Consider the following 121,077-nt stretch of genomic DNA (forward strand, 5'->3'; position numbering starts at 1 on the left):
AGATGGATAGCTATGAGAAAGAAAAGAAAATATGACATCATTAGAATTACAGGTAAGACAAGGGGAAACCCAAAGTACAGACAAGAACACAGAGAAATTTTAAGAGAGTACAGATGTCATGACATTTATTAAAAGGCATGCTACAACACTATACTTGTTAGGAAAAGAGATTAGAGATATCAAGTAATAGCAAATGTACAAACTGAACGAAAATGGAATATACTGTAGTGTACAGAAGCTTGAATTAACCATGCACTACACACTTAGAAAATATGTTTTTAATATTTTATCTTCTCTTTGCATTTATAACATAATTCACTTCAACAAATCACAGAATCCTTTTCTTCCAATGACACAAACTGTGTTACAAATGAAAGCTGGTACTGCTGCTTATCAAAATATACAAGACAATTGATGTTTTATATAAAACCACTTTATATGTTACTTGTTCCCAAAAACCGTTGTTTTTTTTTATCATTTTCTTTTTTGGCCTGGTTTAAAAAAACGTTGTTACAAATATTTACAGCATTTTCTTCTGTTAGGTGAACACTTTTATAAACTGAAAAAAGGGAATTTTATGAACAGACCACGTAAAACACGAGACAATGTCAGAGGCGCCTGGCTGTGCTATTTTTTTTCTTAAATACAGTACTGAAAATGCCCATCAAACCTTTGTCATCCTAATCCATTCTGTTCATATTAAACTCCCACTCTCTTAAAGTAGTCTATTCACCAATAGAAAATACAAAGGAAAGGCCGCTTTGCATTGGATCTTCTTTCAGAAAGGAGCTTGGGAAAAAATGCTTAACAGAAAGGAGTTAAAACCAGAACAGTCAGTCTTTGGTCAGAGCAATGAGGTGACACTTTGATGCAAAACTTTGCTTAGTCTGCAATCTTTATAATTAGTACGTTTTGGATATGGGATGAATTATTTAAAGATCTGGGTAACAATGGAAGGGGGGAAAAAAGGCCGGAGCATGATTTTTTAAAATGACATCAAAAATAGCTATTTAAATATTTATTATTACAACTACTACATAGAATCAAGAACTAAAAATAACATAACAACAACAAAAATCTGTTTACAGTGCTGATTCAAGCTGGCCATAAGCAGCTTTCAATCATGACTATTATCACCAAGGTCACTGGACCAGATAAATATCCCTGTTCTCTGGAACATATGCCTCAGGTTACAGAAACTAAGATGACTACCACGAAGATTAGAGCAGCTCTGTTCTTGGATCTGCACAATGCAATAAAATGAGTATTATGTGATAAAGGCAAAAAGTGCAACCGAGACCTCACTTTACAGTTACAGGTGTTTGCTTGAATGGATGGTTTGTGGGATAACATTCTTTTAAAACTATACAGTATGTATTTCCTGAAAACCAGAATACTGATACTACCTTAGTCTCAAATAGGAAGAAAAGATCAATTAAGACTACTGAAGAAGGCACATAAACTTTGGTCCTGTTTTGTTTTTCTCCCTCTATAAAACCCCCCAAATTAATATTTCAGTAATTTTTTATTTTTTAAACCATTCGCAACTAGCTGTTAAAATTTGCTCTGAAAAAAGACTGCAAAGAGTCTTGTAGATAACAACACAGCTCTTAAAAGACAGCTGAGTTATGTTTCTTTAAAGGAAAAGTTTTGTGCAATCTAAATTGTATATCTTCCAGCACAATAGTAGAATATTTTAAGTCTGGCAGTTTTATTCTTGTCAACAACAGATCAAGACAAAGGAAAGGCTAAGAAATATGCTGTTGTGCAGTCATGCTGTCTTTTGGTTTTAAAAATAGCAGTACACACTAAATTTTCTAAGAGATAGGCTGCTAGTTTGGCAAACAGGGTTTTTAAATGACTCATTGGGGGGAACACCTACTTTTGAGCTTGTCATATTTTGTCTAAAAATATTTAGTGGAACAGAAGAGGAATTACATGATAACATACTCCATGTATAAACTTTGCTGTCTAATGACATGGGAGCTTTCAAAAGTTTATACAAAACTGAACAGAAACACTCATGAGAGTTACTTTTAATCAACTGAGGCAGAACCTATGATCACCATCCTAGGTGGAGTCAAAAAAAGGCATTCCTTCCATGTGGAACTAGACAGGCAGAAATTCTATCTCTAAAAACAGGGAGCTCTGCGACTTTCAACAACAAAATCAAAAACATAACTATAAATAACGTCACAATATTTAGTCAGCGAAGAATTTATGGCATTCTGGAGGAGCTACTGGGTAATTCTGGTACTCTCCAGTAAGTTATCACATTATTAAGGTTATTTTTCTGATTGTAACTCACACACAACACAATTTACAGTTCTGCAAGTTATTTAAATCTCAGAAGTAAAACTTTTTGGCATAAATTGCTACTGTTAAACGTGTACTGCTATTTTTTAAAGTCCTGAATATATATATTTTGTGTCAAAGTTAGACACCTCCATTAATGATAATACTCCTTAAAGTAAATAAACTTAAAAATAGGATACTATGACAGCTCAAACAGCAAAAATAAACATTGCTTAGATGATATTAACTAAATGCATGTCAAACCAAAAATTACAAAGATCTAGCTTTTCCACTACCCTGGTATTTTTTACAGAAACTACATCAACACAAATACTGTGGACCTCTATAATTCAGAGAGCAAAGAGCCCGACATGAACAACATCCACGTGCTACAGTGAACTTTAGACATAAACTGATGGTTTCCAAACACTAATTCAAACAAAATCTCACTTTTCCGAATCTTAATTTCATTTTTGTCAATAAATTAAAATGTATGTCATGTGCATATGTATGTACAATATTAGAAGGGTGTATGTATGTATATACACTTACCTATACACACATACACGCAAATCCCTGAAAAGGATTCAAATGTTCTCTCTCAAATATAAAGGCCATTCCCTACTTCAAAATTACATTCAACACCACTACGATATCCCTTCTGCTACACTTTTGCTACATTTACACTAATTGTTATGAGAACCACAAATTAAAACTACACAGTAATTCCTAACCGCCCCCCCCACCCAAAAAAAGAGTGACACAACCCAATTTAACACACCAATGAAAATTATAATAGTGTCTGCATGGAAGGTAAAACTAAAGCAAATTTTGGGAGATTTCTTAAATTGTTTTTTCCCCCTTCCCTCTTACGCAGTGTTTTGGTAAAAATAAATTTCAGAAGTGAAAAAATACAAACTAGATCAATGATTATACCTATCAGCCAATCGAAAACCAAGCCATTTGAAAGGTCTCAATTGAGTGTCCTCCTTCGTATTCTATCAAATAACTGTTGCTCAGCGTTGAGTGAATTCTGCTTTTAACAGCCTAAAAGGTCTTTTGCAGTCTCCAATATTTTGTAAAATTTCTTTTGTAAAAATCTTCCTGTGTTCAAATTAATGGCTGGACTAGAGCAAAGAGACTGAGATATTCTTTTAAAACGTGAGATGAGCCACTCTGAGAATCTGAAAAGTGTAAAAAGGGTGGACAAAAATGACCCTTTAACAAATTCTGCTTTAAAAAAATATGATCAAGCACTGAAGGGATAATTAACAAAAGCAAAGTAGCTAATTAAAAAGAAGTAACTTTACATTATACAATCACTGAGGCAATATTAAAATGTACTCTTACATTCAACCAAAAAGAAAGAGGGACAGAGTATGAGAAAGAACACCCCCCTTCTCATCCTCTGTATATGTGGGCACTTGGTAATGAAGTTACATTAACAAAGAAAAGCAAGTTCTTGAGTATGTGACAAAAAACAAGTAATCCTGAGACAAATTCTAAAGGGTGATAAAGATCAGACAACATCCAGAAACCAGGAGTGCATTTTATAGCCCCAAATTGATATGCTATTAACCGGCTAGTGGTCAAAATGTGAAGAGGCCCACAGGTGTGCACTGAGCTATTCCCCAAACCATTTCCCCTTCCCCACCCCTCTCTACACCACAGCACCAAAAATTTGAATAGAAACTATTACTTATTGAAAACCACTTAAAATTGCAATGAAAAAAAACCTTTAAAATCCTTACCAAAAAAGGGAAAGAAAAAACAAACGCTCACCAAGCCCACAATACAGCTTTCAAGATACTTAGATAAAACTCTAACCTATTATATCATAAGCACATAATAAGGCACATAATAAGAAATTAAGTAAATACACAGTAATTCTGAATAAGTATTAGAGATTATAGTGGTACAAAAAACCCTTGAGATTAATTTTTTTCTAAAAGAAGACCTTACCAAAAATAACTTTTAAAAAATCTGTCAAACCATATGATAGACCTGAATATTTTCCTTAAGACTGTAAACTTTTTTCTGAAAACAATTATAAAAAAGTAGTTTATAAGTAGGATTATTTTTCTTTTTAAATTTTCCAAGATCACATTATATTATCAGACAAGTGTCACTTTGAAATTTAAAACATGATTTTTCCTAATAAAATTATTACTTATTCGGACATCTTAATAGATCCTGGTTGGATTCCATTTAATTTCCCTGGAGACAGTTGAGACACTTCATCCTCTAAATAGTCTTAAAAAGTCAAAGATATGCAAAGGAGTGTCTTATGGTGGAAAAAAAAATGGAAAGAAAACATGCAAGTTCATAAATTTGCTCCAAATACAACCCAATTTGTTCATGTTCAGTAAGTAACAATATATGCCAAATAACCAATGTAACTTAAAAGCGAATATAATTTCCTACAGGAGTCAAACTTCTGAATCATAAAGTTAAAAACTTGGTTGTAAGTAACTTCAATTACATATGTCAAGTAATTTTTGTTTAAAATTTCAAAGTACAAAGGAGTTTAGAAATGTTGTATAAGGCTGAACTGGACTCAAACTAAAAGAAAGTCTGTCCTCTTTAAATTTAGTTTAATATAGGGAATCAAAACTATCGAAAAAAATTTTTTCCTGTTTTTTTTTTTTTTTTTCTTTCTGAAGATTATTTTCATTTTAGCAACTATGGTACAAAGGAAAAACATGCCTTTGATGACATACTGGCAGGGGGGAAAAATGGAAAAAGAGAACGTCTCATGATTTTTTGAATATACTTGAATATCAAATCCAAAAAGTTATTTTTGTGAAAGAGGCAGAATTGGTCTTGAGCTGCTTCAGTCTATGTCTGAAGGTTTTACTGAAATTATGGTCCAGTCTTAGGAGAAAAATTCAAAGAAAGTCAGATTGTAGATTTTGAGAAGGAAACTCTGAGGTGGTGATTTTCTCCAAGGTCATGGTTATGAAGCTCAATGAGGGCTTGGATTGCTTCTTCCACAGATCCCAACTGAATGAGTGCCATTTTGCGATCTTTCCTGAAAATGGTAGAAGAAATATAAAAAGTACATAGAATTAATTTTGCCTACAAATCTCTTCTCCAACCCTAGAAGACTTCATTAAACATTCATCATATTAAATAATGTTAACGAATTTCTTAAAAGTGTGTACTTACTGAAAGAATTTAAAAGCCTTCACTGAACATCCAGCTTCTGTAAAAAGGTTCTTCAGGTCGTCTACTGTAACAGAGGGGCTGTAAAAAATATTGTAGAGTTTAGCACTTTGAAAGCTACTTCCCTAGCTCTGACATATCTTCCATAATCCAGCAGTTGCCACTACTAGTCTGGTAGATTTTCAGTATATCACTAGGCCAATACATCTTCGATTACTTTCAGGGTAATTATGAACATGAGTATGTGGGAACCAGGTTCTAAGATGGCCCCAACAACACTTGCCTCCTACTATTCACACCCTTGGGTAATCCCCTCCCCTACTGAAGAAGGATGCCCTCTGTAGCCCTCGGGGTATCACAGAAATGACACACATGACTTCTGAGGCTGAAAGTCACAGCGATTTCCACCTTGCCCTCTCTTCAATCATTAGCTTTAGAAGAAAAGAGCTGCATTGCACAAGCAGTCAAGCAACAATAGGGAGAAGTCCTTGTGGACCTGAGGGACTGAAGCCTATCAACAGTCAGACATATGGGTGAGTCACTTTGGAAGTGGATTCCCTAGCGCCCAGTTAAGTCTTCAGATGCAACCTTATGAGAAACTCAGCCAAAACCAAGCTAAGCCACTTCTGGATTCCTGACCCAAAGGAACAGTAAGAGCTAATGAATATTTACTCTTGTGTTAAGCTGTTAAGCTTTGGGGTGATGTATGACACAGCAGTAGATAACTAACGCAGGGGTCCATCACATGGGAGTCAACTGACCAATGCTGTTTAATGGCTAAAGAGCTTCAGTTTGAGATGATGACAAGGATCATCTTGTCATCACTTGTGTCAAGGCGGGATATAAGTGAGGGCTGCACAATATGAATGTACTTAACTTGAATGTACACTGAAACTCACTCTCAAAAATAGCTCAAATGGTAAAATTCAGGTTGTGCATTTTACCATAATTTTAAGAAGATGACTATTAATGGAAGTTAAATGAGGTAACACAGGTAAAACACCAGCACAGTGCCAAGAACTTGGCAGATGGTGGAAAAGAATATTAACGTCCTTCCCCTCTTCTACCTACAGGTTCAATGGGGGCTACAACTTGAGACCAGCTCCTGGATCAATGTATTTGAGAAGGAGTATTTAAATACGCTGCCTCTCTCCCTGACGCAATGGTGATGAGGTACTAAATTTCTAGATGCACGAAACCTGGACTTTTTTCTTGAGTGACTCCTCCAGTTGCTGGGCTGGCAATGAAGTTTGAGCCACTGTCTAGTTCAGATTCAATGTTTCTCCATGCAGTCTAGCCAGAGACTAGCTAGGAGTATGGACCTTGGACACTATTTTGAATAATTATTTTCTACTCCTATTCAACTCCCGTTGTTATTCTCAAAAATGTCCCAAAACTGTACCCTTCTACATGCCTTCAGTCTTCAACTTTTCACACACATACGCGCACACAACTATACTCCAGGGCTTTTACTCCTTCCTTTCCAAAGCTTCATGTGTTAAATTAAGTCACACGAAACTGCCCTTTTTTTAAAAAAAATTTTTTTGGCCATCCTGTAGCACACGGAGTTCCTGGGCCAGGGATCAGATCCGAGCCATAGTTTCAACCTATGATGCAGCTATGGCACTACAGGATCCTTTAACCCACTATGCCAGGCCGGGGATCGAACCTGCATCTGATCTGGTGCTTCAGAGATGCCGCTGATCCCACTGCACCACAGCGGGAACTCCAAAATTCCCATTTTTGTAGGTCAAGGACTTCAAGAATTAAAACAGGAGTTACCAGGTACTTTTCTACAAAGGGCCATTCTGTACACTTCTTAGGCTTTAACGGCAAAGCTTTGATGGCTTTGATGGCTATGTAGTAACTACTGAGCTTTGTTGTTAGGATTCAAAAGCAATCATAGATAATTACATAAATAAATGAATGTGACTGTGTTCCATGAAACCTTATTATAGAAGGTGAAATTTTATTTTTATTTTTTTTATTTTTTTGGTCTTTTTGCCACTTCTTGGGCCGCTCCCACGGCATATGAAGGTTCCCAGGCTAGGGGTCGAATCGGAGCTGTAGCCACCGGCCTACACCACAGCCACAGCAACGCGGGATCCGAGCCACGTCTGCAACCTACACCACAGATCACGGCAATGCCGGAACCATAACCCACTGAGCAAGGGCAGGGACCGAACCTGCAACCTCATAGTTCCTAGTTGGATTCATTAACCACTGCGCCACGACGGGAACTCCTGAAATTTTAATTTTATAAAGTTTTCTCAGATCACTTTTTTTTTTTTTTGCTTTTTCCCCTAACGATTTAAAAATCAATCTTAGCTCACAGGTCATACAAAAACAGATAGATTTGGGAGTTCCTCTGTGGCTCAGTGGGTTATAGACCTGGAAGTGTCAATGCTGTGGCACAGGTTCAATTCCTGGCCTGGGAACTTCCACATGCTGTGGGTACCACCAAAAAGAAAAAAACCAAAACAATCTTACCTCCCCTGAAAAAAAATATAGATTTGGCTCATGGGCTGTAGTCTGCCTATCTCTAAGTTAGATGATGACTAAAGAATAAGTCCGCTACAACAATGGTTAATACAGAGTGGTCACAAGAGAATAATTTTATATATTAAATGACTTTGCAGCTTATAGGTAAAAATAGAGAATTCAGTTTTACCAAATTCTTAGATATGTAAATTATCTGACCTTGCTATGTTGGTTACTGAAGAGTTTTTACTTTTATGAAGGAATGAACAAGTATGTACCAACGGAATATTCTGCATAAATGTATTTTGGCCTTTTTACAACTGAAAGGTAACTAATTGCTAATTCTCTGGAAAGAAAAATGAAAAACATTGCTATCTCTCACTTTTAGAGTATATGGTTAGAGAGATGGCATTCTTTTTTTTTTTTTTTTGGTCTTTTTGCCTTTTCTAGGGCCGCTTCCCGCAGCATATGGAGGTTCCCAGGCTAGGGGTTCAATTGGAGCTGTAGCCACTGGCCTGCACCGCAGCCACAGCAACGCAGGATCCAAGCCGAGTCTGTGATCTATACCACAGCTCATGGCAATGCCAGATCCTTAACCCACTGAGCAAGGCCAGGGATCGAACCTGCAACCTCATCGTTCCTAGTCGGATTCGTTAGCCACTGAGCCACGACAGGAACTCCTAGAGATAGCATTCTTATGATAGCAAATAAATTATCGTACAAGAAATTAGTGAATAGGACAACTGCTACATTAGAATAATTTCAGGTTTTTACCTCCTCAAACCATATTCTATAGACTATTAATATCTAAATAAATAGTAACTAATTAGATACATACGGGATGTTGGAAAGATGCAGAGTGGCTGATGGTGGAAAAATATTCTGGAAGTTTTTAGATCCAGGCTTTTTAAAGCGATGCAAAGGACTATTGCTAAAATCCTTAGTCAGACCTTGGTCTTCCTGTCCTTCTCGAGGAAGCTGAACTGCTTGATGTTTGGACAGTGTAGCACGAAGCACTTTCCCATAAAGTCTTTGACCACTTAGATGGTTCATTGCTGGTGCACAGGAAGAAAATAAGGAAAGTTTGGGTTAAATTAAGATAGAGTCTCTATAAAATTGTCTATCATAAATTCTTTTTATTTAGTCATTTAAACTTACATTGTCAGCTTGAGGGTCTAAATGGTTTTAAATAAGAAAAACTCTTACATATGGAAACATATTAAATGACTTTGTTTTACTATAATGAAGGAAAAGCAAAACCACAAAAAATAACTATTTTCCTAGCAGAGGGCTAGAAGTTCCAGAATGTCTGGAACATAACAAATCCTCAGGAAATGGTTGTTAAATAAATTAGTTGAATCTCAAGCAAATAATTTCATCTGAGTAGTTAATATTTCAATAGCTACTATAATAATAGCTGTGAGATGGTGGAATGACACCTTCACGCACCACCATTATAAAGCTGCCCAAACTTTTTTTTTTCCTAGGGCCACACCTGTGGCATATGGAGGTTCCCAGGCTATGGGTCGAATTGGAGCTGCAGCTGCTGGCCTACACCACAGCTAATGGTAACGCCAGATCCTTAACCCACTGAGAAACCCACATTCTCATGGATATTAGTTAGGTTCATTACCGCTGAGCCACAACAGGAACTCCGAGCTGCCCAAACTTTTAAGCTACGCAACAGTTCTAAAAAACTTAGTTTGAAAGGAAAACAAATAAAGAAGCAAAAAACAAATAAAATGAAAGAAAACAAGTCATGTTTATTAGTTTAAAGCTAATGGAAAAACCCTAGAGTCAAAGCTCTAAACATTGGCAATATATTCAAATAGATAAATGAACTTCAAAGACTAATGAATAGTTTTTAATCTTAAAACAGAAGCATACCCAAATAATGCAGACATGAACAAAGGAGCTACTCTTCTTACTAGCTATAAGTCTGTTTATTTTATAGGAAAATTCACATACAAAAGGGACAGGTTTTCTTTATTATTATTATTAATCATTAGTACCTAGCTGAGCTTGATTTGCATCTGCCATCTGAACCAATGCATTCTCTTTCTTATTAAACATTATCTTCACTCGATGTACATCACCATATACTCCTAATTAAAAAGAGAAAACAAAATAGTGTTTAAAGCTGATTGTGTAGTGTTCAATTAATTTTACCACTATAGTTAAAGAAAGCTTCTTTCCTCATACTGTACACTTTCCCTAGGCAGTTTCATACATATGCTCCCAAATATGCATCTCTATTTCCAGATTTATTAATCTGGTACGTCTTTTCATCTGGATGTCCCACAAACACTTCAAATTTAATGTGGCCCAAACTGATTCACCGTCCCGTTCCTGTCTCACTAACCCTGTGGATAAACGGTACCATCATGCACGAATTTGCTCACCGGGCTTCCTTCACTTCCATGTTCCAAAAGTTCTGTCTCCCACTGCTGGTGTCTGTGAAAGGGCATTCACCCTCCCTTTCTGCCTGGCTAAGGCATCCTCATTTTTCACCAGTCAGCTTAACCACTATTTCTAACGGTACATCATCTTTCATTCCCTCAGCTGGGTTATATCTCCCAGTTATATGTTCCCATTACAATCTCTATTTACCTTTTAATAAACCTTTGTTGTAACTCTAATCACTACGTCTTCCTTGCTTTTCTATCCTCAGTGTCAAACAAACATACTAGTGAGCACACAGCAATAATAAATATTACTGAAGGATGTAATGAGCTCAGTTCATATCACGGATAATATTAAAAAAGCAAAAAATATATATATATATATAAAAAATACTTACCAAATAGGATAAAAAGTCCATGTGGTGTGACAAGCTGTTTGAAAAGGATAATACAAAACATAAATGTCTAACTTAAGTAAAAATTTTAAATACGTTTACTTGTAAACACAACAGCTGACTTTAATGTGTTTAAAGCACTGATTTTATAGGCTTCTGTATATACTTGTGATAAAATTTAAATTCTTAAAATAGACTTTAACATTTTCATTTGAATTCAACTCCAGATCAGAAGCTATAATACCTTCTCCTGTAAGACTTTTTACAAATAACAGTCTCCACTCACATCAGGATTAAGATTGGTGACGAGCAGAACTGAGTTTCCTGGTATCCCACCAGTCCCAGGCATGGCCATCCTTCCAGTGACAGCAGAGGAGGTGATTGCGAGAGGACCAAGAGCTCCAGGACCCAGTCCAGCTGGGACTGACAGACCTTTCCAAAACATCAAAAGCATTTCATATTTGAGTTACCTGGAAAATTATAACACCTGACACAACTCAAGTAAATAAATGAAGGCAAAAGCAAAAATATACAAGAAAATGTGTCAAAGCTTCCATAAGGAGAGCAAATGTCAGCTTTCTGCCTCCACAGTCTGTATGGAAGTAGAGTGCCTTATTCTTTGACGTTATCATACATGGTGCTCTATTATTTATACTGCACTTTACAGAGCAACTAAATTCACTGGTCTTAAAAGCTATCAGGCTTTCAAAAGGTCTATAACTACCAGTACTCCTGCAGCTTCTTGAAATAGATATGATCCAGCGCATTTCTGTAAAGTAGATGTAATTTTCATATTGGCTTTCATCATAAAGTCAAATACATACATATATATTTTAAAAAGTACTTCAGCAGAAGTCACAAATATGCACGCTAGGTAGTAATGCATGTTCTAAAGATGGACTGTGGTAATGGCTCCACGACTCTGTAAATTACTAAAAATCACTGAGCTGTATACCGAAAACCAGTGAACTGGATACATGCAGAATGTGTGACATTCTGTATGGGGAAAACTATTTTGTAACTTTGTAAAGTGCCCTAAAAAACATTATTACTATCAACAACAGATTTACAGAATTCAATATTCTTTTGTAGCAAAAATTTTCTGAGCTCTCTCTACCCCTAGATATTGCAAAACTACTGAGAGGTCTACAAAACTGGAATATTGACACTATATACTATACCCCAAACAGTACACTCCCTCAAAGGTCCCACTATTTGTGTTTTCAGCTTCTTGCTGAATTTTAAAATTGTGCAGATCACCTTGTCAGGCTGGATGCTTTTCCATGAAATCTATACTCAATAGTCCTTCATATGACCTCTTCCTATGCTCCTCCAATCCAACCCTGCAAATTCTGAATAACTTTTTTAAGTCTATTGGTTATCGCTAATAGTACACCTTAGCTACACTGCAGATGATATACACTGTGCTTATCCCTCACTAGACCTGCAAAGTCTTATCAACTCAGGAGCCCTATTTACACATTCTTTTTCTCTTTCTAAACATCTACTACTACGGTGTTTTATACATAGAGCATGTTGAAAAGAAATATCTAAAATGAGGGAAACAATATATTACTACCTCCAATGTGCATCAAACTTTTGGGAACTTCAAATACATAAAAACAATGTATGACACTTTCATTTCAATGAGACAGGTAGAATTATTCCCTTAATTAAACATGTTATCTTAAAAAACACCCAAAACCTAAAACTTAAATAAACCTCAACCTTTTTAATCACTCTCTCTTTTTTAGCTAATGTCATCCTCTCCACTGAAGAGAGCAGTTAAAATTTTCAGAATTAGCAAGGCAGAATATAGAATATTGCCAGAGAACAGCTACATTGTAATTTAAAATACAGTTATATGCATAAATCAGCTGGAAGCTGTAAATGTTATATGCAGACTAGGCTTAACACTACACCGCTCTTCTCATTACCAACCTCAAGTGTTTCCATTAAACACTAAAGACAAAACCATAAAGTATTTTTTTCCTTCTCCTTAAATTATGATCAAATTTTGTGTACTACTTTGTTTACTCTTTTGCTATTTTGAAAAGGGTCAGAGAGTCATTATCAAAGTATCTTCCAACTACTATCCCTTAATTACTTCCATTAGCTAAAGAAAAAAAATACACACATACACATATCTATACATATTCCCTGAAATAAAAAAGCATGTATACCCATTACAGTAGTCTTCTGAACTCATTAATGAAAAAAAGGACTTACAAATAAGGTTAATAGTAAATGCTTATCAATTCAAATGTTTTCTGACTGCACAGTATGTACTGGATGCCATCAAAGGCATTAAGGACACAAAGATGAACAAGACAGAAGTCTGTTTAATATGTAACTGATAAACTCATTAGCAAGCAGCTCATATATTTTACATAACCAAAAAGGCAAGTCTAAGGTTATTTAATGTAGTTAATCTATAGCTATCTGTGCCAGTGGCAAGTATAAATGATGCAGAACATACAACAGAATTTTGGGGTTGAGAATGGAACCAGAGAATTATTTATAACCACAAGGAAGCTGTGCTTCATACTTCGTACAGGAGCCACTTCCAAGATTGATACACACAGTGCTTTTATTGTAAATCCTTTAAATATAGTAATATTTTTCATCTTCATAAGTTCCTAGAAAATACAGGCCACAATTAAAAAATCATTTCAAATTCAACTTTAAAAGAGTTAGTCACCTGTAGCTTGAGGAAATCCAATGGCTGGGGCAAATCCAGCAGCCCCTGCATATGGAGAGGAAATTATACCTGGTGCACCTGATAGAGAAAAGAAGTTAAAATAAATATGCTAACTTCTATAAATATGGTTATCAGGAGTTCCCGTCGTGGCTCAGTGGTTAATGAATCCGACTAGGAACCATGAGGTTGCAGGTTCGATCTCTGGCCTTGCTCAGTGGGTTAAGGATCCAGCGTTGCCCTGAGCTGTGGTGTAGGTTGCAGACGCAGCTCAGATCCTGCATTGCTGTGGCTCTGGTGTAGGCCGGTGGCTACGGCTCCGATTCGACCCCTAGCCTGGGAACCTCCATATGCCGTGAGGGAGCGGCCCTAGAAAAGGCAAAAAGACAAAAAAAAAAATTAAATATGGTTATCAAAGCAACATAAAATGGCTCTATGAGGGTATATTATTGATAAAGAGATTCTGTTACAGAATAAAGATTTGTTCAACCAGTGATCCTTAATGTGTAAGGGCCTCTTCCACTTCCAGAGGCTAACCCCTTTCAACTGGGTTCAAGGTTCAAGGGTACCGCAAAAATATTATCTAATTTTGAGTTATTAGTTTGCTATGTTGTTTTAGTTTATTTAGTTTTGTTATTTTGGTTGATATTCGTGTCCTTTTTTAGAGCACTGTTCTATATAAATATCAAATAATATTAAATTGTCAAATACTTATTAAACTGTACTGTGCCTGTGGGGCACTGTGCTGCTAAGAAGAAATATGAGATAAATATCCTTGCCTTTGAGAGGCTTTACAAACTAAAAGTATGAACTATAGGAGGTACACATGCTGAGGATCTGGTGGTTTAAGTACAAACATACTGCAAGTATTCTAAGACAAAGAGATCGCAAAGGATCACTGTGATTGTTTGGCAGTTTCTCAGGAGGTAAAATGTGAGCTAGACAGAAGTAATCAAAAAGCACAGTGCTTAGTGTGCACCAAATGCTAAACAAAGGCTGGTATTCCCTCTCCTTTCAGAAGCATGACTGTGCACCATCAACAAAAAGAGGAAAGAGGAGTTAGTTCCAATGGAGGAGTTGATACTAGTAGGAAAACAATTTGGTTTTGGACATGGTGAGGTTGAGGAGACAGAAAAACATTCAGATGGAAATGCCTACAAGTGGAAATGAGGGGGCAAACTCAGAATTTCTAACTATTGCAAGACACAGACTTGTAAATCATCTATATATAAACAAATGTGAATGCCATATAAATGAGAGCGCCACCAAAAAGGGCACAAGGCAAGAAATGAAGAAAGCTATAACTAGAAGCTGGGGGTATTAGTACACTTATGTGAGAGGAAGCAAGAGGAATATTCTAAGAAAAAGAGAAAAGTAGAACAGCCTTAAAAATAGAAGAGGAAGGAAAAGAGGGAGGAAGGGAGGGAGGAAAGAAGACAATTGTGAATTATAGTCCCTCAGGATCTAGAGACACAGAGTTTAAGAGGAGAGGGGACTCAATGGAAGTCAAAGAGAGTGAAAGACGTGCAAGGTAAAGAACAGTTTTAGAGCAACGGCGAGACGCTAGACTGTAAGAGTCAAAGGGAGTTTGGGTTTTTTTAAATGATAGGGTGATGGGCATATTTTTAGGAAGACTAATGTAAGCTATATTTTCCAGAGGAGTTAGAAGAGTTTTATTCTCTTCACTGAGGAGGATTATTTAGCAAAATCTGTTAAATACGAACTGCGATTTACTAAAATAATTAAAGAAAATACAGTCATTAAAAGACTTCGGGGACAGAACTAGCAGAGAGAACTGACAATAAATGAAGACACAAAAAATGAGAATAATTGACAGAGTGATGAAATAGAAGAGAAGCAGGTATTTACTGAGAGGACACAAGGAGCCAAGCATTCTTCTAGTGTTGAGGAAGCACCAAATAAAGCAGACAAAAAGTCTCTCCCCTTGCTAAACTTACATTCAAGTGGGCTCAACATCACAGGGAAAAATGATTCACTTTCACAACAGAAATAGCTATATTTAAGGCATAAAGGAAGACTTCTCAAAAAGGCTTCAATATGGATATGAGTTAAGGTGAAAATTTACACTAGAAAGTTAAACATACGAGATATGGTAGACTGCATTATGGTTTTCACTTGACTCTTAGAAGCGTTGGTAGCATAGTGGTGAGCATAGCTGCCTTCCACATGGCTCTTCCACACAACTCCAGCCAGTCATGGGACTTGCAGTACCTCCCGCAGGAGAAGCACACATTTCTATGCAACACTCACTCTCGATCATGTGAAAGGAACACACGGGCAGGTATAACATACACTGCTTCTATTAAGAGGCATTAGGGGTTTATACTAGTTCTATTTTTCACTCTCGCCACAAGAATGCCATGTCTCAAATGTAGTGCCACCTTCAGTCTGGAGCCTCAATCAAAAAGACACATGGGAGTTCCTGTCGTGGTGCAGTGATTAACAAATCCGACTAGGAACCATGAGGTTGCGGGTTCGGTCCCTGCCCTTGCTCAGTGGGTTAACGATCCGGCGTTGCCGTGAGCTGTGGTGTAGGTTGCAGACGCGGCTCGGATCCCGCGTTGCTGTGGCTCTGGCATAGGCCGGTGGCTACAGCTCTGATTCGACCCCTAGCCTGGGAACCTCCATATGCCGCGGGAGCGGCCCAAGAAATAGCAACAACAACAACAACAACAACAAGACAAAAAAAAAAAAAAAGACACATGAAGGGAGGCTGCAGAAGCGGACTCACAGCTGTCTAAGTGTCACTCATGTGAGAGAAGTAAATGTTAATTAAAGCCACTGATACCTGTGGGCAGGTCAAGAGGGGTACTTTTTAAACACAACAAAGAGACTAATATACATGGCTCTGGGGGTGGTGTGAGGCACAAGACTTGCAATAGGTTTTAGAGAAATGAGGAAATTTTTTGAGGTAACGCTCATTAACCACTAAATAGCAATAAATGAAATAATTGAGAAACAATTGCCAAGGCGGCCGAATGTTAAATAACTGTTTCCATGTAAAATATGATTAACAAGAACATTTGTTAATATGTGACAAAGGAATCATTTGTGAAGTTTCCATAAATCTATACTCCTTGAATAAGCAAAAATAAAAACAGTCTAGCAAAGTAATCTGTTAGACACTGAGTTAGTATCTTTATGAAAAGATTACACAAACTTTTAAGAAAAATGTTTTAAGATTTGAATGAATAAGAATATGTATTTTACATCTGAAAAATGTACCATCACAACAGCAATACGGCAATACAAATTAATTGATAACATCTTAACATTTAAGTTTACAACTGTTAGTTATAATAGCAAAACCCTAAAGAAACAAGCTTAATGTCTAAATTGGAGAATGATTCAATAAATTACAAATCACTAGACAAAAATACAGAGCCATTTAAAATATTACAAAAAGTATGCACTATGAAAAAAAAAGCACAATTCTGTTTTTTTTAAAAATGTGGGTACAGTAGCAGAGTAAATAATGTAGACCAACCTGACTGCAAATATGACCAATGAAAGAATAAAAAGATCTTAAAAAAAAAAACGAACAGCTAACAAGATGGTTGGGAATAAACAAGCCAAAAATCTAACCTTGTGAAATAGCTTGGTTTTTACCAGTCTCATAGGTAATACACAAGATGAAAATCCCAAGGTGAACCCAAGGAAAGGAAGTCAACATAGCATTAATCTACAAGTGTAAGCCCATCCCATTTACCTATTCCTCCCATCCTAAGAAGACTGCAAAGCAAGCTGCCTTCCTGCCTTCCAAAGGGATAAAAAAGTTCCTGAAAAGTTCTAACCATAAGCAAGCTCTCACGAAAATTTGCAGCCTAAATTCACAGTTCCTAGAAGTTCAAAGGAAAACTAATAAAATCATGGATTTGGATTGAAATGGTTCCAAACACAGATCCTTTAATGTTGCAGACAAGCAAATTTTTTCTGGGGAACATACCACCTTGATACTAAGCCTCAAAGAACTCTCACAATTAACTCCCCAAGTAAAATGGATAACTCAAAAAGAAAAAAAAGAGGAATTCCCATTGTGGCTCAGTGGTAAGGAACCTGGCCAGTATTCATGAAGACGTAGGTTCAATCCCTGGCCTTACTCAGTGGATTAAGGATCAGGCAATGCAGTGAGCTATGGTGTAGGCTGGGAAATTCAAGCTGCAGCTGTGATTCTATTCCTAGCCTGGGAACTTCCATATGTCTTTTTAGGTGTGGTCCTAAAAAGCAAAAAAAAAAAAAAAAAAAAAAAGAAGAAAAAGAAAAAAGAAGAAAAATAACTAGGAGTTCCCTTGTGGTGCAGCATGTGAGGGATTCAATGCTATTAGTAGTCTGGGTCGCTGCTGCAGTGTGGCTTCGACCTCTGGCCTGGCAGGCATGGTCAGAAAAAAAAAGAAATATCTAATTGCAGGGGGGGAAAAAAAACTGCAAAGATTTTAGACAATGGAATTATCAGATGAAGATTTTAAATAGTACGTTTATGTTTGAAGAAATAAAGCCATGCTGAAAAATATTTTGAAGGCAGATACTTAAAATAAAAGAACCAAATAAAAATTTCTAGAAATAAAAAGCACAGTAACTGAAATCTAAAACTATCAGACAAGTTTAACAACAGATTAGTCAAAGGTGAAGAGACTATTAGTGAAATGAAATACCCTAAGGAATTATTCAGGATGCACTCAGAGAGATAAAGAAATAGAAAGTATGAAAGAAAGTTTGAGATATTCAGAAAGAATTAAGAGAATATAACGGGCCTAATCAAAATTACTGAAAGTAAAAAGAAAAAAGGAGAGGCGCTCCCATTGCGGCTTGGCAGGTTAAGGACCCGATGTCGTCTCTGTGAGGATTAGGGTTTGGATCCCTAATCCTCACAGATTAAGGTTAAGGATCCAGTGGGTTAAGGATCCAGAATTGCAGTAAACTGCTGCACAGGTTGTAGATGTGGCTCGAATCTGGTGTTGCTGTGGCTGTGGCATGGGCAGACAGTTGTAGCTCGGATATGAACAGAAAAAAAAAAAGCATGAAGGAGAAATATATAAAAGAATCATATCTAGAAAGACAACAATCCACCAAATCAAGAAGCTTTCTGAGCTCCAATTAGAAAAAATAAACCCTTAAACAGACATATCATACTGAAGCTAGACATCAAAGACGAAAAAAAAAAAAATCTAAAGAATAGAGAAAAAGAGCAGTAGATAGGCTGACAGCTGACTTTCTAAGAGCAACAATGAAAAACCAGACTATAGTGGAATGATTTAATATACCGAAAGAAAAATACTGGTCACCTAGATCTCTATACTAAGTAAAAATATCTTTTAAAATTGATAAAAAAAAACACATTTCTGGGCAAATGAAAACTTCAAATACGTTACCATGGACCTCCCTAAGTGAATACTAAAGGATGACCTTCAGGCAGAAGGTAAGCAATCCCAGATGGCATATCTAAGTTGCAAGAAGGAATGAAAAGCCTAAAGAGTTATATATGGTTTAATATAAATGAATATTGATAATATAAAATAATACAAATTGAAAGGCTAAAATCTAAAAAATTTTGAACATAATAATATCTTGGAGTCAGGAGGATATAAGAAAAGGTAAAAGGAGTTAAGGCGCCTTAAAGTTCTTATATTATGTAAGAAAAGGATACAGGTATCAATTACCTCTAGATTTTGGTAAAACATCTATGAAAGTTAAAGACCCTAGATGATAATACAAAACAGTGTTAAACTTCAAAAGCAGTAGTGGGAAAAACAATAATAATTAAAGATCAATTCAACAAGTATTTTCTGAGTACCTATTTTTTTGTGTCAGGCATAAACATCAGCAAACTAAATAGAGAAGAAAAAACCTACCCTGGTGAAGCTTAACTAGTGGTGAAAAATGGAATTAAACAATAAACACAGTAAATAAGTTAAATGAACAGGTAATAAGGTGAAAAACAGTATTAAAAAACAGATGAGGAAGAATCAGGGATACTGAGGCAAGGCTGGTCAGGGTAGGTCAAAGAAGGCAGCATGAGCAATATATGAGAGTATCTGGGAGAAAAGCATTCCTGGAAGAGGGAATAACCAGTAGAAACATATCTAACATGTTTTAGAGGGATGTGAGACTGGAGGGCAGAAGGAGCAACAGGATAGCATCAAAGGAGATATGTCAGAAAAGCCAAATTGGAATGGATAGTATAGGGTTTGTAATCCAGTGCAAGGATATGGGCATTTACTCTGAAAGAAATGGGAACCTCTTGAGGATTGTCAGTATTAGACTAAATGGTATGACTTACTTCTCTTTCCTATTTTAGGTACAATAAACCATACAAATGTAAAAGGTAACCACTGATCTCCTTTCTGTCACTAAAGATTCATTTTCATTTTATAGAATTATATATAAACAGAATCATACAAAACAGGTATTCTTTCTTAATCTGATTTCTTTCATTCATAATAATCTTTGTCTGGCTTCTTTCTTTCTTTTGGCCACCCAATGACATGTGGAATACTCAGGCCAGGGATCAGATCTGAACCGCAGTTGCAACCTACCCTGCACGCGCACACACACACACACACACACACACACACACACACACACACAGTTAGGGTTAGAGTTATTTATGAAGTACAGGTGTCAGAGTTAGGGTTACTTACATGTATTTACATGTACGGGTATCCTAGTCATGTCCATTTAAAGTTTCTGGAAGCAATGACACCCTATTAGGAATGAGGACAGATAATGCCTTGATACTGATTTCCAAGTACTTTTTCCCACTAAAAGGAACCAGGACTCATTGGAGAAATAGCTGACTGCAGTGCTAAGGCAGGGAAGCTAAAGAAGATCTGAAATACCTTCTGCCAGAAAGTAAGGAAGTGCTCAAACAATAATGACATGTCAAAAGGTCATAGAAGCTGGTGTGAAAGGGCTCCCACTAGCCACTGGGACAGTTTGAACACAAAATGAAAAATGACGGTATGAAATTATTACCCATAGAATAAGAATCTATGAGTCCACATTAACATGAAAAATAAAAAGAGGAGCTCATGCCATTGCTCAGTGGAAACGAATCTGACTAGCACTCACGAGGACACAGATTTGATCCCTGGCCTTGCTCAGTGGGTTAAGGATCTGGTGTTGCTGTGAGCTGTGGTGTAAGCTGCAGATGCGGCTTGGATCTAGTGTTGCTGTGGCTGTGGTGGAGGCCAGCAGCTACAGCTCCAATTCAACTCTCAGCCTGGGAACCTCCATATACCTTGGGTGTGGCCTTAAAAGGACAAAAAAAGAAAAAGAAAAAGAAAAAGAAAAAGAACGAGCAGTAAATAAGCCACAGAGGTAATGTACAGTATAATGAACACAGACAATTTTATACTAAAACACTAAAATTGTGTAATGTGGTATCACTACATCGGCAATCATATTACAACATAAAAACACATCGAAGTAGCACATTATAAACCTTAAATTAATACAAATTTAAGTACCAAAAATGAGTGAATGGAGTGTTGGTAAGAGAAAAGCCCTTTATGATAAAATCCCATCTGAGAACTTAGAGGGAATGATGGAATTAGCAAATCACTACTAGGCAAGGACCATCACAATAAATAATTCAAGTAATGGATGTTAAAAATAAAGGGTGGGAGTTCCCGTCGTGGCGCAGTGGTTAACGAATCCGACTAGGAACCATGAGGTTGCGGGTTTGGTCCCTGGCCTTGCTCAGTGGGTTGACGATTCGGCGTTGCCGTGAGCTGTGGTGTAGGTTGCAGACGCGGCTCGGATCCCGCGTTGCTGTGGCTCTGGCGTAGGTCGGTGGCTACAGCTCCGATTCGACCCCTAGCCTGGGAACCTCCATATGCCGCGGGAGCAGCCCAAGAAATAGCTAAAAAGACAAAAAATAAAATAAAATAAAATAAAATAAAGGGTGAAGTCATAGGAAGCAGGTTATACACAGCCTTAACATAGCTCCCTACAAATTAACTAAGAAGAGAAAAACAGTAACTTTACAGGGAAACCACCAGGAATAGGCTATACTGGCATCATGTATCTCCTGATGTAATGAACTGAGAAAGACACAACATTATTTTAGCCAAAAAACCAGACACTCATATTGAAAGACTTTCTACTAAATATCTAACCCTGAACTCTTCAGAAATTTAAATGTCATAAAAGACAAAGAATGAGGAAATGTTGCAAATTAAACTCCAAGGAAACATGACAAATAATTAGCCTGTTACTGGTTTGGAACCCTATCAGAAAAAATTTTTCTTATAAAGAACATTATTTTCACAACTGGCAGCCAAAAAAGAAAAAGCAAAAAAAAAGGGACTGTCCTTGTTCTTTGAAAATATACAATGAGTATTTAGAAGGGGCACATGCTTGTAACTTATTCTCCGATGACTCAGGAGAAAAAACCACACACACATATATATGTATATAAACAGAGAGATGATAAAGTAAATGCAGCATGATATTAGTAACTTGGAATTTGAAGGATATGAGGGAATTCTTTAAACTATTCTTGCAACTTAAAGTATTTAAAGTATTTATAAATTTTAGAATATGAGTATATATCTTTATAATGTCAAAGTAACAAAGGATTTCTTAAACATACTACAAAAAAATTTAAAAGAAATGGCAAATAAATTTGCTTATACAAAAACACCAAGGAAGTACCCATTGTGGCGCAGAGGAAATGAATCCAACTGGTGTCCCTGAGGATGCAGGTTCAATCCCTGGCCTTGCTCAGTGGGTCGGGAATCCAGCGCTGCCCTGAGCTGTGATGAAGATCACAGATGTGGCTCAGATCCCGCTGTAGCTCCGATTAGACCCTTAGCCTGGGAACTTCCATGTGCTGCCCAGTGCAACCCTAAAAAGCAAAACAAACAACCATGAAGAGAATGAACCAATAAGCCAAAACGGAGAGAAGCTATTTGCAAAACATATAACCAACAAAGGACCAGCATATAAAGAATTCCTACAAACAAACAAGAAAAGATAAAGGAAATACAAAAATGGGCAAAAGAATTAACAGAAAATTTATAAAGGAGAATGGCCAATAAACAAAAATAAAAAAATAAACTTCACTGGTAATTAGGACAATTTCATAGCAGCAGGGTTCATAATAGCCTCAAACCAAAATAATGCAAATGTCTATCAACAGTAGAAGAGATAGGAAAACTGTGATATATTGACACAATGGGAGTCTATACACTGGACACTCTTGAGGGTGATTAAACAACACACATATATGTGAACATGGATGAATCACGAAAGGAAACAAACATCATGATTCCATTTACATTAAGTTCTAAACATAGGAGAAAAAATTTTAAATTAGCACTTAGGGCTGCATAGTGAATAGTGAGGGAATAAAAAAAAACAAACTATAGGGACAAAGCAGAGAAGCAAAAATTTGAGACTACGGCTATCTTGGAGCAGGCAGTAAATGAGGGGCACAAAGAAAGCCTCTTCAGTATGTGTAAATATTTTATTTCTTAACCTGGGTGGTAATTACACAAGTATTTAAAACTATATTCAGGAGTTCCTGTTGTGGCTCAGTGGTAACAAACCCAACTAGTATCCATGAGTATGCAGGTTTGATCCCTGGTTTCACTCATGGGGTTAAGGATCCGGCATTGCCATCAGCTGTGGTGTAGGTCACAGATGTGGCTCGGATCCCATGTTGCTGTGGCTGTGGTAGCTCCGTTTTGACCCCTAGCCTGGGAACTTCCATACGCTGCACCTGCAGCTGTAAAAAGACAAAATAAAATAAAACTATATTCACATGTTTTACAAACTTCTCTACAGGTATATCTCTAAGACCAGAGACAGAATGCTCACAACTTAACCCCAGGAACCTTAAGGGATAATAATCTTTAAAGGGTATCAGCCAGTGAGGTAAGGAAAAAAGTCAGGAAAGTGTGGTATTTCAGAAGCCAAGAGAGAAAAAGGAAGAGTGAACTGTGTAAAATATTTGTCAGAGGCAGAGTAAATTTTCACACAACACATAAAAAAGTATTGTTCTGTTTGGTGAATAACTTATGTTAAAATGTAGATGCTACTTTATAATGACTAAGGGTTTGTTAATACAATAAAAAGGATGGTAATATTCTGATATTTTATTAGAAACCAAAATTCTCAATTGCATTTTTAAAATGTCCTCCTCCCACAATGCAGAATATTAATACACCACAGTATATATTCAATTATTGGAGTAAGTGCAGTTCTTCATGTGATAGCCAAGTGTTGGCAGACTTGAATGACAGCCTCAACTTCTATCATTTGCTGTTAAAATTTTAATTACAAAGACTTTTGGCTCTGCCAAACTGTATATATGAATAGGGGCTCCTAACAAATACAGTCCTCCCTCAGTATCCATGAGGGATTAGTTCCAGGACATTCTCCAGCTCCCCACCCTGTAGACACCAAAATCCAAGGATGCTTAAGTCCCTTACATAAAAGGATATAGTATTTGCATAATATCTCACCACTCCCTCCTATATACTTTAAATCATCTCTAGACTGCTCATAATACCTAATAAGCATATTAATGCTATATAAATAGCTAGAAGTACAACGTAATGCTATGTAAATAAATAGTTGCTAGTGCAAGGCAAATTCAAGTTTGGCTTTTAGGAACTTTCCGGGACTTTTTTCCCCAAGTTGTTTTTTTGTTTTTGTTTTTTGGGTTTTTTTTGGTCTTTTAGGGCCGCACACTTGGCATCTGGGGGTTCCCAGGCTAGGGGTCCATTTGGAACTGTCACCGAGGGCCTACACCACAGCCACAGCAACACAGGATCTGAGCTGCATCTGCGACTTACACCACAGCTCACAGCCACACCAGATCCTTAACCCACTGAGTGAGGCCAGGAGTCAAACCCACATCCTCATGGATGCTAGTCGGGTTTGTTAACTGCTGAGCCACGACGGGAACTCTTTTCCCAAGTATTTTTGGTTAATTTGTAGATGCCAAACCTGTAGATATGGAGGGCAAAGTGTATGAAACACACAAATTCAGTCAGACCATACAGAAACTTCAACAATTTAGCAACATGAATTGAACAACTCACTTGGCCTTTTTAGTTATAAATAACACAAAGTTTTAAAGTTACAAACTATTATCTAGAAAAATCTGGATAACCATGTGCCTGAGGATTCTTTTTTTCTCACCTATAAAATGAAGACAGACTAAATATCACTTAGGTCTCAGTATTTTATGATGTCATTTGGCAAGGAAAAATCAATCACAAAGGGTAATAAAATATAATACTTTATCTAAATAATAAAACTTATTAACCTAATGATATATCCAACTAGGCCATCCACTACTTTTCCCTTTACATAAAGGTTTATTTTAAAAGTGTAAATTACTGAGAACTAATTTTAAATAAAAGAAGGAAGCTCTTCCAAGTGGTATTTGCCTAAGAAGCACAGAAGACTGTATTTTCGTTGGTGTAAAAATGCAACTTCACATAAACTTAAGGTAAAGATGAAAATTTTGATGTTTAAAAACCAAAAACAAGGAGTTCCCATTGTGGCTCAGTGGGTTAAGAACCTGACTAGTATCCATAAGATATGGATTCGATCCCTGGCCTCACCTAGTGGGTTAAGGATCCCGTGTTGCCGAAAGCTGTGGTATAGGTCATAGGTGCAGTTCAGATCTGGTGTTGCTGTGGCTGTGGCTACAGTTCCTATTTGATCCCTATCCTGGGAACTTCACCATATGCCACAGATGCATCCCTAAAATGGAAAAACAACAACAACAAACCAAAACCAAACCAAAAATATCCTCTTCTTTGAATAAAGGAAGAATAGGTCATTGTTTTAAAATATCACTATTTAAAAAGGGAAAGATATTTCTCTCAAGAGCACTTATGTCAATATTCTGTTGACTATAAATCAATTTATTTGAGTCAGTGTTAATATATAAGACTATTAACTTGAAGCAAATGATTGTATGATCTATAAAGAACGAGTACTATCAACATTAGAAAATAAATTCAATTTTAGATACCCACTTGTTTTTGCCAAATAACAGAACTACTACTACTAAGATTTAATTAATGGACACATTTTGTTCCATGATTTTCACTTCCCTTTAGAAATTCTGAGAATATCCAAGAAGCAACAAGATGACATACATGGATTAATAAATGAAACTTTTAACTTCAGAAAACTTGCTCTGTGACCCAAAATGGAACTACTCACCAAAAGCAGCAGCCATAGGGGGTTCAAGGGATGGCTGGCCATCACCAGTAGGAAGGTCTAAGCGAGTGAAGTCTCTGCTTTTGTCATTATTATATTTCACATTAAGGCTGGTGAGCTTGGAGAAGTCAATACGCAGAGTACAGCATGCATTATAGATATTCTGGCCATCCAGAGCCTAAAGCATGTAAGAAAGGGACTGATGTTTTGCAAGAAGACAACAACAATGATAAATCAAGTAGCTTCTACTTTGACAAAGAGTGGCAATCAGGAGTAAAGCAGAAAGGACTAAAGTAAAAGCCAAAGACCTGTGTTTACTTCTGTGTTGCTCTGTCACTAACTGTGTGAGCCCCAGAGAGAAAATGCAAGCCTCTATTTCTTAGGGTTTTTTTTTCATCTGCAAAGTAAGGATAATAATCCCTATATTGTCTATAGTAAGGTCAAATGAAAGAGGAAAAATGTACAAGCTTGAAAAACTATTACACGTTATTGTATATTATACTAGTTATGATTATTTGGTCCACAACAAATGTTTAGAGATATTTATTTATTTACTTGGCTGCACTGGCAGCATGCAGAGGTTCCCGGGCCAGGGATGGAGCCTGCGCCACAGCAGCAACCTGAACCACTGCAGTGACGCCACCAGATCCTTAACCTACTGAGCCACATGGGAACTCCCAGTTTAAAGATATTTAAATTTTACATTTCATCTTAATTATTTTAGGGTAATCGATATAGGTTAAGATGAAATAAAGCCTTTGTTAATGGTACTTGTCAGAACCATAATATGTGAAATATTATCTACCACTTTTTTTTCTTGTAAATCTATTTTCCTTGAATAATAAACTTGGGGAAAATCTTGAGTCAGATAATACAAGACCAAAGACTGGCAATTCCTCCCTTCACAATAATAAAGGTTTACCAAAGGGATATTTATAGCCACTTATGGCCTCACAAATACTCACATTTGTAAAAACAGATACCAGAAACCAAAACATAAAAAGAAAAAAACTACAAATATACAAAAAATCCTGACTTCCAATACTTATAGAAATGAGTATGTCATCAAAAAGGTACAAAATAATATATGCAGGCAGAGGGTACAGTAAATATAAAGGTTATTCCTAATCAAGAGCCAGACACTATGTGGCACACAAAAGTAGTATAAACCTTAGCTCTTACCTTTGGAAAAAATTAGAAAAAATTCAGATACTGATACAAGATAGAGTTATGTATAGATCTCAATAGGAGATGGGTCAAACATAACCAAACCAAATGTCAAGTGTTTTATATCTTGTCAAAAGTCAAGTACTCATGTACTAAAAAGAAGACAATACAAGTTGAAAGGAGCGTGTTTCCTGAGATTTAATGTCTTCACCACTGTAGAGCTCAATGATATTCAACAGTGACTATGGCTGCAAAAATAGTGAAATCAATCAATCTCTGGCTCATTTAATAGAGGTAAATGAAGGCACTAGGGCAAAGATAATTCTACTTTATTAGTCCGATTAAATCAGGAGTACTGTGCTCAACTCTAGAATTTAAATACAACAAATGGTAATGAGTCCCAGAAATCTGAGAAATGGTGATTTGAAACCATTTCATATGAAGAGAGAAGTAATTTCAGACTATAAAAAGAACATATGGAACAGTATATTTAAAAACGATAAATTTTATATTATGCATATTTTATTTCAATGAAACACATGGTAAACTAGAGCAAAAGGGAAGACATGATTGGCTTTCTTCAGTATCACTGAAGTGACTGATTAACAATTGAAAAATGACAAGATCCTACTGTACAGCATAGGGAACTATATCCAATCTCTTGGGATAAAGCATAATGGAAAAGAGTATTTAAAAAAGAATGCATATATGTATACAACTGAGTCACTCTGCTGTACAGAAGAAATTAGCACAACTCTGTAAATCAACTATACTTTAAAAAATAATTGAAAAATGAAAAAAGGATCATAATTACCATTTTGGCATAATGTGCATTCAATGGGTCAGCATACTGAAGCAAGGCTTGAAACTGATTATTCTTTGTAAAGGTGATAATCTTTAAGACTGTGCCAAATTTAGAAAATATCTGGAAAAAAATGCACATTAGGTTATATTTAAGGGAAAAATTTGGCTAACATATCTTCATAAATACAACTTGATTCATGAATCCTCCCACTTTTTTTTTTTTTTTTTGGCCGTACCTGTGGCACAAGGGTTCGAACCCGAGCTGCACACAGCAGGTCTTTAAACCCACTGCACCAGACTGGAGGTCAAACCCTTATCTCCACAGAGACAACCTGGATCCTTAACCCACTGTGCTACAGTAGGAACTCCATGAATCTCATTTTTTTTTTCCTTTGTCTTTTTAGGGCTGCACCTGTGGCATATGGAGGTTCCCAGGCTAGGGGTCGAATCAGAGCTGTAGCTGCCAGCCTATGCCACAGCCACAGCAATGTGGGATCCGAGCCATGTCTGCAACCTACACCACAGCTCACAGCATTGCCAGATCCTTAATCCACTGAGCAAGGACAGGGATCGAACCTGCATCCTCATGGATGCTAGTCATATTCATTTCCACTGAACCAGGACAGGATGTCCTGAGTCTCATTTTTAAGTGAAAATAATTTCCTCTATTAAAACTACTGGCACCAAAATTACTTATATCAAGACTAAGATGTTCATATTTCAACACCCATGCTTGGCTTAAAACAGTGCCTGACACACAATAGGCACTAAATATTTAATCTATTTTATAGCATGTCACAAATGGCACAGTACTAAAGCAGGAGGTCACAGCAGGAATTAATTAATGCTATGAGATAATGGTGTTACAAAGCATATAAATGGAAGTGGAAGAGTCATACAGATCAACTGTTTCACCCTGAGAATCAGCATCTACTTCTTGAAATTTTTATAGAGAGGAACAACTACAAAATATTCAACAAAATGTTCAGTGCTCTATTAATTCATCAAATACTCAGAGAGTACCATCTAAGCTCTGGGAAGTCAGCCGTGAACAAGAAGAAACAAGGGTCTCAATACTGGCTCATCGGTTTTAACAACAGTACTGTACTGATGCAAGATTGTTAATAGTAGGAGAAATTGTGTATGTCTGTAGGGGTAAAGGGGGTATATATTTTATATATTCTGCTCAAGTGTTTTGTGAACTAAAACTGCTCTAAAGAATTAGAGCAGGAGAAGGAACAAGTGCAATAAGTAGGAAACAGTTACCAACTTGGTAGATATTAAAAGTCCAACTACATAAAAAAATCACTTAAAATGTGAATATTCTAAATATGCTAATTAAAATATACACTTGTCTGCGTGGGTTTTTTAAAAAGCACACATAATCCCCAACTTTAGGTTATTCATGAGAAACCCACTTTATTTTTATTTTTTAATTTTTTTGTCTTTTTAAGGCCACATCTATGGCACATAGAGGGTCCCAGGCTAGGGGTAAAATCGGAGCTACAGCTCCTGGCCTACACCACAGGAATAGCAACGCAGAATTGGAGCCATGTCTGCAACCTACACCACAGCTCACAGCAATGCTGGATTCTTAGCCCACTGCTCGAGGCCAGGGATCAAACCTGCATCCTCATGGATGCTAGGCAGATTCATTTCCACTGAGCCATGACGGGAACTTCCGAGAAACCCACTTTAAGTATAAAGGCTCAAGCTAAAAGAAGAGAAAGATACATCAAACTAAAACTAATTTTTCAGAAAAGCTGACATAGCTATATTAAGTTTAGCTATATTAAGTTTGACTTCTGAAGAAAAATATCAGGGATAAAGAAGGATGCTATAGAATAATAATAATGGGGGTCATTTATCCAACAAGACATATAACAATCCTTAATATGAATGTGCTTAATAAAAGAAAATCGAAATACTGAAGAAGAAAAAGCTGAAAGAACTACAAAAACGCCATTGTAATTGGAGACTTTAATACCCCTTTATCACTGACAGATCCAAAAGTCAGAAAATCAGTTAAGGATACAGTTGAAGTGAATAGCATCATCAAGCAACTGGATCTAATTGACATTTATAGAACAGTACATCCAATAATAGCAGAGTACATATTCTTAATTTTGTATGAAACACTGATCAAGATAGACACATTCTGAGCCATATAACACACTGCAACAAATTTAAAATAAAAATCAGGAGTTCCCGTCGTGGTGCAGTGGTTAACGAATCCGACTAGGAACCATGAGGTTGAGGGTTCGGTCCCTGCCCTTGCTCAGTGGGTTAACGATCTGGCGTTGCCGTGAGCTGTGGTGTAGGTTGCAGACGCGGCTCGGATCCTGCGTTGCTGTGGCTCTGGCGTAGGCCGGTGGCTATAGCTCCGATTGGACCCCTAGCCTGGGAACCTCCATATGCCGAGGGAGCGGCCCAAGAAATAGCGAAAAAAGACCAAAAAAAAAAATCATACAATGTATATTCTCAAACAGTTGTAGAGTCAAAATAGAAATCAGTAACAGATAAATACCTGGAAAATCCTAAAACAAAACAAAACAAAACAAAAAACCCAAGAGTCTCTGCCCTTATGAGGAAAGACAGATGATAAACAAATTAGCAAATAAAAAGTGTTCTGTTTTAAAAACAAAAGGGAAAGAGAGGAGCAGGAACTGGAATGCAAATTGGGAAGGTGCTCAAAGCAGGCCTCTCTGAAGAGTGCTGGGAGAAGAGTAAACAGACTGGGGAGGTTTCCTGACAGGCACCTGAGTACCAGTGCTCTTACAATACTTGTTTTACTTCCCCACACAAGGGGTCATGGCCATTTTGCTTTCCTCTGATGTCCTATTTAATTTTTTTTAGGGCCGCACCCAGAGTACACAGAGATTACCAGACTGGGGGTCTGCAGCTGCTGGCCTACGTCACAGTCACAACTATGCCAGATCCTAGTGGTGTCTGTGCGACCTACACCACAGTTCGTGCCAAAGCCAGATCCTTAACCCACTGAGCGAAACCAGGGATCGAACTCGCAACCTCATGGTTCCTTGTCAGATTTGTTTCTGCTGTGCCACAATGGGACCTTGCAGTTTTTTTGGGGGTGTGTGTTGGGGGGGAATATTCTTTCACAGCTAATTAGCTTAAAACCAAACACTTCCATGAGGGATAAGACGATCAACAAGATTTGTGAAACCAATTCGTCTCAGAAGGGCTCTGAAGGTTCTTTACTGAAATTTTAAAACAATTCTAATGCAGTTAACTTCATTATGGTCATATTTCAGGGTTTAGAACTTTGAGACCTTAACCCCTCACATAACTGTGTTTTGAAAAATACTAAGAAATTTTTTGTTTCGTTCTTTTAATGAAAAATTTGGTTTTGTAACTGCTATTTCCTCAGTACGCCCTCATGTCCTAGATAATATTCTTAAAGTTTATAAAAGAATATCAAATTTACTTTCTTCTCAGTTGTCAAATATGGATTTTATGTTGTATCTTTCTTTAAGATATAGATGAAAGCATTCTTAGGAAAAGATCTTATATTCTTAACTTCCATCCATAGTGATACTGTGATGTTGTATGCATGCGTACACACACACACACCTGTATAAGTGCATCAACTGAGTGTTTTTCTTTCACCTGATAAAGGAGTAGTAATCAATTTTTAAAATATACATACATAAAAGAGGATACAATAACTGCCTAGCCTCCCTCCTTCGTATTACCCTTGTTCTTAAGTACAAGTTAGATTATATATTTACCTGCTTAAAATTCCTCCCTATCTCCCCATTATTTATAGGGTAAACTCCAAGCTCTTTGGCATAAACCAATAAAATCCAAGCTTTTAACATGCATCTCAGCGCTCCCAAGACGCCACTGATCCCAATGCTCCACAGCACAAACTCCTCTGGACACTTTGTATATTACACTGTTTATAACAATATGGAGTTGCCCACAGCAGTTCTCCAGATATACCATGTGGTTTGAGACTGCCATGCCTATACGTAGCTTTTGTCTTTTCCTACAACCTAGGAAATTTTCATTTACTTTTTTTCAAAACTCAGCACAGGGAGCAATGCCACCAAAAAATTCTTAGCCTCACACCAATCTCTACTTAACTCTCCTTTCCAAATATGAATATCCCCTCCTTGGCCTCATACAAATTTTTATTTTGCTGTTTTACTAATACTGTACTATACATTTGCTTATATACCTGTCTTCTTTAATTAGACTGAAAGCTCCTTAAAGGAGCTTAATCATTTCTCTTTGAGTATAATTCCTGGCATGTAAGAGGCACAGAGTAAATGCTTATCATTAATCGATAAAAAATTATACTCTGAAACCTGATTTAAGAATTAAGGCAATGTGCAATTTTTTAAAATGAAAAACATCCTTGATGTAAAATTATCTCGTTAACGAAATAATAAGAACATAAAATTTGCTCCAAAATTTGAGATTTTATGCTGCATTATGCTATAGAACCTAGTTAATTTCCAACTTTGATTTTGTTAATGTTCTGATTCTTTTCTTTCATTAAACTTGAACAATCTGAAGCATATCCTCACTGACAGATGTGTTTGCCTGTGTGACTTTCATCTGAGTATGATGAGAAAATACACATTTATTCAATTGGGTAACCAGGGATAGCTCTCTAGGATAGCTCTCTAGAGCCCCCTGGGCTGTATTTACTGAGAGTAGCTAGCTACAAAAATCAACCTGATTTTTTTTCTTTTTCTTTAGGGCCGCTCCCACAGCACAGGGAAGTTCCCAGGCTAGGGGTCCAAACAGAGCTGCAGCTGCCGACCTACACCACAAGCCCAGAAACACTGGATCAGAGACGCGTCTGCGACCTACACCACAGCACACACCAATGCCAGATCTTTAACCCACTGAGTGAGGCCAGGGTTTGAACCCACGTTCTCATGAATAATAGTCGGTTTCATTAACTGTTGAGCCATGACGGGAACTCCAACCTGATACTTCTGAATAAAGTAAGTGAGCACCAACCAACATCAGGGAATTCAGGAAAGACTGAAATGTGTTTTTTTTTTTTTTTTTAACAATTTTTTTATAATTATCAAGCTACTAATTTTTAAACAGATTTGGTATCAAAAGACTAATGTTTGGGAAGTTTGATATATATTTTTTTATTGATTATAAGGTCTTTGACTACTTACCTAACATATTTACTTTACTGACATAAATAAATACACAGATTCAATTCCTGACATCTCCTGTACATTTTAATCTTTTCAGACTTTAAAGATGCTGGTAAAGATTTTTAAATGCTGGTAAAAAATTTATTTTTTGCTTTTTTTAGGGCCACACCTGTGGCATACGGAGGTTCCCAGGCTAGAGGTTGAATAAGAGCTACAGCTGCCGGCCACAGCCACAACCACAGCAACACAGGATCCGAGCTGAGTCTGCAACCTACACCACAGCTCACGGCAATGCCGGATCCTTAACCAACTGAGAGAGGCCAGAGATCGAACCCGCAACCTCATGGTTCTTAGTCCGATTTGTTAACCACTGTGCCACGACGGGAACTCCCCAAATGCGGGTAAAATTATCTTCAGGGTGATATTTATAAAGGTAGAACTTGCCAGAAACTGAAAATGTTCACTAGTATTCACCTATAAAAGGCACATTTACATCAGAACTTTTTAAAACAGCAAGCACATTGGCCACAGTTTGTTTACAATAGTTTCTGTAGCTTCCAAAACACTTAAGACTTAAGAACTAGAATTTTACATTATTTAATATCACAATAATTGGTTTTTGCATTTTTCAATTCAAAAAGATAAGTCCTCCATCCTAAAGAGATTTGTCTATTGGATATTGATAAAATAACCCCATATAAGAGTTCCTGGTGTGGCTCAGCAGAAACAAATCCGACTAGGATCTATGAGGTTGCAGGTTCGATCCCCGCCCTCACTCAGCGGGTTAAGGATCTGGTGTTGCTGTGAGCTGTGGTGTAGGTTGCAGACGCGGCTCGGATCTGGCATTGCTGTGCCTCTGGCGTAGGCCGGCAGCAACAGCTCCAATTAGACCTCTAGCCTGGGAACTTCCATATTCCACGGGTGTGGCCATAAAAAGACAAAAGACAAAAAATAATAATAATAATAACCTCATACATAACAGTACTTGGAAGTAATGAATTCCATAAAAATACTGTTTTGACCTACTCCTTCAGTGCACAAGGAAATTTTCTAGAATGCAAAGTTGAGTTTGCACAATCGATCAGTTGATGAATGCCTTCTTTAACTACGAATACTAAGTGACACTAATATAACAGCCTTAATTATCACCCCTATGTTGATGATTAGCAATTCTCCAGCCCTGAATTCTCATGCCCAATCCATACTTATTTCCCACCTGTCCCTTCAACATCTCCCACCTGAATGCCTAACAGGTATCTCAAATTTAACACATCCAAAACATACTCTTGATTCCTGTCCTTCCTCCCACCTGGCCCAAACCTTTTTTTCCCCCTCAGTCCTTACTACCTTAGTTTAAGATAGATCTATTTTACCAGACTCATTTCCACAACCTGGAAGGCATTCTTGATTACTGTCTTTCTTCCATAACCCACATCTATTCAATCTATCAGCAAACCATTCCAAATACATCCATAATCACCACTTCAGTGCCCATGTCCCCACCTGGACCGCCACCACCATCTCTCATCTCTCATCTGGACTATGATAAGAGCCTCCCCTTATGCTTACAGTTTATTCTTAACATAGCAACAAGAGTGATTCTGTTGAAACAAATCCATCATCTCACTTCTCTACTCAAAATCCTCCATGGCTTCCCATTTTACTCGGTATAAAGATTACAAAGGCTTTGCATCATCTAGCTCTTAACCCCTTCTCTGAACCTATCATTTATGACTTTTCCTGTTTTTTACATTCCAATGACATAAGTCTTTTTTCTGATATTTGAACTCATTAATAAACACCATTCCACTTTAGGGACTTTGCACTTGCTATTCTTTCTGATTAGATCATTAGTCTATCACATATACACGTAACTGAAATCCTCACATCCTTCAAACCTCTGCTCAGGTATCATCAAACTGTTAACACCTTCCTTAACTTACCTCATCTGAAACAACACCATTCCTATCTCAATCACTCTTAATCCCCTTACCATGGGCTAAAGGGAAAATCACTAGCTTCTGCAGGTGTTAGACAGTAGTTTAGCTAATGTTAACTCTTCAACAAAATAGATAAAATTATTTGCTAATTAATTATAACATGCGCAACCAACTCTACACTTCCATGCATTTCCCAATCACAATATTTATCACATTTTATGCTATTCCTTATGAAATTATATCTTATCTACAAGACCACAGGAGCAAGGATCAGTTTCTCACAATGCAATTTACCTGCATCTGATAAATACAGCTAACATTTCTTGAACACTTATTATGTAACAAGCACAGTTCCAAGTGCTTTCAATGCATAAACTCATGGAATCCTTACCATGAAGGTATAAAAAAGATACTATCTTCATGTCTATTATACAAGAAAAAGATATAGAGGGAGTAAATTACTTGCCCAAGATTACAGAGGTAGTAGTAAGCAGTACGGTCAGGATTCAAACCAGCTGCAGATCCTCTATTCTTAATCAGTATGTTATACTACACTTTAGCTGGCTAATGAGAGAGAGTGCCGGGGGAGAGGGCTTACTTATATAATTAGAGAAAGACTTTGAGGAGATGATTTGAGCTGAAAACAGAATGATGTAGATTCAACTAAGTGACTATCTCAGCAAAGAATGTTTCCGGCCTGGAGTTCCGGTCATGGCTCAGTGGTTAACAAATCCGACCAGGAACCATGAGGATGCGGGTTCAATCCCTGGCCTTGCTCAGTGGGTGAAGGATCCAGTGTTGCTGTGAGCTGTGGTGTAGGTTGCAGACGCAGTTCGGATCCCGTGTTGCTGTGGCTGTGCCTGGGAACCTCCATATGCCAAGGGAGCAGCATATGGAGGTAAAAAGACCAAAAAAAAAAAAAAAAAAAAGAATGTTTCAGGCCTAAGAACTACAAGACAGAAAAGGACTAAGACAGAAATAAGCTGGGAGTAAGGGGAGAGGGTCTAAGGGCCAGAAAAGCCAGGGTACTAAATGAGTCAAAGAGTTAGGAAGTCAGGTTAAAGAGATGGGGAGAGGACTGCATATGGGGGCCTTATGGGCCTTGGTAAGGAAGTTGGTTTTTTTCCAACAGCTGTGCGAAGGATGATTCAAGGGTTAAAGGGAAAGCTATAACTAAAGGGCTGAGAGTCCTACCCCAATAAGTTATTATCGAAGACTCTCAGAATTACTTCCCTTCACCTAAAGAACAAGTGATCTTTTGAGAGAGAAACAAGGTTTGTTACTGGTCTCAGGGAAATGATAAATAGAATGACAAGACTGGACCACATAACGCTGACTAAGCTCACTGTTGATGGCAGAGTTGAGCCACGAGTTTAAGAACATCTTTTGTAAAGCAGTAGCTACAGTGCTACAATAGTAAACAAACATTCCTGATGGATCACAGAAGTGTTCAATGCCACTTTGTAGGATAAGCAGAAGAAAAGAAAATCCACCAGAACAACGAAGCCAATCACTTAAGTAACGGCTGAACCTTTTCAGGGAACAACAGCAGCTATAACTACCACTGCTAAAGCCCTCGAAAGAACATGCTTCACAAATGCACACTGGAACCCAGGAAACTCATAGGGAACACAGCAGGCATAATAAATGGTGTATTTTGATACTCACATTCATGGCACATAAATCATATTAAGAAATATAATGGGGAGTTCCCGTCGTGGTGCAGTGGTTAACGAATCCGACTAGGAACCATGAGGTTGCGGGTTCGGTCCCTGCCCTTGCTCAGTGGGTTAACGATCCGGCGTTGCCGTGAGCTGTGGTGTAGGTTGCAGACACGGCTTGGATCCCGCGTTGCTGTGGCTCTGGCGTAGGTCGGTGGCTACAGCTCCGATTCAACCCCTAGCCTGGGAACCTCCATATGCCGCAGGATCAGCCCAAGAAATAGCAACAACAACAACAACAACAACAAAGACAAAAGACAAAAGACAAAAGAAAAAAAAAAGAAATATAATGGAGCTCTATCACCAATTGGTACAATGACTGGGGGAAAGTACTAACTTCTAAGGTCCCCAGTCCCCATATTTGGAAAATGAAAATAGGACAGGATGCATTTCAATTCTTAAATACAGGAGTTCCTGTCGTGGCGCAGTGGTTAATGAATCTGACTAGGAACCATGAGGTTGCGGGTTCAATCCCTGCCCTTGCTCAGTGGGTTAAGGATCCGGCGTTGCCATGAGCTGTGGTGTAGGTCGTAGACGCGGCTCGGATCCCTCGTGGCTGTGGCTGTGGCGTAGGCCGGTGGCTACAGCTCCGATTGGACCCCTAGCCTGGGAACCTCCATATGCCGTGAGAGCAACTCAAGAAAATGGCAAAAAGACAATAAATAAATAAATAAATTCTTAAATACATGTAAGTGCACACACATACACCCCTGTGACTCTTCATTTAGTAGTACAAATCCAGAGGTTTGGAAAACAGTTAAATGATTCTAGATTGGCCTGATATCTTGCTGTTTAATATATACTGACATACGAAGATGAAAATAGGCATATAACATGTTTTAGTGTTTTAATAATTTTAATACAAAGGTTGTCAAGCATAATGAAATGGAATACTGGAGTTCACATTAGGAGGCTCAGTTCCAACTCTTCGATTGCTCTTTACAATATTCAACTCATCAATTATCTGAGCCTCAGTTTTATACACTACAAAATCATGTAACTAGGTGACTGATCTTCTAGCTCTTAAATTATCTTCATAGTATATGCCTCTTATCAAGACAGTTTAGACATAGTAATGGGTATGAAAGCTACGTTGAGGAAGTTCCCATGCGGTGCAGTGGGTTACGGATCCAGTGTTGCAGCAGCTGTGATGTAGGTTGCAACTGCAGTGCAAGTTTGAACTCTGGCCAGGTAACTTCCATATGCCTCAGATACAGACCACCCCAACCCCCACCCCAAAATACCAAAATAGTAAACATCAGTCACTATGTAACATGATACTTCCATATCATGTATGCAGAGTTACTCCTTTCAAAGTTTTTAAAACAAAAATACTCAAATGTAAGGAAAAGTCAATAGAAATAAATTAGTTTTCTATATTGGTGTTACTTTCTCAAGAGTAACTACTACCAGTGCTTTTTATAGGAGTCTGTGCTTTGTTCATATTCAAGCTGAGGTATCAAAAAAAAAAAAAAACCCACCAGAATTTCTTACACAGTTTTCTAAATCAAGTACATAAGGTAGAAAAAGGCAGCTGTCAAAAACTCTCTGATTTCTTACATGAAACAGGATGCTAAAGAGCTTTTTTATTTTTTAAACAAATATATCAACCAAAATCAACAACATGAAAAACTAAAAGTATAAAACAGCAAAAGTTACAAAGATCACATGTGACTCTGCTTTCATAAGTGTTTCTCCTTACCTGATGAAGAACTTCCAGAGTAACAGGATAAAAGAGGTTTTCAATAATTATTCGGAGCACAGGGCTCTGCCCAGGTAGGATTGTGCCTTCATTGGTAGGAGCTCCAGGAAGGCCCAGACTTCCTGACTGGACAGCACTGACGGCCTGCAGTGCAGCTTGGGCTCTCTGCACAACAATCCAAAATGAGAACTTGTGATTACCCAGAAGCACTGAATAATTCTTAAAAGTAACTGATGTAAAGTATATAATTAAATAAAACTATACATATCTACTCTCTCTGGATGCATATATCCTAAAATTGTAATCAGTCAAGATTCAAAAGACTTGATTTCTCACAATGACATAATATTTTAGAAGGTTGCTTAAATTTACTTGAAGAAATGGAAATAAATGGCCAAAAAGAATAAAATTTGGATATGATTTTTATTTCCTAATTTTAAAAATAACAATAGGAAAACAAAGTGTGAAAGTAACATTAAAGACCACTTAAAAATCACTCAAGGAGCTCCCTGCTGGCTCAGCGCGTTAACGATCCAGTACTGTCACTACCATGGCGCAAGTTCAGTCCCTGGCCTGGGAACTTCTGCATGCTGCACGCACAACCAAAAACAAACAAACAAACAAACAAACCAAACAAAAACAACTTTAAATTAAATTTTTAAAAAATCACTGCAGTCCCTCTTCTTTTTTCACTCCCTGAATAATTGAGTCCTAAAACCTTTGCGGAGTTCTCTGGTGGCACAGCAGGTTAAGGATCCAAACATTGTCACTGCTGTGGCTCGAGTGGCAGCTGTGGCGCAGGTTTGATCCCTAACCCTGGAATTTTTGCATACCATGGGCGCAGCCAAAAGAAAGTCTAGGAGTTCCTGTTGTGGCTCAGCAGAAATGAATCTAACTAGTATCCATGAGGACGCGGGTTCAATTCCTGGCCTCGCTTAGTGGATGGGTGATCCGGCATTGCCGTGAGCTGTGGTGTAGGATGCAGACACTGCTCAAATCTGGCATTGCTATGGCTGTGGCACAGGTCAGTAGCTGTAGCTCGGATTCGACCCCTAGTCTGGGAAACTCCATGTGCCACAGGTGTGGCCCTAGAAAGACCAAAAAAAGAGTCTAGTTCTAAAACTGGAGCAAGGAAAGCACAAGGTGACTGCATAAATTTTTTGCTGTTGTAGGGGTTTTGTTGTTGTTTTGTCCCAGAATACAAAGAAGCTTTCAAAGAATGATGGGAACAAGCCTACAGGACATGGTAGACAGCCTGAAGGGGCTCCTACTGGCCAAACATAAGACATTATGAGAACCAAAAAAATGATTCTTGGAGTTCTCATCCTGGCTCAGCAGTTAACGAACCTGATTAGCATCCATGAGGAGATGGGTTTGATCCCTCAATGAGTTAAGGATCTGGCGTGGCCATGAGCTGTGGTGTAGGTTGCAGACTCGGCTTGGATCCTGCATTGCTGTAGCTGTGGTGTAGGCCGGCGGCTCTAGCTCTGATTGGACCCCTAGCCTGGGAACCTCCATATGCCACAGGTATGGCCCTAGAAAGATCGAATAAAAATAATAATAATAATAAAAAATATTCTTAGCAAATAAAAACTCATCAAATAGGAAACCTTAAGTCCATATGTTGATATAAATTGATAGTTAATGAGGAACAGTATGTTTACACTGCCTTAAAGTACCTTCCCCAAATATTCTTCCTTCCCCCTTTTACGACCATAACTTTACATGGAGAAGCCAGATAAACACCTGGCATATCGAGTAATCAAAGACCACACCACTGGTAATACAACAAATTAAAACTATGTGCCACTGCATATGATGCAACAAGGAAAAAAAAAGGCATTATTTCTGTGATGTTCCAGGAAAGCTACAGACACTGAATCTAATCACAAGGAAACATATCAGACAAACTCACTGCGGAATAGCCTAGAAAATAAGTTGTTCATAATTTTTAAAAGTGTCAAGGTTTCAAAGGTCAAGGAAAAACTGAGTTAACTATTTCAGATAAAAGAAGACTAGAAGATTTGATTTTTTTTTTTTTTAGAAAATGTGATTTCTAAATGGAATATGTGATTCCGAATAATGCTTGTTTTGCTAGAAAAAACATTACTGGCACATCAGGCAAAACCTGAATGGGGACTGAGGAGTAGAGGGAAGTAATGCATCAATGTTCATTTCCTAATTTTTGACCACTGTATTCTGGTTATGCAGAATGTCCTTGCTTGAAGAAATGCACACTAAAAGTTTGGCCAATGAAGACACCAGATTAACAATTTATTCCCAAATGCCTCAAGATATTGGAAGTTCTTTGTATTGTATCTATAATTCTTTTTCAATTTTGTGACTGTGTTGGAAGTTCCCATGTGGCACAGTGGGTTAAGGATCTGACGTGGCTCAGGTCGAAACTGTACTGCAGGTTCAATTCCTGGCTGGGGAACTTCCACATATCGCTAGTGTGGCCAAAAAAATTTTTTTTCTTGTGACTGTCTCATCATTTAAAACAAGTCTTTTAAAAATAAAGTAGGTAAAATGAGGGAAAACTGAAGGGGAAAAAAGCATGGTTAATGACTACTGAAATTAAATACAAGTCTTCATCAATCTTTTGTTCTATACTTAAAATTTCCTACAAAAGGTGACAATTAGTAAAATGTGCCCCAAAATGAAAAAAAAAAATCCCACAACTTTAATGACACTTCTTTCATGTTTACATATTGTATTCACTTGGCAGTTTTTTTTTTTTTTTTATTTTCCCCCTGTACAGCAAGGGGATCAAGTTATCCTTACAAGTATACATTTTTTTCCCCCACCCTTTGTTCTGTTGCAACATGAGTATCTAGACAAAGTTTCACTTGCAGTTTTAAAGATCACAGTACTTTGTCACACTATTTGTTATATTAACACTTTTTGTTTTCATGATTTTAAAGTTTAGTTTACTATTTATTTTTATTTTTTAGCTTACTATTTATTATACCACCTAATATGAGATTAGTTTTCTAACATTTTGCTAAAATAAATAACATTAAAATAAGTACTAATCTGTAAAGAGGCAGTCTTTTACTTTCTGTATGCTTAAGAGTTGAACATCTTCCACTTTTTAATTTTTTTTTTCTTTTGTTTGTAGGGCCTCACCCACGGCATATGGAGGTTCCCAGGCTAGGGGTCCAATCAGAGCTATAGCCACGGGCCTACGGCGCAGCCAGAGAAAGGCCAGATCCAAGTCACATCTTCAACCTACACCACAGCTCTCGGCAATGCCGGATCCTTAACCCACTGAGAGAGGCCAGTGATCGAACCTGTAACCTCATAGTTCCTAGTCGGATTCGTTTCCACTGTGCCACAACGAGAACTCCACATTTTAATCTTCTAACAGCATTTTGTCATATACAAATTTTTTTTTTGTCTTTTGTCTTTTTATTGTTGTTGTTGTTGTTGCTATTTCTTGGGCCGCTCCCGCGGCATATGGAGGTTCCCAGGCTAGGGGTCCAATCGGAGCTGCAGCCACCGGCCTACGCCAGAGCCACAGCAACGCGGGATCCGAGCCGCGTCTGCAACCTACACCACAGCTCACGGCAACGCCGGATCGTTAACCCACTGAGCAAGGGCAGGGACCGAACCCTCAACCTCATGGTTCCTAGTCGGATTCGTTAACCACTGCGCCACGACGGGAACTCCCATAGAAAAATTTTTATGTGTCTGAGTCATATACAAACTGCCAAATGTTCAGTTTCCAATCATCTTTGAAAATAATACATGAGTTGTTCGAATATTTTATATCATTGGCTTCCAAAACTATGTTCTCAGAGTTCCTGTTGTGGCTCTGCAGTAATGAACCCAACTAGTACCCATGAAGACTCAGGTCCGATCCCTAGCCTTGCTCAGTGGATCAAGGATCCAGAGTTGTTGTGAGCTATGGTGTAGGTTGCAGACACAGCTCAGATCCCACAGGGCTGTACAGGGCTGTGGCTGTGGTGTAGGCCAGCAGCTGCAGATTCAATTCAACCCCAGGCCTGGGAACTTCCATATGCCACGGGTACAGCCCTAAAAAGAAAAAAAGAAACAAAAACCAAAAAAAAAAACCTGTGTTCTCATAAAGCCAAATGTGCAGAATACTGAGAAACCCAATTCAGCTTCAAACATGGCAGTTTATCTATTTTACACTGCACTCCTCAGTAAGATTTTACTTGAAAAAGAGGGTTATACTGCTTTCAAATTTGAAAACTGGCTTGCACTTCCACTTTGAGCTTTTAAATAGGCAATGATGAGGTTGGGAGTTCAAAAAAGACCCAGAATTTACACAGGAATTAGAATTAGCAGCCAAGAACATTTAAGTAGTTATTATAATTGTATCAGACACACACAAAAGAAAGGTTAAGTAGAGATATGGAAGATAAACAGTGCTGTACAAACAGAATTGCCTGTGATAATGGAAAGGTTCCACATCTATAGTATCCAATATGACAGCCACTGGCCAGAAGTGGCTAGTGAGCACCCAAAATGTACCCAGTGCAACTAAGGAACTCAATTTTTAATTTTTTAATTAATTTAAATATAACCACATTTAGCTAGCAGCTACCATAGTGGACGTCACAACTTGAGAATGTCTAGGGAAAAAAATATCATCACAATGAGGCTCTCAGTGGCATAATGGTTCCTTTTCCTCTTAGATTAGGATGACTAATCTTACCAAAACTAAGCCTGCACAACTTAAACTTAACCTCAATGACTTTATTTCCTATCCATAAACCATTCTATTGATCCTTTTTATTAAACAATTCTATATACACGCTTACTGCTGCTAATATTACTGTTACTGTTGCTGTTGTTGCTATTTTTCTTCCTACGCACCTTCCTCTTTGGCAATAAGGGTTACTACAGTGGAAAAATATGAGAAGCCATGATATATATTGTCCTCATCATTCTAGTGTTGTCAATATAGTCTGCATTAATACTTCACAGAACACTGAGTACAAAGGTCTCTGTCTAGCAGGCGTGCAAAAAGTGCTTTTGACAATAAAAGCCTGAGAAAGAGATAGATTTATTTAATAAGTAACTCCACAGTTTCAATTTTTAATAAGGCAAAGACATTTAGGTAAAACAACGAAATTGGAGGCCTACTCTCCACTGAGGACAACAAAAAAGTCTGAGCAAAAAACCCAAAATGTCTTCTCAATATGAAGAGATGTTTCAGATACATAGAAATTCTATTTATCGGATGCTAAACTTTATAAGGCAGCAGAATTCGTATTACAGGAAATAATTTTTAAGTGTTTCAGCAAAAAAGCCTCTGGAATGGTTACATTAAGCGCTAGTAAAGGAAAACAGCAGTAAGTATGATGGAAAAACCAACAAATGTTTCATTGAGGTAGAGGAGGAAAAAATATTTCATGTAAAACTTAAACATGCCTGCATAATGTGAAGAAGACATTTCTAAAATTGAGATGGAAATGAATATATAATAAAATTCACAGATCTTAGTATTCAGTTTGATGAGGTTTTAGGGAAATTTTTTTAGAAAAAATTTTCCAAGGTTACCTCTTTGTAGATTTATAAACTTCCATCTATGAAGTCAAGAAAAACCATGTATACAAAAATGACTGCTATTAATACAACCATTTCCCAAATTCTGTACCTCAAAATATGATCTGAAGTTTTTAGCTTAAATCTGAATTTTAGCTTAAATCAAGAGACAAAATTAACTGACATCCACCTGACTCTGGCAAGTATGCCCATAAGCTGGAAAAGAAGTTATGTGCGTGTTTTGGGATATCTTGCTATTGAGAGAATGAAAGAGAAATAAACAGTAATTTATCAGCTTCCTGGGGCTGTCTGAATTAAAAAAACATCTTGTACATTTTATACAAGCAAACAGATACCTTCAATTTTGACTTCAGCTTTGGTATAGGATTTGAATAAAAGAAAAAATACTATTTTATCAAACATCAATGCAACAACTTGGACAAAAGTAACAAAATGGAAAGGACACTAGGAAGAAATCAAGGCTATCTAAGAATAAACTAGGTCATTTGGGCTGGCTTTGGTTGCCAAGCAACTGGGATTTCTCACTGTTTCCCTTTAGAATAATCCAGTCCTTAAGAGTTTTATTAAATTGTTTATTTCTTCTTCAAGACTTAAACTAACATATTTAGGAATCATACTAATGGAAAACTGCATGACTTACATTACACGAAGAAAAATTTTAAAATCTACTGAAAGATAGCAAATAAAATATAACTTCCTCCTCAAAAGGCTCAGATACAATATAAATATGTTACTTATCTTCAAATTAATCCGAAAAAAAAGTCAACCCAATTCCAATCATGGGGCTAGGATTTATCAAAATACTTCTAATATACCCTGAGAAATAAACAAGATATATTATCCGTTTAATCTCTAAAAAGAGGGTAAATAGGGCCTTGCCCTAATATATTAAGCCACAGGGACACTGAAATAGGAATGGGACAGAATGAAACCCAAAAGGTAGTCCGGATTAGACATGGAGTGCATACCATGTGAGCAGCACACACATCAGGGTAGATGGGGGTTATGCAAGCAGAATGTGTGGTCATATCTAACGGGCGTATACATGCATGTTTTAAGTAGGCAGAGCCTGGCGTAAGGAAAACTAGAATATGACAAGGGACAAGTTTCACAAGAATGGACAATAAATGGGCTACCCAAAAACAACAAAGGAAAAACTGGTCACTAGTGTAAAAGAAAGAGAAAAGCCCTACCCTCACTTCCCACCTCCAAAATATTCTTTTTTTTTTTTTTTTTTGCTATTTCTTGGGCCGCTCCGGCGGCATATGGAGGTTCCCAGGCTAGGGGTCTAATCGGAGCTGTGGCCACCAGCCTACGCCAGAGCCACAGCAATGCTAGATCCGAGCCGCGTCTGCAACCTACACCACAGCTCACGGCAACGCCGTATCGTTAACCCACTGAGCAAGGGCAGGGGTCGAACCCGCGACCTCATGGTTCCTAGTCAGATTCGTTAACCACTGCACCACGACGGGAACTCCCTCCCCCCAAATATTCTTTTTTTCTTTTTTCTTTTGTCTTTTTACCATTTCCTGGGCCGCTCCCTTGGCATATGGAGGTTCCCAGGCTAGGGGTCGAAATCAGAGCCATAGCCACTGGCCCACACCAGAGCCACAGCAACGCGGGATCCTTAACCCACTGAGCAAGGCCAGGGAATCGAACCTGCAACCTCATGGTTCCTAGTCAGATCCGTTAACCACTGAACCACGACAGGAACTCCCTCCCCCAAAATATTCTTAACAAAAGATTTAAATGTTAAAATAAAAACAAGTAAAACATCAAAGTATAAGAAAACAGGCAAAAAAAAATTTTTTTAATTTTGCTATGCTAGGTTTTTATAAGTATGGTACCCATGTAAGAAACTGTAATATAATTTAAGAGATTTGACTACTATATAAAAATATTTTTAAAAATGCATTCGCAGACAAAACTCAGAGATGGAAAGTAGAATAGTGGTTGCTATGGGAGGGGTAGGGGGAAAAGAGGCGTTAGTCTTTAATGGGTACAGAGTTTCAGTTTGGGAAGATGAAAAAGTTCTGGAGATGGATGGTGGTGATGGGCTGCACAATGTGAATGTATTTAATGCCATTGAACTGTACACTGAAAAATGGCTAAAATGGCAAATTTTGTTATATATATATTTTACCACAATTTTAAAAATTTGAGAAAAACTGCATTAGCAGAAATCACCATAAATACTTCACAAGTTAGTAAATAACAAGATATAATTCATCACCTATCATATTAACAAAGACTGACAAAGATAGACCGGAAAACTGCTTTCTCATATATTATCAGTGGCATTATAAGTCAGCAAATAATCTTTTCAGAAAGCAATTGTGCAATGTATATCAAAGCATAAATCATGCATTGGCCTATTAGTCCCAGCAATTTTGTTGCCAGAAACATAAAATATTAAAATAATGTTGCAAGTGTGCTGAGATACATAAGAATGTTGTTACAGTACTATTTGCAAAGGTATAAAACTGCAAATAATCTCAATGTCTATTCATAAGAAACTGGATAAATCATGGCTGTCCTTTTGAAGTGAGTATTATACAGTCAGTTAAAAATTATGAAGTGGTAATAATTTAAAAAGGAGTTCCCATTTTGGCTATACGGGTTAAGAACCTGACACAGTGTCTGTGAGGATGCAGGCTCAATCCCCGGCCTTGCTCATTGGGCTAAGGATCCAGCATTGCTGTGGCTGTGGTGTAGGCCTGCAGCTGCAGCTCTGATTCAATTCCTAGCCTGGGAACTTCCATGTGCCATGGGTGTGGCCATAAAAATAAAATAAAATTTTAAAAAAATAAAAGTAAAAAACTAAAAATTATGAAGTAAAAAAATTATGAATTCTATATTTGCTGTCATGAAACAATGCCCATGACATATTGTAGAGAAAAAACAAGAGCTTTCAAAATACTAGGATTCTGTTGGTAAAATTATATACATAGACAGTAACCTGAATAGAGAAGTTGTACAAAGTAAAATGTTAGCAAAATATTAGTTATATTTGAGTGAGTGGATTGTTTTTTATTTTTTATTTTTCTGGATTGTTTCGATGATTTACCATGAGCATGCATCCTATTTACAAAGCAAGTTTCATTTAAAAATTTTTATACTATTAAAAAATATCCAACACTTCATTTACTCTAAGTTTATATAATTTATTATATGCCATTATTATCTCTTAGAACAAGTTAAGGATCATGCACAGGAAATGTCACTGTTTTTGAAAATGTGGAAAACTCTTAATTCAGCAGTTTGCCTTATAATGACTTTCAACACAGAATCAAAGCTGAAGGAGTTCTTTCACCTAGAGCAAGAGGAGAGGGGCCAAACAATGCTCTTAACATAATAAAAAAATATCTTTCTTAAAATGTTCTTGCTTTGCAGATAAATTTTTCCCACCCTGAAGTTACTTCAAATTACTATTTTAACTACTTAAAAATTAATCTGGAGAGACACAAAAATTTCAACATGAACTGTATCAAAATAACATCTGGAAATGAGGTATAAGGAATGTTCATATTCTTTACTCCTTACTCATCTAGGAGAAACAAAAGCCTTTCATGAACATACCTATACAAATTCTTATTAATATCTTAAGTTGAGTTGATAATGTCACAATAGAAGCATCACTCAACCTCTTTTAATTCTTTTCACTTTTTAGGGCCGCACCTGTGGCAGATGGATGTTCCCAGGCTAGGAGTTGAAACGGAGTTGTAACTGCCGGCCTACACCACTGCCACAGCAACACGGGATCTGAACCACAGCTCACAGCAATGCCAGATCCTTAATCCACTGAGTAAGGCCAGGGATCGAACCCGCATCTTCATGGATACCAGTCGGATTCATTTCCACTGTGCCACAAAAGAGAACTCCCATCGCTCATCTTCCTCAACTTCTTAATGTCTTTGTTATACAGTCTTTTTGTTTTGTTTTGTTTTGCCTTGCCTTGCCTGTGGCATATGGGAGTTCCCAGGCCAGGGATCAAACCTGAGTCACAGCAGCAACCCAAGCCACTGCAGTGGCAACGCTGGATCCTTTTAACTCACTGCACCACAAGAACTCCTATTATATATTCTGTAACAAGAAGGGATTGACTTCTAATTACAGAGACAAACATTATATATTCTGTAAAAAAGAAGACTTCTATAGTTTCTTTTATATCTGAGATTTTTGAGAGATATAAAAAAATTTTTCCCTCATGAAAACAGGTTCAAAGGAAAACTAAGTGTCTGCCATTCCTAATACTAAATATTCAAACATATTTCTAAATGGCACTGCTTTCTTACTCTTAAGCCTTTACAAAAGAAAGTACATTTTACTAATACAGCATCAAAAATGAAGAAAAACATGATTTTTTCCTCTGAAGAACAGAAAGCTGTTTCTTATAACTGTTTTTTTTAATGCCTTTAAATACTTACAGCTTGATTAGGTAGATTGTCAGTCTTAAGTTCTCTGTGATTGGAATACTGAATAAAAACAGGCTGGCTTCGAAGGTGAGGTGTAACCGGAGTGTAATAATTCACCATAGTAACGGCAGCTTCCTCAGAAGCCATTTCTAAGAAAGCCTGCAATAAACACAAAAAAGTAAAGTGAAAGCTCATGTTTTTAAAAGGCAACTAAGAACTACTTTGTCATTCTAGCTTGCTCTAAACTCCTGCATTCTCAACTGAAATCACATTGCCCCCAAGGGGATGAAAAGACTTTTGTTTCAAAGTGTTATCATGGATAGTAATTGAAAACATATTTGAAAAAAGTTGGGCTCAATAAAGATTTGGGATTGGGAAGTTGCCAACTGATTATTTTATGGAGGTTTTCAGTTTTCTTCTTAGTTCTGTTTCTTCTAAAATCTAGAAGTAACTGAAAAGGCAAAAATTAATGTATGCATCGTTCCAGTAAATAGACACTTTCACAGACTGAGATTTACTAGTTCTTCCTAAAAAATTCTGAGATGAAGCATGGTGATTTGTTCTCCTTTACCTTTTTTATGAAACAGCCATTTATGAATACAATTAGAACATTCAGGTGCAAAGGCTCAACTGAACAAATTAGCAAAATGGGAGAACTTCCTACATTAAGTCAATATTGATTTGAGTCATTCAAGTGACCTAGTTTGGATATCTGCAATCACTGCACTAATATTAGCTATTTAGAGACTAACACAATAAGAACTGTGACCGAAGAAGCTCCTTGGGATTTATGTCTTACTCTGCACATGGCCTCTCCCAGCTGTCATGACTCTTGTTAACTTCTGTTACAGGAATAGGATACTACAGAGCTTTAGAGTGGCAGGTTTTGCCACCCTATCTTAATGGTTAAGAAAATAAAATATAGACATATACTAATTATTCTGAACTCTCAGAACTACCTGTAAGAACATCTTCAACTTAAAATGCAGGAAGAACCCCTGACCCAAAGCAAAGCAAAATCTCTAGTTAGACAATTCAATTCTCTTTTACTACTACAAAGCATTTAAATAGCAACTATCTCAAATTATGTATGAAACATCTACAATTTATTCATGAAATATATATGTATTAACAACAAAACTTATTCAACACGGGAAATGGTAACTAGCCATCAGTCAAATCACACTATCTCTTTGTTTAGAGTTAACTTACTTGTCAAGTATTTTCATTTGTCAAATATTCCAGTAAAGGGATATTTTTCTTTCAGTAGAAGATATTAACAAATGTCAAATATGATGCTTAACTGTATCAATCAAATGTCACAACTGAATCAATTAATTGGACTAATAATATTCTATGAAGTAGTGATGTGTTGCCACAACAGAGTGGATCAAATACCATTAATTAATCAATCCACAAAAAATAAATAAAATAAAATTCTACTGTCTTTGAGGAACAGAACAGACTTTGAGTTACACTATCTCAAAGGTATAAATGTCCATGACACACTTTAAAGCAGCTATCCAATTGTATCAGTTATATACTTTTTCTAACATTTCTATAAGAAGTGAATAAAAATGACCAAGGTAACAAAAATAGCTATGGAAATACTTCTTATCTGATTTTTAATCATCTTTTCAACAAATTATTTTTAAACTGCATTCTAATATTCACTCTATAGGGAGAGTCCCTTTCTTCAAAGGCCTTACTAAATGTTAATACTCCCACAATGTCTAACATCAGTCACACAAAGGAAAGCTAAACAATGTCTTTAGGATATGTGATTCTTGTTCATAGGAAAAATTTCCCAAATGCATAAACAACCAAAAATTCACATACAAAAATAAGTTTTTCCACATGGAGTCCAATAAAAGAATTATTTATGTTTTCCCAAAGGATCCAGTTAAAGAGATCAATTTTCCTAATGTTAAGATGGAGAGAAAACCCCAAGTCATTAACCACAGAAAGGCTGGGGAAAATAACTCTTGCTCTGCCTTCAACATTCCACCTCTAAGAACCACAGGAAAGATGCTTACAAGTACCAAGTACCACTAGTGACTCACATCGCAATCTCTTGCTGAAGAATATTACTAACAAGATATTCTCCAAACAGGAGTTATGATAAAAGACAAGCAATTTACCAGTCAATTAGCACTACAGGTAAATATAAACCTAGAACCAAGAGTAGGGACAAAGGAAATTGTGACGTTGCCTGCTGCCTCTCATAGCTATTTGACATACGGGGTATGCTACATGAAACATGACAACGTACATAACACATGGCTGTTAGACATTTCACAGCCATTAGACATGGCTATGTTGGCTCTTTTCAAACTGTGCAAACCATACTATTCTTAATAGTGTTATCTGTGATAAAATAAAGATCCAAGTGCGGCACTATCTGCAAACGATGTAAAGGTAAATAGGTTAACACAACTAAGCCCTGTTATTTAACTTCTCCAGTTCCTAATAACCTCATGTGATTGACTGATTGATTGGTTTTTTTTGCGTGTGTGTGGTTTTTTTGGTTTTTTTTTTTTTGTCTTTTTGCCTTTTCTAGAGCCACTCCCGCAGCATATGGAGGTTCCCAGGCTAGGGGTCGAATCGGAGCTGTAGCCACCGGCCTACACCACAGCCACAGCCACGAGGGATCCCAGCCGCATCTGCGACCCACACCACAGCTCACAGCAATGCCGGATCCTTAACCCACTGAGCAAGGGCAGGGATTGGACCCGCAACCTCATGGTTCCTAGTCGGATTCGTTAACCACTGCGCCACAAAGGGAACTCCTAATAACCTCGTGATTTAAACAGGGATGTTAATTAAGCAGTTTACTAAAGACAGGGGTCTGAATTACACATTATTATCCAATCTCTTTCATGTCCAATGTCAATCTATTTACTTATAAACATATTTATGTTCCTTAAAATTAGTTATGAAAAGTACATTTATAATGCTTCTTTAACTTATTTATAGTGACTTATCACAATGTACTACAAAAATGTCGAGGACCCAGATTTGTTGTCCTTTTCGTTCATCGGATGCCAAGTGTAAAAGATTCTCAGGACAACCAAACACTAGGAAAGAAATGAAGAATTTCTCCCAGTGGGGTCAGAGTTGGGACAAGAAAGCACATGATTGTTCAAATCAATATGACAAGTATTTTTTGTTACAGTCACCACAAAAGCAAGTTGCCTTATCTTAAGAAAGACCTATTAAATCCTGAAATGAAGGAGTTCCTGTCGTGGCTCAGGGGGTTAAGAACCCGACATAGTGTCAATGAGGATGAAGGTTCAATCCCTGGCTTTGCTCAGCAGGTTAAGGACCTGGCACTGCCACAAGCTGCAGTATAAGTCACAGATGCGGCTCGGATCTGGCACTGCTGTGGCTGCGCAGCTGCAGCTCTGATTCAACCCCTAGCCCAGGAATTTCCATATGCCCCAGGGGCAGCCATTAAAAAAAAAAAAAAAAAAAAATCCTGAAATGAAGAACTTCTTACAATCTCTTTCAAATTGCTAAAGAAACTACTTAATTCTACAACTACAATATACTAAACATTTCTATTTTATTTTATTTATTTTTTATTTTATTTATTTTATTTTTTTATTTTATTTTATTTATTTTTTATTTTATTTATCTTTTTTGCTATTTCTTGGGCCGCTCCCACGGCATATGGAGATTCCCAGGCTAGGGGTCCAATCAGAGCTGTAGCCACCAGCCTACGCCAGAGCCACAGCAATGCTAGATCCGAGCCGCGTCTGCAACCTACACCACAGCTCACGGCAACGCCGGATCGTTAACCCACTGAGCAAGGGCAGGGATCGAACCCGCAACCTCATGGTTCCTAGTCGGATTCGTTAACCACTGCGCCACAACGGGAACTCCTAAACATTTCTAAATAGATCTTTTAAAACTTAAATGTCCTTTACTTTCCTAAATGAGGTATAATTTACATCCTCTCCTCTGTCAGGGTCTTCTGATAATCACTGGATATTTTCATAAACCCTTTTGTAATTAAGAATACAAATGTTTGTTAACAAGTCAATAAATAAGAGAGAACTATTTCCTGTAATAATATTTTGTTGTTGTTGCTTCCTGTCATTAAAAAAAAATTCTATTGGGAGTTTCCTAGTGGCCTAGCAGTTAAGGATCTGGTATTGTCACTGCTGTGGCTCAGGTTACTGCTGTGGCACAGGTTTGACCCCTGGCCCAGGATCTTGTGCATGTTGTGGGCATAACCCCCAAAAATAAACCAATTTTAAAAAATAAAAACTGCTTTATGTAAATAGAATGAAATTTAGAAAATACAGGCAAGTTCAAGAAAATAAAAATTACTGTTAACACTAATACCCAGAGATAATAATTGTGGGTCAATCTTTAAAAATTACATACCTGGCTTTTTCCTTTCAACATCAAAAGATTAGTTACTTTGCCAAATGGTAGACCTAATGATATGACCTCTGCTTCGGTGACATCACTTGGAATTTTTCGAAGATGGAGAACACGGGAAGGCGAACAGGGAGGTCTATCTCCTTTAAATTTCTTGTTGTCATTCCCATTAGCTAAAAAATATAAAAATTTTTAAAAATTACTAAAACTAATTTGGGCCGACTGCCATATTACATTAACCACAGCATTACATTTGACCTTTCTAAGATTCAGGTTTCTGGGAATTATGGGGCTCTTGGGGAAGAAATGAAGACAGTGGAAAACAAAATCATCCACCTTTCAATGAATAGGTTTTCTGGTTTTTTACTGAAAAAAACTGAACTCTACATTGTAAATCAACTATACCTCAATAAAACTTTTAAAAAAGGAAAAAACTGAACTCTGATTTTTAACTTCAAGGAAAAGTGATGGATAAATGATTTACATATTTAGAGGTATCGAAAAACCTGTAAATAGTCAACTATTTATTGTGAATAGAAAACAGTATTTATAATTATCTTCAATGTATTTTAAGAGGTATTTTCCTTATTTGTCTTATTACTAATTAAATAAATAACATCATTTAGGAAAGACTATAGTAAAAAATTTCGCATTTATCACACTCTATGAGGATCTGAATTTGAGATGTATGTTTATGAAAATAGGTTTATTTCTTAAGCATCATATAATTTTTGCCAATTTATTTTTACAACTATTTTTAGAAGCTAAATTGTAGTTTCCTAGGATAATCTTATTCCTTTATAACAGAAGTTCCTAACATAAACATCATCTTGTTGGAAATACAAATTTTTAGTCATATCTCAGAGCTACTGAATCAGAAATAATCCAGCAACCTGTGTTTTAACAAGCTTTCCATATGATTCTGAGGCAACCTGAAGTTTGAGAACCACTGATGTAAAATAAATCTATTATGCCAAATTTTACTTAAAGCCTGTTTTAACACTGACGGTAACTAGAACTGACAAGCCTGTAACAAGTACTCAAATTTATGTACATAAGGTACAAAAATGTTTTTTTCCCCAGAAATAGTATCATGTAAGACTGAATGCAAATTATCTGAAAGCTGAAAGTTTCACGACTGTGTTGTTTTGTTAAATACTAAACAACATGGTTAGCCCTATTAGGAGAAAAATATAATCTTTCCAAATGCATAAAATGATCATTTTTCTACATACTAATGGAAATTTAAAATCAGATGTCTGTGATCCTAAGTAAACAAATTTCATGAGGACCACATAAATATTATATGGCAATATTCTGTATTTACATCTGTGACACAGAACTCAACTTGCTTACATGTAAATAGGCTGACTTAATACCAAAACCATCTACATCCATGAATGCAGGCAGCATCCTACCCAGACCCAAAGACTATCAATTCCCCTAGAAGACCTCATAGGCCTGTGCCTGTATATACCAAATGCCTAGGACAGACTGTGAAAAATAAAAGGAAAATGTGTATTGGAAATTAATCTGACAAGGCAAGAGGTTCCTTCTCGTTTCTCACTGATTACTATGAAATATTGATTTTTCCCTCCAAAATGACTGATTCCATTTTCATCTCCACTCTCAAGGTCACCAACTTCACCTCTGATCTTGTCCCCTTCTACTCTCCCTTCTTCTAGTCCCACTCCCCCTCCTCTTCCACTCAGATCCAACATCATATCCACCTATATGTATGTTATCACTATCCTGCTCTAAAAACCCTGACAGGCTTCCAACTACCTAAAATATCCATCAGTTCCTAGTTTTCATACCATTTTCACTTATACTGCCTCAATGAGTTGACACATAAAAATATATTAAGTTAAATCTTATTAACTTCAACAGATGAAGAGAGGTTGAAAGATTAAATAAATTTTAAACACACTAGCAAGTGAAAGAAGCATTATTCAAACTAAAGTTTTTTGTTTGTTTGTTTTGGCTGTGTGCACAGCATGTGGAAATTACCCAGCCAGGAATAGAACTAGTCCCACAGCAGTGACCCAATCCACAGCAGTGACAATGCAGGATCCTTCACCTGCTGAGCCACCAGGGAACTCCTCAAACTAAAGTTTAAAAGTAATTTTTTTTTTTTGGTCTTTTTTTAAGGGCCACACCTGAGGCATATGGAAGTTCCCAGGCTGGGGGTTGAATCGGAGTTGTACCCGCCTGCTACGCCACAGCCACAGGAACGCAGGATCCAAGCCACGTCTGCGAACTACACCACAGTTCATGGCAACGCCAGATCCTTAACCCACTGAGCGAGGCCAGGGATCAAACCTGTGTCCTCACGGATGCCAGTCAGGTTCATTAACCACTGAGCCACATGGGAACTCTCGGTAATTTTTTTTTTTTAACCACAAAAATCTCCAGGAGACTTAACCATTCCTACAAAAAAAGTAAGCAACTTGACAATGACAATAAATTTTCAGCATATGTGCAGGTTTATATGAAGATTATAATGATAAGACTTCCATGAGATTAAACACCAAACATCCATCTCCTGGACAGGAGTGAAAGCCAAGCAGGAAGTGCTTTTTTGCACTTCCCTGTGAGCCTACAAGGCTAGATAACACCACTTGCCTTGTGTGTTCTTAACCCCAACAGGTGTTAAAGACTAGAAAAATATCCTAAGGGCAAAAGGTTTTTTATCAGTTCACCTGAAATATTTCAAAATGAATGAACATTAAGAAGATTGCTTCTTTAACTGAGGTATTCATAATCTCCACAAAACTACATGTGAGAAAAAAGGAACACCTACATAAGCTATTTGAGTTTGCATTGTACCATCAAATAAAAATAAAGACTTATCTTGACAAATTTTCATCAAAAAACATGCAAACAAATCACCATTTTAGGTTGTTAAATTATTCGGCATTATAAAAGTACCTATGCTATGCTAAGAACATGGGCTCTGAAATCAGACATCCTGTTCTGGGCAAGCTACCTGACATAACTGAGCCTCAGATTTTTCTCCTATAAAGTGTGTAAAATAACATTATTTAGAAAATGTTAGATGAGTATTTGGAAAATTAAATTAGGTAACATTTAAATATTAGGTGTAATGCCTAGTACAAAGTGATCAATAATTTCTGGCTAGATTTTCTTAAGAGGGCCTGTTTTTACCTGCAAGTTATGTTCTTTCTACTTTTATGGTGTTAAAATGATGACTGTATACAGCGGTGACTTTTATCCCTTGATGTACTTACTTTGTAAAATTCACACATTGTTCAAAATTAACTTAAAATTTTATTACTATATGAAATCTAAAAATCTAAGGACTACTCACTTACATGACCCAAAAAAGGTTATATCTAATATATAGTGGATAAATACAATAATCTGAAGATGGAAAGTATATATAAGCAATCATATGGAATCATAATTTAATAAAAAAGGAATGAGGAAATGCTAATGCAATGAATACAAAACATGGATGAATTATTTTACAAAAGGATATACTATGGATTTTCCAAAAATTTTATCATGAAAATAAGCATTCCAGTAAATTTCTGGACTACTACTCAGCCATAAAAAAGAACAAAATAATGCCATTTTGCAGCAACATGGATGCAGCTACAGATTCCCTTACTAAGTGAAGTAAGTCAGAAGGAGAAAGACAAATACCATATGATATCACTTATATCTGGAATCTAATATATGGCACAAGTGAACCTATCTACAGAAAAGAAACAAACTCATGGACATGGAAACAGATTTGTGGCTGTCAAGAGGGAGAGGGAGGGAGTGGGAGGGACTGGAAGTTTGGGGTTAGTAGTTGCAAACTACTGCATCTGGAATGGATGAGCAATGAGATCCTGCTGTATAGTCCAAGGAAAAATATCAGATCACTTGTGATGGAGCATGATAGAGGACAATGTGAAAAAAAAGGATGTGTGTATATGTATAACTGGGTCACTTTGCTGTACAGCAGAAATTGATAGAACATTGTAAATCAACTATAATAAAAAAATTTTTAAAAAGAAAATAAGCATTCTAAATACTTAGCTTACATAAAACTTGTATTTTTTTAACAATATAATGAAAACTCCTAAATGCCTATTACATATTTCTCATGTCCCAGGAGTTCCCTGGTGGCCTAGGAGTTAAGGATTCAGCATTGTCACTGCTGTGCAGGGGTTCAATCCCTGGCCCAGGAACTTCTGCATGCCACAAGTGTGGCCAAAAAAAAAAAAAAAAATCACTTTCCAAAGAGATAAGTGGAAGAGGCTTTTAAAAAATTCCTATAGTCCCACCTCAAAACTGAAGGGATCTACCAGAAAAACTATCCTAGAAATATGGGTCTTTTAAAAAATTCAACTTTATTAGGTACATCTAGAGTTACATCTACCTGCATTTTAAACGCAGACAACCTTTGGCAAATGACCAATATGACTACCAAAAATCCCACTGAACCTAGGTTTCTGTTTTTTGTTTTTTTGTTTTTTTAATGGCTATACCTGCAGCACATGAAAGTTCCCAGACTAGGGACTGAATCCAAGCCAAAGCTGCAACCAATGTCACAGCTGTGGCAACGCCAGATCCTCCAACCTACCGTGCCAGGATGAAGACCAAACCCATACCACCAGGGTGACCTGAGCTGCTGCAGTCTGACACCCAAACTCCTGTGCCACAGCAGGAACTCCAAACCTGGACTTTTTAAATATCAATTTGATTTTTAAAATAGGTATTTAGGTTTTCCATTCCTCTTGTACCTAAGTTTTTTCAAGGAAGCTGTCTACTTCATCTAAACTGTCAAATCTGTCTTGAAATTGTTCATAATATTCAGTTGATATCTATCTTAGCCTACTCAGGATACCATAATAAAGATGACAGACAAGGTGGTTCTAACAATAAAATCATAGCTCTGGAGACTAGAAGTCCAAATTCAAGGGTCAGCATGGTCACTCTAGTGAGGACTCTTCCTGGCTTAGAGTGTCCTCACATGGCAGAGATGAAGGGAAAAAAGCAAGCTCTCTGATAACTCTTCCTACAAAGACATTAATTCCATCATGAGAGTCCCCACTCCAAAGTCCCCAGATCTCCAAACACCATCACTCTGGGAGTTAGGGCTTAAACATATGAATTTGGGGAGGAGGCACACCATCATTCAGTCCATAACAATATCCTTTTAATGTCTACAGGATCATTCTTGACGTTGGTAGTTTCTATCTTCTTTTCTTGTCTAGGTGTTTATTAATTTTATTGATCTATTAAAAAACAGCTATTGATTTAATTAATTCTTCTCATTTCCTATGTTATTAGCTTTTGCTTTCATATTTAATATTTTCTTGTATTTACTTGGGGTTTAACTTGCTCTTTTATGCTACACTTAGAAGCTTAGATCATTCATTTTAGACTTTTTTTTCTTTTCTAATAAAACATTAAAAGCTGTAAATTTCCTTCCAAGAGTGGCTCTAGCGGAACCCTACACACTTCAGTAAGCTGTGTTCTCATTTTATTTATTTATGTATTTGGTGTTTTAGCCGTGTTCACAGCATGCAGAAGTTCCTGGGCTAGAGATCAAACCCACACCACAGCAGTGACCAGAGCCACAACAGTGACAACGCCAGATCCTCAACCCACTGAGCCACCAGGGAATTCCAGTTTAATTCACTTTAAAATATCTTCTAATTTACCTTGTGACTTCTTATGCGACCCATGGATTAAGTGTTACTTGCTTTTCCTAAAGAACTGGGTACTTCCCCCAAATAACTGAGGATCATGTTTTTTAAAATTTCTAATATAATTCTAATGCATAATTTTAATACATTCACATTTGCTAAGACTTGTTTAAGTACTCAGCATACACTCTACCTTACTAACCATTTCATGGGAACTTGAAAAGAATACGTATTCTGATAGAGTTGGGGACTGTTCCATATGTCAACAAGGTCAAGCTGATTGATAGTGTTGAAAACTTCTGTATTACGGAATTTACAAACTTCTAAAGGTTGACATAAATTTTTGAGACTTTGTGGGCCATTCAGGCTCTGACACAACTATTCACCTCTGTAGCTGCAACCTGAGAGTGGCCATAGGTAACATGTAAATAAGTGAGCATGACTATGTTCAAATAAAATTTTATGTATGGACACTGAAATTTAATTTCATTTAAATTTTACACATCACAAAATATTCTTTGTGTTTGTCAAGAAGAAATGTAAAAATCAGTCTTAGCTCATGGCAAAACGAAAGTGGGCAACAGAATGTATCTAGTCTTTAGGCCAGAGTTTGCTGACCCCTGTTCTGTATGCTTACTGATTTTTATCAACTATACCATCAATTACTGAGAGAAGAGTGTTGAAATCTCTAGCCATAGTGGTGGATTTGTCTGTTTTCTCTGTTAAGCTGTGTTAGTTTTACTTTATAGTCTGAACTTTTTTAATTATGTGAATACATATATATTCACTATACATATTTATCAAGAAATATAAATAGAATACAAATTAATAAATAATAAAACATATACAAAAAAATCTACAGGAAACAAAGATGAAACCAAGAATACAAAAGACAGAAAACAAATAGCAAGAAGACAGAATAAAATTCAACCACATCAATAACTATATTAAGTGAAAATGGCATAAATAGTCCAACTGAAAGGCCGAGATAATCAGTCTGGATAAAAGCAAAGATGAATTATATATTGGGAATAAGAAATCCACTTAAAATATAAAATCTCAGGTGAAAATAAAAAGATGGAAAAAGATAAATTTGTCAAAACTAATCATAGGAAAGCTGGAGTGGTTATACTAATATCAAACAAAGTTAGACTTTAGGAAAAGGAATATAACCAGGAATAGTCATTTCATAATGATAAAGAGATCAATTTATCAAGAAAACATAATGTCACACACAAAAGGCACATAATATACACATAAATGGCAATGATCTCTGCTTTTTAACTGTAATCTTTACTTTTTTGTTTACTTTTTTAAAGTGACTGGTCTGGAGTTAAATCAATAAGAAGCATCTTGGAGTTCCTGTCATGGCTCAGTGGTTAACGAATCCAACTAGGAACCATGAGGTTGCGGGTTCGATCCCTGGCCTCACTCAGTGGGTTAAGGATCCGGCGTTGCCATGAGCTGTGGTGTAGGTCGCAGACATGGCTCTGGTGTAGGCTGGCGGCTACAGCTCTGATTGGACCCCTAGTCTGGGAACCTCCATATGCCGCAGCAGCGGCCCAAGAAACGGCAAAAAGACCCAAAAAAAAAAAAAAAGCATCTTTAACTTAACACAGTCTACCTTAAAATAATACCTAGATATAATGTAAGAACTTTTCAAAGTATATGTCTATTTCCCTTATCATACCCTTTGTGTTACTGCCACATATTTTACTTTTCATACATGGTATAACCCCCCCCCCCAAATACATCAATGTTATCTTGCTTTAGAGAGAGTTATCTTTTTTCTTTTTGCATCTTGTTTTATTCATTTATTGTATCTTATAGAGCTTTCCACAGAGAGGACTCCATACTTTACAAAAAAAAAAAAAAAATGTTTTTACTGGGGTATAATGCTCATAAAATTCACTATCTTAACCATTTTAAAATGCAGGATTCAGCAGTGTCAAATATATTCGTAATGTACAACTATCACTACCATCCATCTCCGTAATACTTTTCACCTTGTAAAACTCAAACCCTATACCCATTAAACAGTAACTCCCCGTTCCCCACTTCTTCCAGTCCCTGGCAACCACTATTCTACTCCCTGTCTCTAAGATTCTGACTAAGTATTTGTTCTCATTTCCTTTTGTGAATATTCTATAGCTATTTTCTTTGTGGTTACCATGGGGATTACATTTAACATCCTAAAGTTACAAGACTCTGATTTGAATTTAGAACAGCTTACCTTCAAGAACACACAAAAACTGCTCCTTTCCAGCTCTGTCCCCACCCCTTTCAGTTATCACAAAACTACATCTTTAAACAATGTGTGCCCAGAAACACAAACTAACAATTCTTTAAAATGCATTAGTCTCCTAAATTATGTAGAAAGCAAAATGCGGAGTTACAAACCAAGTTACTTGGTAGCTTTCAGATTAGCAATTTTTTTAAAATGTATCAGTCCCTTAAATCTGCAGAAGACAAAAAGTGGTTTCAAACCACTGTTAGAATAGTATCGGCTTTTATAATGGCCTTCACTGAGATTTTTATTTCTCCATATGACTTCGAGTTACTGTCTAGTGTCCTTTCATTTCACCCTAAAGGAATCCTTTGAGTATTTCTTGCAGGGCAGATCTAGTGATAACAAACTCCTTCAGGTTCTGCTCATCTGGGAATGTCATAATTTCTCTACTTTTTTGACGGACAGATTTACCAAATATAGGATACTGGGTTGACAGTTTTATTTTTTAGCACTTTGAATATATTGGCCCAATGACTTCTGGACAAAGTTCCTAAAGAGAAATACACTCATATGCTTATTGAGAGTCCCTTGTATGTGAATGAGTTGATTCTTGCAGTTTTCAGCATTCTCTCTTTGTCTCTGACTTTCAAAAGTTTGATTATAAATGTTGTCTCAATGAATTCATCTTACCTGGAGTTCACTAAGCTTCTTGGATGCCTATAGTCATGTTTTTCATTAAATTTGGGGATATGGTAACTGGAAATTAGACTCTTTCACTTTCTCAAGGTTTTCTGGTTTGTATTACTATTTCGATTGTTTTTCTGATTGTTCTAGACTGTCTCTATGCCAAGGATCAGCTTGAGGTGTAAACTGAAGTTCTTCTCAGGGTTTTTTGAGTCTTTTCCTGGGCATGTACAATCACTTTCTTATTTTCCCTGTAGATAGAGTTGTTTTTTTTAATGTCCTCGTCTTCAATCTCTGGCTTCCAAAAGGATGGGGAGGTGGAGGAAAAATGAAGGGAAGGAGGGAGTGGAAAGCACCAGTCCTTTAAATCCCCTGAAGTTACAGGTATGGGGGGGGGGGAGTGGCAGTGGGTGCTGGCTTGCAACAATAGGGAGAGATGCAAGGACAGGACAGTGGTTACCTGCCTCTTTGCCTGTAACTATGTGATTAGAAAAAGCAATCAGCAATCTGAGCACAGACCTCTGAAAGTTGAAAGACAAAGCCCTTTTTGTCCACCCTGGCTCCGGCTCCTGCTCCTGCTCTGGAATTCACCTCAGCTGCCTGCCATGTGACTGAGGGTGAGGAATGGTTGTCTGCTACAGTGATAAGAGCTCAAATTGACCAAAATTAACCACAATTTACCTTGCAAGTCTGCCCCTGAAACTTGGAAGCCTTCAAAAGACTCCAGAGTTCCAAATTAGTTAGGTTCTGCCAGTGCAGTTGTTGTTTAGGTAGAAAGATAGACTCCTGGTACTTCTAACTCCACCATCTTCCCAGAATACCTCGATTAAATTAACAACAACAACAAGAGCAAAACTGAGGACTAAAAGTCACACTTCAACATATTTATCTCTTTTTGTACACCCAATGCACACCTGATGTCATTTTCCTCAAGTCTGAGGAATTTCCTTTTCCATTGTATAAAATGTAAGCATTACTAACAAATGCTCTCAGCTCTTGTGTGTTCCAAAGAAGGCTTTATTTTAACTTTTTTTTTTTAAACTATTTTAACTAGACATAGAATTCCAGTTTGGATTTATTTTCAGTATTTTAGAGATGTTGTCCCACTGTCCTTTGGTTTGCAGTTTCAGGCAAGCACTCTCTCATTACTCTTATCTTTGTTTCTCTGAATAAAATGTAACCTTTTTCCTCTGGCTACTTTTAAGATTTGTTCTGCATTCCTGGTTTTCAGCAATTTGATTATGATGAGACTTAGTGTGGTTTTGATTGTGTTTATCCTGCCTGTGGTTCACTGAACTTTCTGGATAAGTGGGTTTATAGTTTCCATCATATCTGGAATATTTTCAGTCACGATTTCATCAGATAGATTTGTTTCCCCACCCCTATCTTTCTTTCTGGAATTTAATTATACATATGTTAAGAGCAGTTTATTTTGTTCTATAGGTTACTAAGGTTCTATTAATTTCTTTTTCAATCTTTTCTTTGGGGTCTGTGTGCTTCAATCTCTATTGCTGTCTTAAGTTCACTGATCATTTCTTCTGTAGAATAGTAATGCTACTAAAGCCGTGCCATGATTTTTTAAAAGGATGTTAAATTTTATCTCTAGAAGTTCTACTTGATTTTTATCTTTCATTTTCTCCTTATCATGCTATTTTCCTTTAAATCCTTTCCTGTACTTTTAACAGCCATTCCAAAGTGCAAATATGCTAATTTCATCATCTGCCATTTTCATTTTTTAGCTCTATTTCTGTTGACTGATTTTTCTCCCACTTATGGGTCACAATTTTGTGGTTCTTTCCATGTCTGGCAATTTTTGATTGAGTGCTCAACATTGCAAGCACCAGAATTTATTTTATTCTTTTAAAGTGCTAGTCTCCTTTCTAAAAGTTACTTTCAGATCACTTAACTGTTTTACAGCTTGTTTTTAAGTACTGTGAGTGGGTTTAGCATAGCCTTTATGTTAGAGCTGGTACACCACCCCTACTGGTAAGGCATGTGTGGCTTAATATTCAACAAAAGATTTAAGGGCAGATTTCTGGAACACTTTCCTCATAGATAGAAGTTATAACTCCCACAGGTACCACGATAAAGGAGGAAAAACCCATGCACAGATGCCCCAGAAGTAACACTTGCACTTAATCATATGACCACACCCAGCTATAAGGAAGACTGAAAAACAGTCATTTAATCTGGATGGCAGTGTGCCCAGTTAAAACTTAGGGCTCTGTTGCTAAAGAAAATAGAAAGTACTGGGGTACAAAATACACAGTCTCTGCCATCATTCCTGTGCTTAAATTTAGGAGGAAAAGCATATGATTTATGTAGAAAAGTGTAAAACATTTTTATAATCGCCAAAGAACGTAACATCTTTTAACATAAAACCATGGACTCATGTGTCATGTTCCCAGATGGAAAAACAATGCCACAAAAATATCAAATTTCATGTTAACAAATAAATTGATATAGTTCAAATCATAATCCCTAAGATTCTGTGGGTAAAGAATGGGGAATGAGGAGTTCCCGTCGTAGCGCAGTGGTTAACGAATCCGACTAGGACCCATGAGGTTGCGGGTTCAGTCCCTGGCCTTGCTCAGTGGGTTGACGATACGACGTTGCTGTGAGCTGTGGTTTAGGTTGCAGACGCGGCTCGAATCCCGCATTGCTGTGGCTGTGGTGTAGACCGATGGCTACAGCTCCAATTTGAGCTAGCCTGGGACCCTCCATATGCATGGGACCCTCCATATGCGTGGGAGCGGCCCAAGAAATAGCAAAAAGACAAGAAAAAAAAAAGAATGGGGAATGAGGGATTATTTGTTTTAGAACCAGACAAAATAAAGTTCATATGGAAGAAGATAAGTTCACAATAAGCTAACAGACATTTTTAAAGGAATATTTATAACTAATACCTAGGCAGAATGACCATATGTCCCAGTTTGCCTGGGACAGTCACAATTTGGCATCATTGTTACAGCATCCTATCCAGTTTAACAACTTCTCTTTTGAAAAAAATTATTAACAGTTTCATTGAAATAAGTCAGAACAGGCCTAATAGACCCAACTGATTTTTTTAACTTCCAGTTTTTGCCATGGAGTCATCTAGCAAAGTTTATAAGCCAGTAGTTAAATCTGAGAGGCTGAATCTTTTCATGACTTTTTCACAGACAACATATAGAGCCTTTAATTTCAAAAAAAGAAAGGAGAGTTCCCAGTGTAGCTCAGCAGGTTACAAACCCGACTAGCAAATATGAGGATTTTCAATCCCTGGCCTTGCTCATTGGGTTAAAGATCCAGCATTGCCATGAGCTGTGGTGTAGGTCACAGATGCGGCTTGCATCCGACGTGGCTGTGGCTGTGGCTGTGGCTGTGGTATATGCCAGCAGCTATAGCTCTGATTTGACCCCTAGCCTGGGAACTCCTATATGCCATGGGTGTAGCCCTAAAAAGAAAAAAAGGGGGCGGGGGAGAAATGCAGTGGGACACAAGTAACTAAGGATAGCTCCTCACTCTGTCCATCAGTACTCAGCTTGCTACTTATGCTATTCATTTAGCTGCCAGGCTGCCGGTCAGTGGAAAATGTTGGAATTACAGGCCAGATGCAGTTATTGCCATTCCATCTTGTATCTTGTAGTAAATCCATAAATCTGTAATTCTGAAATAATTTAACTTACAAGGTTGCTTCTCTATGTGTAAACAATAAAGCATCAGGTATTATACACTGACTCCACTAACAGAACTTCTCAAACAGTTAAATTATTAGTTTTATCATCACTTGCTAACATTAGAAAATCAACTGTTACCCAGCAATGGTTTAATACTGAATTTTTCAATGGACTCTACTAAAGTAGAGCCTTTGGGAAGTTATTCTATCAAAACTAAAAATGTCTGGAGTCCCCTTGTGGTTAGGCAGATTAAGGATCCAGCCTTGTCACTGAAGCAGTTTGGGTTGCTGCTGTGATGCGAGTTTGATGCCTGGCCAGGGAATTTTCATATGCTGTGGGTACACCCAAAAATAAATGAATTAATTAATTAAATAAAACTTTTAAATTCTTTTTTTTTTTTTTTGCCTTATCTAGAGCTGCTCCAGCGGCATATGGAGGTTCCCAGGCTAGGGGTCCAATTGGAGCTGTAGCCACCGGCCTAGCCAGAGCCACAGCACCACAGGATGCGAGCCGCATCTGCAACCTACACCACAGCTCACAGCAACGCCAGATCATTAAGCCACTGAGCAAGGCCAGGGATCGAACTCGCAACGTCATGGTTCCTAGTTGGATTCGTTAACCACTGAGCCACGACGGGAACTCCTAAATTCTTAAAAAGTCAAAATGTCTGACACTGATGAAAATTCGGTTTAAAAAGTTTCAATGTTATATTTATATAGTTACACTGTTTTTTAACCAACTTATGCATTTTATATTTTACTTATTTTCAGAGGGTGTATTATTTTTGTTATTCTTACCAGTTAAGTTATTCTTTTTATTATGCTATATAAAATATTTAATGGTAACTAAGGCTTTCTTCTCTATAAATTTTAGTTGCATAATATACACAATTTTAATATAATGCTAATTTTTAAAGAAAAATTGAAATGTAATAGACAATACTAAATAGTAAAGATGAAAGCCATACAAAATGGGATAAAGCATAGAATAAATTTCCTATTTGTCTCAGCATATTTTCCATTCTACTTCTCCAGAGGGAGACACTTAATCTGTTTAAGATCCATGATATAATAATCTGTCTGACTGTAATTGGGTTTAAATATATGTATTTTATTCTGTAAAAAAAAAATATTCTGTGATAATCTATGTGGGAAAAGAATGTGGAAGAGAATGAATGTGTGTACATGTATAACTGAATCTCTTTGTTGTACAGCAGAAATTATCACAACCTTGTAAATCAACTATACTTCAATAAATTTTTTTAAAAAATGAAAAAAAGTTTCAATGTTAAAGATAAAAGCTTCTTTGAGGTAATCACAGAAGCATAAATTATAGTGCAGCAAAATGTCATGGCAAAAAAACACTGTTCTGGGAATTCCCATTGTGGCGCAGCAAAAACAAATCCAACTACTAACCATGAAGTTGCAGGTTCGATCCCTGGCCTTGCTCTGTGTGTTAAGGATCCATTGTTGCCGTGAGCTATGGTTAGGTCACAGACATGGCTCAGATCCTCCATTGCTGTAGCTGTGGCACAGGCTGGCAGCTGTAGCTCCGATTTGACTCCTAGCCTGGGAACCTCCATATGCCAATATTCTTTGGATAGAAAGAGAAACTACAGCTGACAAATTTTACAAACATTTTAAAAGCCACATTTAGGTTAACTGAACAAGCAGAATTTTGTGATGAAGACTGTACTTAACACAAAATGGCTTCTTCTAGCTACCCATTATCAACGTGATTTTTCTGGGCCATGCCCACAGCTTGTGGAAGTTCCCAGGCCAGGGATGCAACCTGTGCCACAGCAGTAACTCGAGCCACTGCACTGACAAGGCCAAATCCTTAACCAGTTGTACTACAGTGAGTCAGTGAAACTGAAAAAAAGGAAATTATCCAAAATACAGGACCTTTAAAAAGAAAGAGGTGACAATAAATGTAATAAGAGGTTAACACAAATGCAGGACTGGAGTTCTTTTTCGGTATAGTGGGTTAAGGATCTGGCTTTGTCACTGCTGTGGTGTGGGTTCCAACCCCCTGGCCTGGGAACTTCCACATACCGTGGGTGTGGCCAAAAAAAGGTGGGGGGCAGGACTAAATGAGTAGTCCTATACACGTCAACTGAAATTCCAGAAGGAAACAATTCTGTAGAGAACTAGTTCATTCCTATTCAGGATAAATGAAAGTAACTCTCCAGCAGTGGTCCTCAACCCTGGCTGCATCTGCTATGTGTCACCTAAAAAACTTTAAAAACAAACTTTAGGAGTTCCCGTCATGGCTCAGTGGTTAATGAATCCAACTAGGAACCATGAGGTTTCGGGTTCGATCCCTGGCCTCGCTCAGTGGGTTAAGGATCTGACATTGCCGTCAGCCGTGGTGTAGGTTGCAGACATGACTCAGATCCTGTGGCTCTGGCATAGGCCGGCGGCTACAGCTCCAATTCAACCCCTAGCCTGGGAACCTCCATATGCCGAGGGAGCGGCCCAAGAAATAGCAACAACAACAACAACAACAACAAAAAGTGTGGTTCCTCAAATGGAAGCATCACCATTACTGGGAACTTGTGGAAATGCAAATTCACAGGACCACCTGAGATTTACTGAATTAGAAATTCTGAGGATAGACTCAGAAACTGTGCTTTTAAAAGCCATCCAGGTGATTCTGATGGCAGGTGAAGGGTGAAAAGCCCTTTCAGTCTCATGCCTATTCATACTTCCACATGAACAAACCCTCTGCTGCTGCCTTGCCGACAAAATCCTTCCATTTAGTCTTCTAGAACAATGCATCATGGTTGACCAATTCCCATACACTCAATCTCTTCAATGAATGTTCTTTATACATCTTTGTCTTAACTGAATCTAGTCCACTTCTCTTACAGGATCTTCACAAAAAGGCAGTTCACTCTTCCAAGCACCATGTTAATTCAGGGTGTGGAAAGTGAGGTCCACTCACTCACTAAAACTCCAAAAACATTTGGATACAAATCTCACCTTTTCTGAGACTGTCTGCTCTCATGCCTTTGGTTATCAAATGTGTATGATATTGACTTCCAAATTTCTCTTATGATGTTGAAATCAGAAGAACCCACTGCTGGGAATTCCTGTTGTGGCTCAGTGTGTTAAGAACCAGACTAGGGGAGTTCCCGTCGTGGTGCAGTGGTTAATGAGTCCGTCTAAGAACCATGCGGTTGCCGGTTCGATCCCTGCCCTTGCTCAGTGGGTTAACGATCCGGTGTTGCCATGAGCTATGGTGGAGGTCGCAGAGGCGGCTCGGATCCTGCGTTGCTGTTGCTGTGGCTGTGGCGTAGACCCGCAGCTATGGCTCCGATTAGACCCCTAGCCTGGGAACCTCCACATGCCGTGGGAGCGGCCCAAGAAATGGCAAAAAGACAAAAAAAAAAAAAAAGAACCAGACTAGTATCCATGAAGACGTGGGTTCAATCCCTGGCCTCCCTCACTGGGTTAAAGATACTGTGTTGCCATAAAACTGTAGTGTAGGTTACAGATGCGGGTTAGATCCAGTATTGCTGTGGCTGTGGCATAGGCTGGCAGCTGCAGTTCCGATTAGACCCCTAGCCTGAGAACTTCCATATGCCACAGGTGCGGCCATAAAAAGAAAAAAGCACCCTGCCTACCTGACACTTCCATGTGAATGGTGCAGAGAAACCTCAAATCAGTTTATAAATATCTGAACCTACCATGGTGTCCAACCCTGTTCTCTGTGTATTTTCTAATATAAATGAAAGCACAATTACCCTCCCTTACTAAGATCTTCTATACAGCAATAGCCTCCTAACTGCTTGCTATCTCTCTAGTATTGCACTCCTCCAATTCATTTTACAGAACTCAAATTTCAAGAACACTTACTTTTTTTTTTTTTTTTTGCTATTTCGGGCTGCACCTGAAGCATATAGAAGTTCTCAGGCTAGGAGGTAAATCAGAGCTGCAGCTACTGGCCTGAGCTGCAGTTGCAGCACAACGTGATCCGAGCCACATCTGCGACCTACACCACAGCTCACAGCAACACCAGATCCTTAACACACTGATCTGGGATCAAACTTATATCCTCACAGACATTATGTCAGGTTCTTAATCTGCTGAGCGACAACAAGAACTCCTAACACAAGTTTTAAAATCTAGCTCTTTTACTCAATAGCTCTAGATCACCAATTTATTGAGAATTTATCACAACTACACAACAAAGAATGTCAAAAAAGGAATTATCAAACTAGATCTAAATTAATACTTAAAATTTAAGAGCGTTATAACTAGTAATTTCATCTACATGAACTTCAGTGAAACAAATTTTTGTTTTTTTGTGTAAATAGTGGCACTTCAATGCATGATTATAAGATGAACAAAATAAGAAAAAGATTTTTAAAACCCAAGGGAAAAATATGCCAGATTTTGGGGGGGGGGGGGAAGAAAACTCACCAAACACACCTGTAGAAGGAGTGGAACTGTTCATGGTAAAAGGTCCGTTAATGATGCCAGAAGAAAGAAGCTCATCAGATCCCCGCTGAAAAGCAAGAGCAATACTCTGTAAATAAAACAAGTCTTGGATAATGGTCCATGTTTACTACTAAAAACATTAAAAGCTAACGGTATTACTTCATCTGAACATCAAGGCATTTAAGAAGTCCTCAAGAATCACAAAATCTAAAGGTTAGAAATTAACTTAATAGTTAAGAAAAATTATTGCACATCCACAATATGATTGCTAGTTATCAAAAAATAGAACTGCTGTCACATACCTGGGGATGTAATCCCACACCCTTTTTGATCAAACCTAATCCTCTGAGAGGTTACATTTAAAACACCAAAAAACATATGTAAGGGCTGCATCCTGATGTTTTTGTAATGTATTTTAAGTATATTTTAAATATATTTGGTATATTAAGTATGTGAAGTTTCATACTATATTTTTAAGTATTTGCATGCAAATAATTTGTGCAGCACTCCCTGAGTTTTTCATACACAGACATTTTTTTTAGTTAAACACAGAGATGTGATTTATTTCTATATTGGACAAAACCTTTATGATAAGTCATTTTTCATTCCTTAATCTTTAAAATGATTTTTAATGTGTACTATTTCTTAAACAACTACCATTTAAGTAATTTAGACTTTTTTTCAGGTAAGAGTTGTGGCCAATTCCAAAGCTGAACTGTCAACACTAAAAGACAAGCCAGACTAGCCTTTCTTTTCACTGTAACCATAAGGTCTATTACCAAGATTAAAATGTTTATATTTGTGAAGGACAATAAACATTGTGTATAAATGTAAAATCAACTTATTTCAAATAATAGTTTGTTCAGCTCTGTCAGTTTTTAAGAACAAATATTTCAGTCTACTAGATGATAAAACCTAATCCCCAAACTATTCTACAAATATATAATAGCAATTGTGCTCCAATAGATATTTAATATTTAGTGTAAGTACGACTTCTGTAGGGAACATTCTCAACTTCTGCCAATGACTTTGCATAACAGAAACACAATTAATTAAACAAATCCTGGGAGTTCTCTTGTGATGCAGTGGTTAAGGATCTGGCCTTGTCACTGCAGCAGCTTGGGTCGCTGCTGTGGCGCAGGATGGATCCCTAGCCCAGGAACTTTCACATGCCTCAGGAGTGGCCAAACAAAACAAAACAACAGAACAAAACAAAAATTAGTTCTTCTACTAGACATCCAAGAATTATTCCCTTTGGTTCTTTTACTTTAAGTTTATAGAGACTCCTTGGAACAAGAGATAGGAACTGAATGAGCATGTAAGATGAAATAAAACTGAAAATCTCAAATTCCAGAAAGACCAGGATTTCATCTTCCTGATAACATGTGAAACACTGGTAATACCTGAAATACAGAAATTCGCATCCAAAGGCAGACTTTGTAGCTGACTGCTGGTGGATATAGAAAGGTGAGTTTTTTGCAGTTTTAAATGTAGTAAAAATTAAAACGTGCCCAACATGTTTTCATACATGAGCAAGTTGGTAAAATGTTACTAATAAATAACACATGTGTAGTTCCTATACATATGTGAGTGTAATATCAATAAATATGTTTCTTCATGTAAATTTAATTAATTTGATCATAGAAACCACTAGAGAGGGTGTTCCCTTGTGGGCCCAGTGGGTTAAGGATCCAAAGTTGCCACAGCTGTGGCACAGGTTGCAACTGGGGCTCAAGCTTGATCCTGGCTTGGGAATTTCCACATGCCCCAAGTACAGGAAAAAAGAAAGAAAGAAAAGAAACCACTAGAGATCACTTTAGCTCTTTTCTAGACCTGTGGAAGTATGTTAAAATGTCAGCTAAATATTAATTCTAGGTGGATTGCAGATTAAAAGGTAAAAGACAAAACAAGAGAGACTCTAGAAGAAAAGAGGGAAAAAACATCTTCATAATCTTGGTAGGAAGATTTTTTTTTTTTTAAGCAAGAAACAAAATACACAACTATAAAAAAAACCCATAAATTACACAATAATGAAGTTAAAATTTTTATTTAAAATACATACAAATACTGAATCATTATGTTGCAGACCTGAAACTAACAGAATGTTATATATCAATTATATCTCAATTTTCTAAAAAAGAATTTTATTAACAAAAGACATCATTAGTTTTAAAAGGCAAGTCATAAAGTGGGACAAAATATCTGCAATACACATAACCAACAAAGGTTTTATATCTAGAATTTACTACGAAAAAGAAAGAGGAGTTGCCATTGTGGCTCACTGGTAACAAACACAACCAGGATCCATGAGGTCCCGGATTCAATCCTTGGACCATCAGTGGATTAAGGATTTGGTGTTGCCATTAGCTACAGTGTAGGTTACACGCATGGCTCAGATCTGGCATTTGCTGTGGCTGTGTGTGGCACAGGCCCACAGCTGCAGCTTCAATTCAGCCCCTAGCCTGGGAACTTCCATATGCAGCCCTAAAAAGCGAAAGGAAGGGAGGGAGGAAGAAAGGAAGGGAGGGATGGAGAGAGGGAGAGGACCCCCACTAGGAATCAGTAAGAAAAAAATCAGGATAATAGAAAATGACAAGAGAGTTGAACACATGCCTCATAAGTCAAGCGGTATACTTTTTACTGTCCCAGAGTATTTGAGCCCTCTCCTTTTCCTGGGGAAGAATTATTCATCCCCATCTATGGCCATGTGACTTGCAACACCTGTGAGTGGAGGATTCCTCCCTGACCCGCTGACCTTTAGTACAGTTTTATGATACACTTTGGCCTATGCAGGACATATGGGCATGACCTACACCAAATCCAAGCCGAATTTTTGAAAGATATTATTAGTTTCTGCTGTTTTCTTTTTTCTCTTTTCCCCTCTGAAAGAAGAGGAGCATTCCCCAAATAGGAGCTGTTCTTTCAGCCTGATTCCTAGAATACAAACATACTGCATAGCTCCATAACAGCCACCAACTTTGTAAGTGTGCAAGAAATGTTTTTCTAAGCCATATCTAAATGACTAATACCATAACCAATAAACATATGAAAATATGCTTAACCTCAATGGTCATCAAGGAAATACAAGTTAAAACCCCAATGAAATACAAACACATTATGTAGACTGACAATATCAAGAGAATGTGATGTGACAGAACTCTTAAACTTTGCTAGTGAGAGTGCTAGTGGTACAACTGACCTAATACACTAAAGTTACATTTTAATATAAATATCCTAGGATCCCCCTGATTCTGTTACTATGCATACACTCCAGAGAGTGGCCTGCTATTATGTGCACCTATACATATGAAAATGTTCTCAGCAGCATTATTTCTACTAACCAAACTGAAAACAACTAAATGTAATAATCAACTGGACAGTGAATTATCTTTGTAAATGCAGTAACTTACAGCAATGAGAATGAATAAATGGTCCACACAATAACACCCAAAAATCTCACAAATAAAAGAATCTAATCACTACTGCATTTATATAGAGCTCAAAAGGTAGTCAAAACTAAATTATATATCTAAACCATATATCTACATGCAAAATATGAAAACTGGACCCCTTCCTCAAACAATATGCAAAAATTAACTCAAGAAGGATGTATACATAAATGTAAAACTATAAAACTCTTAAAAAGAAACATATGAGGAGTTTCCATTGTGGCTCAGTGGTTAACGAATCCGACAAGGAACCATGAGATTACAGGTTCGATCCCTGGCCTTGCTCAGTGGGTTAAGGATCTGGCATTGCTGTGAGCTGTGGTGTAGGTCACAGACGCAGCTCGGATCCCGTGTTGCTGTGGCTCTGGCGTAGGCCAGCGGCTACAGCTCTGATTTGACCCCTAGCCTGGGAACTTCCATATGCTGCGGGAGCGGCCCTAGAAATGGCAAAAAGACCAAAAACAAACAAAAGAAAGAAAGAAAGAAAAAGAGAGAGAGAGAGAGAGAGAGAGAAAGAAAGAAAGAAAGAAAGAAAGAAAGAAAGAAAGAAAGAAAGAAAGAAAGAAAGAAAGAAAGAAAGAAACATATGAGTAAATCTTCATGGCTCTGGGTTAGGAAGTAGGTTTCTGACACCAAAACCATGAGCGACAAAGAAAAAAAAAAAGATAAATAAAAATAAATTGGACTTCACAGAAAATAAAATCTTCTGTACTTTTCAAAGGATATTATCAAGAATATGAAAAAACAAGCCAGAGAATGGGAGAAAATATTTGCAAATCATATTATCTGACAAGGGATTAGTATCCAGAACATAATCTCTTATAAATCAATAATAAATAGACAAATAATTCAATTTAAAAAAAACTGGGGAGTTCCCATCATGGTGCAGCGGAAACAAATCCAACTAGGAACCATGAGGTTGAGGGTTCAATCCCTGGCCTCGCTCAGTGGGTTAAGGATCCAGTGCTGCCATGAGCCGTGGTGTAGGTCACATACATGGCTCAGATCTCGTGTTGCTGTGGCTGTGGTGTAGGCTGGCAGCTGTAGCTCTGATTCAACCCCTAGCCTAGGAACTTCCACATGCCACGAGTTCAGCCTTAAAATGATCAAAAAAAAAAAAAAATTGACAAAGGATTTGAACAGACATTTCTCCAAGAAAGCATAGTCAATGAGCACATTAAAAAAATGCTCAAGATCATTAGTCACTAAGGAAATGCAAATCAAAACCACAAAGAGACCACTTCAAATAAAAATTAAGACCATGATAATATTACCATATATTATCAGAATAGTTAAAATAAAAAATAGTGACAGTATCAGATGTAGGTAAGGATGTGGTAGAAACTGGACCTCTCATATATTACCAAAAAAACATAAAACAGTGCATCCACTTTCAAAAATTTGGTGGTTTCTTAAAAAACTAAATATACACAGCAACCTTAAAAGAGCACATGCTCAAAACAAAAACTCACCTGTTCTATGATTTCAGTTATATAGCTTTCTCAAAATGACAAAATTATAGAGATGGAAAACAGACTAGTGGTTGCCAAGGGGTAGAGACAGTTGAAGGTAAACAGTAGGTATGACTATAAAAGGCTACCATAATGGAGGTCTTTATGGTGATGATTTAGTTTGGCATCTTAATTGTGGCGAGAGTTACATGACTCTACACCTGCAGTAAAATGAAAAAGACTATACACAGTCATTGTATCAATGTCAATGTCCTTACAGTTTTTGTTGTTGTTGTTGTTTTAAAGCTGCACCCATGGCATATGGAGGTGCCCAGGCTAGGGGTTGAATCAGAGCTGTAGCTGCCAGGCCTACACCATAGCCACAGCAACGCTAGATCCAAGCCACATCTGCGACCTACTCCACAGTTCATGGCAATGCTGGATCCTTAACCCATTGAGCGAGGCGGCCAGGGATCGAACCTGAGTCTTCATGGATACTGGTCAGATTCGTTTCTGCTGAGCTACTCCTCAATGTCTTTATTTTAATAGTGTATTATAAGTATATAAGAAGTAACCATCGGAGGAAACTTTGAAAAAAGGTACATAAGACCTCTCTGTAGTGCCTTTAGAATTTGCTACGAATCTCTAATTTATTCAAAGTAAAAAGTTTTAAAAAAGGAAGCTCTCTTATGGCACAGCAGGTAAAGGATCCAGCATTGTCACTGCTATGACTTAGTTGGATCCCTGGCCCAGGAACTTCTCCATGCAGGAGGTGTGCCACCCCCAAAAAAAGGTTTAAAAAAAAAAAAAAAAACTGTAACGAGACACATCACTCTGAACATTCTGAGCCAGAGGCTTCCTACTGATTTGAGAGAATTCTTGCTAAGCTAGGATGGTAACGACTATTACCATCATCTGTGTTCAGCCCTCAAGCTGTGGATAAGGAAAGATCAGTCATACTGTCAACTACCACAGCTCATTCTCAGAGTTCATCCTTCACACTATTCTTATATACAATGGTGGTACAGAAGGTGTCCCTTCAAAAACAAGCAACATTCAGAGTTCCCTGGTGGCCTAGTGGTTTAGGATCTGGTATTATCACTGCTGTAGCTTGCATTTAATCCCTGGCCTGGAAACTTCTGCATGCTGTGGGCCAGGCACCACCGCCACCCCACAAAAAACACAAAACCCAAGCAATATTCAAAAAACACCCATGTGAGTTCCTTATGGAAATCTACATATAAGGAAAAAGAAGGAAATAATCAAAAGACAACATACAATAGAAAAATTACACAATTTGTTATGAGCAAACGGTTCTTTGTAAAATGAAAAAAAACAAACAAACATTTTAAAGAAAATACAGTGGCCTCTTCTAAGTAAAATACAAAGGGATATGACAACTCAAGGGAGAGACAAATGAGAATTCTACCAAGGGAGTTAAAAGACAGATTTGTGGAGTTCCCGTCGTGGCGCAGTAGTTAACGAATCCGACTAGGAACCATGAGGTTGCGGGTTCGGTCCCTGCCCTTGCTCAGTGGGTTAACGATCCGGCGTTGCCGTGAGCTGTGGTGTAGGTTGCAGACGCGGCTCGGATCCCGCGTTGCTGTGGCTCTGGCGTAGGCCGGTGGCTACAGCTCCGATTCAACCCCTAGCCTGGGAACCTCCATATGTCGCGGAAGCGGCCCAAGAAATAGCAACAACAACAACAATAACAACAACAAAAGACAAAAAAAACACTGAACTGCCTATATAAAACATGATTCCTTCATTCTTTTTTTTTTTTTTTTTTAATTTTTTTAGGGCCGCCCCCGCCACATATGGAAGTTCCCAGGCTAGGGGTCAAATTAGAGCTGTAGCTGCCGGCCTACACCACAGCCACAGCAGCGTGGGATCTGTGCTGCGTCTGTGACCTACACTACAGCTCATAGCAACACTGTATCCCTGACCCACTAAGCAAGGCCAGGGATTGAACCCATATCTTCACGGATAGTAGTCGGCTTCGTTTAACAGGCTTTCAAAAACTTTATTCTTTACCTCTAAATTACCACTTGGATTAACAGTAAAAGTTTTTAGTACAAAAATGTGATCAAATATTTGAGTACTGAAAAACTGGAAATTTTAAATTTATATGGCATATTAGATACATTAATGCAACACTTTTTTTTTTTTTTACACACCCATGGCATATGAAGTTCCTGGTCCAGGGAATGAATCTGAGCCACAGCTGCGGCAATGCTGGATCCCACCTGAGCCACTGTGGATTTTTAACCCACTGTGCCACATCAGGAACTCCTAATGCAACATCTTAACTGTCACATTCAATGTTATCTACACAAGATATAAACTATCATAATAAGGCAATGGTGAATATTACAGAGTCTTCAAAATAAAACCATTTAAGCTTGATAATTCTACTAGATCTTTCAACAGTAACAGAGAGAGCTTTCAAAAGGAGTTTGTCTAAAATACTTTGCATAAATAAAGCAAACCCTATAGCATCAAGTGATGTACTGGAATGGCTTTTTTTTTGTCTTATAACATGGAAAGAAAAATTAAAATTTTATCTGATCCTAAAGTTTCATATCTGGAAATTCTATTTTATAACAGAGATGGGCTATAGAATAAGATACTGATATAGAATAAGTAATATATATCTCAAATAATTATGATTCTTAAAAAAACTGGTAACTTTTTGACCCTAATAATTTCAAGACATGATAAACAAAAGACAAAGAGAGCAAAAAGAGCTTACATTTGAAAATGCAGTCATAAAAAATATTCTGATAGTCAAATTTTACTGGCCAAGTTTTTCTCCCCCAAGGATTCATTTTCAAATAACAGAAAATAAAGGGTTTTCTAGAATTCTAAAGCTCAAACTCTATAAAGTCTTATTTCTTCGTAAGCTTTGTAAAAGGTGAGAAAAACACAATTCATTCTGTATTACTTTAGATTCCCTTCTTTTAAAAAAACAAAACGTTTCTTTCCTAGATATAAATTCTGTCTCCTGAAAACATATCACTGCCTATAATTACAGACTACTTTAGTAAAAACCACAAATTATTTCTGAGAATTATGCTTAGTATTTATATCCTAAGTGTCTGAAAAGCAAATTTCCATTATAGTCAAGGAAGAGCAATGCAGACCTAGGTAAAAATAAGTATTTGTCTTGTAGGGGAGGAAAATTTTTGCCTTCTTCCCTTCTAGGTTCTTTGGCTGTCTAATAATTAAACTGACATGAGACAGATTAAGAGGAGAAAAACAAATTTAATTTCATATGTATAGGAGCTCATAAAAATGAGATTCTAAGAAGTGACCAAAAGCATACTATTTGCATAACTTTTAGATTTAGAGACAATTATTTGTGAAGATTTGACAAAACAAAGGGACTGGGGTTTACAGTGACAAATTAATAAAGAAGTAACAAACCTTGCTTAATCAGCCTTCTCTGCTTTGAATTTCCTATCTCTGGTGATAAGGATGCCTCTACCCTCTGGTATAAGGAGGATATTTTCACATGGGAGATTTATTTCCCGATTTCAGGGGGACAAAGGAGGGTCAGAGTGTCCCTGAACAGGCTGTTTCTTAAGTAACTTTAATTCAAAATAATCAACACACCAAAGTGGCATATTTTGCTTCACCTCACTCTTCTAAGGTCTAACTGCTATGCTAAGAGATTACAGTTTAAGAGATGAATGGAATATGAGCAGAATGAAGACTTTTAACAGAAATGAAAAATGGAAAGCTTATTTAGATGAGTGACTGTATATGATTGATAGGAGGAAACTGTTAAGGCAAAGGAAAAAGATTCTGTAACACAGGTAAGCAAATTAATATTAAACAAAATGCTTTAACAAACCAAATAATGAAGACATCACAGGGTGGGGATGGGGCATGAACAAACACTCGGTAACAGTCTCCTTAGAGACACACAATAAATTGATATAAGTCCAACAGCGGTTCTGTGGACTTGTTACCTCTCTGGCTAAGTCAACGCACCAATCAGCTTCACTGCCTCAAGTATCAATTATTGAACCTCTCTTCTGCTGAAGAATAATTAAGTATACAGGGCCAACAAAGCAAAGGAATACTGTAATTTAGGCAACACAAAGTGTTTTAGTATCAAATTTGATTTAAGTGGTTCTATTCAACATTAAAGATTATTAACATGGTAAAAATTAGTCCACACAATGGAGAAACAGCCAACAAAGTAACATGTAAGGAAGATTCTGAAAATAAACTATTAACTCAAGGTTAAACTTCAGATCATACCTAAAATAACAGGAAATTCAAGAAGAAGATATTCCTTTAGTCTATCAAGATACCATGATCATTAAAAAAAAAAAAAAAAAAAAGCTATAGGAGTTCCCATTGTGGCTCAGTGGTCACAACCCCAACTAGTAGTATCCATGAGGACACAGATTCAATCCCTGTCTCATTCAGTGGGGTTAAGGATCTGGTAATGCTATGGTTGTGGAGTAGGCCAGCAGCTGCAGCTGGGATTTGACTCCTAGCCTGGGAACTTCCAGATGCCGTGGGTGCAGCCCTAAAAAAAAGACACACACACACAAAGGTATTAGAAAAAAAAAAAAAAAAAACTTCAAAAATTTCCATGATCCTAGAACTATCTTTAAAAAAAAAAAAAAAAATCTTAAATACTGTAATTAACAATCAGGTCATACCCTGAAGCTAAGATAGCCCCCTCTATAACACTTCTAGCAAATAAACACTTCATAGAACAGAAAACTTACGATGAACCTGCTCTGTTGCCATGTTTTTCCATAAACAGAAATAAAAGTGATATTATGAAGCCTCACCAGACTATATACACTTGCTAAATACTCATCTTTATGTCCTCCTCCACAGAACAGAATATAATGGAATAGAATCTGTTCAAAATTTTTTGCTTAAAAAATGAATAATAACTATAAAGACAAAAGAATATTCAGTGAGGGTTTCAGAGTAATTGTGAGGCAGTACATGATAATTCCAATTCCAACTTTTTTTTTTAACATTCAGCTTTTTGTTAACATTCACCCTTTCGTATCTCCTGCTACTACTCTAAACACATCCAAATCCCAAAGCCTCATAAATGACTTGGATATCATATCCTCACAAACACTGTGGCCCCATCAACACTCTCATCTACTAAATGAGTGTGATTATCCCTAAACATATTTCCTAAAGAACATTTATTCCCCCAAAAGAATAGTGATCAAATTGTTCGTGACATTTTTTTTTCCAAGGCTGCCACTGTTGAGATCTTAGAATAATGAGAATCTAAAAGGTGGTAAAAGATGGGGTAAATTCTTCAAATATACTACTGTGGTAATGTTTAAAATCCCGTTTATCACAGTTTCAATAAAATGATTTTCTTTTCTTTTTACGGCCACACCCACGGCATATGGAAGCTCCCAGGATAGGGGTTAAATTGGAGCTGAGGCCGCCAGCCTACACCACAGCCACAGCAACACCAGATCCGAACCGTATCTGTGACCTACACCACAGCTCAAAGCAATGCTGGATCCTTAACCCACTGAGCAAGGCCAGGGATCAAACAAGCATCCTCATGGATACTAGTTTGGATTAGTTTCCACTGAGCAATGATTGGAGCTCCCGAGAACTCCAATTTTAAACAGACTAGTCAAGGAAAGACTTAAGAGAAAGAGACATTTAAGCATAGTTTAAAGAGGTAAGGAGTAAGTTTTATAGATATTTGAGGGAAGAATTTTGTAGGCTGAGGAAATTGAGATAAAATGCCTTGCAGATTCTTGCAAACACTGAGGAGGCCAACAGTGACTAAAAAAGAGCAAGGAGAGAAGAAAACTAAAGAGACTATGTGTCATAGCATGTGGGGCCTTGAAGGTCATTCTAAAAAAAATGTTACTGAGTTAAATGAAGGACAGAGAGTCGTAAACGGAGGAGTGACATGATCTGACTTGCTTTTTAAAGGATCACTCTGGCTGCACTGTTGAGAATAGTTTGTAGTAAGACAGGAAAAAGCAGAGACTCCAGTAGGAAACTGTGGAAATAATCCAAATCAGGAGCCAGGGGAATGTATTACTAGGCAGAGTGGTTGAATCATGCATACACTTAAGAAGATTTTTTAGTACATTAGACATAGACTCAGAGAAAAAGAAAAAAGTCAAAAGATGTCCTAGCTATCCCAGATAGGCCTAAATGTAAAATATTCTGTCCTATGGTTAGTGAGTAGACATTTTTAAAGATTTTACTATACATATTCTACACTTCTCATAATTCTACAAAGTGGGTATTATTATCCCTCAAAGAATCAGAGAGGTTATATTATTTGACAGGTCAGAGGCGGGAGGTGGTATAATTCAAATCTAGGCCTGGCTTATTTTTCACTCCACATACCTGTTGTTCTATACTCTATTAACAAACCTCCTCTCAACATATTATGCCAATCTTCTGATTCTTTTTTTTTTTTTTGTCTTTTTGCCATTTCTTGGGCCACTCCTGCAGCATATGGAGGTTCCCAGGCTAGGGGTCGAATCAGAGCTGTAGCCGCCGGCCTGTGCCAGAGCCACAGCAACGCCAGATCCGAGCCACGTCTGCAACCTACACCACAGCTCACAGCAACACTGGATCCTTAACCCACTGAGCAAGGCCAGGGATCAAACCTGCAACTTCATGGTTCCTAGTAGGATTCGTTAACCACTGAGCCACAACGAGAACTCCCTCTTCTGATTCATTTTATTCCACATTGAGACATTATTTTATATTAGAACTATAATGTGAAGATAAGTACATGTAATCATTCTTTATAAGAACAAAATAAACAAAATACAAGGATAGGTAATACTGACTGCTTAGTATGTGCCTGCCCTGTCCTACGTGCTTTATCATACATACTTCATGTAATCTAAGAAGCCTTCAACTGTAAGACCCCATAATTTAATCTAACATCTAGAAAGAACAGTACTGTCAATTAAATTACAATACATTATCCCTATTAAGATGCACCTTGACATCAGAAATATTAATACAAAAAAAAGTGTGCCTTAAAATCAACACAATTAAATCCTCATAAAATTCTAAGCATTGAGGAACAGTGGTTTAAAATATCACATCTCATTCATTAAAAATACTAGTTCTATCGTGTTCCTTTCACAAGTTCTAAGCTTTTTACGGCTGTACTCTCAGCATATGGAAATTCCTGGGCTAGGGGTGGAACTGGAGCTGCAGCCAATGGCCTACACCTGCAGCAATGCCACATCTTTAACCCACTGAGCGAGGCCAGTGATGGAGCCTACATCATCATGGATGGTTCGTTACCCTTGAGCCACAAGGGGAACTCCTCTTTCAACTCTTTTTTTCCCTCGAAGTTATAACTAATGAAATACTGGTCCTTAACTTTGAAACCACAGGCCATATTAAACTGCTTGTGAAAGAAATCTCTGTAAGACAAGAACACATCCTCTCTTCCACTGTAACTGCAGAAAAAGACACAATTTTGGTAATAAAACTGCTTATAAATAAGTATGTCTGACAAAGGTGTCTTGTGATCTCCTAAATTCTGGAAAGCATAGCTTTGTCCTGTAGAAGTTATAAAGGTCTGTGTTTCGGTTAGTTGTCATACTAAATAATCTATTGCCCTAAAGCAACATTACACTGACATATATTTTCTTTTGTGTGTGTATGTGTGTGTCCTTTTTGGCTGCTCTATAGCACAGGGAGTTCTTGGGCCAGGGATCAGATCCGCAACACAGTTGCTACCTATGCGACAGCTGAGGCAATGCTGGATCCTTTAGCCCACTGTGCTGGCCTGGGGATTGAACCTGTGTCCTTGTGCTGCAGAGACACCACCGATTCCCCAGTGCCACAGTGGGAACTCCTGACATCTATTCTCTGAAACCTATACATTTGTAAAATTTTTTATTAAGCCAATCATTGAAACATTCCTCTTTTCACAGATTCATAAATAAAACCTAACAATTTCTTAGATTTCTCAAAGAGTTAGAAAGCCTAAATGTCATTCTGCCAATGAGGAAACTAAGACACAAATGAGTTAAGTAGCTTATACAATTACACAACTAAAAAAAGAGTTGGGGTTAGGATTCAAACTCTGGCAGGCCAATTTCAGAGTCCATGCAGTTTTTTTTTTTCTTTCTTTCTTTTTTTTTTTTGAGGCCCGTACCAGCAGCATATAGAAGTTCCCAGACTAGGGGTCAATTTGGAGCTGTAGCTGCTGGCCTACCCCACAGCCACAGCAATGCCAGATCCAGCTACATCTATGACCTACATCATAGCTCACAGCAATGTCGGATCCTTAACCCACTGAGCAAGGCCAGGAATCAAACATGCGTCCTCATGGATACTAGTCGGGTTGGTTACTGCTGAACCGCAATAGGAACTCCTCAGGGTCCACGCTTTTAATTGCTACACTGAACTACCAAAATATTAAACCACCACTATGTTCATAATAAAGTCTAGTTACATGAGTTACTATACATCCATGCAATGAAATATTAGATGATTACTAAAATGATAAAGGACCATACTTATCAACCTGACATAAATTCACAAAAATATTGCTCACTTTGAAAGCCATACATATTAGTTATAACATGTCTTACATTTCCTTTTTTTTTTTCTTTTTGGCTACACTCATGGCATGTAGAAGTTTCTGGGCCAGGGATCAAACCCACACCACAGTGGTGACTAGAGCCACAGCAGTGACAATGCTGGATCCTTAACTCTTTAAGCCACAAGGGAACTCCTGTATTTCCATTTTTATAAAACAAAATAATAATAAAGATGCACACATACTATGCGCATATATGAAAAGGTATAAAAACAGATTCATCTAAATTTAATCAAGAATTATTTCTGGGGAGTTCCCGTCGTGGCACAGTGGTTAACGAATCCGACTAGGAACCATGAGGTTGCGGGTTCGGTCCCTGCCCTTGCTCAGTGGGTTAACGATCCGGCGTTGCCGTGAGCTGTGGTGTAGGTTGCAGACGCGGCTTGGATCCCGCGTTGCTGTGGCTCTGGCGTAGGCCGGTGGCTACAGCTCCGATTCAACCCCTAGCCTGGGAACCTCCATATGCCGCGGGAGCGGCCCAAGAAATAGCAACAACAACAACAACAACAACAACAAAAAAGAATTATTTCTGAGGCGTAACCTGGTGCTTTCACTGCTGCAGCCCTGGTTCAATCCCTGATCTAGGAACTGAGATCCGACATCAAGCCACTGTGTGCCATGACTAGGGAAAAAAAGGTATTATTTCTGTTTTTAACTTTCTCTTTTATATTTGCCATGTTTAAATATTAATTAATCAGAGGGAAAGGGGCTGTTTTCATTTTGGAAAAAAAAAAAAAAACTTAAAAAATTTTGCCAACATTTGTTTTAAGCCCCATAGCTGGGTCTTTCAATGAAATACATTTCATGAGGATTTTTGGTCAATTCTACTGAACATTTTTATCACTGCAAATACGTTACCAAATTCTTTTTAAATTTAAAATTTCTTCTTGCATCATTTAATGATCTGCAAGCACCTCTGAATTGTGTAATAGCTGCACTATACGAACTTAGACTAGTTTTCATGTTTCTTTAGTTGAGGAAGAGCAGTGGTTATGAACCTCAACAGATGGAATTCCAATGCATCACAAAAATAGGGTTGAAGTCCATCTTCCTTTTCATCTTAGTGAAACTGCAAATATATTTTACTGCTTTAGCAGACTAAAAGAAGACTAAAAGCCATGCTCCCATCCCTAATTCTAATAAAAAGGTATAATACTATTTTTATTCCAGAACAAACCAACTTCCAAAAATAATAGAGCTTATTAACCAAATACTGTCTAATGTCTCACCGGGGATCTAGTGGCTAGGTTTCAAATACTGCCTGCCTGGAGTATTAGTTTTCCCAAAGCCAAAGGACACCATGGTGTAAAAAACAGAGCATGGGCTTTGGAAACAAACCTTTGTTTGAATCCAGCCCCTGCCGTTTATCACCTGTTTGACCTAGAGTATTAGGTTACAGTAACACCACAGGCTTGGATCTTTTTCTACAAACTCAGTCTAGTATTATAATAGATATGCAGAGTTCCCCTTTAAAAGGACTTCTTACATACTGAAACCTAGCAGGATAGGGATAAAATGTATTTTTCTAATCTGGGAGGGGAGGCAAAAGCACCACTGGTGAAGAGAATGTTAATATTCTGTATTTATCCTATTGATATATAAGAGAGGTCTTGAAATCTATAACTAGTTTTTATAGATTTGGCTATTCTTTCAACTGACTGCTATACAACGCCTCATGACTCACAGGGGTCCACTCTTAAATAAAGATTTCCTATGTTTTAGTGAAAAAAAGTATAGAACATTGCACATAAATATGCTGTATTTTATATTAGAAGAGGAAGGAAAAATAAGTATAGTTGCCTACATTTGTATTAAAAAGATACTAGAAGGGTCAAGAAAAAACTAGTAAAATTGCTACCCTTGGGGAAAAGACAAGGGAGAAAATACTGCAAGTGAGAATTCTCCATATACACACGAACATCGTTTGTTGAATTACCTGTTTTTTTTTAACTTTTATTTATGAACTTACTTTTTATTTTTATCAAATATGTGTACTGTAACAAACATATAAAGAAGTTTATATGATAAAAGCAAATCTCTCCACCCAAACCCAATTTTTAAACAGTTCTTATTCTAATAGATTCACCATAACACTAGATAATATGCTTATACCACTACTTTTAAATTATCAACTTTAAAAATAAATTGACTAGGAATTCCCATCACGGCTCAGTAGTAATGAACCCGACTAGTACCATGAGAATGCAGGCCTTGTTCAGTGGGTTAAGGATCCAGCATTCTCATGAGCTGCGGTATAGGTTGCAGACACGGCTTGGATCCTGTGTTGCTGTGGTCGTTGGCATAGGCTGACAGCTGTAGCTCCAATTGGACTCCTAGCCTGGGAACTTCTGTATGCTGCAAGTGAGGCCCTAAAAAGACAATAAACAAACAAACAAACAGACTAATCTCTAATATGAAAACTTAACTTATCTCTTACAATTCCTTTTTTCCTATCCTCTCATGTCTGAAATATAGGCTATTAATTTTAATTCTTTTATTGCTTTTTTTTTTTGTCTTTTTTGTCTTTTTTGTCTTTTTACGTTTTCTGGGGCCGCTTCCCACAGCATATGGAGGTTCCCAGGCTAGGGGTCAAATCGGAGCTGTAGCCGCCGGCCTACACCAGAGCCACAGCAACTCAGGATCCGAGCCGAGCCTGCAACCTACACCACAGCTCACGGCAACGCCAGATCCTTAACCCACTAAGCAAGGCCAGGGATCAAACCCGGAATCTCATGTAGTTGGATTCGTTAACCACTGAGCCACGATGGGAACTTCACTTTTATTGGTACTTTTGAACTTTAAATACTATACTTCCATCTCATGTTGATTATTTAGTCAATTTGACATTACCTCTGATTCTCCATTTTGAGAGAACCCTTTTGGGGCTAGTGATCTGTTTTCTCCTTCCATCTGTCAGCTTTATTTTTACTTTTTTATTATTTTAGTTGTAACATTCTGCCCTGCAATAACAACATTCTAGGCTTTGTCCATTCAGGTCCTGCCCAAAGGTTGACTCAAAGCTGAAAATCAATAACAGCATTTACATTTTTATTACTATATAAATATTGTTCAAGGAAACATAATCCCAGCACACTTTAATTTTACTCTGTGCCTAATGTCACAACCTTAGAACCACATGAAAAAGACTATTTCTAGAACCAAGATCAAATGGATTCTTTATTATACTCTATCAATTTCTGAACATCATGCCACATTCTAATTTGGTTAATAGTCAGACACTTATTTATTCATTTGTTTACTTCTGTTTTCCATGACATTTTAACACTATTATTTTCCTCACACTATTATCCTTTATTACATCATCAAATTCTGCTAAACTCTTCATGACACCACTCCTTCTTTTTTTTATTATTATCACTATTATTATTTTGTCTTTTGTCTTTTGAGGCCTGCGCCTGAGGCATATGGAGGTTCCCAGGCTAGGGGTCCAATCTGAGCTGTAGCTGCCAGCCTATACCACAGCCACAGCAACACAGGATCTGAGCCACATCTGCAACCTACACCACAGCTCATGGCAATGCCGGATCCTTAACCCACTGAGCGAGGGCAGGGACTGAACCTGGATAACCAGTCAGTTTTGTTTCTGCTGAGCCACAATGGGAACTCCTGCATAAAAATTTTAATGTGTTTTTCTTAGGAACCAATAGACCAAACGACAAAATACAACCAGAAAAAAACAAATAACATAACCAATAACTTGAGCTAATAGATATACTAAATGCAGAAACAAACATCTAACTAAGAATAAACACAAAAACAGACATTTTATCAGGTTGGCAAATTTTATATGTAAAGGGTCAAAGAATAAAGTATTTCAGGCTTTGTGGGCCATGAAGTTTCTGTCACAATTCACAAAAGAATCTAAGACAATGTGAAAATAAATGAGCACGGCTGTGTTCCAATAAACTTTTATTTATAGACACTGAGGTTTTAATCTCATCTATTTTTCACCTGCTACAAAATATTAATCAATGGATTTCTTTCAACCATTTAGAAGTATAAAGACCATTTTAAGTTACAGGATGTATAAACAGATGGCAGTGAGCCAAATTTGCCCTTGGGCCAATAGTTTGCTGATTCCCGAATCAGTTTATAAAAGAAGTCTCAATACTATCCAAAGAAACATACTGAACATACTATGTTCTCTATAATAAAATTAGAAACAATAAAAAAAGAGTAGCTAATTTTTAGAAACTAAACTTTTCCTTTTTTTTGTCTTTTTAGGGCAGGACCAGAGGCATAAGGAAGTTTCCAGGCTAGGGGTTGAATCAGAGTTGTAGCTGCCGGCCTACACCACAGCCACAGCAATGCTGGATCCTTAACCGACTGAGCCAGGGCAGGGATCGAACCTGAGGCCTCATGGATACTAGTTGGGTTCGTTATCCACTGAGCCACAATGGGAACTCCAGAAACTAAACTTTTAAAACCATTAAATAAACCTGGAGTTAAAAAGGCAATTTTCTTTAAAGGATACATATACCCCAATGTACACAGCAGCACTATTTACAATAGCCAACCAAAAGGTACAACAACAGATGAATGGATAAAGAAATTATGACAGGGGGTTCCCATCGTGGCCCAGCAGTAACTAACCCAACTAGTGTGGGTTAAGGATCTGGCATTGCCATGAGCTGTGTTGTAGGTCACAGATATGGCTCAGATCCTGTGCTGCCATAGCTGTGGCGTAGGCTGGCAGCTGGAGCTTGGATTTGATTCCTAGCCTGGGAACCTCCATATGCCATGAGTGTGGCCCTAAAAAAGAAAAAAGAAAAAAAAAAGTTAATTATCTAACTCGAAATATTAGAAAAAGAGCATCAGAACAAATCCAAATCCCCAAACTAGTATGAGAGTAATAGAGAACCTAAACTGATCACAAGAATTAAAGGCAGTGAAACCACAAAGTCATCTATATCCCCCATTCCCAATCCAGGTCCAGATGACATTACAGGTGAGATCAACCAAACTTTCAAGAAAAAAGTTGTTACACAAAACAACAAAAGAAGGAGTTACTCGGTTCATTTTAAGCAGCTTGTGAATGAAGTCTTGATTCCAAAAATAAAATTAGAAAATCACAACTTTACATATATAATAACTTACAATAATGAATTTTGGCAAGGACCATCAAATGTATGCTGCAGGTTAAAGTTTGTGAGTTAAAATAACATTAGCATGGCCTCAAAGTATCACTCCACAAAAGACTTACTAGTTACAAAGAGCAAAACAGAAAATTTACAGTCGAAAACCTGGCAACACAACCTTTATTTTACCAAGTGACCAAAGTTAACACACAAAATATGACAAATCAACATCCTTTGTCTTCTAATACGATACACTAAGAATATAACTCCTGCAGTATTCATGCAAAAACACACAATCTAAACCTACTTATAAGGAACAGATAAACTCAAAGTAAGGGATAGCCTACACAACAATATGTCTATATTCTTTTAAAATGTAAATGTCATGAATCAAAGACTGAGGAAACATTTCAGATTAATTTTCAGATTGTGACAATTATGTTACAGTAATGACAAATGTCTCTGCTTTTAGGCAATACACTCTGAAGTATTTAGGGGTTAAAATAAAGTAAAACTATGTTAGTGAAGTTTCAAGCAATTTCCTTGACAAATTATTGACTACAAAAGGAAAATGAGTAACTTAATATAGTGGAGAAGTGGAGAAGCCTGGCTGACAATCATGCTAACCAAGTGATGATTCAGAGGAAAGAAAAAAAAAGGATATAGAGATATATACATATATCCACACAAAGCAACATACATAATATGAATAAGAGAAAGAGAGAAAGACTATAAATGAATAATAAAACTAATGGGACAAATGAGAAGTACCGGGTAATGGTCATAAAACTTTTTGTACTATTCTGCAATCTTTCCATAGTTTATATTAAAGTTTTAAAAAAACTAAGATTATCAGTGAAATTTACATTAGCACATTAAGGAAAAAAAACCTTTAAAAAGGATAATCAAGGTATGTACAAACTATGGTTAACTATTGGGGAGGAACTAATGTGGTAATATAAAACAGTCACATGCGGGAGTTCCCCTCAGGATGCAGCAGAAACAAATCTGACTAGGAACCATGAGGCTGAGGGTTGGATCCCTGGCCTCGCTCAGTGGGTTAAGGATCCAGCACTGCCTTGATCTGTGGTGTAGGTTGCAGACGCAGCTCGGATCTGGCGTTGCTGTGGCTGTGGCGTAGTATGGCAGCAATAGCTCTGACAGACCCCTGGGAACCTCCATATGCCTCAGGTGCGGCCCTAAAAAGACAAAAGACACACACCAAAAAAGTCATATGCATAGTGATTTACACCCAAAAAAAAGTATTTGCACTTACGTAATCTTACTTGGCCATTAATAAGCTATTTTATTATTCATTTTTTCCAATATTTATTCACTACTTTGAGTAAAGTAGCTGTATTAGTTATGTATGGATGCATAAAAAATTACTCCAAAATCCAGCAACTTAAAAAAAAACATGTATTTTTAAACTCAATTTCTGCGAGTCAGGAATCTGGGCATGGCTTATGAGCGAAGTGCTCTGGCTCAGAGTCTCTCACAGGCAGGAATCATCTCAAGGCTCAATAGAGAAAGTGAGGTTCCACTTCCAAGCTCAGTCAGGTAGTTGCTGGCAGGATTCCTTTTGTAAATGGGCCTCTCCATAAGGCAGCTCACTTTAATGAGAACAAATAAAGAGAAAGCAAGAGAAACCAGTCTTCTGGAACCTAATCCTTCAAGAAGATTTAAGCCCACCATCTTGCTATTTGTTATCTCTTTGGTCCATCCATCCTTTAACCTGTGTTAAATACAGACAGATTAAAAGAAAAGGAAGGAGTTCCCATTGTGGCTCAGTGGAAACAAATCCGACTAGGAACCATGAGGTTGCAGGTTCAATCCCCGGCCTTGCTCAGTGGGTTAAGGATCTGGTGTTGCTGTGAGCTGTGGTGTAGGTCTAGCATTGCTGTGGCTCTGGCATAGGCCAGCAGCTATAGTGCTGATTAGACCCCTACCTTGGGAACCTCCATATGCTGCAGGTGCAGTGCTCAAAGCAAAAAAAAAGGGGGGGGAGGGAAAGGAAAAAGACATATTATACAAATACTAATCATAAGAAAAGTGGAATGACTGGAATGACTACATTTATATCACACATTTATTTCAGGACAGGAATTAATAAAAATGTGTATTACAAATGATTTTTTAAAAGTCAATTCATCAAGAAAATACAGCATACCTAAACGTGAATGGATTTAATAACTGAGCTTTAAAATATACAAGGCAAAAACGGACAGAACTACTGAAAGAAATAACAAATCCCACAATTACAGACGGAAATTCCAATATTCCTCTCCTCCTTCAGTAATTAACAGAATAGAAAGAAAATCAGGAAGGAAGGTTACACAAGACTTGAAACTTCAACCAGTTTATGCTATTGACATTTATAAGGCACTGCACCCAACAGAAGTACACATTTTTTTCCCAAGTGTACAGAGAACATTCATAAATACACTCCATAAACTTGACATTAAAACAAATCTCAGGAAATTTAAGGGACTGAAATGGTATAGAGCATGTTCTTTGATCAAAGCAGCATTTGGAGTTCCTGTCGTGGCTCAGTGGTTAACAAATCCGACTAGGAACCATGAGGTTGCAGGTTCGATCCCTGCCCTTGCTCAGTGGGTTAAGGATCCGGCGTTGCCGTGAGCTGTGGTGTAGGCTGCAGACACAGCTCAAATCCCGCTTTGCTGTGGCTTTGGCGTAGGCCGGCGGCTACAGCTCCGATTGGACCCCTAGCCTGGGAACCTCCATATGCTGTGGGAGCAGCCCTAGAAATGGCAAAAAGACAAAAAAAAAAAAAAAAAAGCAGCATTTAAAAAAAAGGGGGGGAGCTCCCTGGAGGCTCAGTGGATTAAGGAGCTGGTATTGTCACTGCTGGGGCCTGGGTCACTACTGTGGTGTGGGTTCAATCCCTGGCCCAGGAACTTCTACATGCCACAGGAGCGGGCAAAAAGAATTTTTTTTTTTTAAAGACAACAACAGGAGTTCCTGCTGTGGTGCAGTGGGGTTAAGAATCTAACCGCAGAGGCTCAGGTCACTTCAGAGACACAAGTATGATCTCTAGCCCAGCACAGTGGGTTCAAAGGATCCTGCATTGCTGCAGCTGCGGCTCAGATTCAACCCCTGGCCTCGGAACTTTCATATGTTGTGGGTACACCCATTAAAAAAAAAAAAGGAGGAGTTCCCTTGTGGCACAATGGATTAAGGACTCAGTGTTGTCACCACCGTGGCCTGGATCACTGTTGTGGCACAGGTTTGATCCCTGGCCTGGGAACTTCCATATGGTGCAGCCAAAAAAAAAAAGAAAAGAAAAAAGAAGCAAGAAATTAAGTCACACATAAATAAGCATAGGTAAAAAGAAAAATCACAGAGAGAGTAGAAAATACTTTGTAATGAGTGAAAATTAAAACCCAGCACATCAAAATTTGTGGGATGCAGCTAAAGAAAGAAAAAAACCTGAATAGACCAATACCTATTTTTCTTTTTTTGGCTGCACTCATGGGCCAGAGATTGGACCCATGCCATAGCAGTGACCCAAGCCACAGCAGTGATATTACTGGATCCTTAACCTCTAGGTCACTAGGGAACTCCACCCAATATCTTTTTATCTTTTTAGGGCTGCACCTGTGGCATATAGAATTTCCCAGGCTAGGAGTCTAATCAGAGCTGCAGCTGCCGGCCTGCACCACAACCACAGCAACACCAGATCCAAGCCACCTCTATGACCTACACCACAGCTCACAGCAATGCCAGATCCTTAACCCACTGAGTGAGAACAGGGATCACCCTTGTCTTCATGGATACTAGTCAGGTTCCTTATTGCTGAGCCACAACAGGAACTCCGCAATATCTATTTTTAAACTGAAGTCATGATTAAAAACCTTCTCAGAGAGAAACTGCACTCACTGATGAATTCTACCAAACATTTAAGGAAGAAATAACACCAATCTTTCACAAACTCTCATCAACAGGCTGGACATGGCTGGGGAAATGAATATGAGCTTGAAGATATTTCAATAAAAACTTCCCAAACTGAAATGCAAAAAGAAAAAACTGGAAAAAAAGGAAGGAAGGAAGGGAGGGAGCGGAGGGAGGGAGAGAGGAAGGGACAGTGAAGCAGAAGAAACATCTGAAAGTAATGAACGACCAAGAGCTTTCCATAATCAAAGACAAACACCAAACCACAAATCTGGATCTCAGAGAACACCAAGTAGGATAACACCAAAAAATATGCACTTCAGCATATCATTCAAATTGCAGAAAACCAGAAACAAAGAGAAAATCTTGGAGGAAAAACAGAAGGGAAAAAAACACCTTAACTACAGAGGAATAAGGATAAGAATTATAGAGATGTGAGAAAAAGAATGTGTATATATATATACATATATATGAGTGGGTCACTTTGCTGTACAGCAGAAATTGACAGGACACTGTAAATCAACTATGATGACTATGACGAAATAAAAATAAAAATCTTTAAAAAAAAAAAAGAACTACAGGAGTTCCCGTCATGGCTTAGTGGTTAACAAATCTGACTAGGAACCATGAGGTTGCGGGTTCGATCCCTGGCCTAGCTCAGGGGTTAAGGATCCTGCATTGCTGTGGCTCTGGCATAGGCCAGTGGCTACAGCTCCAATTAGACCCCCAGCCTGGGAACCTCTATATGCCATGGGTGCAGCCCTGAAAACGACAAAAAACAAACAAACAAAAAAAGAATTACAGAGGTTTCTCTCTCATCAGAAACCATGTTAAGAAGGAAGAAAGCAAAGTGGAATATTTAAAGTGTTAATGGAAAGAAAACAAAAAAAAAAGCCTAGATTCTATATGAAAAGTATCCTTAAAAAATAAAGGAAAAATAAAGACTTCCCCAGACAAAAAAACCAAGGATATGTATGATCAGTAGAACTGCCCTACAAGAAATGCTAAAAGAGGGTCTTTAGGGAGAAAAGAAATTAAACAGATCAGAACTTGGAACTAAATAAAGAAAGGAAGACTGCTGGAGAAGGAATAAATGAATGGCAAGTATTTTACAGCCCTTATTCTTCTTATTCTTAACTGATTTAAAAGAATCATTTATATGGATGGAACTAGAGACTCTCATACTAAGTGAAGTAAGTCATAAAGAGAAAGACAAATACCATATGAGAGCACTTATATCTGGAATCTAATATATGGCACAAATGACCCTTTCTACAGAAAAGAAACAAACTCATGGACATGGAGAATAGACTTGTGGTTGCCAAGAGGGAGGAGGAGGAAGTGGGATGGACCATGAGTTTGGGGTTAGTAGGTGCAAACTATTGCATTTGTAGTGGATAAGCAATGAGATCCTGCTGTATAGCACAGAGAACTGTATTTAATCACTTGTGCTGGAACAGGATGGAAGATAATGTGAGAAAAAGAATGTTTGTGTGTGTGTACATATATATATATGTATATATATGTGGGTGTGTGTGTGTATATATATGACTGGATCACTTTGCTGTACAACAGAAATTGATAGAACACTATACATCAACCATAATAAAAATTTTTTAAAGATTAAAAAAAAAATAAAAAACCAGAAGGCAAGGGAGTTCTCTTATAGCAGTTAAGAATCCAACATTGGAGTTTCCATTGTGGCTCAGTGGAAACAAAACCCAAGTAGTATCCATAGGATAAAGGTTCAATTTCTGGCCTTGCTCAGTGGGGGTCCAGCTCGAGCTGTGGTGTAGGTTGCAGATGTGGCTTGGACCCGGCACTGCTGTGGCATAGGCTGGCAGGTGTAGCTCCAATTCGACCCCTAGCCTGGGAATCCAGGCTGCACCTGTGGTCCTTAAAAAAAAAAGGAAAAAAAGAATCCAGCGTTGTCACTGCAGTGGCTCCAGTCAATACTGAGGGCCGGGGTTTGATCCCTGGCCCAAGAACTTCCGCATGTCAAGGGCACAGCCAAAACAAAAAAGAAGAAAAACAAACCAAAAAACGAAAAACAGAGAAGGCAAAAATGAGAGGTAGAAAATAAAAGCAAAGAACAAGTCAATGAAAAGAGTTACAAACAAGGTAGTTACTAATCCGAAGAAATTAATCATTCCTTGAAGTATGAATGATAATGGTCTACAATTAAGAGACAGACTGTCAGAGTGGATTTTTTAAAAAAGACCTAACTGTATATTGTCTACAAGAAACCCACTTTAAAAGAATATGCAAAAAAGTTAACATTCACAAAAGAAGATAAGTAGCTAATAAGCACATGAAATGGTACACACCACCACCAGTCATCAGGTGAATGCAAATTAAAAATATAATGAGATACTACCAGCCATTCTAGCAACATTCTCTACAACAGATAACAGTAAAGTGTGGGCAAGGATGTGGGGCAACCCAAACTGTAACATAAAGCTGGTCAGAGGGTAAACTGGCACAACATCTTGCAAAATAACAAAGTTAAACTTACACATATCCAATTTTACTCCTAGGCACAGCATACAATGAAGCACATCTCTACCCAAAGAAATATACAAATGTTTACAGCAGCATTATTCATAATAGCTCAAATCTAAAAAGAACCCAAATAGTCCATCAACATGCGAATGGATTTTTATTTTTATTTATTTATTTATTTATTTATTTATTTATTTATTTATTTATTTTTTAATGGCCATGCATGCAGCATTTGGAAGTTGCCAGACCTGGGATTGAATCTAAGCTGAAGCTACTACCTACAACCTTCAACCTACACCACAACTGCAGCAACATGGGATCCTTTAAACCACTACACCAGGCTGGGAACCAAACCACACCTCCATAGAGACCACCGCTGATGTACTTGAGTTCTTAACCCATTGAGCCACAGTGGGAAATCCGAGAATGGATTTTTAAATACTGTGATATATTCACACAATGGAATACTCTCAGAAATAAATAAGAATGAATTGATATGCAGAACATGGATAAATCTAAAAATCCATTTTGCTGAGTAAAAGCCATATTATCAAAGAGCTACGCTGTATATGTGAAGTATGAATATTTTACTCCATTTATATGAAGCTCAGAAACATGTAAAATTAATCTATGCTGATAGAAATCAAAAGAGTTGCCTAGACAAAGTCTGGAAAAGAGCAACAAGAAACTTTTTGGAATGATGTTCTATTGCCTGATTGGGGAGTAAGGAAATAGAGGGGGATCCATTTGTCAAAATTTATTGCACTGTACTCTTAAGACCTATTCATTTCACTTTATGTAAGTTATAGCTCAGTTTAAAAGAAAAAAGACTCAGCTTCTACAGCAGCGGTTCTTAACTAGCTGTATGTGAGAATCACCTGGGATGTCTTTTTAGAAACACAGATGCCCTGGTTCAACTGCAGACCAATCCATCAGAATCTTTAGAGGATAAGACACTGATTCAGCATGGAGGGGAAGGCTGAAACTTGGAGGGTTCCAGAGGATCTGTTCAACGGTTTGAAAGTTAAATCTCCAGGAAACAGAGTGTGCTAGCCCTCCAGATTCTAATGCCAAAGATCACCATTCTCAGAGCAAGCTGCTCCAGGATGTTAAGGCCATTGCCAAGGGAACCAGGGGGAAGAGGAGTGTTTTCAGGAGTCCAGTGCCTCTTTTGAGGAGGAGTCAGTAGACAGGGTTGAGATCAAACCTGATCATGATGTGAATTTCTCTAACTAGATGAAGAATATCTAACAGAATTGGGGGGAGGGGGTGTTCGGGACATGCCAGATGAAAAGAAAAAGAGAGAAAAGAGCACTAGACTAAAGGAGGAGGGAAACGAACAGTTTAATAAAAGATTATACAGAATCCTAAAGTTCTCATACTCTAGCCCTTCAGATGTGTCCATCCTGCTTCCAGAAAGACAGATCTATTCTGTTTTCAAATAAAGCTGCTGCAAGGATGAAACAGGACAAGAGATGGCCATCATTGACTGCAGCAAAGCAAATCAGTTAAAACTCCAGCTACATCAGGGCAATACTGAGGATAGTAGAGTTGTGTAAGAAAACTGACAAGCCAGATGAAGCCCTGGAAGACTATAAGTGTATTTTTTAAAAATCCCAACATAGTGTCCATAGCCTCGCTCAGCGGGTTAAGGATCTGGCACTACCAAGCAAGCTGTGGTGTAGGTCACAGATGGGCCTAGGATCTGATGTTGCCATGGCTGTGGTATAGGTCAGCAACTGCAGCTCTGATTCGACCCCTAGCCAGGAACTTCCAGATGCTACAGGTGAGGCAAAAAAAGAAAAAAAAAAAAAAAAAAAAGATCCATCAGTACATCAAGCAAGAGAGGTTTGTATGAGTTTATCAAAGCAAATTCAAACATAATGAAAGACTAAGGGAAGAGATGTTAAGTAAACTAAAAGATCTTAGGAACTTGGTTTTTCAAACTTTCAGACTCTTCACGGAAAATTTCCAGATCAAACAGGATTCCTCTACTGGCTCCTATTCCATCATTTTGTTCAAAATCCAAGTAAGAACAAATAACAAAGACAGAAGAAAAAGAAAAAAAAGATTTCTGGCAAAGGCCTACTGTATTTTCTGTAGTTCAAGCCCAGCAAGCAGTAGGCAAATTTTTTTCTACAAAGCCAGAAAGTAATTTTTTTTTTTGCCTTTTTTTAGGGCTGTACCTACAGCATATGGAGGTTCCCAGGCTAGGGGCTGAATTGGAGCTGTAGCTGCTGGCCTACACCACAGCCACAGCAACCCTGGATCCAAGCCGCATGTTCGACCCACACCACAGCTCATGGCAACGCCAGATCCTAAACCCATTGAGTGAGGCCAGGAATCGAACCCACATTCTCATGGATACTAGTTGGATTCACTATGGCTGAACCACAACGGGAACTCCCAGAAAGTAAGTATTTTAGACTCTGCAGTTTCATGGTCCCTGCTATAACCCCTCTGTCATTGATTGGGAAAGTAGCCAGACAATATGGAAACAAATGAGCATGGTTGTGAATTCCAAAAAAACCATTTACAAAAACAGGCAGCAAACTGGATTTGGATCGCTAACTCCTGGTAGAGCAAACAGAAAATCAACCTTCAAATTAATTTAAATACACCATTGTTCTTTCCTATATAGTAACAGGCATGATAATTATTAGAAGCCAATCACAGTTCTCCCCAAACTTGTTTTTCCCTCCTCATCTAATTCATTTAAAATAGAAAGATAAACCAGAAAATGCCTAAAATATATTCAATATGGAAGATCATCACTTAAAACTCATTTAATAGCTATTATAGTATTCTGAAGAAATATCTGGGAATGTGAGAAACAACTGAGCTTAAGATAAAACTAGCTAGTAATAATTAAAGTATGAGCAGTTCCCATCATGGCTCAGCTGTTAGCAAAACCAACTAGAACCCATGAGGACGTGGGTTCGATCCCTGACCTCGCTCAGTGGGTTAACGAATCTGACATTGCCATGAGCTGTGGTATAGGTCGCAGATGCAGCTTGCATCCTGTGTTGCTATTGCTGTGGCTGTGGTGTAGGCTGGCGGCTACAGTTCTGATTGGACCCCTAAGCCTGGGAACCTCCATGTGCCGCAGGTGTGGCCTTAAAAAGACAAAAAGACCGAATAATAATAACAATAATAATAATTAAAGTATGAGCTGGAAATTTAAAATACACTTAAGTACAAACACACAAAAAGCTGTTACCCACAATACTGACACTTTGATTTATCTGCTATAATAAAGTTTTTGAAACATGACCAGTATCACTCATAATCACCGGGTTCATTCTTTACTTAAAAAAATTAAAAATTAAGGATAGCAATTACTTCTCACTGTTTTAAAAGCATTTCAAAATACAAAATAACATGTGGAAAAAAATATTTCATGAGAAGTATCAAAGGCCAATTTTCTTGTCTAATGTAGACAAGGCACAAGAACTAATACTCTGCAAAGAACATCCAGCATACACAACTAGGTATATAAATAAATCTCAAATATGGCATGGCCCTAAGCTGCCTTAAAATACTTACTCATCTTTAAGAAAATTCCAATCTAAAAAAAAAATTTAATTCTTTCTCACCCTGGTATATACCTATTAGAAGAAACCCTAATGAAATTAGAAGGCTTGTTCCAGTATAAATACGGCACCCAACTGGCATCCATTCATTCCTGGACACATAGCAGTGAAGGAAATATCAAAAATCCCTGCCCTCATGACACATTCCAGTGAATCACTTAATCTCAAAAAACAATTCAGTTTTCTTTCTCTGGGATAATGGATTTCATAATTAAGGGTATTTTCAATTCTCTAAAAATAAAATCTGTATTACTTTTCTGCATCCAGGAAAGTAACTGATGGAACAAAACCTGAAATCCACTCTTCCACTGGCTAAAACTACTTGTTGTGTCATCATATTCAGACAGCACATAAAAGAAAATAATTGACAATCCTGAAGGACTTACTTAAATTCACTAATTTTGGTTATACAACCTGGGGGAAATATAAGCTTTATTGGCCTATGACTTGGTAACTAAACTTCCTTGGCTGGGATGCAAGAAAGAAGCAGAACAATCTTATGAGAAATATCTCCACATAATGAATAATTTTACAAACATTTCCAGTATTTAGGTCTATGAAAATATAGACTGCCTAGTGAATCAACTAATCAGTTTATCTTTTCTTCAGAGCATGATCTGATCTTTGTTTTCAAATTGTCTGCTGCAATACAGGCAGTCAGAAATCCAAATTGTGTATTCAAATCTGGTTTTTGTGCTTAACATTTAAATTTTTCTTTTATTAATCATCAAGTTATATTTTCCCCCACAATAAAACAGATACGAGAGTCCTTCAAGCATTAACTCCTCAAATCCCAAATGGAAATTTTTAAAAATGTCTCATGTATTCATTTTTCCCAAATAAATTCTAGGAGCAAAAATTACATTTTGGTAAGACAAAAACAACACTCACATTAAATATTCCTTCCCTCACAGGCACCTACAAGGGCACCAAAAAGGAGCCAAGATATAAGCCTGCAGTTACTACCCTGAGTATCATTCCCGAAAGATAAATTGACTTAAGTAGATACCAAAAAAAAAAAAAAAAGTGTATTCCCACCAAATGAAGCTCCTCCACTTATTTTCGACTCATAAAATATGTTCAAAGTTTGCCAAAGCAAGCTAACTCTACCCAACTTAACAGACAGTACAAGCAGTAGTCCCCAATTATGCTAATCTTGAACATCCTACTGCTAGTCTAAAATGTGGTCTGCTGTATTTATGCTCATATTTTAAGATGTTTTAAGAGTATAAGCACCACCATCAGATCCAATAAGCCCAAAGGCAGACATGCTGAAATCGTTAGCAAGAGATGATAGACAGAAAGTGGCAGAACAACTTTACATAAAATGCATATAATGTACACATGAGTTATTTCTATTTTCTACGGTAATAGAAACTGTAAGTGGTCTCTAGAACTAGATTCTCAACTCAGACATATGAAATAACAAGTTGCTTAAGGAAACCTTAAAACTTCCTTTTATATTTTAAAAGCCATATTGATGAACTTGATTTGCATTTTAAAATCTAGTAAGTGAGAAGACTTTGATAAAACTAAAATGACTTATAATTAGTAGAATCATTACTGTAAAGTATTAACTATCCAGCTCTCCTGCTGTTCACATTTTATACAGAACCCTCATTACTGGCAGCTAGGAACAATGGAAAAAAAAAAAAAAAAAAAAGTCTGGTTTTAGAACCAGGAAGACATGGGTCTGAACTCTGACAGTGCACCACAGCTTGAACACCAACTTTCTGAACCATTTTTTTCATCTCTAAAATGGGAATGTTAATACCTACCTTGAAGGACTGTTAAAATTATTAGTGAAAATATATGTAAAGCAGCTTGCATATATCAGAAACTGATGAAATTTAGCTGCTGTTACTTTATTACTCATAAATGCATGAAAGAGAAGATAAAAGAAAGGGCAGGACAGGAAAATAAATCAGAGCCTAGGTTACATTTAACTGCCAAAACAAAACAAAACAAAAACCCTAACAGTTAAGTGAAACTCTGGACTACACTTTTTGCTCACATTTTAGATAAACAAGATAATGTAGATAAATTCTAAATATATATATAAAATTCAAAATTAGCTACAGGTCTACTTATGTTGGAGCTAAATAAAAAGATTATTATCATACAGTAAAATAGATCATTTTATGAGCAGGTGAGATGATTTCACCTTTGGAAAAAAATGCCAAAACTAAGATGTAAAAATGCTTATGAAAGGATATTAAAAGATTCCTACCTTTAAACCGACTGCTATAAGATCTGTAACAACACTGTATGGAAAAAGTAAAAAGAGAAAATGGAAAACAAAGTTAGAGAACAAGTTTTTAAAAGACAGAGATAATAAGATTAAAGAAAAAAAAGAAAAAGCATTATAATAACAAATAATAAAAATAAGAATGTGATGAGTTGTGAAATGTTAATACAAAGAAAAGTGATGAGACAGTCTAGCAACAGCAGAGTGTAAAAGCAAAGCTTTAATAGCAATGTGGGAAACAAGTCAAATTCTTTTAGTAGTTAGAAAAATATAGCTGTGCCTTAATAAAATGAGTATGTGTTTATCCGTTTACCTCTATGTAACAAATCCAAACCAAAACTTAAAATCACCAAAATTCATTCTCTTAAATCACTGGTGTGAATTATCATAAAGTTTTAAGTGAAACAAAATCAGTGAGTAGATACAACAAAAATAGAAGGTGTCTCGCAAATTTGCATCTACCATCCAAATGGCTTACCAAAATATAGCTAAGACAGTTTCCCAGAATAAAAATAAATACAAACATCAAATTTCAGACATCAAAATCTTCAAATATTTGCTTTTAAAAAATCCTATCACATCAAAACTGTGTTTATGGGTAAATTATCTCAGGAGGAAATGAACGAACACAAACACAAACATACACACACACAAGACAGGTGGGATTTGAGGTGGAAATAGAAAGACAGATTGACTTGACTAGTGGTTTTTCAACTATCCAAAATAATGAAAAAGGACCTTTTTCAGGCTGTGGGAAAATGTAGAAATGTATTTAGCCTCCTAAAAGCATAAATTCAATGCGTTCAAAAGCATATCCCTTAAAACCAAGATGGAAAATACCCTATTAAAGTGAAGAAAAATTCATCTCTTCTAACCCCTAAGAAACTGTCTTCAACTAAGTTTGTCTCCTTATCTCCCAAAAGAAAGCTGTTAACAAAATTCTACATACTGTTCATAACCTATATCATCATTACTTAAAAGTAAGCAAATTATGACTCTGGATAGTTTAATTATGGAAATTTAATTGTTTTAAAACCCACACAGATTTTAAATTTTTCCTTAAAGACTTTTGAGACTTAAATTTCTTTTGCTTGAAAGTTAAATGTGATAAGTAACTGACACTTGTGGACAAAAAATTATAGATTGTGTAATGTATACTACGTATCAGTCCTAAGGCAAAGGGCAAATCATGCTCCTACTTGGAACTCTCAAATGAACTTACCTTCCAGCACTATGTCCTACTGCCCCACATATTTAAACCAATAAATTTTTAGCTCTCAAACCGTATTTAAGACGAGAGAAAGTAAACTTCTTAAACACTATCCAGGAGAATAAGTTTGCACTTCACAGTTGTCCAAGAGTTTAAACAGCCAAGACGCATAATCCCAGAGTCTTCTATTATCACTATAAATTTTCCAATACAAAAACCTAGCCTGCTTCATATGTCAACCCAAACAGTCTAGCGACAAGTCACTACACATAGTGAAATACTAATTTCACAGCCTTCCTCAACTGAAATATTGGCGTAAATATACAAAAAATTAAAACAAGAAAATTCTGCACACATATAAAAAGTAATTGGAAAAGGTGGTGTGAAATGAGTTTTCAACACTGCTCTCGGAAAAGCTTCAATTAAACAATAAAAATAGCTTCGATTAAATTTTAAAAATACTTTAAAGACCATCATAATCATAAATGAAATCTAAAATTGCACTAACGTCTGTAGCAATGTACAATCTCCATCCAAACGAGATAACCCAGAGACACCATAAAACTAGGATAAGTAAAATCTAATGAGGGCAAAAATTGTTCGAAGATTCCATCGTCTTTACACAGCATGACGACAATGAACTACACAACATGTACGCGGCTTTACTGTTGAAGGAAGTTCCGCATATTCTACAACCAAGAGGTTTACAGAAATCTTGTCATCAAAATCAAGTAAAAGGCCAAACAAAATCTCAAGTGCATAATGAAAATGATTAAGTGGATTTGTAGGCTCTAATAGAGCTGGAGTTTTTTTTTTAATCTTGATGCACATACACTACGATCTTCAATTAATTCACCAAGATCCTCATCTAGTTGTTTCCTTAATCATTCAAATATCGGTATGGTCCCACCCTATAACCCTGGGTCCCCAGGGAAATACTTGTATCGGTGATCCTAAATCTTTTTATTTTGGTCACAGACCTCTTTCACTTTTAGAGCGTTTAAAAGCACCTCGAAAATCACACTTATACGATATTTTGCATACATCGAAGGGGATTCACTAAGTTTCCGGGGGGGCGGGGGAGGGCGTCCAGGGTCACCAAGTCCAGACGCCCGGTGTACTGTAAATCGTTAACAGAGCTCCCATCGCAAGCCTGGAGACCGCGGCCGGTACCCCGGCCGTGCCGAGACCCCGCGTAGCCCCCGGCTCCGGGACCCTGTCGCCGCCCAGACGTGTACAGACGCGTGCCCTCGCCGTCCGCCCCTCCGCGGCCACTCGCCTCCGCGCCAGGGGAAGCTCCAGCGCTCGCCCCACCTCACCGGTAAACAGCAACTCCCCGAGCGCCGCCTCCGCCTCCCCCAGGGCCGCGCACCATTTTCTGAGAGGAAGTGTCGGGAGGCCGGGCCGGGCTCCCCGGCCCCTCGGGCGGAGGGCGGACCTCGGCCCCCGGGGGCTGCACCGGGCTTTCCTCTGCTTCCCCGGGCGAGGGTGTGCAGGGGCGGACATTACGGGGGCGCCCCGTGGGGAAAAGAGAGGCTGCGGAGGACCGCCCCTCCGCGATTCCGGGCTCCCCGAGGAGGCGCCCGGAAGCCCCGCCGTCGGTCTCGGCCGGGGCCGCTCCTCCGACCGCCGACGCCGCGTCCGGCTCCTCAGCTTCGGCGCGTCCGGCCGAGAGCCGAGAGGAAGCGGGCAAGCGCAGCTTGGTAGCAGCCGCGCCGCCAAGCACTTACCCATCCATGGCCCAGACCGAGGAGCGCACAGTGCGGGGACTGACGGGCTGACCGCGAGCGGAGGAAGAAGGCAGCAGCAGCAGGGCGGCTCCAGGGACCGGCAAACGGCGCCTCTCCGGAACCCCGGCCGGTCGGAGGTGGAAGGAGAGTGGGAAACAGGGGCGGAGACCAGGGACGCTCCCGCCACTGCCGCGCCCCCGCCTTCCCCACCCCCCGAGCGCGTCCCCGCCTCGCTTTACCCCGCCCCTCGGCGTCGACGCCCTCCCTGGGCCCCGCCCTCAGCCGCCCTCTAGCTCGGCTCCAGAGCGCCCTCTTCCTGCGGTCGCACCAAGACCCCCTCCCCCCGGGCTCCCTCACCCCCCGAGCGCGCGCCCCGCCCCCGCCTCCTTCCAGCGCTCACGGGAGCGCGCGCCTTGTGCTTCCCGCTTCGCGCCCCGCCCGCGCTCCCGCGGGCTCTGCCGGCCTTCCGGCTTCTCTGCCCAGGGCTACCTAGTTCGGACACCTCCCTCTACCGGCGGGAAAAGCTTTGGGGACCCGACTCGGGAGAGTAGGTAGGAGTGTTCCAAGAGGGCCCCAGAAGCGCCGCGGAATTGCCCCGAGTGGGAACTCTGTCGATAGCTCGGCCCCAAGCACTGGGGCCAGGCTCCGGCGGTGCTCTCCAGAGCCCCGGGCCTTGCAGCCCAGGAAAGCGCCCGCCGCCTGCCCAGTGACCCGCACTGGCCACCTAGGTGTGGTTGGGATGGAGATGAATGAGGTAAAAGAGACTCCCCCAAACTTGAGAATATTTGCATTTTTATACAGTTTTAGTCTCTGCTTGTCGACGCTGACAGTCTGGGATTGAATTTATAGGAAACATTCTTTGCACAATATGGAGTGGCCACTGTATTCCAAGGATTTTATGAAAGTTTCCACATGCCTCCTTGTAAAACAACAAAAACCAAAACCTGAGGGAATGATTACTCTCGTTTTTCAGATGAAAATTTAGACATGAGTTAAATGATTTTTCCACAATTTCGCAGCCTTTAGAGCCCTTTCCTCTTAGTCTGGGCAAAATTTTAAGCGTATAGCTTAGTGGCAACTCACTTGTTTCCCTTTTATATTCTGTTTGATTCTGAAATAGAGTGATTTTTCAATTCATCTATCACCAAAATGTGAATCACTAAAGGCTACATTCTTCACCAAATTCTTAGAAAGAGGAGGCTTCTCTCTCTCAGCCTTATTAGAAAGCAAGTAACAAGCTCAGTCTGTCCTTGCTACTATCCTGCTTTTAAAAAAGTGTTATTTAAAAAAATTTAAACTGTCGATTCATCCATCACTCAGTCAATATTTATTGTGTATTATGTGCCAAGTACTGCAGGGCTACCCAAGAAAATCAGGTTCCAGCCTTCACAGTTGCATGGATTCCTCAGTTTATTTATTATTTGTTTACTGGGAAAAAATACATTTTCAAAATAGCTCAGATATCTTATTTGGGGAGACCATTTTTCAAGTAGTGTATCCAACCTGAATCTCATTTTTCAAAAGGTCAAATACATTTTCGAATGTTAAATCCAACTGTTAAGTTGCAGTCGTAAACAATGCCAACCTACATTGCCAAATGGACATTAAAAATATCAGCAAGGAGTTCCCGGCAAGGCTCAGTGGTTAACGAATCCAACTAGGAGCCATGAGTTTTCGGGTTCAATTCCTGGCCTCACCCAGTGGGTTAAGGATCCGGTGTTGCCATGAGCTGTGGTGTAAGTTACAGACACGGCTTGGATCTGGCATTGCTGTGGCTCTGACATAGGCTGGCAGCTACAGCTCCGATTCGACCCGTAGTCTGAGAACCTCCACATGCCACCAGCGCAGCCCTAGAAAAGACAGAAAGACTTTAATAAAGATAAATAGCTAGGGTGGTCTTGCTCTTGTTTGGGGGATATATTCTGTTGATGAAATTTCCTTAATTTTTTTTTTCTTTGGAGGGCCACACCCATGGCATGTGGAGGTTCCCAGGCTAGGGGTCGAATTGGAGCTGTTGCTGCCCGCCTATGCCAGAGGCACAGCAACGCCAGATCCGAGCCACGTCTTCGACTTACACCACAGCTCACGAAAACGCCGGATCCTTAACCCACTTCGAGGCCAGGGGATTGAACGTGTAACCTCATGGTTCCTAGTCGGATTCATTTCCCATGTGTCATGACGGGAACTCCCAATTTTTTTTTTTTTTTTAGCTACTAGGTAATATAGGAATACATGCTCAAGTTGGAAAATTAAAACAATGTTAAATATTAAAAAGTTATAATTATTTTTCCTCACAGACCTCCCCCTGCCCATGCCCATGATAACCAGTGTAACAATTGTGTGTGCATGCTTCTAGACCCTCACCAGTTTTTGCCTTTTTTCACTTCAAAATCCTGGAGATTTTTTTTTCACATCAGCACTTTTATCTACTTAATTCTTTTTAATACTGCATAATATTTCCTAATTTCATATGCCATGATTTTATTTAACATTTTCCAAAATAATGGAAGTTTACATTGTTCCTAATTATTCAAAATAACTTTATTGTAAAGATCATTGTATGTGGTAAGTTCCCTGGTAGCACAGCAGGTTAAGGATCCAGTGTTGCAGAGTTCCCGTTGTGGCTCAGCAGAAACAAATCCAACTGATATTCATGAGGATGTGGGTTCGATCCCTAGCCTCGCTCAGTGTGTTAAGGAGCCCATGTCCCCACAAGCTGTGGTGTAGGTTGCAGATGCCACTCAGATCCCACCTTGCAGTGGCTGTGGTGTAGCACGGCAGCTATAGTGCCAATTCAGTCCCTAGCCTGGAAACTCCTAAAAAGCAAAAAAAAAAAAAAAAAAAAATGGATCCACTGTTGCTGCAACTGCTGCATGGGTTCAATCCCTGACCCAAGAACTTCCAGATACAACAGGCATGACCAAAAAAAAAAAAAGTTGTCTTTGTTTTAGCCCATTCTTTAAGATAGCGTTTCAATATTAAAAAAATACACATAGGGAGTTACTATTGTGATTCAGTGGGTTAAGGACCCAAAGTTATCTTTGTGAGGATGAGGGTTCTATCCCTGGCCTTGCTGAGTGGGTCAAGGATCTGGCATTGCCATGGCCGTGATGAAGGCCACAGGTGCAGCTCCTGTTCAACTCCATATGCCATAGGTGCTGCCATAAAAAGAAAAAAAAATGTAGGCGTTCTTTGGTGGCCTAACAGTTAAGGATTCAGCATTGTCACTGCTGTAAATTTCTGGATGCTGTGGGTGTAACCAAATAAATAACAAATGAAACCTAATCAAACTTGTAAGTTTTTTTTGTCTTTTGTTGTTGTTGTTGTTGTTGTTGCTATTTCTTGGGCCGCTCCCGCGGCATATGGAGGTTCCCAGGCTAGGGGTCCAATCGGAGCTGTAGCCACCAGCCTACGCCAGAGCCACAGCAACGCGGGATCCGAGCCGCGTCTGCAACCTACACCACAGCTCATGGCAACGCCGGATCCTTAACCCACTGAGCAAGGGCAGGGACCGAACCCGCAACCTCATGGTTCCTAGTCGGATTCGTTAACCACTGCGCCATGATGGGAACTCCCTTTTTTTTTTTTTTTTAAGTGGCATACCCACAGCGTATGGAAGTGCCTAGGCCAAGGATTGAATCCAGCAATGCCAGATCCTTTTATCCAAAAAAGACATATTGGATGGTCAGTAGGCACATGAAAATATGTTCAATATCACTAATTATTAGAGAAATGTAAACCAGAACTGCAATGAGGTACCACCTCACACTGGTAAGAATGGCCATCATTAATAAATTTACAAATTACAAATGCTGGAAAGGGTGTAGAGAAAAGGGTACCCTCCTTCACTGTTGATGGGATGTAAATTGGTACAACCACTGTGGAAAATAGTATGGCATTTACTCAGAAAACTAAAAACAGAACTACCATATGACCTAGCAATCCCACTCCTGGGTATATATCCAGACAAAAGAATACATGCACTCCTGTGCTCATAGCAGCACTATTCACAATAGCTGAGACATGCAAACAACTAAGTGTCCATCAACAGATGAATAGATTAAGAAGATGTGATATGGAGTTCCCATCATGGCTCAGCGGTTAATGAACCCGACTAGTATCCATGAGGACACGGGTTCTATCCCGGACCTCGATCATTGCGTTAAGGATCCAGCGTTGCTGTGAGCTGTGGTGTAGGTCGCAGACAGGGCTCAGATCCCAAGTTGCTGTGGCTGTGTGTAGGCTGGCAGCTACAGCTCCAATTCAGCCCCTAACCCGGGAACTTCCATATGCCATAGGTACAGCCCTAAAAAAAAAAAAGGCAAATACCATGTGATATCCGTATGGTATCACTTATATGAGGAATCTAAAACATGGCACAGGAGTTCCCATCGTGGCACAGCAGAAACAAATCTGACTAGTATCCATGAGGACGCAGGTTCAATCCCCAGACTTGTTTGGTGGGTTAAGGATCTGGCGTTGCCATGAGCTGTGGTGTAGGTCACAGACGTGGCTCAGATCCTGTGTTGCTGTGGCTGTGGTGTAGGCCAGGAGCTATAGCTCTGATTAGACCCCTAGCCTGGGACCCTCCATATGCTGCAAGTGTGGCCCTAAAAAGCAAAAGTAAAATAAGATAAAATAAAATGACACAAACGAACCTATCTGCAAAACAGAAACAGATTCACAGAACAGACTTGTGGTTGTCAAGGGGAGAAGGGGAGGAAATGGGGTGGACTGAGAGTTTGGGGTTAGTAAATGCAAACTGTTACATTTCGAATGGATAAACAATAAGGTCTTACTATATAGCACAGGGAACTATATCCAGTCTCCTGGGATAGACCATGATGGTTAATAATGTTAAATATATATATATGACTGAGTAACTTTGCTCTACAGCAGAAATTGGCAAATTATAAATCAACAATAAATAAATAATGTAAAGTCTATCTCACTGTCCATTTTGCTAACAATAACTGAAAAGTCCCCAGTGTAAAGTATACTTGAGTAAAATGAACAAAACTTATATGACATTTCCTAAATGCTTAATATCTCGCTTTGTAACAGAAGCTTTGGATAATAAGAAAACAACTCAGGACAGAAAACAAGGTGAAAGCTTGCCCTTTCCCTTGCCTCTTGGTCATAAGTTTAAAAGACTTCTGGTGGGAAGTTCCTATGTGGCTCAGTAGGTTAAGGATAACGGCACAGGCTGCAACTGCGGCCCAGGTTCCATCCCTAGCTTGGGAATTTGGGGAGTTCCCGGCGTGGCGCAGTGGTTAACGAATCCGACTAGGAACCATGAGGTTGCGGGTTCGATCCCTGCCCTTGCTCAGTGGGTTAGGATCCGGCGTTGCCGTGAGCTGTGGTGTAGGTTGCAAACGCGGCTCGGATCCTGCGTTGCTGTGGCTCTGGCGTAGGCCAGTGGCTACAGTTCCGATTCAACCCCTAGCCTGGGAACCTCCATATACCATGGGAGCAGCCCAAGAAATGGCAAAAAAGACAAAAAAAAAAAAAGAATCCTAGCTATGTCCATAATCCATATGGCATGGGAAAGCTATGGCCTTCTATAATGTCAGCAGAAGTTTCTGAGTTTCTGGAATAATCAGATATCACCATATGATCTAGCTTTACATGAGAGCCTTTTATTCTATATACTAACACCTTGATGGTGAAGAGGATAACACATTTCTTTATTTGCTATTTGCTCTATACTTTGAAAAGTAAGGCAGTTACAATAATTTAGTTTGTACATTTTCTAACATTTTACCTTCCTTGTGTTTTTATTCTAATTTGTCTAAGCAATTCCCCTGAAACACCATCATCATAACAGACACCCCCTATGTTGGGACAAAATGTAACCTTCGAACATTTGCCTTAAGGCATTGCAATATGCAATGGTAGTTAAAGAGTTAACCAACAGTATTACCCTACTCATGTTTATAGGTAAGACTTCTTAAGATATAAAAATAATGCAAAGATGCCAATATAAGTCATAAGTAAGATCAACCATTTGATGAATCGGGGAGATGGGACATTTTAATATCATTTTATCCCCTGAAATATGCAAAATCATAATCACTAACGTACATGCCCTTAAAATACAAACACTTGGAATTTTACTGAATCAAAAAAGCTCAATTCAAAAGTCTACAACCATATGATTCCATTTATGTAACATTCTCGAAATGACAAAATTACAGAGATGGAATACAGATTAGTGGTTGCCAGAGGTTAGGAACTTGGGAGGAGGATGTAGAGAGAGAAGGAGATGGATGTGACCATGAGAGAGTAGCAGGGAAATGTTTGTGGTGATGGTGCAGATCTAAATCTTTTTTTCCTTTCTTTTTACAGCCACACCTGCAGCATATGGAAGTTCCCGGGCTAAGAGTAGAATTGGAGCTACAGCTGTGGGCCTTTACTGTAGGTCTGTATCTTGATTATGGAGTTGGTTATACAAATCTCTACATGATAGAATTTCATAGAACTTTAGAAACACCCAGGTGCATATAAAGCTAGAAAACTCTAGAGAGTTCTGTGGTGGTCTGGTGGTTAAGACTCAATGCTTTCACTGCTGCGGTCTGGGTTCAATCCCTGGTGTGGGAACCAAAGCAAAAAAAAAAAAAAAAGGTGTTTCCCTTTTGGCTCAGTGGATTAAAGATCTGGTGTTGTTATTGCAGTGGCAAGGGTTGCTGTTGTGGCATGGGTTCAGTCCCTTTCCTGGAACTTCCATATGCTGAGGAAATAACCAAAAAAAAAAAAAACCTAGCAAAATCTAAGACTTGTGGATTGTACCATTGTCGATTTCCTGGTTTTGTTATAGTTATTAAGATGTTAGTTCCTGTCGTGGCGCAGTGGTTAGCGAATCTGACTAGGAACCATGATGTTGCGGGTTCGATCCTTGCCCTTGCTCAGTGGGTTAAGGATCGAATGCGTTGCTGTGAGCTGTGGTGTAGGTTGCAGACGCGGCTCGGATCCCGCGTTGCTGTGGCTCTGGCGTAGGCTGGTGGCTACAGCTCCGATTAGACCCCTAGCCTGGGAACCTCCCGTATGCCGCGGGAGCAGCCCTAAAAAAGGCAAAAAGACAAAAAAAAAAGTTACCATTGGGGGAAGCTGGGTGAAGAATACACAGGATCTCTTTGTATTTTTAAAACTTACTGTGCATTTATAATTTTTTCAAAGTAAAACAATAGTAAAAAAGAAATATTGCATAGTATTCCCTTAATACATGTTATTTGTTCAACAGTTAAGCAATAACAAACTTCAAAAGCTTAAGAAAACTGTGCTGGTATGTAATACATATTATTTAGGCTCTATCAACTTGGTAGTCAGACTAGGTTATAATAGTTTATAGGTTACAATAGAGTCTGAAAGACTCTGCCCAATCTTAAATGATGCGCCTTCCTTCAAAGCTGTTTGAGGAGACTTGAAAGTATTTCCTACATACTCACTGATCTCTCTGCCACCATGAGTTATATCCATTTTCCTCTGCCTGGCCCTGGCCCTGATGTAGTCATTTCCATGTGCAGCTCCTTGTATGGCTAGTGCTTGGTTCAGAAGACTAAACTGTTTGCCCTGAAGGTACTGTCTCATATCAGTATCCAATAGTAGGTGCTGCTGGCTGATGTCAAAGTTGCAGTGTATTTTCAAGAGCACTCTTCCTGTTTGTCATACATGACTGAGGTCATATATGACTGAAGTCTCAACGTCTCGAAGTTTTTAGTAAAACAGCCGTTTCCATTTTCTTTTTTTAATCTTTTAAATGATTTTTGTTGTTTCCATTATAGTTGGTTTACAGTGGTCTGTCAATTTCTACTGTCCAGCAAAGTGGCCCAGTCACACACGTATATATTTTTCTCACATTATCCTCCATCATGTTCCATCATAAGTGACTAGATATAGTTCCCTGTGCTATATAGCAGGATCTCATTGCTTATCCACTCCAAATGCAATAGTTTGCATCTATTAACCCCAGACTCTCAGTCCATCCCACTCCCTCCCCCTCGACAAGTCTGTTTACAACCACAAGTCTGTTCTCCAAGTCCATGAGTTTCTTTTCTGTGGAAAGGTTCATTGGTGCTGTATATGAGATTCCAGATACAAGTGATATCATACAGTATTTGTCTTTCTCTTTCTGACTTACTTCACTTACTTCACCTAGTAGGAGAGTCTCTAGTTCCATCCATATTGCTGCAAATAGCATTATTTTGTTCTTTTATTTTGTTCTTTTCTATGGCTGAGGAGTATTCCATGCTGAGGAGTATTCCATTGTGTATACATACAACATCTTTTTTTTTTGTCTTTTCTAGGGCCTCACCCACAGCACATGGAAGTTCCCAGGCTAGGGGTCTAATCAGAGCTGTAGCCACTGGCCTATACCACAGCCACAGCAACACCAGATCCCAGACTCGTCTTCAACCCACACACACCACAGCTCAAGGCAACATCGGATCCTTAACCTGCTGAGCGAGGCCAGGATTGAACCTACAGCCCCATGCTTCCTATTCGGATTTGTTAACCACTGAGCCATGACAGGAACTCCAATACCACATCTTAATCCATTCATCTGTAGATGGACATTTAGGTTGTTTCCATGTCTTGGCTATTGTGAATAGTGGTGCAGTGAACACACATGTATGTATCTTTTTCTGTGTGTATGCATGTATCTTTTTGTGAATGTATCTTTTTCAAGGAAAGTTTTGTCTGGATGTATGCCCAAGAATGGGATGGCTGGGTCATATGGTAGTTCTATCTTTAGTTTTTTGAGGTACCTCCATACCGTTTTCCATTGTGGTTGAACCAATTTCCATTCCCACCAACAGTGTAGGAGGGTACCCTTTTCTCCACACCCTCTTCAGCATTTGTTATTGGTTGCCATGTTAACGATGGCCATTCTAACAGGTGTGAGGTGGTACCTCATAGTAGTTTTGATTTGCATTTTTCTAATAATTAGTGATATTGAGCACTTTTTCATGTGCCTGTTAGCCGTCTGTATATCTTCTTTGGAGAAATGTCTTTTCGTGTCTTTTGCCCGTTTCTCTATTGGGGTGTTGGCTTTTTTGCTGTTGAGTTGTGTAAGGTGTTTATATATTTTAGAGATTAAGCCCATGTCAATTTCATCATTTGAAACTATTTTCTCCCATTCCATAGTTTGTGTGTGTGTGTGTGTTTTTTTTAATGGTTTCCTTTGCAATGCAAAAGTTTGTCAGTTTGATTAGGTCCCATTGGTTTGCTTTTGCTTTTATTTCTGTTACCTTGGGAGTCTGACCTAATAAAACATTTGTACGGTTGATGTTAGAGAATGTTTTGCCTATGTTCTCTTCTAGGACTTTGGTGGTGTCTTGTCTTACATTTAAATCTTTAAGCCATTTTGAATTTATCTGTGTGCTTGGTGTTAGAGTGTGTTCCAGTGTCATTGATTCACATGTGGCTGTCCAGTTTTCTGAGCACCACTTACTAAAAAAAACTGCTTTTTTCCCATTTTATGTTCTTGCTTCCTTTGTCAAGGATTAATTGACTGTAGGTGTCTGAGTTTATTTCTGGATTCTCTGTTCTGTTCCATTGGTCTATATGTTTGTTTTGGTACCAGTACCACACTGTCTTGATTACAGCCTTTATAACATTGCCTGAAGTCTGGAAGAGTCCTCCTTGGTTTTTGTTCCTTAGGATTACTTTGGAAATTCTGGGTCTTTTGTGGTTCTATATAAATTTTTGGATTGTTTGTTCTAGTTCTATGAAAAATGTCATGGGTAATTTGACAGGGATTGCACTGAATCTGTAGATTGCTTTGAGTAATATGGCCATTTTTTATGATATTAATTCTTCCTACCCAGGAGCATTGAATATCTTTCCATTTCTTTGAATCCTCTTTAATTTCCTTGATTAATGTTTTATAGTTCTCAGCATACAAGTCTTTCACCTCCTCGGTAAGTTTTATTCCTAGGTATTTAATTTTGGGGGGTGCAATTTTAAAAGGTATTACATTTTTGTATTCTTCTTCTAGTATTTCATTGTTAGTATACAGAAATGCAACTGATTTCTGAATGTTAATCTTGTATCCTGCTACTTTGCTGAATTCGTTCATTAGTTCAAGTAGTTTTTGTGTGGAGTCCTTAGGGTTTTCTATATACAGTATCATGTCATCTACATAGAGTGACAATTTTACCTCTTCTCTTACAATTTGGACACCTTTTGTTTCTTTTGTTTGTCTGATTGCTGTGGCTAGGATTTCCAATACTGAGTTGTATAAAAGTGGTGAGAGTGGGCATCCTTGTTGTTCCAGATTTTAGCTAGCCCTTTCCATTTTCATTCTCAGATAGTCCTTTAAGACTTAGGAATGCATTTGGGACAAAGCCAGAAACAGTCTGAGTGCTAATCACTACCCTCTTTTAAGAATCAATATTCCCTGGAGTTCCTGGTGGCCCAATGGTTGGGGATCTGTCATTGTTGCTGCTTGGGTTACTGATATGGCTGGGGTCAGTCTTGCGGCCTAGTTCAATCCCTGCCCAGGAATTTCTGCATGTCACAGGGGTGTAGCCAAAAAAAAAAAAAAAAATCGGAATTCCCATCATGAATCAGTGGAGACAAATCTGACCAGCATCCATGAGGACGCAGGTTCAATCCCTGGCCTCACTCAGTAGGTTAAGGATCTGGCATTGCCGTGAGTTGTGGTGTAGTTCGTAGATGCTGCTCAGATCCTGTGTTGCTGTGGCTCTGGTGTAGGCCAGGAGCTACAACACCAATTTGACCCCTAGCCTGGGAACCTCCATGTGCCACAGGTGCAGCCCTAAAAAGAAAAAAGAAAATCATCAGTCCTCTTAAATACTGACCTGTTGTCCTTAAAACTGGTACACTCTACTCTCAACCTTGAGGCCGGATTCTCACCTAGGGGTTTCCTTGACCCCATCTGAAGATAGATCTCTTGGAAATAGAGGATGACACACCTCTTCAAAGGTGCTTAAATAAATTTCATCCTGCCGAATTTCAAACTAAGATCCTGCAAATCTTACGCAAAGGGAGGAAATTCTATTCACTAGAACAAAGGACTAGAAAGGGGCACTGTTTGAGTTAGGTAAAGGAAGACCTCTAAAATGAATTGTACTGTATAGTAAAGAATGTGATCTAGAGCCAGACTAGCTAGTTTAGAATCTTAAATCTTTGTGAAATCTGTGCAGCATTGCATTGCTCTTTAGCATGCATCAGAATCAGCTGGAGGGCGTGTTAAAGAGACATTGATTGTTTCTGATTCAAGGGTGGGGGCCACATAACTTGCATTTCCAGCAGATTCCCAGGTGATGCAGATGTGACTGATAGTATGAGAACCAAACTTTGAGTCATTGTTGTGAAGATTTTTCTGCAACAATTTCTTGTCCAAATGCTGTTTCTTTTGCAATCCCTCCACCCAGAATTGGACTCTTTAGTTTAAAGCATGTGTTTCTTACTAAACCAAAGGTAGAGTATATCCCGAATCACTTTTTTCCCCTAACCTGAATGCACAGAATGTACTTTTCCAGAATTACCTTCAGGCCCTCTACTTCTGAGAACTGATAACAGAATTCTTGCCTTGTCTCCTCTTCACATTCTTTCTTCATTGTCCCTTTTCTTATGAGCAACTTAAGTGTCTGTGAAGTTTCCTTTCTTCTCACTTATTTTCTAATACTCTTTCTTACTCTATGACTTTATACCTACATCAATAATCTGACATTTTTGTTCCATCTATAACATCACCTACTCTCTACCACTTCACTCAATTTTTGTTTTCTTTCCTTTTTTTAGACAAAAGTTATATACATTGCAATGCACAGATTTTAAGTCTACGGTTTTAGGTGTTTTTCTTTTTTTAAAGGATACACTCATGCAGCCACATCACCTACACCTCTAGACTGCTTTTAAAGAAAGTACTTAAGTAGTTGACTTAAATAATTTTCCAACTATTGATTGAAATAGTTGCACTGACTTAAATAGTTTTATTATAATGGCAGTTAAATATTTAGAAACATAAGGCTAGATTGTTATATAAAACAAATGAAACAGAATTGATTCAAAAGTTAAATGTAGGGAGTTCCCTTCATGGCTCAGCGGTTAACAAATCCGACTAGGAATGATGAGGTTTTGGGTTTGATCCCTGGCCTTGCTCAGTGGGTTACGAATCCGGCATTGCCATGAGCTATGGTTTAGGTCACAGCTGCAGCTTGGATCTGCAGGAGCAGCCCTAGAAAAGGCAAAAAGACAAAAAAAAAAGTTAAATGTAGGAGTTCCCTGGTGGTCTAGCAGGTTAAGGGTCACTCCGGTCCAGTTCAGGGGTTGATGCTGTGGCATGATGGGTTCAATCCCTGGCCCAGGGACTTCCACATGTCACAGGTTCGACCAAAAAAAAAAAAAAAAATCCTAAAGCCAACAGAAATCCAAGTTAATTTCAAAAGACAAAATTGTTTGGCTAAAAAAAAAAAAATCATTGCTCACAATACGAATGTAGTGCTGACTCCTGCAACGAAGGGTTCTTTGGTAAATGATGTAGGAGATACTCTAAATATCTAGTAACTTAGTAACTGATGCTAAATGGGCATCAACCATTCAAAATAAATGTTCTCCTTAAACAACTGGTAGGTTGGGAGATCCCGTCATGGCTCAGTGGTTAACGAATCCGACTAGGAACCATGAGGTCGTGGGTTCTATCCCTGCCCTTGCTCAGTGGGTTAAGGATCCGGCGTTGCCATGAGCTGTGGTGTAGGTCAAAGATGCGGCTCAGATCCCGCGTTGCTGTGGCTCTGGCGTAGGCCGGTGGCTACAGCTCCGATTCGACCCCTAGCCTGGGAACTTCCATATGCCGCGGGAGCGGCCCAAGAAAAGGCAAAAAGACAAAAAAAAAAACAACTAGTAGGGTGAAAGCTTTTAGCTGAATATCAGCATGGATATATTGTCATGACAGTGGGCAATGTGACAGTGACTCAGTTGTATGCTAACTTTCTATATGCTTTCATTTTTTAGCATGCTATGATACCATTTGGCCTCTATCTAAATTGAATGCATCACTTAGATCATTCAAACCTCTTGGTTCTTTTCACATTAGCCCAAGACAGTTAAGGTGGCACTAATGGATAGGAAAACAAATATTAATGCAAAGGTTGGTACTAAATTCACATGGCAGTACTTTGCTGTAATATAGTTATCCACCTGATCTGGAATATAATTATATGTTTTGTTTGTTTGTTTTGTTTTTGCTTTTTAGGGCCACACCCACGGCACTGGGACGCTCCCAGGCTAGGGGTTGAATCGGAGCTACAGCTGCTGGCCTACACCACAGCCACAGCAATGCCAGATCTGAGCTGTGTCTGTGACCTACGCCACAGCTCACAGCAGTACCAGATCCTTATCCTACTGAGCAAGGTCAGGGATCAAACCCGCAACCTCATGGTTCCTAGTCGGATTCGTTTCTGCTATGCCACAACAGGAACTCCTAACTCTCTTTTTTTATAGTAAGTTTTGTCACAGTATTATTATTATCACATTATGTTAAGTTTTATTTCAAGAATTATAGTCATCACATTAAATTCTATAATCATACTTATTTAGACATAATTGACTGTGTTGTGTTTTTAAATTCATCTTCCAATTTGTACAATAAATCTTCAAGGTTTTTTCTTAAAAGAGATCTTGGGTTATCTATTTCCTGAGTCCTTACATATTCTATTACTTTTCTATGTTAAAAAAACTTTAGTGAGGAGTTCCCCTCGTGGCGCAGTGGTTAACAAATCCAACTAGGAACCATGAGGTTGCGGGTTCCGTCCCTGCCCTTGCTCAGTGGGTTAACGATCAGGCGTTGCCATGAGCTGTGGTGTAGGTCGAAGACGTGGCTCGGATCCCGTGTTGCTGTGGCTCTGGCGTAGGCCGGTGGCTACAGCTCCGATTCGACCCCTAGCCTGGGAACCTCCATATGCCGCGGGAGCGGCCCAAGAAATAGCTAAAACAAAACAAAAAAAAAAAAAGAAAAAACTTTAGTGGGTGAAAAATTATTGAGTCACTCCTCAGAAAACTCTATAGCTATAGCCTTCCTCTCCTCCAGCTTCCTAAAACTAGGATGGAAAAGACTTGAAGCCAATCTTTTTCCTTCCGTTAAAGTATTTCTTTGATCAGAGACTTGGAAAAGTTTATCTTTGAAAGTTGGATGATTATTTAGGATATGTCTTATTTTGAATCATTATTAATTTTTCCAGAAACAATCTGATGTGCGAGTCTCAGAGCCCATCTCAATCAAACCATCAGCGTCACTTGGCACCTCCCTCGTCCTTAAGACACTTTCTTCACTTGGTTCTCAGGACAACTGCATTTGTGTTACGTTTTGTACCTCTGTGGCCACGCCCATCTTCTTTCCTGGTTCTGACCTCATAGTGTTCAAAAATACTGCAAGACTCAGTCTTTTTTTTTGCCTTTACTAGGGCCGCTTCTGCAGCATATGGAGGTTCTCAGGCTAGGGGTCTAATCAGAGCTGTTGTTACCAGCCTACACCAGAGTCACAGCAACTCGGGATCCAAGCTGCGTCTGCATCCTACACCTCAGCTCATGGCAATGCCAGATCCTCAACCCACTGAGCAAGGCCAGGGATGGAACCTACAACCTCATGGTTCCTAGTTGGATTCATTAACCACTGAGCCATGATGGGAACTCCCAAGACTCAGTCTTTGACCTTCTTCTTTTACTGTACTCACTCTCTTGATACAATCTCAAGGTTTTATTTTATTTTAAAAAAATTTTTATTAGAGTCAATTGACAGTGTTCTGTCAACTTCCGCTGTGCGGAAGAGTGACCTGGTTATACTTATGTATACATTCTTTTTCTCATATTATCTTCCATCATGTTCTATTATAAGTGGTTGATACAGTTCCCTGAGTCTCAGGGTTTTAAAAGTATAAGTTTCAGGTTGTATTTTGTAGAGCCAATCTCTCTTTTGTTTTGGAAATTGTTTATTGTAGTGCATTTATGTGTAACTTGTTCTGTTTTCCTCCTTAGCATTACTAACTAGCTATTTCTGTTTGATCATTTCCATATTTCCGTATGTCACATGTTTTTCTTTTTCCTGGTATATGACTTACACCTATTTTCTTCAACCATAACTCAAATTTCTATAGAATTCATTTAATTCCTTGCTATTTTTAATGTGTTCTTATTCTCTTTCATTAGCTCTGCCAGCTTTTTTATTTTTTATCTCACATAACTGTCTTATTATATTTTAAAATGTTATATATTTTAATTAATTAATTTATTAATTTATTTTTGCCTTTTGTCTTTTTAGGGCTGCACCCACGGCATATGGAGGTTCCCAGGCTAGGGGTCTAATCGGAACTGTAGCCACTGGCCTACACCACAGCCACAGCAACGCCAGATCCGAGCCGCGTCTGGGACCTACACCACAGCTCATGGCAACGCTGGATCCTTAACCCACTAAGCAAGGCCAGGGATCGAACCCGAAACCTCATGGTTCCTAGTTGGATTCGTTTCTGCTGCTCCACAATGGCAACTCCTTTAAAGTCTTGTATTTCATAGAGTCCTTGTTTAATTGCCTAAGTAGAACAGAGAAGTATTTTGCCTAAATGTTTCCTCTTATCCATATTTGCTCTTTTTTAAAAGTATAAGTTTTAGGAGTTCCCATCGTGGTGCAGCGGAAATGAATCTGACTAGGAACCATGAGGTTGCGGATTCGATCCCTGGCCTCACTCAGTGGATTAAGGATCCGGCATTGCCATGAGCTGTGGTGTAGGTCACAGACGTTGCTCGGATCCCGCGTTGCTGTGGCTGTGGCATAGGCCGGCAGCTGTAGCCAACTGGATCCCTAACCTGGGAACTTCCATAGGCCACAAGTGTGGCCCTAAAAAGCAAAAAAAAAAAAAAAAGTATAATTTTTATGTTTTCACATATTCTTCTACTTCTTTTGTTGTTGCTATTGTTTTTGGCATGGGTTTGTGGTAGAATTCTTTTTCCTTGTCTGTGTGGGGCAGGGATGGGTGCTTATTTTTGAATGATGGCAGTTCTATTCTGAACTGAAATTTACTAAACAATCGTGTGAGTTGAGAGATCATAAATCTCCTCTCTGCTTACTTGGGAATTATTGAATTTATTTAATTTTTTGCTTTTGATTCAGGTGGAGGGCTAGATATCGATGGTTTATGTTCTTGTTTCACTTTTCAACTACTTGGTGGAGACAGTGGGGTGGGAAATGACTAGGATGAGATTCAAATCAGTAGGCAACTGGCAAGCAAGTTATGCTTTCTCTCAGCACCTTTTCACAAAATCCTTTGAATATTCTGCTCAGTACCAACATTTGGTTTGGGCACTGTTCCCTCCACTCTTATTAAGATGAGAAGATGCAGGAGTTTTCTCTTCGGTACAGTGGGTTAGGAATCCGACTGCAGTAGCTTGGGTCACTGCAGAGGCACGCATTCAATCCTTGACCCACAAAGTGGGTTAAAGAATCTGGTGTTGCCACAGCTGCAACATAGTTCACAGCTGTGGCTTGGATTCGGTCCCTGGCCTGTGAACTTCCACATGCTATGGGTGTGGCCATTAAAAAAAAAAAGGGAGTTCCCGTCATGGCGCAGTGGTTAACGAATCCGACTAGGAACCATGAGGTTGCGGGTTCGGTCCCTGCCCTTGCTCAGTGGGTTAACGATCCTGCGATCCTGCGTTGCCGTGAGCTGTGGTGTAGGTTGCAGACGCGGCTCGGATCCCACGTTGCTGTGGCTCTGGTGTAGGCCGGTGGCTACAGCTCCGATTCGACCCCTGGCCTGGGAACCTCCATATGCCGCAGAAGCGGCCCAAAGAAATAGCAAAAAGACAAAAAAAAAAAAATGATGAGAAGATCCTTCACACAGAGATCTCAATCTATTCTATAATATACAATATGGCAGAATTAAATATAGATGTGTGGAGGGGAGGGAGTGGGATGGACTGGGAGTTTGGGGTTAGTAGATGCAAACTGTTATTTTTAGAATGGATAAGCAATGAGGTCCTATTGTATAGTACAGGAAACTATATCCAGGGTCTTGTGATAGAACATGATGGAATATAATATGAGAAAAGGAATATGTATATATATATGTATGACTGGGTCACTTTGCTATAGAGCGGAAGCCATACTTTTAATTTAAAAATTTTTTAAAAATATATAAATGTATGTTTGTAGGCATGGATTACTTTTCATACCAATATTTCCAGTCTTTATCTGCTGGGAGGGCTGAACAATGACACCCCATTTACTTATGCCCACATTTTAGTTTCTAAATACTATTGTCCAATAAACTGAACCAGGACTCCTCAGAAAAGTTATGGATTCCAGCGCTGCAGAAGCAAAATACTAGATGAGCCTAGGAGATCTTGAGGTGCTAAAAAGTAAAGAAGCACTTATAAATTGAAAGAGATGTGCACAGTGGGTTAAGAATCTTATTGGAAAGGCTTGGATTCAATCCCTGGCCCAGGAACTTCCATAGGCCATGACGTCGGCCATAAACCAAACAATACACATCTGTTATCTCCAGGTTCTATAGAAGCCTGCACAGGCTTGGCTGGGTCTCACAATGCTGATGTTCAGGTGTTGGCCAGCCTAGGCTTTTTTTTAAGTTTTACTGAAGTATAGTTGATGTGAAATGTTGTGATCATTTCTGCTGTACAACAAAGTGACTCAGTTACACGTATCCACACTTCCATTATCTTCCAGATTCTTTTCCTTTATAGATTATCACAGAGTATTGGGTAGAGCTGTCTGTACTATGCAGCATATCCCTGTTGGCTAACCATTCCATATACCACAGTGTGCATATGCCAGTCCCAAACCCCCAGTCCATCCTCCCCCGCCCCCCTCCTGTCCCCTTTGGTAACCAGTAAGTTTGCTTTCCAAGTCTGTGAGTCTGTTTCTGTTCTGCAAATATGTTTCTTTGCATCCTTTTTTTTAGATTCTTCATATAAATGATATCATATCATGTTTGTTTTCACTAACTTCACTTAGTATAATCATCTCTAGATCCATCCACGATGCTGAAAATGGCATTATTTCATTTCTTTCTGTGACTGAGTAATATTCCATTAAATATATGTACCAATGGATAAAGAAGATGTGGTACGGCCTAGGCTTTTATCTGGAGTGT

The 121,077-nt window shown here is 38.3% G+C and overlaps 1 protein-coding gene and 1 pseudogene across 6 annotated transcripts; one reads left to right on the forward strand and one right to left on the reverse strand.

The window, feature by feature from the left end:
- Window positions 1-263: 263 nt before the first annotated feature.
- Window positions 264-103,159, reverse strand: PTBP3 (polypyrimidine tract binding protein 3). Of its 6 annotated transcripts, none has more exons than XM_047768161.1 (15): window positions 102,950-103,093; window positions 99,992-100,025; window positions 69,142-69,217; window positions 52,470-52,639; window positions 48,090-48,236; window positions 38,125-38,289; window positions 27,625-27,735; window positions 25,647-25,821; window positions 13,440-13,517; window positions 11,025-11,170; window positions 10,742-10,775; window positions 9,954-10,046; window positions 8,780-8,996; window positions 5,464-5,541; window positions 264-5,326 (listed from the first exon to the last, which is right to left on the reverse strand). In XM_047768161.1, exons 1-15 carry the CDS (start codon window positions 102,955-102,957, stop codon window positions 5,194-5,196), a joined length of 1,665 nt encoding a protein of 554 aa, XP_047624117.1. In that variant the 5' UTR covers window positions 102,958-103,093; the 3' UTR covers window positions 264-5,193. The 6 variants fall into 6 exon arrangements, with proteins under 6 accessions (XP_047624117.1, XP_047624115.1, XP_047624121.1 ...); XM_047768159.1 differs by having other exon boundaries at window positions 69,133-69,217; XM_047768165.1 differs by lacking the exon at window positions 99,992-100,025 and having other exon boundaries at window positions 69,133-69,217; window positions 102,950-103,159.
- LOC125120249 (tetratricopeptide repeat protein 1-like) lies at window positions 95,135-96,211 on the forward strand (annotated as a pseudogene).
- Window positions 103,160-121,077: the final 17,918 nt, after the last annotated feature.

This window comes from Phacochoerus africanus, chromosome 2, assembly GCF_016906955.1.
Source record: "Phacochoerus africanus isolate WHEZ1 chromosome 2, ROS_Pafr_v1, whole genome shotgun sequence".
In the NCBI taxonomy this organism is placed as follows: domain Eukaryota; kingdom Metazoa; phylum Chordata; class Mammalia; order Artiodactyla; family Suidae; genus Phacochoerus; species Phacochoerus africanus.

Bases quoted from the DNA above. Each gene is read 5' to 3' on its own strand.
- PTBP3 (XM_047768159.1), bottom strand. The intron at 38,290-48,089 runs GTAAGTATTTAA...ATTGTTGTGCAG, and splicing joins ACAATCTACCTAATCAAGCT to AGAGCCCAAGCTGCACTGCA. The intron at 5,542-8,779 runs GTATGTATCTAA...TATTTTTTACAG, and splicing joins CTGCATCTTTCCAACATCCC to CCCCTCTGTTACAGTAGACG.